A 140,476-nucleotide genomic window follows, 5' to 3' on the forward strand; every position below is an offset into this window, starting at 1 on the left:
ATTGAAAGAGGTAGACCTCTTCTGTCCTAGATTACATCAATACAAACATTAATGAAATCACAATGTACAACCAGATTAAGACCTTCCCTAACCAGAAGCCTTGGATGAATAGAGAAGTTAGACTCCTGCTGAAAGCTCGCAGCTCCAGTTTCAGATCTGCCGACGCCGACAGCTACAGCTCATCCAGAGCCATCTGGAAAAAGGGCCAAACAGAAATACAAGCAACAAATAGAGGATCATTTCAAAAACTCTGACCCCAGACCTATGTGTCAAGGAATCCAGACCAGAATACATAAAGGTAAATACAACTTCAACATCAAATAATATCTCCCTTCCTGACAAGCTAAACAAGTTTTATGCTCGTTTTAATAAGGACAATAAAACACCTGTAACCAAAACTGCCTCTTCCCCAGCCAACCAGTCCCTCAGACTTACCTCCTCCACTGTACAATCTGCACTGAGAAAAGGGAATGCTTGCAAGGCTGCTGGTCCGGATGGCATATTTGGGCGCTTGCTTAGGCCTGAAATGGGCAACTGTCCAAGGTCTTCAGGAACATCTTCAATCTGTCTCTGGCCCAAGCTATCGTCCCCATACGCCTTAAGTTCACAGTGATTGTACTGGTGCCTAAACTATTATCTTCAGGGATCCAGAATGACTACCACCCTGTTGCACTCACCCCCATTATCGCCATGTATTTTAAGAGACTGGTTCTGGCCCACCTCAAATCCAGCCTACCTCAGATCCCTACCAGGTTTTCCAAATCTTCAACTCTTCACTCTGCCCTGACACATCTGGACAACAACAACAACTCCTATGTCAGAATGTTATTTGATGATTTTAGCTCCGCATTTAACACCATCATCCCACCCAATCTGGTAACTAAACTCAATGATCTCAGCATCAGTACCTCTCTTTGTAATTGGACACTGGACTTTCTAACCAATAGACCCCAGGCTAAACAACCACACATCCTCACATGTCAGGCTAAACAACCACACATCCTCTACCCTGATCTTGAATACTGGCGTTCCACAGGGTTGTGTGCTCAACTCACTCCTCTACTCCCTTCTTCACCTATGACTGCATCCCATTATATGGCTACTACTCCATCATCAGGTCTGCAGACGACACTATAGTAATAGGACTGATCAGTGACAATGACGAGTCGGCCTACAGAAAGGAGGTCCAGAACTTGGTAACATGGTGTGCTGACAACAAACTCACCCTCAACATCAAGAAGAGCTCAATGTGGATTACCGGAACACTAAAGGCAGTAGACTCACTCCCATCCATATAAATGGGGCTGAGGTGGAGTGTGTTGCCAGCTTCAAATTCCTGGGTGCCCACATCTCTGAGGACCTTTCTTGAACAATAAACAGTTCCAGACTGGTTAAGAAAATGCAACAGTGACTTTACTTTCTGTAGAGGCTAAAGAAAGCCTGCCTGTCTCCTCAAATTCTGTTGAATTTTTACTGCTGCACTGTTCAAAGAATATCAACAAACTGTATTACGATGTGCTATGGCAACTGCTCTGTAGCCGACAGGTAGGCCTTGCAATGGGTGGTGAAAACTGCCCAACACATCATTGGCATCCCATTGCCGACTATCACTGACCTGCAGCACACATGGTGTCTGCAACAGGCTCGTGTCATCATCAAGGATGCCTCACACCCCAACCATGGACTGTCTACCCTCCTTCCATCAGGGAGGCACTACAGGAGCCTACAGTCCCACACCAGCAGGCTCAGGAACAGTAGCACTCATAACACCATCACCATCCTGGACTCTCAACCCTTACCACTCAATAGCCGACCTTTCTAAATATCAATAACTTCTGACTGTACTCTATGCATATTTTCACTTGTTTATGTGTATCTATTCTGAATATAAAAATATCTATATTTATTCATACCGTGTATCTGTACTGGTGATCACATCTATATACTCTTCTTTTTACATGCTACTATTTGTAAAGTCAATTATCATATAGATATATATTCTCATTTGTATGCTAACTTATTGCACCTTACTGTCTGTTGCACTTTAATGTACTGTTTGAGCCCACTGTCTATTGCACCTTAGTCTAGTATTTGCACTTTCTGGTTAGAAACTAAATTGCATTTTGTTGTACCTGTTCAATGACAATAATGTTGAATCCAACTAATCTCTGCTCCAGTAATGGGTGAATCCCCCTCAGAGTCCCCAGGCTCTGCTTCCTCACAGCATGGCGTGTCGGAGAGATTTAGGAGGCCCTCAAACTACTGTGGAATGGTAGGAGGAGCAATGAATAATCTAAAAGTTAAAGTAAAATGCCTTTGGGGACAAAGATGTCCGACATTGAGGCTAACTTCAGCTTCCTGAGGTTCTCCTGCTAAGGTTACAGGAAAGACCTCTTTCTTCAGTATAAGAGCTTACCGTCTTCCAATGACTTCTAGGGCGGTCATCATGACCAACACCAACGAGCATCTGTCTAGAGTTCCTTGCAGTGGCCTCCACTATGGAGGTCCTGAACGTAGTCTATTCAGACTCTATGCTCCACAAGCCTGCCGTGATGCAGAAGAAGGAGCTCTTTCTAAAAAGATTCTTTCACTACACTTTCGTGTAATCCACCCGAGCCGGGTCAATGTCAAGCAAGCTTTCATTGATAACTCAGCAACTGCCATTGCCCAAATGTCCATAAAATGTGGCCTCACAGAAAGTGGCTGACAATGCCACAGCAGTCAATCACTGATCATTGGTCTAACGTGTTTTAGTACCAAGAAAGCACATGGTAAACCTTGCGATAAAACATGGAGTTTGTTACTGACAATTCATGACCAGCACAGAAATCCAAGAACAATTCACCAGTTGGGCTCAAATCATACAGGTCATTGCTTCCACTCATGCCTCTCTCCTTATCTCTGTTGCTCCCCAGCTTGACTGTTGAAGTCTCTCAGTAGGTGATGAACTCTCAAACTCCATTAGACAAACAATAAAAGACTGCAATTTCACTATATTTCTCATTAAAAAAAAACAAACAACCCTCCTTCTAGACACTTAACTCCAGACCCTAAAAAATGCACATATTTTTATACTTACTTCTTCTTGACTGATTTTTAGATGGTGACTGATCTTCCAAAGTTCTAACAAGAGAAATGTCCTCAGTCCTCTTCGTTTCAGACTGCAATGATTCAGACTTCACACCTATAGTAGGCTTCGGAGAAGAGCAGTGTCTGCTTTGAGAAGAGACTAGCCCGGTCACCTGTCCATCTTGACAGAAATCATGAAGGTTGTCTTCCTTGACACTCGCCATAGTTGTATGGATGTGCGTCTCAAGGCTGACACACTTCTCTACAGCCTCTTCTTTAATGCCCACTGACCCAAATTCACAATCCTCGTCCTTAATGTGCAGGCTCTCCTGTTTAGGGTGGACAGGCTCCCCTTCACGTTCCTCCTCTTTAATACTCACAGTTGTTATCTCCATGGTATTTAGGTCAGCCTCACACATCTCCTCTTTTACATCCATCTAGACTTTACAATTAAAGGCAGCTTTTTATTTTCTTTCTCCCTGCAGAAAGCACAAGACTTAATTTCATAAAAGTTGCATCATCCAGATGTAAAGACATTTGAATTTCATTTTAGAACAAACGTTTGGTTTACATCAAGTCAGACAGTTAATCAGTCAGTCATTTTCCAACCCATTAGCACAGGGTCACAGAGGTCTGCTGGAGCCAATCCCAGCCAGCACAAGGCACAAGGCAGGAACAAATCCTGGGCAGGCCGCCAGCCCACCGCAGAGCACACACAAGGGACAATGTAGGATCGCCAATGCACTTAACCAGCATGTCTTTGGACTGTGGGAGGAAACCGGAGCACCCGGAGAAAACCCACGCAGACACGGGGAGAACATGCAAACTCCACACAGGGAGGACACAGGAAGAGAACTGTAGAAGAAGAATGTTCTCCTCAGCACCATGTATAGTTAATTAGAATTTTATAACAACTAATTTATAACTTGCCAGTGAGAGACGCTTTGGCTTATGAACTAACAAAAATATGTTATTCCAGGGTTCAGGAGAAATAGTGTCCACATGAATAAAATCTAAGCTGTTTCTTGTTTTCTCTTTCTCAGAGTGAATGTTTCAGGGACAAGGTCACAAGGCTGCAGAAAGTACATGTAGTTTATGCAAAGGCGTCTCTCCTGTGCTTAGCTTTGAGAACACAGATAATGCTTAGCACAACAGACATATTGTTTAACTTTACTTAGATGATAAGGATGTTTTTCTGTCTTATTAATCATGAGATGTTGAAGTATAAAAAAACCCTCCTGGCTTTTGATCAGGGTTCAAATTGAGCTTTGCGGCAATAAGTTATGCTCTTTGAATCTCTACTTACTGTGACTCCGAATGAATAATAAAGAGAACTGAAGAAATATTATCTGCCTGCTTTCAGTGTGCCTTTTTCGTCCACAGAACCCAGGTCTCCTTACTGCAAGGCAGCAGCGCTACCACTGCGCCACCGTGCTGCCCTTCAAGTCAGACAGTTCATGGCATATTAACAATTCATTATTCTTTATATCAAATTATCAGGTGTGAAATAAACTTGAAAGTTAAGGTCCAACAAGCAGTAAAAAGGATCTCTGCACAGTTATGGGTCAGCAGTATTCACTGTTTGGATTAAACAAAGTGTTGTTGGGGTCCCAGAATTGTGATCTCACAGTATATTAAGGAATGTTTATACAAGAAGGGCCCAAGAGACAGACGCAGGTCAGGAAGGGGAAGATTTGCTGGAAAGCACAACATGCAGCATAAGACAAGCAAGTGAAACACAGGGCTTCTAGCTTATGCTAAAATGTGTAATTTATGGTGCCAACGTTTGATTGTTGGTGGTAATTGACTAAACCCAATCATAAGGTCAAAATACAATACAATACAATACAATACAGTTTATTTGTGTATAGCCCAAAATCACACAGGAAGTGCCGCAATGGGTTTTAACAGGCCCTGCCTCTTGACAGCCCCCCAGCCTTGACTCTCTAAGAAGACAAGGAGAAACTCCCCAAAAAAAACCCTTGTAGGGAAAAAATAGAAGAAACCTTGAGAAAGTCTTGCTATTGCCCACCAAGCCAATTGAAACATTTGATTGCAATAACAGATTTTATAAAACCATTATTGCTAGCATTAGCTTCAAACTGCAGTGCTGATTTCCTTTTGTAAAAGTAACATTAAGGTCCCGTGATGTCCGTCAGTGTTTAAAAGTAAAACAGAATTTTTTTTTTTTTTATTTGAAATACTTTACTAATTCCCGAGGGGAATTTGCCATTTCACATGACCTTAAGTAGTCAGAGTGCAGGGTCAGCCATTATACAGCACCCCCTGGAAAAAATTTGCAGTTTAAAAGGCCTTGTTCAAGGAGTAGGATCCCTTTGGAATTTGAACCAGCAGCCTTCCAGATACCAGCACAGATCTTTAGCCACAGAGCCACCACTCTACCTTGTTTGCTTTATGCATTGGTTTAGCGTAAGATACATTAATTGCATTTCTATATCAATTTAGTGGAAACCAACTATAGCCACTCCTTATCATCATAAAATGCTGTACTTGGAACGTTTTGATAACAAGTTTTCACATAAAGGAAGCATCCATTTCCTTCTCTTCAAGTGGGAAAAATAATAACAGGTGTCTCCATCCAGTGTATCCAAATATCACTAAAACACTCTTAATCACATATAGATCAGTCCACTGAGGATTTCTGCATAAAATAAAGCATTTAAAACACTAATTACATACAGTCATATGAAAAAGTTTGGGAACCCCTCTTAGTTCTTTGGATTTGTGTTTCTCATTGGCTGAGCTTTCAAAGTAGCAACTTCCTTTTAATATATGACATGCCTTATGGAAGCAGTAGTATTTCAGCAGTGACATTAAGTTTATTGGATTAACAGAAAATATGCAATATGCATCATAACAAAATTAGACAGGTGCATACATTTGGGCACCCAACAGAGACATGACATCAATACTTAGTTGAGCCTCTTTTTCAAATATAACAGCCTCTAGACGCCTCCTATAACCTTTGATGAGTGTCTGGATTCTGGATGGAGGTATTTTTGACCATTCTTCCAAACAAAATCTGTCCAGTTCACTTAAATTTGATGGCTGCTGAGCATGGACAGCCTGCTTCAAATCATCCCGTAGATTTTCGATGATATTCAAGTCAAGGGACTGTGACGGCCATTCCAGAACATTGTACTTCTCCCTCTGCATGAAAATCTTTGTAGATTTCGAACTGTGTTTTGGGTCATTGTCTTGTTGGAATATCCAACCCCTGCATAAGTAACTTCAACTTTGTGACTGATGCTTGAACATTATCCTGAAGAATTTGTTGATATTGGGTTGAATTCATCCAACCCTCGACTTTAACAAGGGCCCCGGTCCCTGAACTAGCCACACAGCCCCACAGCATGATGGAACCGCCACCAAATTTGACAGCAGGTGTTTTTCTTGGAATGCGGTGTTCTTCTTCCGCCATGCAAAGCGCTTTTTGTTATGACCAAATAACTCCATTTTTGTCTCATCAGTCCAAAGCACTTTGTTCCAAAAAGAATCTGGCTGGTCTAAATGAGCATTTGAATACAACAAGCGACGCTGTTTGTTGCGTGAGTGCAGAAAGGGCTTCTTTCTCATCACCCTGCCATACAGATGTTCTTTGTGCAAATTGCACTGAATTGTAGAACGATGGACAGATGCACCATCTGCAGCAAGATGTTCTTGCAGGTCTTTGGAGGTGATCTGTGGGTTGTCTGTAACCATTCTCACAATCCTGCGCATATGCCGCTCCTGTATTTTTCTTGGCCTGCCGGACCTGCTGGGTTTAACAGCAACTGTGCCTGTGGCCTTCCATTTCCTGATTCCATTCCTTACAGTTGAAACTGACAGTTTAAACCTCTGAGATAGCTTTTTGTAGCCTTCCCCTAAACCATGAAACTCAATAATCTTTGTTTTCAGATCTTTTGACAGTTGCTTAGAGGATCCCATGCTGTCACTCTTCAGAGGAGAGTCAAAGGGAAGCACAACTTGCAATTGACCACCTTAAATACCTTTATATCTCATGATTGGACACACCTGTCTATGAAGTTCAAGGCTTCACAAGCTCATCCAACCAATTTGGTGTTGCAAGTAATCAGCATTGAGCAGTGACAGGCATTCAAATCAGCACAATTACAAGGGGACCCACATTTGTGCACAGCCAGTTTTTCACATTTGATTTAATTTCATACAACTAAATACTGCTTCACTAAAAATCTTTGTTTTGGAAAACACCCCAGGACTCAGATGTTCCTAGGAAATGAAAGACATACCACTGTTATCTTTTTTGTTGAAAGGAGAGTCAATTATTATGCAGGCTGAGAGGGGTTCCCAAACTTTTTCATATGACTGTAATTTGGAATTTGTTATATCATTACAGAAAGACTTGGACAGCATACAGGCTTGGGCAGATTTGTGGCAGATGAAATTTAATGTCAGTAAATGTAAAGTATTACACATAAGAAGTAAAAATGTGAGGTTTGAATACATAATGGAAGGTCAGAAAATCGAGAGGACACTTTATGAGAAGGATTTAGGAGTTATAGTGGACACTAAGCTATAGACTTCCAGACAGTGTTCAGAAGCCATTAAGAAGGGTAACAGAATGTCAGGTTATATAGCGCCTTGATATGTGGAGCACAAGTCACAGGAGGTTCTGCTTAAGCTTTATCACACACTGGTGAGGCCTCAGTTTTTGGTCTCCAGGCTACAAAAAGGACATAGCAGCACTAGAAAAGGTCCAGAGAAGAGCAACTAGGCTGAGTCCAGGGCTACAGGAGATGAATTATGAGGAAAGATTAAAAGAGCTGAGCATTTACAGTTTAAGCAAAAGGAGATTAAGAGGAGACCTGACTGGAGTGTTTAAAATTATGATGGGAATTAGTCCAGTGGATTGAGACTGTTATTTTAAAATGCGTTCGTCAAGAACATGTGGACAAAGTTGGAAACTTGTTAAGGGTAAAATTTCGCACAAACATTAGGAAGTTTTTCTTTACACAGAGAACCATAGACAGTTGGAATAAGCGACCAAGTAATGTGAAAGACAGTAAGACTTTAGGGACTTTCGAAACTCGACTTGATGTTATTTTAGAAGAATTTGTAAATTTCCCCTTGGGATTAATAAAGTATCTATCTATCGGACTGACAGGCTTTTTTGGGTTTAAAGGCCTGTTCTCGTCTAGATTGGTTTAATGTTATTAGGATACTAGCCACAGAACCTGTTGATGACAGGTCATAGAATAATTTAAAAGTATTTACATGTACTTGCAGTGCCATTCCTCACTCATTTGCCTGTGCCTGAACATTTGTTCACCGGTTCCACTTTCTCAAGAGCACTCCCATCTGCTTCTTAAACTCTCGTTACTTTTGAGGTGCCTTTCTTTTCTGATGTTTGATTTTATACTTTCCGGTTTTGAAGTTAACTCTCACAGCATGTATCCTTTACTCTTCCTCATGCATCTCACACTTTCTTTTTTCGTTGCATTATGAAAGCCAAACTGACCAATCACACCAAAGCCAAACTGTCCAATCAGATTGCTCTGTGCCAATGGACACACAAACCTTAGTGTTTCATTATATAGTAGTTTGATGGGAAGAAAGCCAGAGTACCTCTATAGGTCAGAAACGAACTGTGGGACCTCATAGCATACACTAGCATTCATGACCACAACCACACCTATTCAAATTAGATTTGTCAGTCCACTAAATCAATGCATCTTGTGGAAAGTAGAAAAACAAAAACCCAGGGCACACTTGAAAACCTCACACAAGCCGTAAACATAGCGAAGGTTCAGAACTTCAGTCTGCTGGAGCTGTGAGGCACTAACACTAACCACAAATCTCTATTCACTTCTCTAATACATATTAGTAGGCATTAGTGGTTTGAGCTTTTGCACTGAATCATGGGATTTTGCTACTTTTGATACAGCTTTAAAAGAAAAAAAAAATCTATCTAAATTGTCACCCAGTAATGTATGCAAATATATTCTGTCTACATTGGATTAAACAGGTCTTAAAATGTCAAGCCGTGTTACTTTATAAAGACGCACATACTAATGATGATGTCCTAACTTAATCAGTTAAATTTCAAGTCAAGTTAACGCATGAGTAACAGTAAGATTTTCTCGGACTGCATCTACATTTGCATTCCTTCTCAAGCTCACAGACTCCACTCGCTTCCCTCTTTTCCTTATCAAGACTGCGTTTCCTGAAAGCGACAAATCTTAGGGATTAATGAGGAACCCCAAGTTGCATGTATGCAACGTACAAACTTTTGTTCACATTTCCCAAACCCGTCTTAATCGGCGACTTTACAAATCAGCATAATGTACTACTTTATTAACCCTGCTTACAAAACAAAGCATCACAAGCGGATTAAAAAGCAAATGATTTAAAATAACATCATCACTGGTCCTTCAGCGAGTTGAAATAAAGTTGTGAAAAGTTCTATGCAGTAAACGGGACATCATAACCTAATAAATAAAAATACTGCAAAGTGTATGAAAAAGCACTAAATTGGACTTATTATGTTTCAGACAAATACAAATTGCACGCTCTCCACAATAGGAAAGCCCACATTTCTAAAGGAGAGCCTATTAATCGTCGTCTTCTTTCAGATGATAAGTAAGTCATGCAGCAGCCTTCCCAACAGTGAGAAAAAACAAAATGGGATGAAGCAGCAAAGAGAATACGACACGTAGGCAGATCACAACTCGGTTTATTCTCGTTCAACAACACATGAAGTCCAGCTGGACGGTCTACTGGTGTTAGAGAGACCATAGACATATATAGATGGACGCCGCATTCACTGTGTTGCCGAGTGGACACGATACGTCAGCGCGTCCGCCATATTGCGGGTGGCAAAAGTGCCACTTAAACTAATACAGGTAGATGTGGAAACCGGGTTTTCTCATGAATAAAGAATAACATCGAAAACAGTATCGTTTACATACAACAGATTTTGGCCAATCGTTTAAATGCAATTATTTATATCCATTTATACACTAATAATTGTAATTATTAAATAATAATAATTATTATTATTAAATAATTCCTCTCATATAAGTAACATTTCTCGGACTGCCTTCACCATCTCCAAAACATTTCTAGACTTTGTCCTGTTCTTATGCAACACAGTGCTGAAGTATCGATTAATGCCCAGTGTCACCTCAAGTATAGATTATTGAAATGCTATTATATCTGGCATCCCACAAAAACGTATCCATAGCTTACAACTTCTTCAAAATTCTGCTGCCAGGATAATAACCTGCTGTTCTAAATCCACTGAACATATTACACCTCTTCTCTCTCAACTTCACTGGCTCCCTGTTAACTACAGAATACAATATAAAATATTGCTCTTAACATTTAAAGCTCTCCACATCCTCACTGATCTCCTACAGACTTACACTCCTCTCGCTCACTCAGATCCTCATCTGCAGCTCGACTTTCTGTACCGCACATCAAACTCAGTTCTATGGGAGCTCGAGCGTCTCTCATTGTGCTCCTCAACTCGGGAATTCTCTTCCCTCTCATATTCGTCAGCTCGATTCAATAACACATTTTAAAACTGCCCTCAAAACTTATCTTTTCAAACTGGCATACCAATTGTGAATTTTGCACTGTTACTGTAAGTTATCTTCGTGTGTCTTTCTTTTAACAGTTAAATGATACACTCACTGACAAAAATAAAGAATTTTATTGTATACAAATTGGCTTAATAATTTCTGAAAACATTTCACTCATTCCTCTCTCTCTCTCTCACACACACAATGTGGTTACTTAAATATTTACAGGATAGGATCTAAAATCCTTGAAACAGAACTGTCTTACGTAGCTTTTTCTGTGTGTTGCCACTCTGTAATTTGAGAGTATTCAGTCTGGCAATATGGTGCAGCCTTAGTTTGTGGAAGACAGACACAACTAAAGACATGAGCATAAAATGATGGTTGTCAATTTCAAACTGTGTTTGCTCAATGTGCTCCTTGAGAAAAAACACATCATCTGAACCAATCTGAGCCCAAACAAACTGATTGATCAAAGATACACTGACAGCTTGCCTTAATGTCGACTGTCGGATAACACGCTCAGCGACTTTGACCACCTTGACTGTACCCTCAGAAGGAATCCTCAAACCTCCTTTGTTTTATAATGTGAGCAAATGGTAGCTTTGATCATATGATGCCGGTACAGCATCTGTTACCAAACTAGCACGGCACACATCACAGGACAGCTTTCTCAAAATCCTGTCTAAGGGCTACCTCCCACTGCTTCCTGAGGTGGATTTCTTTGGGAAACCTTCACAGTTTGAGAAAGGTTAACAGCTAACAACAATCTACATAGTTAGTGACTAAATACATTTAGCCAAAATGTTGTTTGGAGGCTCACTTGAGCACATAAATGCAAAGCTTTGCTAGCTTAGCCTGGCGTAGCTAAAGTTAAGATTATAAAACACGATTTTCTAATGGCCAAATATAACCAAAACAATTGTTTAGCTTTACCTTTGAAATGTAATCCCTGTGATCTGGTTTAGAGCGTACAGCGGTTTGTACAATCCCAAGCAGCCCATGCGTGAGGCATCTTTATCTATTACTTCACTCCACAGCAGTGCCACTCGCAATATGGCGGCGACGTTGACGTACGATGCTGCTGGTCATGAGGCGTCTAGTAATTCTATGTCTATGAGAGAGACAGCAATAGACAAGAGACACGGCTCACATTTCAAGTAACACCTCCCAGCATGCACGAGAGCACATATTATGGGATGTTCAAAAAGCGAAAGAGATGCAAATGTGCTACAGTAGTCATTTCCACATAGAGAACCATTTGTTTGTAATAACTAAGAGTAAGAAGTGTGCGTTAATGACCAGAGGTGGGTTCATTTGCGTTTGACTTGTATGTTTGTTATACGTTAAGATGCAACGTTGTTTAAAGTGTACTGTGTAACGTTTATATGTTGGTAATGTGCCTTAGTGTTATTTACACTATTGAATAGTCTTCCAATAATAGTTTATGTTGTTACATTAATGTACTTTACTATAAGTTTGTTGATACTGTTTACTGATAAACTTTATTGATTTGGATCTCGTACTACCGATAAGCTAGTGCCTAATTTGAGTAATACTGACATCTAGTGGACTTTTGTGTAATTTACCAATAACATTTATGTATTCTTTTTATTGAAGACCACACACACGTATAATATATACCTATTCAAATACACGTGCATATCTTCAAATAAATAAGTCAATTTCAATCTAAGCTGCTTTGTGGAAATCTCTGCCTTAGTGTTCTGCCCAACACTCCGGACTGAACACTACAAGTCCTGAACTCCTCACAGACACAGTAGTCCTTTGCTACACATGGCAACTGGCAAATTCTTTGTGTAGATAAGTCATTTGTCTTACCTTTTACTTGTCCACAATCCTTAAATGAAACAAATAAATTCCATTATGTATTTAAAAAGTCTACTAATTGCAAAATCACCTGCACATTTATTGCAGTGAACCATTATATTGTGGTGCAATCAACCCCACAAAAAAAAAAAAAAGTGCACCCCATGACCCCCAACAGTTTATTTTTCTTCTGATAAGAAGCGCCATGTAGAACTATAAATGTTCACTACATGTTGACTTTTATCACTTTCACCATCCTGCTACATTCACACTGCACTTGAAGAGAAGCGTTTACCCAACAAATTCCATGCATGGTGGGAACTTGTGGTGGTTCTGTTTTTTTATTAGCATTTCTTCAGAAAATCTATTTTCTCTCCCTTGCTAAGGTTTATTTCCCTTAGGATTACAAGAAATTAACTTAGATAGCCAAGTTGTTTGCTGCCATTAATCGCCCCACTTCTCACCATTTAGTATCTCCATCCTCCGACTATCATGCACTGCCATAGTCCAAGTGTTGGAATGCACTTTGTAGCCTGTAAATGTTAAACATCATTGATTTTTAGCCAGACATATTAGTTCTCCCTGCGGTGGGTTGGCACCCTGCCCGGGATTGGTTCCTGCCTTGTGCCCTGTGTTGGCTGGGATTGGGCTCCAGCAGACCCCCGTGACCCTGTGTTTGGATTCAGCGGGTTGGAAAATGGATGGATGGCTGGATATTAGTTCTCCCCCTTCCACTTTTACAAAATCTATTAGTGTTCATTAAAATGCAATCAAAATTTTAAAAAGACGTTCAATGATGGTGAAGTTAAAACTGTGTATTTGTGTTGAACTGTGAAAAGGCCTCAGGGATTAACAAAGTATATAAAAAAAAGAAAAATCAAATTGTTGCGTTGCATATATTAGGTTTAACAGTCTCAATGAATTTATGCTGACGTGTTACAACAAATTCATTTTCTGCTAAGAAATCCACAAAGACAGATTAGGATAAGGAGAAGGAGGAGGAAGAGGAGAAGTCAAAAGGCAGAACAGAGTCAGGGAAAAGAACTTAGAAACACAACTCGACTTGGTCCATTTCATGAACCTTCTAATGAGAAGTCAAGCAAAATGACACCTTTAATGGCTCACTGAACAGATTACAATATGCAAGCTTTCAAAGCAACTCAGAGGCCTGTTCTTTGGGCAGGCTGTAATACAGAAACTGGAATTCCCTGCATTTATACAGACACCAGGACAGAAACAAACCTTTAAGGGGTCATCTTCAGTGTGAGAAAAATAACAGACCTCTCCTTTTAAGAAAGTTTCCACAAGTCGTTCCAACAGTAGAGTCACAGAGTTTTTCATTTCACAACTGTTAAAAGACAGAGGTGTTAAGTACGGAGTCAAGAATAGTTAATCTGAAGGCTTTTGCGGACATGTTTTGCCAAAAAAGCACCATTACAGAATAATACATTTATATTGAACTGCAATCTATTATGATAAAACTGCTGAAATATAATAAACAGGAAAATTCTGCCCCCATCTACATACATCACCCTGAACTCCCACTTCTTTTACTTTGATGCCCAACCTTTCATGTGGCACCTTATCAAAAGCTTTCTGAAAGTCAAAATAAACAAAATCATAAGCTCCACTTTGCTCATATCCTTTGGTTGCTTCCTCATAGAATTCCAGCATGTTAGTAAAACACGACCTCTTTCTTCTGAACCCATGCTGACTGTTCAGTAAAACTCCAGCTGTTTCCACGTGCTGCTCAATCTTATCCTTATTAATTCCTTCCATTTTTCCGTAAAAATTAAAAAAGCCTGTCAAAATTAAATAAAAGCCCGACATGGGTGCAAAATACACATACAATCGCCAGCATAAGTATAGAATAGACTTATACTTTTCCTTTTTTTATTCAATCGAAGACCTTTAATGTCAAGATATTATTAAGGGGATCTTTTATTTTGAAATGCATACCTACAGTGTTTGAGAAGTGACGCTGTAGCGCCAGGCTGTTGAATTCCGGAGGTCTTGTTCATGACATTTTAAGGGTCTTCGATTGAATAAAAAGGAAAAAAAATATGAGTTGTAAAATGCGCGTTAGGCATTGACCTATTCATAAATAAATTTCGGATTGATGCGGGTTTTAGCTTTTACTCTGTTGACTTTACATTGGCATACGTTATTAAAAAATAATAACTAGTAATGATCGCAAGCAATGTAAAGTCTGTCATAAAATTCACAAGAAGAAGTATATACATTGGTGCCGACTTATGTGCATTCTGTATCCATTTCGGAGTTGCATTGCGTTTTGAGGGCTATTCTTGATTTTAACACAAAATAGGAACCTTTCTGGAAAAATGAAACGCTTGTAAACAAATTTTGTGAAAAATGTGATTTTTTTACATAGCTGATTTTAATAACACTCTATTTTCGTTACGGAGATACGAAGCTTCAACGTTCAAATGTCAAAAGAATGTCGAACGTCAAGCTAATTTTACCTCGTCACAACTAAAGGAATGAATATGAGACGGTTAGGGCGGCGATGTGAAGTAAAAATGGGACTTGATAACGTACGGTGGGCTTTGGGGGACAATAAATAGAAATGGCGTGAGCCACAGTTAGATTCACCGACGGGAAATATTGGTGGTGGGTTGATGGGACACGAACACGCTGCTCCTCTGCCATTTAAGTCGCATGCAGCTGTGAGCTACTTACACAGCTATAAAGCGGCGTCCTCAAGTCCCCGAGCACTTGTCCTCTGCCTGCCTCTCGGTGACGCGATTCAGTTCTCTTGCAAACACTCGATGACAGCCTTTTCTCTCGTTTACATTCTCTTTTCCGTCGCCCTGTATGACGTCACGCGGCACCCCATGTGATTTCTAAAGTCTTCTCAGCACTCCCCAGAGAGCGATGAGGCAGTTAGGAGCATCGACAAGGACAGTCGGTGGTTTTATGGAGAATCAAATCACTGATTGTAGCAGAGGCAAGTGAGCCGTATTTGAGTGTCTTTTAGTTTTGGGGCGGAGGCGTTCTGGTCCCTAACCGGGCAGCTCATTAGTCTCCATCGCCTGCCCGCTCGTTTACCCAAATCCACCTGTGAATCCGTAAGTCCTTCCAGCACGCAATACTTGTTACGAAGATAGCAGTGCCCCGTAGAATTCAGCGGCCCTTCTGTTTTAGTGCAGGCACGCCAAAGTGTGATTGTTATCGAGATCCTCGATCTTTCTCCTCCTCTCCGATCCTTCTCGATCTTTGCGCGCTATTTCTGTTTTGGTTTAACGCGCGCTCCGTACAAAGTGTGCCGTCCTGCCTGCGAGTGCCGTGCGCGCGCAGCCACCTGTCCTCTGCTTCTTTCCGCACAGCTATGGCATTAAGTCTGCAGGTACACTGCGCGTGATTTTCATTGTAGTGGTGTGCCAGTGTTTAGTAATAAAGTATATTCTTTAATAAAGATAGAACATTTTTATATTGTGTATATTTAAATACTGTAATATATATATATATAGTTATATATATATATTATATATATATATATATATATATACAGTATATATATAGAGAGAGAGAGAGAGGGGGGGGGGTACAGATCTAATTATGCAACTTTTAATGCAATGCAGGAAAACAATGCAAGACAAACGAATTGTTCGAAATATCTTGTAATAAACTAATGTAGGGCAGGTGTTGCCATCTATCGGCAACAAAAATAATTTTTTTGTGAATTCTCTATGTAATAAACTTAAGTTATAGCGTAATGAAATTTGCATAATTAGATCTGGACCACCCTGTAGGCCTATATATTGACCTTTTTAACAAAGACGTTTATACAAAAGTTAGAAAATATCACTAATAATTCATTGACAGCCAAAAACTCTCTGCAAAGACATTTAAAAGACAATTCGTTCAAATCAATGCACTCGTCCACTTTCACTCTGTTCGTGGTCCCTTGCTCTCATAGGCCTACATTTACTCAGGTAGTTTCCTTGCTCTACCGAAAGCCTTAAATTTTCTTGTTTGGCGTTTTAAATAAGTGTCCTTACCTTGTTTGCTTGGAAGTCTTCATTTGATTAATCTGGGGGAAATAAATCCATTACAAAGGCTATATATTGTAGAAGGTAAAACCCACCACTTTATTATATCAGCGATTAAAAGTGTGTAAATGAAACAGTTTTAAGTTCAATTATTAAAAAAATAATAGAATTGTTTAAACAGATACCTGTGTTTTCTGTCCAAAACAGTTTCCAAGTATGCATGAGCTATGAAACAAAATGCACAAATTCTGAAGTAAGCCTGTCTTACAAAAAATCTTGTGAAAGAATCCATGGAGTGTTATGGCAAACATGTTTTGCACATTAGGACTTTCCCTGTAATAAGTGTTACATTTTCATATTTGATACAGAAAATGTAAAAATTAATTCATGATCATGTTGCATATTAAAGAGGACAAAATCTAAAAGTATATATTTAAACTAAAATGTCTGATCTGATAACTTAAGCACATTAATTAATGACGTTTGTCAGTATAGACCACAGGTGTCGAACTCCTGTCCTGGAGGGCCGCAGTGGCTGCAATTTTTCATTCTAACCATCTTCTTCATTTGTGACATGTTTTTGCTGCTAATTAACTTCTTTTTGCCTTGGTTTTAATTAACTTGACTCAGGCCCCTTAGTTGTCTCTTTTTCCTTAATTAGCAGCCAAATACAAACGAGACACAAAACGAGCCGCCAACATGACCAGCTCACCTGTGCCCAGTACATAATATCTGAAAATAACGAAAGGTTAAGGTCTCAGTAAGGTTGAACTCTCAGGTCACCAAAACATTTTGACAATGTTCTTAGAAAAAACAGAAAATCAACAGTTTTAGAAATGTCTGCCATGGCAGAATGAGAGCAGCAACAAGCTGTGGAATTAAATAAGTTTAATTAACAGCAAAAATCAGCTTTTCATTAAGAGACTGGCTGGAGTGAAATTGGTTTGAGTTTGAAATCCCAGTTTAGCCGGGGGGGTATTTTCCATACGTCGTTTAAATCATCCGAGATCAGATGTCTCATCTTGGATGAGTTAATGCCTGTGAAACTCATCCGGGATAATCAGTTTTTCAAACGCAGCCTGTGTAGTAGATTAGTCTAGCTGGATCTAATCATCCGGATGAATGCGCGCGCCCGCGCTGAGTGAAAAGCCCATATATATTGAGTCTTGAAAACATGATCAAGTCTTTGATAGTGTAATAAAAAAGGTTTTCTCTGTAACAGGAGAAGGGATGAAATAAAGGAGTAAGAGGGGGGGGTTGGTCGCTTCAGTGCAAAACCAGCTACAAAGATTGGATGTTTGGGATGATAGCGAAAGAATGTTCAAAAACTTGCTTCTCATAAAGAGTTTCAGAATGTTATGGGAATACAGTCAAGGCCATGTACTTGTTTTCACTTCGAGGGGCTTCATTGCAAGCAACGCTTGTTATTGTGTGTCTTCTGATACTAGGCACCCATCTCAGTGAGGGCCAAGTAGAAGAAAAAACAATAAGATGTCCCGTGGGAAGAAGGTGTGCAGAAACTCATCACTTCTGTATACACTGCTTACACGTAAGCCATTTTGGGTAAGGACACTCAATTAGTATATAAGGGAAGGTTCCGCCCTCAGTTTCTTCGGAAGCTCAACCGTGGGGAACGTGCACACCGCCCGGTATTGGACCAGGCTCACGAGTTGATCCTCTGACGAGACTGACACGCGGGCTCCCTCAGTCTACTGGTCTAGGATGATGGCTCTGGGTCTTTTGATATTACTGTAAGTATAGTATAATTCACATATCTATTACTGTAAGTTAATAGTATAAATCATATATCTTATATATATTACTGTAAGTCAATAGTACAATTCCTATATCTGCATGTATATTGCTATTATATTGTATGTAACTGATATTATATTTGAACAAGTAAACAATTGAAGTATTGGACCTTTCCTCTCTGATTCTTGCCTGCTTATTTTCTGTTAAAACCTTTGAACCATTTTCCCAAACTAAAACATTTTGGCGTAGTCGGCAGGATTTTGGGGAATCTGGTAAAATATTGAACTATTAAGTGAGGCAAAGGAAATCAGAGATGTTTAAGAAAAAGGATAAAAACCCTGGTGCAGCTCCTTTACCTCTCCCTGGCTGGGAAGAAACAGTATGGGAAGACTGCGCCAGAGAATTGAGATGTGGGGGGGGATTAGCACAATATTGGCAGAGCTTGGATCCCCCAACACCAGTGAATGTGCGAGCCGCGCTTAAGAAATGTCAGGTGTCTGCAAAGGAACCCATAATGGGCTTGCAGACGTGAGGGTGGGTTTTGCTAACTGCGGTTAAAAATCTGGATAGTCTGATAGACGAAAAAGAAAGGGAGATTAAGAAAATGCAAATGGACTTGGCGGATGCGTTAGGGTGGGCCTCAATGGCCGAATCCCAGGTAGCTGTATTATTGCCGCGGGTACAGAGAGCCGAGGGGATGGCGGAAAAGGCAGCCTTTTGCATAGCCAAGGTGAATGCAAAAAAGAAGCGTAGACCGGATGTTGCGAAGATCAAAGCGTTTGTAGCCGCAGCTAACGTCCATGAGTGGGATCCTGAAAAATGGGACGGTAACATTTGGGATGATGATTATGAGTATGATGACGGACCCGATGCAGGGTCGGTAATTGATCCTCTGCCTTTACAGGCTAAACCGTGACACGTCGCAGACTTTTTACTGATGCACAGGGTAATGTTAGGAGGGGACATGTTTATGAAGATTACACTGCACAAGAAAGAGAAGGATTTAGATCACGTTATGCACAAGGGCGAAATGAGCCAGTAGACACATGGCTCGTACGCTTGCATGATGCAGGAGCCGGGCATGTGTCACTGGATAAGGGGGATGGTACTGAATTTACAGATTATGCCATCGATCCCCGGTTTAAACAAGCAATGAGACAAGAACTGACCAAGTTAGAAGGGGATAGTACGTTGTTGGCGCTGGCGGCGAACGCAGCATTTGAAATATATCCGCACCCACAGAATTGGCCTGAAGTAAAATCATGGACGACTTTGCAGCAGGCGATTCGAGTGGTTAGAGAATTGGCAATGAGGGACGCCGTGGTAGCGGGCCAGGCGGACCAGTTAGATTTGTTCCCATTTACATCTGTAGCCAGGACCATCCTAATAAAAACAGCCCCTGCTAGTTTGAAAGGAATAATAATGACTCTTTTACTGAATGAGGTAGGTGCAGGAGTGGGGGAGGTTGTGACTAAATTACGGGATTTAGGTGACCTGGGGGGAGTGGGGAGGAGCCCCGCCAGGGACAGCTGCAACACAACCCACTGGGGCTACATCAAGGAATAGCGCCTATAGAACAGGGGGGAGTGAATAGGAAGGAGTTATGGGGAGCGTTAATTAATGCTAAAGTCCCTAAGGAGGAGATAGATGGACAGCCTACAGGACTGCTCCTGGACAGGGCAAAGAAAAAAGGACTTATAGATAAGTCTGGCGGAATAAAGAAGCGAGTGGCAAAGGCGGAAGTACATTCACTCCTTACCTTTGCAGAATGGGAAAAATTAAGTAAAAAGCATGACGAAGTTCTTACCTTTGCTGAGTGGGAGAAATTGAGCAAAAAGCGTGATGAAACTGGCCCCTCTTCATCTTCCGAGAGCTCCTCGGAGGAAGAGGAGGAGGAAGATAGGGAGAAAAACCGACGCAAGAGTAAGCATAAGAAAGGAGGGAAAAAAGCTAAAGGCAAAGGGAAAGGGAAAAAATAAAGGAAGGACTTTATATCCCGTTGAAGAATTAGAACGCGCAGCACGAGATTGTTAGGGATGGGGCCAAGCACAGGTGAGAGCCCTAAATTGGCATGATGCGGACATTCGACCTTTTGTACCGGTAACGATACATTGGGAAAATAAAAACAAACAAATAGTAAAGGCTCTCATCGATACGGGTGCGGAGGCCACTTAATATATGAGAATCCATCTAAATTCAAAGGGAAACGATTGACAGTGCAGGGGATTGGGGGAACGGACATCCCTGCCACTCAGGTGACGGTGATGTTACTAATTGGTCAGTTGCCCGTGAGACCCTACCCCGTACTAATCACCCCAGTGAAAGAGTATATAATAGGGATGGATCGTCCACAGGTGGCAAATATGCTGTATTCGCATGCTGGCATACAGCCTGCAAATGTAAGCGTGCATCAACAGCATTTCTGAAGTTTTTAGGTGTACGGTAGAATCAACTTTTACAGCTGTGTTTTCTTCGCTAAAAATGGAGACAGCAGTAGTTGCAACAGAAACTTTAACGGCAACGTTAACCGTAGCAGTAGCGATAGAGAGAGTCGAATCGGAGGCCGTTGTGCTTTCCTCGAGGAGGGCGGAGTCAGCCGCAGCAGCTGCGCTAGTCAAAGACGCAGATAAAGCGTCTCTGCATCAAGTGGAGGCAAAGGCGGCTGAAACAGAAAACCTACACTTGTCTGCTGGTCAGACAGATTGTGTAAGGTTAATAATTATTATAAAGCAGTTAGATGAGGAGGCAAAAGAGAGGAGTAATACCTGGCTAAAAAGTCGCGAGCAGCTAGCAGTACACGTAGCGATGTACATCGAGAATGCCATACGGATTAAACAACGACCGCTCAGTGTTAAAGTGTGTGCTTTGATTTCGGGGTCTTTTGACCCTGAGGAACAGCAGTAGAACTTAAGCTGGTTATTGGGAGCACTCCTTTCAAAGCCCCTGTGTTGATTGTTGCTGCAGAGAAAACAATATGTATATTGGAGACGTCAGTTTACAAGTAAAGCTGCTATAATGTGAGGGTTACTTGTATGTAGTAATGAAGGAAAGTGTAAGTGACAATATGGTGTGCATTTGTTTAAATGCAATAATTGGTATGAAAAATGGCATGTGGCAGTATAAAAACAGCCAATGCCAAATTGCAAGTTAAAACAGAGGACTGAAAGAAAAGGAAAAGAGTAAGAATGTTTTCTTCCATTTATTCTCTACTGCACTGCATTCTCTGTATAATTCTGAGGTTTAAAAATGTTATACCAATAGTTAATTCATAACTTTTTGTAAAAGTAACCAGTGCTAAGGTAAGATTTGATTTAGACATTGAATGTGGAGAAACTGGTGGATTTGTATAGCCATTGTAGACTGCAGGGCATGAGTTGAATAATGTGACTGAAAACTAAGTGAATTAAAGAAAGAAATAGAGGAGATGAAAGCAAAGCACGTGTTTGTATATGAAAGCTTTTGAAAGTACTGCATTTGAATTAATGGAATGGCCATTTTAGCAGTTAGTTGGAATGAAAAAACTTATTGTTGTTTCAAGCAGCACATTCATATTGGGGAATAAGTAAATGAAAGGCAGTGGCTTACCATCCAGTTTTTGGAGCTCAGCATGTAAAACAAAGGGGTGAAAATCCCGAAGGGACACTACGGGCATGTATGCCCAAGATCAAGTCTGGCGCTAAAGGGAGTCACTGTGCTAGCAGGCGTAATCGACGCAGATTACCAAGGGACCGTCAAAGTTCTGTTACAATCCTCAATGGGGGATCCAATCAAATTGACTAAGGGAGATCGAATAGCGCACTTGTTAATAATACCAGTTCACATGGGAAAAGTGCAGGAAAGTACTGCACCAGTAGTTAAGACTGGCCGGAATGTGGGGGGATTTGGATCAACAGATGCTCCTAAATTGGTTAACGGGGTGAAGGTGTGGGTTAAACAACCCCATGAACCACCCCGCCCGGCAGAAATCATCGCAATGGGACAGGATTTGATTGTAACTGTTCTATACAATGGAGAAGAAGCATGGGTAAATGTTCCTGTAAAACACTGCTATAGACGGGAGTGAGGAGTGGGTGCAACATGCTGTGCTCTTGTTTTACAGAATTGGGGGTGTTCTGAATGAAGTAGGAGCCACCACATTAGGAGGCGAGGCAACGGAGACGACTCCGGTCCGATGGTGGTGGAACGATTCCACTAAGCCCAGACGTCAGGAGAACACCACGTGTCTGGAGAATCAGTCTTGCAATGTCCTCAACATTACGACTGGTGACGGGTGCACCATCTACTCCTCGAACTTGAAGGTGCCGGGGGTAAAACCACAGAAGTATCTGATTGAGTGCTCTGAAAACTTAAATATTACCTGGACGTCGAAAGTAACTTGGTGTATGGGGCCCTGGAACGGCTCCAAGGTACAGTGCGAGGTCAATGCAACATCAGGCGAATACACCTCTAATAAGCCTGGGCCCATTGGCTGGATCAATGCAACTGAAATTATTAACAGGACTATACCAATGCTTGCTATAGCCGTGTGGGCTAGAACCCCCATAACGAGACAGTCACATGTAGAACCAATAATTGACACATGTAAACTTGTTTCTATGACAGCAAAAAGGACTAAGGTTACATGGCAAGTGACGTTTCCACTGTTGCCACAGTGTAAGCGTGCTAAACGGGCATGGTATTGACACTTTCTTAGGAGGGGTTGGCACCACCCTAGGAACTTTAAACACCGTAGATAATGAAATAACTGCAAACAAGCTTGAGAATGTGGGACGACATACTCACAAAGTGGCAGACCAAATGGCTAGGTGGTTACCTCAGTCCATGGTCTCTCATCAGCAAACAGTAAACTGGGAACAACGCGCTTCAGATTGGATAATCACGGCTAGCAATGACACTCGATGGTTAAATGTCTCAACTTTCATGAACTGGACTGTATGCACTTTTAACATATTACAAGCACAGATACAGAAAAATAATATGCAAATATGGCATGATATATGGAACTTTAGCAGTAGCTTATGGTTAACGGTTAAACCTGAAAATACTGAGTGTAATGATACAATATGTAATGGGTATTGGTTTCAATACAATGTTACCACTATGATAACCTTGTGTAGATATCACGTTTTACCTGTTGTTGCACACGGACACCCTTTGGTGCTGCTTATTATTATTATTGCTTTAATGACTATATTTAATTGCTATGTGTTTTGTGTTTTAAAACGAATTAATAACAGAGCACGACAGACAAGGTTGCTGATTTTGCGCTGAGCGAGGGACCGATTGTAATAAAAAAGGTTTTCTCTGTAACAGGAGAAGGGATGAAATAAAGGAGTAAGAGGGGGTTGGTCGCTTCAGTGCAAAACCAGCTACAAAGATTGGAATGTTTGGGATGATAGCGAAAGAATGTGCAAGAACTTGCTTCTCATAAAGAGTTTCAGAATGTTATGGGAATACAGTCAAGGCCATGTACTTGTTTTTCACTTCGAGGGGCTTCATTGCAAGCAACGCTTGTTATTGTGTGTCTTCTGATACTAGGCACCATCTCAGTGAGGGCCAAGTAGAAGAAAAACAATAAGATGTCCCGTGGGAAGAAGGTGTGCAGAAACTCATCACTTCTGTATACACTGCTTACACGTAAGCCATTTGGGTAAGGACACTCAATTAGTATATAAGGGAAGGTTCCGCCCTCAGTTTCTTCGGAAGCTCAACCGTGGGGAACGTGCACACCGCCCGGTATTGGACCAGGCTCACGAGTTGATCCTCTGACGAGACTGACACGCGGGCTCCCTCAGTTTACTGGTCTAGGATGATGGCTCTGGGTCTTTGATATTACTGTAAGTATAGTATAATTCACATATCTGTATTACTGTAAGTTAATAGTATAAATCATATATCTTTATATATATTACTGTAAGTCAATAGTACAATTCCTATATCTGCATGTATATTGCTATATATTGTATGTAACTGATATTATATTTGAACAAGTAAACAATTGAAGTATTGGACCTTTCCTCTCTGATTCTTGCCTGCTTATTTTCTGTTAAAACCTTTGAACCATTTTCCCAAACTAAAACAGATAGGCTGCAACAAAATGACAAAAGAATGGGCGCATTTTTTTTTCACACAAGCGGAGCAAGACCTTTTATTCGAAGGACATGAAAAATTTCAAGATTTAATATGCACAAGTGGTAACACTGCAAAAGCAGCCCAAACCAGAAAAGACGGCTGGGCAAAAAGTGGCCGACAAATTAAACGCTAAGTAGTGTGCATTGTACTTACTGAATGCAGTGTGTCCAATGTGTCAGATTAATTATTATTTAATATGTCATAATTCCAGATCAAACGTGAGCACAAGGAGAACATGGGAACAGGTTAAAGTAAAATACAAGAATATACTTCAAACTGGTAAATATATTGGTATAGAACTATTTATGATTCTTTATGTCAACAATTCTTTATATAATATAAAAAACATTAATTCTAAAGCTAATAAGAAGGCAGACAAGCAAAAAACAGGTGGAGGTCTACGCGGTCCGGACCTAAACCCTGCAGAAGAGTTGGCTCTCCAGCAAAATTCCCATCGCCTTGTTTCTGAGGGCATTCCAGGGGGAAGCTCCTCCTCAGAACCAGTGCAGGATGCAGTGGTCACTTCATTTCAGGTAAAAGGATGGTCATTGCATATATTTGTCCTCCATGTGTGCCATAGGTATGTTCCATATAGCCCTCTTTTTTGTCTGGGCAGGGAATGTCATATCCCTTGAACCTGTGTCTGACCAACGATATATTGATGAAGGTGAAATATTTGATGAAGACACTGTGTCTGATTATTCGGATCTGCATATAATCCAGTGCCCCAATCACATTTGGAAATCTGGTAATGAGAATGTTAGGCCGATTGTGAGATTCTTCATGGAACTGTGGGTGTTTTACCCTGTGTATTACCTACCTGCAATGGCAATGAAATGCTTCTTTTATGGTCTGCACATGCAGGTGTCCAGGAAACACAATGAAAACCTGAAGGAAATATTTCAGAGCCAAACAGACTTACGAATTGCCTGGCAAACTGCACTTTTAGTTAGATTTAACGTATCGCCTACAGTATATAAACAAAGTGCTGCTTGCAAAAAACCTCAAAGCAATGCCTACTGTCTGTGTGGTTGTGAGAGGCCGACTTCGCCGAGTTTGACTTGTAATATAAGGTGCTAATAAATCTTTGAGGTACAATATCCCCCTTCGGCTAAAGCGGAATCTTTCGAAAAGAATTTCCTCCGGGAGCAATAGAGGATTTTGCCGATCGCGCAAAACCCTCTCCAATATGAAATTCTCTTCTTATAATTTGCGCACTGATATCAACTGGTCGCTCATTCATGAACGGCGAAGTCATGTCTTAATGAATTCCACGCACGGACACTGATTAAGTGTGTGAGCTAATCCTTGTTTACATCGAACAGGTTTGAGGATTTGGATGTACTGCTATGACAAAACATCCAGCAAGAGTTTCGAAAACACGACAGATCCAGGATCAGCCAAATCGTCAACAATTACATCCGGCTAAACGAGTAATCCACGTACGGAAAATACCCCCCTGGTCATCTGTCAGCTTGTTTCACATTTCATTTCTGTTTGGCTCTCATTTAATGAAGAAAGGAATAAATTCAGAGGACTGAATCCTTAAAAACAGGGCTATTAAAATGAAGGGAAAAGAAGTTAATTAGCAATGAAAACTGGTCACTGATTAGGAAAAGGGTTTAGAATGAAAACCTGCAGACACAGCGGCCCCCCAGGCCTGGAGTTCGACACCCCTGGTATAGACGGTTTATTAATGAGACATATTGTCTTAAAAATCAACTAACATGTTTTATGACTAAATGGAGGAGAAAAGGGTTAAAAAAATATCAGCTGTGTGGTCACCAAAGGCAGTGGAGACAAGCAATAAAGCTGCACGCGAGTTATGATATTTTCATCAAGAGCAGACATTGTATTGTTATAGTAGGGCCCCACAATAACATTTTGCTTTTCTTCTCCATTATTTTTGTGTTTTTCCCAGTTTGTTTTTTTAGCATTCAGAAAACAGTGCTCATTTGTTCTACCAGTCACGTTTCTGAGGGTCACCAGCTTGTGTGACCAGGCGCCTCACAGCACAACAACTAACAGTGCAGGTCGAAAAAAGCAAGTCTGTCCTGTGAAGAGGAGACTTTGTGCTGCTGGTTCGACAGGATGAGTGGCAGGAAGAAAGCCATTCCTTAAAGGACAAAACAAGGGCTTGAAATAGCAGCCGTGGACCACTGCAGACTGGACAAAGTCTCCTCTTCACAGTAGACACTGACACTTCGCTTTTTTCAACCTGCACTGTTGAGCTGTGAGGCGCCTGTGATCACCCCAGCTGGTGACCCTCAGGAGTTTGTCTTCTAATGGGGGTGTTGACTTTGGGTCTGCCAGATCTCTTCCTGTCGGAGTTTCTTCCAGTTGCCTTTGGATTGTGTAGAATACCACTGTATTCATGGAGACTTTGATTTTTTTTTTTTTTTGTTGCAATTTCTCTAAATGAAAGGCCCACACATCTAAAAGTAATAGTACTCATCCATCCATCCATTATCCAACCCGCTGAATCCGAACACAGGGGTCACGGGGGTCTGCTGGAGCCAATCCCAGCCAACACAGGGCAGAAGGTAGGAACCAATCCCGGGCAGGGTGCCAACCCACCGCAGTAATAGTACTCAGTTTCATTTCATTTGTTAATTGCTGTTTTCTTGCCATTATCATTAGAATTTACGACTTTCTAGGGTGTCCTCTGTCAGTTTACTACTCTCCCCTGGTCACCGTTTAGGTTATTCATTGCATTTCAACTGATTAAATTTGAAGAAAAACTGAAAAAATGGAGGTATTCTAAAACATTTGACCAGTAATGTAGGTGTAGTGAGGGTGTTCTCATCTCTATGCTCCACAAGGCCTACTCCCACCTGGACTAAGCTGGCACCACGTTAGGATCACGTTCTTTGACTTTTCCAGTGCTTCTAACACCTCATTGAATGGAGAAACAGCTCAAGGATTTAAATCTTGATTCCCCCCCCCCCCCCCCCCCCCTTGAATCATGGACTTCCTGACCAACAGACAGCAGTTTGTGAAACTGACGGCTTGTGTGTGTTAGAAATGGTGGTGTGTAGTAGTGGAGCACCTCCACACAAAAGACATTCGGCACAATACCAGCACTTGCATATACAGAAAGTCATCCATCATAGGCTGCATTAATAATGGAGACGGGTCAATGTACAGAAAAGCCATGGAGGACTTTGTCTTGTGGTGCAAGGACAATAACCTGCAACTCAACATCAGCAAGACAAAAGAGCTCTTGTTGGAGAACCGACATGCCAAGGAGTCTCTGAGACCAGTTACCATTCAGTCGGAGGACATGAAAGTGGTGCAGAGCTACAAGTCCCTGGGGGTTCACATAAACAACAAACTGGACTGGTCTGACAACACAGTGGTGCTGGACAAGAAGGACCACAGCAGACTGGAGACTTAGGTCTTTTGATGCATGCAGTAAACTGCTGGAAATGTTCTACAAATCTATAGTAGCCAGTGTGGTGTGCTATACTGCAGTATCCTGGGGAAGCAACCTGAGCTCAAAAGAAGCACAAGGCCTGAACAAAAGCCTGCTCCATTACAGGGTGAACCCTGGACACACGGGAAGCTGTTGTGGAAAAGACAATGATGGCAAAATTAAATGCCATCATGAAAAATCCCCTCCATCCACTTCAGGAGCACTTTAACAGGCTCATTCCATCATACAGTGATAAGAAGCCCCTCTGGGGGTCTTTTGTGCCCTTTGTTATCAGGCAATTAAATGCTTCCACCTGATGTACTAATTAAGTTTAATTTTTATTATTTATTTACTGATCAATTGATTGATTGGCTGTATTATCTGTCATGTGACTCTGGATTCTTGTTTTGTTATGTTTCTGCTGCTGCTGTATACATCTGAATTTCTTAATTATATTAATAAAGTTTATCTAATCTGTATGCATCTGAATTTCTTAACAGGGATTGTGGAAAAGACGTGAAAAAGAGAGTGCAGGCAGTATGGAATGGGTGGAGAAGAACGGCAGGAGTAATTTGTGACAGACAGGTATCAGCAAGAGTGAAAGGGAAGGTCTACAGGATGGTAGTGAGACCAGCTATCCATATTACTAAACGAGAATGGTAAACCGGATATGGACGCAGGGACCTGCCCGTGGACGCAAAAGACATAGTGCGCAGGCGCCACACAAAGCCCCCCTCCACTAACAGAAATAAGAAATGAGGCAACGCGCCCATAGCACACAAAAAAAAGGAGTCAGACGCAGGCGCCACACAAAGCCCATAGCACACAAAAAAGAGGAGTCAGACCCATGCCCCCCGAGTGAAACGGGACAGACTACGGAGTCCACAAAGGGTCACCCATCAAGCCCGAGATTACCGCTCAAAAACGAAAGAGCAACCGCAAGCAAACACCCGACATCATACAGAAACCCCACAAATACGGACAAAACAACATATTTGAATCACATTATCCCCACCCCACAGTGAAACGGGACATACTACGGAGTTCACAAAGGTTCACAAACCAAGCCTGAGATGGTACGGAAAAAGAGGAGTCACCCCCCCCGCACCAGAGTAAAACGGGACAGACTACGGAGTCCACAAAGGGTCACACATCAACCCCGAGATATTACGGAAAGCGAATTGTGGTATGGAAAACAGCAAATACTACGATAGGAGCATTCGCCTACAACGCGCATCTGAAATCAACGTACACACTACACAGCATAATCCACGCACTTCTAAAAAACCACACGCGGACACCCAACGTCATACATAAACAAGAAACTGGACTACACTACATATTGGAATCACATTATAGTGATGCAATATTAACAGGACAACCACAGATAACACAGGCGCAACACCTGATGGGTAATAATAAGAAGAAACGAACGCTCCGTATTAAACATACGTCATCTGAACACGTACAAACTATACAGCATAGGTGAATCTCATTACAGTGATGCACTATTAACCGTACAACCACAGAAAACACTCCCTATTACCAGTAAGTGCGATCATCCTTATTACTTACCCATATTACTAACAATAAAGAACAGACAAGTCATGAATTCACGATCACGGGTGCAAAACGATACGGCTCGAGTAACGGGACCACAAAGACGAGCCCTCATGAAAAAAAACAATAAACGTAGGTGCCTACAACACGCTTCTGAAACCGCGGAAGAAAAACTGTCTCGGCTCCAAAAACGAAAAGCTCGACTAACACAGGTACAGAAACGAGCCCAAATGGACAGATACAATGAACATAGATGCATGCAGCGTGCATCTCAAACTGCAGAAGCGAAGCAGGCACGGGTTCAAAAGGAAAGAGCTCGAGTGACAGACATACAAAAACGGGACCGACGGGAAAATATCAATGAACGCAGATGTCTACAACGCGCGTCTGATATGCCGGAAAACAAGCAGACACAGCTCCAAAAAGAGAGAGCTCGACTGACCAGGATACAAAAACGGGCCCGGCTCCATAAAAACAATGAACGCCGGTGACTACAACGCACTTCTCACACAACACAACCAAAGCAGTTACAGCTCCAAAACAACACATCCCAAATACTGGAAATACAACAACACGCCTCTCAAACGGCACAGGCAAAAGATAAACGTCAAAGACAGTAACGACAAACACCTGCTAAACAATTCCGCCAATTGGCTAACAACGCGTTCTATAATGAGTCGACTATTAATGAAAATTCATTGGGATTAATGAATGTCATTTGCAATCATTGTCATTCACTTAACTTCCCTGAAGAAACAACTGGCAATACAACTAATGAGTTTACACGTTGTTGTCAAAAGGGTCAAATTAGACTGCCTCCTTTACATGAATATCCTGAATATCTACGGAAGCTTCTAACTAACGATGTACCTGAAAGTAAAAACTTTATGAACTGCATTAGATCCTACAATAGTTCATTTGCTTTTGCATCTACCGGAGTAAATATCAGGCCACCAGCTGGCAATGGCCCATACTGCTTTCGCGTATGTGGAAAAATATTACATCACATTAGAACATTGCACCCTGAAACAAATCATGAACGCAAATTTGCAGAAATGTACATCTTAGATCCAGATGACGCAATCTATCAACGAATGAACCTTCCTGAAAACAAACAATGCACGGAGCTTATAATGAGAAACGTCACTAAGGTCATAAACAATCACCCATTAGCTAAGTCTATAAAAATGCTACATGAGGTTGAAAGAGAGGCCAATACAAAAGCAACCTACGGCTGCCCGGCGGGCACGGATTCAAAACGCCGGGGGTAGGCGAGCGAAGCGAGCAGGGGGGCGCAGCCCCCTTGTGTTATATGGGTTGGAGACGGTGGCACTGACAAGAAAGCAGGAGACAGAGCTGGAGGTGGCAGAGTTAAAGATGGCAAGATTTACATTGGGTGTGACGAGGATGGATTGGATTAGAAATGAGGACATTAGAGAGTCAGCTCAAGTTGGACGGTTGGGAGACAAAGTCAGAGAGGCGAGATTGCATTGGTTTGGACATGTGCAGAGGAGAGATGCTGGGTATATTGGGAGAAGGATGCTAAGGATAGAGCTGCCGGGGAAGAGGAAAAGAGGAAGGCCTGAGAGGAGGTTTATGGATGTGGTGAGAGAGGAACTGCAGGTGATGGGTGTGACAGAGCAAGATGTAGAGGACAGAAAGATATGGAAGAAGGTGATCGACTGTGGCAACCCCTAACGAGAGCAACCGAAAGAAGAAGATTAGTAAAGTTTATCTAATCTAATGATACACCGCTTACCTTGTCTATTGATCTGGAGGAGCTTCTGGAACAGCAGCATGCTAATATATGTGTCTTCACACAGTCAAGTCCTGGACAAAAGAAATGTAAACATCCACCACCTTTGCATTGCATTAAAGGTTCCTCTGCTCTAATATAAAAATTATGGCACACAAATTAACACTTAAAAATTGAATGCTCTGCCGGACTGTCAAACTGATACCATATTCAAGTCCAACCTATCAGATTGTTTTACTGGGGAGCTCCATTACCACATCTTTGAAAGGTCTACATGACAATGGGTTTAGTTGACACCTGGGGGTTGACAGAACCTTGCACAGAGCTAGGAGATTTTATTATTGGAGATTCATGTCCAGGGATATAAGCAGATTTTGTTCTGCTTAACCTGCAGCTCTCCTAGCCCTCGAGAGAGAGAGCTCCCATGCAGTTGATTCATGCACTAAGGTCTTTTCAGAAAGTTGCAGCTGATCTGACAGAGTTACCCATCACCACTCAAGGGAACAGACGTGCTTGTTATGGTGGATCACTTTACAGCCTTTGTGAATTTACTCCCTCCAAAAGATCTGCATGTAACCATAGTAGCTCATTGTATTTACTGTATGACCTTTATTTCCAGCAACAGGGTTCCTGAGTCTTTCCATAGTGGCCAAGGGTGGCAGTTCAAGTTAGACTGATAAAACATAGTTGAGGTTTTCTTGCCATTAGGAAAACTCGCACTGTAAGATGGTGGACACACACACACACTCAAGCACAAACAGGTATTAAACAGCAAACGGTGCATCAAACAGATAAATATATTTCTAATGGGTCTACTGACATGGGCATTTTCACCAGATGTCAGAAAACAACCCAAATAATCCACACATACAAAGAAATCAAAACAAGTAAGTCCATATATTAAGTTATGTGTAATAAAGTGGAATGACACAGGGAATAAGTATTGAACACATGAAGAAATGGAGGTGCAAAGAGGCCTGGAAAGCCAAGAAAGAAGCTGACATCTTTCAATCCTGATAGCCAACTATCAGTGCAAATGAATATCAGCTGGTTTAGTCCTAACTGATGGCCTATAAAAGGGTTTCTCCTTACCAAGGTGTCCCATCATGAGGTGCTTCTTGTGTATTATAGCAAAGAGATCTCTCAAGACCTTCACAACCATATTGTTGCCAAACATCCTGATGGCATTGGTGACAGACATATTTCTAAACTTCTGAATGTTCCAGTGAGCACCTTTGGGGCCATAATCCGGAAGTGGAAAGAACATCATTTCACCATAACCAGGTGCTCCTTGCAAGATTTCTGACAGAGAAGTCAAAAGAATAATCAGATGAGTTGTCCAAGGACCACTCGTGGAGAACTTCAGAAAGACCTGCAATTAGCAGGTCCAGTTGTTTCAAAGCAACAATAAGTAATGCAATCAACCGCCATGGCCTCTACAACGCAAGACTCCACTACTGAAGAAAGAGCATGTTGAGCTCATTTAAAGTTTGGTGAACAATATTTGGACAAGCCAATGAAATACTGGGAGAATAGAGTCTGGTCAGTTGAGACCAAAATGGAACTCTTTGGATGTCATTGCACACACCATGAGGAGAAATGGCACTGGACATCAGCCCCAAAACACCACACCAACAGTGAAGTTTAGAGGTGGGAACATCATGGTGGAGGGCTGTTTTTCAGCATATGGTACTGGCAAATTTCACATAATTGAAGGAAGGATGAATGGAGAAATGTAGCGTGACATTCTTGATAAGAATCTGCTGCTATCCACCAGGATGCTGAAGATGAAATGAGGGGGGACATTTCAGCAAGACAAGGATCCCAAACACTATCAATTGCTTTCAGAGAAAGAAAATAAAGCTGCTAGAATGGCCCAGTCAATCACTGACTTGAATTCAATTGAAAATCTATGGAAAGAACTGAAGATGAGAGTTCATAGAAGAGGCTCCTGGAACCTTCTAGATTTGAAGACAGTTTGTGTGGAAGAATGGGCCAAAATCACATCTGAGCAATGCATGCGACTCGTTTCTCCATACAGGAGGTGTCTCAAAGCTGTTATTACAGACAAAGACTTTTCTACTAAGGATTAAATAAATGTCAGTAAGCGTGTTCAATACTTATTCCCTGTGTCATTCAACTTTATTACACAGAATTTAATTTATGGACTGATTTGTTTTGATTTCTTTGTATGTGAGGATTACTTGGGTTGTTACCGACATCTGGTGTAAATTTCATGTCAATAGCCCCATGAGAAATATATTTACTGAGAAAAACGTTGACGCGTTCAACACTTATTTTCCCCACTGTACAAATAAAATAACCAGATTGCAGGCCCGTGTGATGCTCATGTACATGGAGGCAGGAAAAAATGAAACTGCCTCTTCACTCTCCTCAGAGCAAGTAAGAAGTAATGGATACTCACAACATACAATGGACTGCTCAAAAGCCTTGACAACTCATAGGGAATACCTTTGGAAATGTTCTTCTTTGCAGGTGGAACTTTTAGCATTTTCTCCAAGACACACCAAGCGTTGCCTCATTTCTCTTCTTTCGTGCTTGTAATCCTGTTCAAACAATAAATTCACTGCCATGCTATGAATGCTTGCTACCAATTATAGTGTTAGGATTCAGGGCTACCAAAAAACAAAAAAATCATGGATACATTCAGAAAGGGCCAGTGACCCACTCACTATAAAGAAAGAGCCTAAGGCTTAACATTCACTAAAATGGGAGAGGGAAACCGTTAAACCCACAAACAACAAGGCCTTGACTTAAAGAGTTAAATTTTATTACATTTAAATCAAAGTGTCTAACCCTTAAGCAGAAAATTGCTCCGGAACGCTGTACAATGGCTGACCCTGTGCTCTGAACTCCAAAGGTCATGCGAAAAGACAGTTTCCCATCGAGGATTAAAAAAGTATATCAAATCAAAATCAAAAATAGAAACAATTCCAAAAGTGAAACTTGCAAAGTAGAAAATAAAGAACAAGAGCAAAATATCAAATTAATTAACAAAATGAAGTAGTTGGCCGCTTTTGTATCCTCAGAGATGTGCAGCCAGTATGATGGATCTTTCTCACCTTGATGAGAATTGGTATTGATCTTACGCAAAGAACCCCACCTTTGAAGAGACTCGTCAACATTTAAGAGTCCAAAAATCACCCTACTAACTCCTTCTTCCTTCCCTTTCTTTATTATTTTCCAACTTCCTCCTTCAGGGCTTCTCTTGATAGCAAATTCTCACGTGGCATTGGAAAGGATTCATATCAAAGAACTGTTTGCCACATCCAGAGCAAGAATATGGCTTGGCTACAGCGTGAAGTTTTATGTGATCCTTAATCACGACATTTTAAGAACATTTTTCTCTCCTATGTGAATTCTTGAATGGGTTAAAAGACTACGCCTGAAACAAAATTGTTTTTTCACATTCACTACAGCAATATGGCTTCTCTTGGCATTAAATTTCTCTAAATTTTCTATATGCGCTCACTATCAAGACAGGATTGAATCAAATCTCACTCTTTACAGTCATGATAGTTCAGTTGTCTGAAGACTGCTTGTTCATGAGAGTCACTGGAACCATTCCAAATAGCAATACAGCTTCTCTTCAGTGTGAGTTTTTTTTGTGCTTGTGAAAATGGCTGCTGTCAGAGAATTGTTTTCCACATTCTGAACAAGAATATGGCTTCTCTCCAGTGTGTATTCTTATGTGGGTCTTAAGGTGGGCCATTCGCGAGAATTGCTTACCACATTCTGAACAACAATGCGGCTTCTCCCCTGTGTGAACTCTTTGGTGACGCTGAAGGTGGCTGTTGTCATAAAATTGCTTTCCACATTCTGAACAAGAAAATGGCTTCTCCCCAGTGTGAATTCTTTTGTGTATCAGAAGATAGCTGCTGGTAGAAAATTGTTTTCCACATTCAGAACAAGATTTTGGATCTTCTCCTACATGAATCCTGGAGTGAGTTAAAAGACTTTGTTTGTTACAGAATTGCTTGTCACATTCAGAGCAGCAGTATGGCTTCTTTGCACTGTGAATCTGTATGTGGGTCTGAAGGTTTATCATATGTTTGAACTGTTTTCCACACTCATTACAGGAATATGGCCTTTCTGCCGTGTGAATCTGGATGTGGCTCTGAAGGCTGATCATATGTTTGAACTGCTTGCCACACTCATTACAAGAAAACGGCTTTTCCCCAGTGTGAATTCTTGTGTGACTCTGAAGATCGCTTAATTGTGAAAATTGCTTGCCACATTCAGAACAGCAATACAGACTCTCTCCAGTGTGAATTCTTGTGTGGGTCTGAAGATGGGTAATTTGTGAGAATCTTTTTCCACATTCTGAACAGCCAAATGGCCTCTCTCCGGTGTGAATTGTTGTGTGTCTCTGGAGATGGCTGATTCGTGAGAATTGTTTGCCACATTCCGAACAGCCATACGGTTTCTCTCCAGTGTGAATTGCTGTATGTCTCTGAAGATGGCCGATTTGTGAGAAGAGTTTGCCACATTCCGAACACCAGTAGGGCTTCTCTCCAGTGTGAACTCTTTTGTGGGTTTGAAGAGCGCTTAAACGAGAAAAGCGTTTGCCACACTGGGAACAGCAGTGACGCTTGTGTCCTGTATTAAATTCAAGAGGAAAAATGAAAGGTTAATTGTTAATCTGCTGCCTGAATATTAACCTTAAGTCATAACATTAAATAAATGCTGGTTGAAATTTATGAGTAAACAATTGTAAAAATGTAACTTGTAAAGACGCTTAAATCGATCATTTTGTGTCGTGTATTACAACTACTCACTCATGATTACAAACACTGTAAGCAAAACAATAAGTGTTAAATAAGCAGGAACTACACAATTAGATGATTTATGTTAGAGCCCTGATTGTATTATTGGTCACATTTTTAACTGTTTTACAGAACTGCATTTTCATTGTGCCATCATACACTTACTACTACTCAAACTTGCATGTTGTTCATATCTTATTCATATAATAGCTTTCAAATATAATGCTCTTCCATTCTACGATGACATGAAGATTATTTTATTTGTAAAAAAAGGCTGCCATACCCAGCATGTGAAATACACCTTTAATAAAGAGGATGTGCCCTGACATTTCTGCACAATTAGTCTAAAGCTACTTGAATGCAAAAAAATACAGAAATTTTATTTTATCACAAAATTCAAACAAAGGAATGAACAAAGTGACTTATTACTGTATAGTCTTAATAGGAGCATCAGGGTCTAGGAGAAGATGAGACATAATAGATCAGCCCGGTCATTTGTGTCTGCTCTGAAAGGGGATAGCCGGGTGACATCAAGACTGGTCAGCTTTGTGATACATTGGTGATATTTATAATGTTAATGGACATGTAGTGTGATTTATTTATGCTAATCAAATTGTTTAATCCAATTTGTGTGTTCACACATGTACAGTAAATGATGTCAGATATTGTTTCAACAGTAGCATTTTAGCTAGAAACGTCAAGCACTACAAGGCTACACTACATGAGGAGTGCTATAAAAATGTATAAGTAAATTATAAAGGGAAATGAAAAAAATTACTTAATACGCTTACCCACTGACTTGTGGCCAAATGTCAGTCACAAAGTGAGCAGGTCATTGCAGCTGAGGCTCTGTGGGTCACCGGTATGCATACTACAACTGCCAGAATGGAGGTGTACAAATTGATTCTGGAGTCTTGGGGTCCACAGGTCAGGTCCATGTAAGGCAATGTTTCTCTCCCACTGGGTTGTGGGTTGTTGTTGTTGCTGGTTTGCCTAAGTGACTGACAGCACTTCGGGACAGGTTTTCCTGTTTCTGAGTCAGCTTGTCTCTAACAAGGGGTGGTTTGCAATTGCTACTAGTGGATCGTCAATAAATTTAATAAGGCGAAACTGGGTCACGTGACCATAAAGGTTAAGAAACACTTGTGTAAGGGAAGGCGGTGTGGACCACATGAACAAGAATTAGTCACAATGAGCAGCGTCAATCAAAACAAACCTTAAAGGGTCCTCCAACAGTCAGAAAACATAGGAGGCTCTGTGAACTAGAAATAATAATAACAACAAAAGATTATTAGTTTGACAGCTTTGGCAGTACATTATTACCCTATTGTTTTCCTATGTCTTTCTGCTGCAAGCACAAATGGCCTCAACTCAGTGGGCCTGTAAATCAGCACATGACAGTATAGCCATGATATAAACTCTTTCTGCAATCTTTGTAAATACGCAAATCAGAGTCTTAAAACCAATAAATAATCTTAAAACTTATTTTTTCTTTTTGCTCCCTGTATGAACACACACAGTGCAGTCCACAAGTACTTGGCCAGCAACACCACTGTTATTAGTGTGGCTGTCTACCCAGACTACAGGTACTGAAATGAAACAGGATTTCTACTATCAGCCAGACCAAAAACACTCTCAAGTATGTTGCTGTAGCCATGCCCAAATATTGCCAATGATCATTATATTTATGATTATGCTAGTTTGTCAAAATACTTTCAAGCCTCTGGAAATAGAGGGACCATGTATAAAAATGTCTGTCTTTTCTAAACAGCTCATACAATAATTTTTCTCAAACCCCTTGAATTAAAGCTGAAAGTCTAAACTTCAATCACATCTTGATTGCCTTGTTTCAAATTCATTGTGGTGGTGTACAGAGCCAAAATTATGCCACTGTCCAAATACTTATAGACCTACTGTATAATCTCTCCTGATCTGGACTTAAGTACGTAAGAGTTGGGTAATGAATCAATCAAACTTAACTAAGCAATAAAGAAAAGGGTATGTGGTTGATGTCAGATTTAATATTAAAACAAGGATAACCTTGTATAACCCAGCTACAGGGGATGGATGCACAAACCAGTGTGTTTCTTTGTGCCGGTTCCAAGCCTGGGTAAATGGGGAGGGTTACATCAGAAAGGGCTTCCGGTGTTAAATGTTGCCAGACCAATATGTGGACAGCAATACATATTTCCATACCAGATCGGTCGAGGCCTGGGTTAACAACGGCAACCACCAGTACTGTTAGCCAACAGGGTGCTGGCGGAAATCAGGCTATTGTTGGCCGAAGAAAGAGAAGAAGAGGGGGGAGATGTGTCTGGACAAAAGAGGAGAGGAGGAAGGTAAAGAGAGTGGAACTGAGGGTAGGAACTTTGAACATTGGGAGTATGACTGGAAATGGGAGAGAGTTGGCTGATATGATGGAGAGAAGGAAGGTTGATATATTGCTATATACTAAATGGAAGGTGAGTAAGGCCAGGTGTATCGCAGGCAGGTTCAAATTGTTCTTTCATGGTGTGGATGGGAGGAGAAATGCGGTAGGAGTTCTCTTGAAGGAACAGTATGTCAAGAGTGTTTTGGAGGTGATAAAAGAGAAATTGAAGGTGTGATGATTAATGTGCATATGTCCCACAGGTTGGGTGTGCGATGGAGGAGAAAGGTGATTTCTGGAGTGAGTTGGATGATGTGGTGGAGGGGACTTCAATGGGCATGTTGGTAAAGGGGGCAGAGGAGATGAGGAAGTGATGGAGAGGAATGAAGAAGGTCAGATGATAGTGGATTTTGCAAAAAGGATAGGCAGGGATGTGGTGAATACATATTTTAAGGACGAACACATTGGTAATGCACAAGAGTGGAGTTAGATGCACATAGGTAGATTATAACCTATGCAGTCTAAAGAAGATCGGAGACTGCAAAGTGATAGCAGGGGAAAGTGTTCTTAGGCAGCATAGGATGATGGTCTGTAGGATGATGTTGGAGATCAAGAAGAAGAGGAGAGTGAAAGCAGAGTAAAGGATCAAATGGTGGAAGTTGAAAAACGAAGACTGCAAAGTGGAGTTCAAGGAGAAGGTAAGACAGGCACTGGATTGCTGTGAAGAGTTACCAGACAGCTGGGCAACTACAGTGGATGTAGAAAGGGTGACAGTAAGAAGGGTGCTTGATGTAACATATGGACAAAGGAAGGAGGAAAACGAAACCTGGTGGTAAAAAGGGGAAGTACAGGAGAGAATACAGAGGAAGAGGATGGCAAAGAAGAAGTGGGATAGTCAAAGATATAAAGAAAGTAGATAGAAATACAAGGAGATAAGGTGTAAGGTGAAGAGAGATTTGGCGAAGGCTAAAGAAAAGGCGTATGATGAGTTGTATGAGAGGTTGGACACTAAGGAGAGAGAAAAGGACCTGTACCGATTGGCTAAACAAAAGGACTGAAAGAGTACTTTGAGAGGCTGATGAATGAAGGGAATGAGAGAGAGAGAGAATGTTGGATGATGTAGAAATAATGAATCAGGAAGTGAAATGGATTAGCAAGGAGGAAGTAAGGACAGCTATGAAGAGGATGAATAATGGGAAGGCCGCTGGTCCAGATGACAGAACAGTGGAAGGCTGGAGGTGTTTAGGGGAGATGGCAGTGGAGTTCTTAATCAGATTGTTTAATGCAATCTTGGAAAGTGAGAGAATGCCTGAGGAGTGGAGAAGAAGTGTACTGGTGCCGATATTTAAGAATAAGGGAGATGTGCAGGACTGTAGTAACCACAGATGGATGAAACTGATGAGTCTCAGCACGACGTTATGGTAAACAGTAGTGGAACATAGGTTAAGAAGAAAGGTGATGATTAGCGAACAGCAGTATGGTTTCATGTTGGGAAAGAGCACCACAGATGCAATGTTTACTCTGAGGGGGTTGAAGTAGAAATATAGAGAAAGCCAGAAGAAGTTACATTGTGTCTTTGTGGACTTAGAGAAAGCATATGACAGGATGCGTAGAGAGGAACTGTGGTATTGTATGAGGAAGTCGGGAGTGGCAGAGAAGTATGTAAGAGTTGTACAGGATATGTACGAGGGAAGTGTGACAATGGTGAGGTCTGCAGTAGAAGTGAATAATGCATTCAAAGTAGAGGTGGGATTACATCAGGGATTGACTCTGAGCCATCTCTTATTTGCAATTGTGATGGATAGGTTGACAGACGAGACTAGACAGGAGTCCCCTTGGACTATGATGTTTGCTGATGACATTGTGATCTGTAGCGATAGTAGGGAGCAGTTTGTGGAGACCCTGGAGAGGTGGAGATATGCTCTAGAGAGGAGAGGAAGGAAGGTCAGTAGGAACAAGACAAAATACATGTGTGTAAATGAGAGGGAGGTCAGTTGAATGATGAGGATGCAGGGAGTTGGCAAAGGTGGATGAGTTTAATTACTTGGGATTAACAGTACAGAGTAACAGGGAGCGTGGAAGAAAGGTGAAGAAGCGACTGCAAGCAGGGTGGAATGGGTGGAGAAGAGTGGCGTGAGTGATTTTTTACAGATGGGTACCAATAAGAGAGAAAGGGAAGGTCTATAAGATGGTAGTGAGAACAGCTGTTATATGGGTTGGAGACAGTGGCACTGACCAGAAGGCAGGAGATAGAGCTGGAGGTGGCAGAGTTAAAGATGTTAAGATTTGCATTGGGTGTGACGAGGATGGACAGAATTAGAAGTGAGCACATTAGAGGGTCAGCTCAGGTTGGATGGTTGGGAGACAAAGTCAGAGAGGCGACATTGTGTTGGTTTGGACATGTGCAGAGGAGAGATGCTGAGTATATTGCGTGAAGGATGTTAAGGATCTGCGGTGGGTTGGCACCCTGCCCAGGATTGGTTCCTGCCTTGTGCCCTGTGTTGGCTGGGATTGGCTCCAGCGGACCCCCGTGACCCTGTGTTCGGATTCAGCGGGTTGGAAAATGGATGGATGGATGGATGGATGTTAAGGATAGAGCTGCCAGGCAAGAGGAAAAGAGGAAGGCCTGAGAGGAGGTTTATGGATGTGGTGAGAGAGGACATGCAGGTGATGGGTGTAATGGAGCAAGATGCAAAAGACAGGAAGAGATGGAAAAATGTGATCCGCTGTGGTGACCCCTAACAGGAGCAGCCGAAAGAAGAAGACCTTTAACTGTTATTTATTCATCAATAAAAATGTAGAGCTGGCATTCCAAATTAATAAACTGCCAAAATGTCTCATGAATGTAACAGCCCACTGACAATTAACCAGCCCTGTTTACCATAACTGGCACACTCCAATAGTATGTCTTAGCTTATTGACAACAGCACAAAGGTAGATTTTTCTGAAAAGCACATTTTGCACTTTATGTGCTTCAAATGTAAAATATTGAAGGAATAACTTTTGGCAGTGCCCAGGATTTGTTTAGTAAGGATGTCAGCCAGGCAATACCGCTGCCAGTCAGACCCCTTTGTAGCATACACAGAAGAGGAATGTCACGAGAGATTCTGGTTATCAAAGTGTGGAGCAAGGAAACTCACCGAAATATTTAATGAAATGTTGAGGCTTAGGGAGAGGGTCTCACTCATTATTCCAGGAAAGCTACAAGTTCTTCTCCCACTTTAGTTCTTAGCAACACAGTCATTGTACTGGTGTGCTGCTGACCCGATTCATTTACATCGAACATTTGTGTGCAACACATCATACACAGAGGTGCCAAATGCCCTTGCCAGTCTCCACAACTGCTACGTTATCATGCCACATGAAGGTGAAGTGTGCTCTTCATATACTCAAACATGCCAGGAGTAATTGATGTCACCTTTGTGACACTGTATTTACATGGCACTGTCAAGAGTCCAGCATTTATCAACAGATACAACTATGCATCAATCAATTGTCAAATGGTGTGCAATAACAAATCACTTAGCATTTTGGCAAGGCAGCACACACTACGCTCTCATCTTTAACAACTGGGGACTGTTCCAGAGGAGTGAGACTGGAGCCATCAAAGGAGTACGACTGCTGACCAAGTGTGTCCTTTGTGTAAATACCTTCTGAAACCTCTGCACGATCCTACTAGGCTTGCCGAGCTGTGGGACAGTCAAAGCCACTAGAAGGCCCACTGCCACTTTGAAAAGGCATTTGGAGTCCTGTTGTGGGAGCCTTTGGCTGGGTCTAAAAACATAACCGGCAAAAGCCAGCAAATTAATGCAGAGCCTGGCATATTGCTGAAATGAGTGGGTCAACCAATGATCAATACACATGGCCTCTGGGATGGGGTAAATCCAGTGCAGCATCCAATCTTGAATCAAAATTAATTTAATTTATGAACATTGCTGCAAATTTCTGAAAGGGAGACAACTGCATCTAAGTTGTCTATAGAGTTTGCTTGTTTAATTTCACAAGGTGCATATACTCGTGGATAAGTTCTCCAGCAGATAAGTCGGGACTTGATTTTACAATATAATTTCTGGTACAGTCGACCCTTGATATACGACTGGCCTGACATGCGAACAACTTGATTTACGACCAAAATTTTTGTTTTGATTTACGACCAACATCTTACGTTACGACCTGAATGCGGTCATGTGTATCTGCTTGCGCGATTGTAAACAAACTGCCGAGAGCGTTTGTAAGCGTCAGTCGGAGCCCAGATACATGTGTTTGTGGACATAATTTTGGTCAGTGCAGTGATTTATATAATTTTTTTCGATAATTGCTAAGGAAGGAAGAGAAGGTAACGAAGGTAAAGAAAGCGATCACTATCGAAACGAAGAAGGAAATTGTGCGGAAATATGAGAGTGGTGTGTACAGCATGTCGAAATCCACCATCTCGACAATTTTACAAAGAAAAGATTTGTATAAGGAGGCTCCTTCCAAACAATAACCACCTTCCATTTCATTCTCCTCCTCCTCCCTTCCTGCAGCCCAAAGATGTCAAATTAAATGGTGAGTACAGTATGAAATTGCTGTTTCTAGTAGGCTAGGCACTTTTTATAACTTTTTGGTTAGTACATTAGAAAAATTATTGGTGTTTTGGTAAATTATGCACATTATACAACCCTTTTTTATTATGAAAAGGTTAAGTAAGTGTTGCTGTGGGATGTTCGTAACGCATTATGGGTATTTCCATTATTTCTTATGGGAAAATTAGTCTTGACTTACAGCCAACTTGAGTTACAACCAGCCCTCGCGAACGAATCGAGTTTGTAAGTCAAGGGTTCACTGTATTTTATAATGTCACTCGTATAAGTCGAATGTGGAAAACTCACGCTATCAGTCCAAGAGATTATGATATGCTAACGCCCACCTGAGAGTCACCACAGAGCACGCTGTCTTTTTTACTATGTGGGTGCGGCAATACACTGTATCAGCGAGTGCTCCTAACCTCTCTCTCTGTCTATTGTGCCTATGTGTCCACACGGTAATACCCAAACTATTCCGAAGCAATGTTTACACTGATTTTTGTATCTCACACCCTCATACGCCTTTATTGTAAGAGCATCCCTTATCTACGATGGAGCGTTCAATCAGAAGAAAATATGAAGCTGGTTTTAAATTAAACGTCGTTGAAGTGGAGAGAGAAATTGGTAACTGCACTGCTGCAACAAAATTCGATATGTCTTAGAAACTGGTGCGACATTGGAAAAAAAAAAAAATTAAGTGTCACATTTTTGAATGGGCATATAAGTCGGGGTCTGATTTTATGATCAATTTTTCGGGTTTCAAGACCTGACTTAAACGCGAGTATATACGGTACTCACACGCTGCAGATCACTTAAGGTGACAACCTCAGTCATTAACGTTTGGCAAGTTGTACCATCTGTAGTCCTTCCTTTTTTGTTGTAAAATGATGCTCATCACCTTATTAAAATTTTTGATCGGTGTCACATGTCACATCAGTGCCAATGTTACCCACTAATAAATTTATTTTAGGGAAAGCGCCAACACTGTTGCACACGCAGTTCTCCACAACATGGCCATCGACTGGGAAGAGCTTTGCTTGCCTCACACAGGAGACGTTCTCATGTTTTTAAAGGGGTTCAGTGAAGCCCACAAACAGAAGGGCAATCACAAGTAACAATGAATTGCTTTAACCCCAGCCATGAAACATTCTCATACACGCCTAGCAATTACATATATAAAACTCCAACACCAAGCAGTCTATACTGCTCTTTCTGAAGTTATTCTACCAGCACCCACACAAGTCAGCTCATAAACAATGTCAAAATGCCAAATGAGAAAGCATTTGCTTAATTTTTGTATTAAAGCCATGTGACTGTAGCCATCTTTTTGGTAAAACTCTTGCACAGTTTTAACAGTGTAGGTATCAATAACGTTACTAGAGTACTTTGTTTCAACTTTTTGTAAAACTCCTTGTTATTAAGTGACTAGTTGTGCCCGTGTCGACAAGCTGGGCCTGTGAAAATCTGCGTGCACATGTTGCAACGCATTAGTGAAACATGACAGGAAATGTTAAGTCTACCCAATTACTATGAGGTCAAGACAGCTCTCCTTATAACAAACCATATAAATAAGACTTCTGATTAATCGCCATTAATACGTGTGATTAAAACTTTGAAAATTTCTTCAACTGAATTTTTTTTACCTCAACACTTAAATGCTTCCATTAAACCATGTTGATTTGGCTGTGCGTCATAGCTTGTTAATAAAACAGTGTCAAAGTAATCCAATAGTAACAGCAGTGTAGCACTGCCACATAAATATCCAGGCACTGTTGTGTAGTGACCATGAGCAAGTGACTTGACCTACCTGTGCTCCATTTGGAAAAACAAAAGAAATATAACCAATTATATCCCAAATGTGGAAGTCACCTTGGATAAAGGCATGAGCCAAATAAGTAAATGTAAACTATATTGTATAAGCGTATGTCTTATGGACTTCCACACATTTAACATATAGGAGCTTTGTTCATTCTGGGAGTGGGATTGACAGCATTGCCCTTTGAGGGTGGGATTTCCAGGCTGCTGTCAGGAACTGTTCAGTTTGGTGACCAATAGGCAGTCCAGGTGCTAAATACAAAATCAGAAGCTAAAAAAGCCCACTATGAGTTGTCGAATTCAAATGCCAAGATTGCATCCTTTTGAGTGGAAAAATGAAAGATATTAATAAATAAAGAGCATTCTTTGAACTGACCATACATCCATCTGTTTTCTACCACTTATCCAGGTTAGGGTCATGGAGGCAACAGTCTAAGCAAAGATGCTCAGACGTCCATTTTCCTTGTCACCTCCTCCTATTTATCTGGAGGAGTTACAGAGGTGTCCTAGGCCAGCCATGATACAATCTCTCCAGCGTGTCCTGCGTCTTCCCCAAGTTCTCTTCCTGGTTGGACATGCCCTGGGAGGCGTCTAGGAGACATCCTAATCAGATGGCAGAACCACCTTAGTTGGCTCCTTTCATGCAGATGAGCAGCGGCTATGCTTTGAGCTCCTCACAAAAGTATGTGCTCCTCACTGTACGTCTAAGACTGTGCCCAGACACCCTGCGAAGGAAGATTAATTCTGCCAGCCTTATCTGCAATTTAGTTCTTTTGTCACTTGTAACGCTTGTTACCATTGGTTGAGGACAAGGATGTAGACTGACCGGTAAATTGTGAGTTTTGCCTTTCAGCTCAGCTCTTTCTTCACAACAACTGACCGGTACCATAACAGTATGACTGAAGATGCTGCTCTGATTCACCTGTCAACCTCCCACTCCCTTCGCCCCTCACTCATGAACAAGACCCCGAGACACTTAAAACACCTCCCCTTGAGGTAGCAGCTTCTCCCCAACCTGGGAATGAGGTATAAATAAACTGCTCTGCTTAATCTCCTGACTGAACCTAAAAGTCAGAAAATCAATCAAGTCTTATTTTTCATCTTAATATCATCTTTAAAGACAGCATTATTGACAGGACCAATCATGACTAATTTGCAGTGTGATGGGGCTCAAAATAAAACCTGTTAATTGATTAGGAAGTCACCGTTCATTCAGTTGTTTCTGTTACACAAAACTTTTCAATAAAATAACTTCAATAATTTAATATACCAAGGCAAGTGCTTATTACAACTGTGTTGTATCAGAAAGTAATCACCAAGTTATTTCTTCTTTATAGAAAAGTATTTGTAACACATGAAGGAAATGCATAAAATTTAGATTAATATTCAGTTAATTTTGATTAAAAATATTAATTGTACAATTATGGTAATTGCAAATTACATTTTTAATCACACAGCAGGCCTAAATCTTTATGTACAGTATATAAAATCCAACGTTTATCTGCTTTTCACAAGAGAACTACTTAATGAATTTAGATCAGGTTTTTGTCTAGAATTTGCTTGAATATTCCGGTTGATTTTGTGACTTCTCTCATCGCGCTAAGAGTCATAGTTCGCTTGCTGTACCGATTTATTCACGCAAATCCACGAGAAAGACGCAGCGGGCCGCGGGGAGGGGGCGGGGCCATCCTCAGTCACGCTCCAGCCTCTGGGCGTGTTCCTTAACTCCACTTAGCTAGCAAACGACACAACTAAACGGATTTAGATCGGGTTTTTCTCTATTATTTGCTTGAACAAAATGGTTGATTTTGCGACTTCTCTCATCGCACAAAGTATCATAGTTTGCTTGCAGGAGTGAAATATTCACGTTAATCTGAGACTGAGGCTGCGGGCCAAGGGGAGGATGACATGTGACATCAGGAGTGGGGAGCCGGGCAGGGCCCTCCTCACTCACGCGCCAGCCTCTGTTCGAGTCGGTCTACAGTACCTCTCGCCACGATTTGGAGTGTTCCTTACTTCCGCTTAGCTATCAATACCTGTTTGTTTATTGATTTTTAAAGTTTGTCCTATTTCACTACTACATGGGTGGAGCTGTGGGGGATGGGTAGTATAACATAATTTCACTTTAGGCTGTTTTCATGAAAGGATTAAAAGGGAGTGAGTGATATGAGTGTGTCATTTTAGTGATTTTTTTTCTTAAGTTTAGAGCCTTGTAACACCTAAAGCAGATAAATAGTACTTTCTTCTCTGTTAAGTGAAACATTTTTTTTCCTTCCCTATTCACCTTTTTGATGCACAAATGGCATCAAAAAATGAGTGAACACTTTTGGGGTGGTTATCTCATGCAAGTGTCCAAGTAACAGTTCATTGTATATATAGTACAAGTAGCATACCTACAATAGAAGTCAGATGATTCCATACACTGAGTTCTTTAAAACTCACTTTTTAACCCCTCCTCAGATATTATCCTAACAAAATATAACTTTGGCATATCGTTTTATGACACCTATTTTGTGCAGGGCAAAAGTAATTTTTTCCAACAATATTCACAGACAGATTATTTCACATTTTATTGACTATTTCACAATTCCAGTGGGTCACAAGTTCACAAAACCAATGGCAACATGGGGTTGGAAAATTATGTAGATATACAACAGCAACATCTCAAGAGCCCAGCAAAGAAATTGAAGCTCAGTCACAAATGGGTCTTCCAAATGGACAAGGACCCGAAACAGACCTGCAAGGTTGTGGCAAAGTGGCCTAAGGACAACAAGGTCAAGGTATTGGAGTGGCCATCCCAAAGACCGGACCTCAATTTGATTGAAAATTTGTGGGCAGAGCTGAAAAAACCGTTTGCAAGCAAGGAGGCCTATAAACCCGTCTCAGTTACACCAGTTCTGTCTGGAGGAATGGGTCAACATTCCAGCAACTTATTGTAAGAAGCTTGTGGAAGGTGACCCCAAATGTGGCTCAAGTTAAACAATTTAAAGGCAATGCGACCAAATATTAGCAAAAGTGTATGTCAACTTGTGACCCACTGGAACTGTGATATCTATATATATAATTCACTAAGTCCATGGCAAGCAAGACGCATGCAAGACAGAGCCCTGCCCACCAAATGGGATAGGACGACAAGTCACAGAGCCACGCCCACCAACTCAGACGTGACAACTCGGAAAACACGGCGTCCGTCAACTCACAGAGCCACGCCCACCAACTTGGATGCAACAACTCACAAAACACGGCGTCATTCGCGTTCGTCTTTGCTACAGTCCACATGCACCTCTGAGCCACGTTGACTTTTCAGTTACAACGCACGACCGCGTCCACCATCGCAAACTGTTTTACACGCTACATACAGCGATTTGCATCTGCGACAAACATACTTCTTCTTAGATGGTCCTGCAGGAAAACGGAAAACGTTTGTCTACACAATACTCCTTATTCCCCGGCCCGCGTCCACCCTCGCTCTCCAGGCAACAAACACCACGAAAGTCGCTTTCGTCTCCATGGCACACACACAACAGAGCCCCGTCCACCAACAATTCGTGCGAGGGCGAAAGCATTTGCCAAGAATGTTTTCATTAATCAAGAACGAAAGTCGGAGGTTCGAAGACAATCACCTACCGTTGTAATTCCGACCATAAAAGATGCCAACTGGCGATCCGATGCCGTTATTCCCATGACCCGCCGGGCAACCAAAGTCTTTGGGTTCCGGGGGGAGTATGGTTGCAAAGCTGAAACTTAAAGGAATTGACAGAAGGGCACCACCAGGTGTGGAGCCTTTGGCTTAATTAGACTCAACACGGGAAACCTCGCCCGGCCTAGACAAAAAGAACAATGAAAAGTCAACATGGCTCACAGGTGCATGTGGACTGTACACAGACGAAAGCAATTCAGGTGAGGAGTTGGGGGCGGGCACATGAGCAGGCAGTGCGTACAGAACGATGACTAAGAGATGACTGTTCACCCATCAATACATCATCATCACTGGGCGTCCTTCCCCTCACACCCTGTTCTGCCCTCCATGCGCGCCTGCCGTCCGGCCCCGTCCCTCGCTCTGGGAGGTGGGGGCACGGCGGCGGTCCTCCAGTTTTCCGTCACGGACAATTGTATGTTGCTCTCTCCAGAGTTCCCTTATAGTCATATCCTCAAGCCCACCCCATAAGAAGAAGCATGTTTGTCGTGGATGTGAATCGCTGTATGCAGCGTGTAAAACAGTTTGCGAGGGGTATCCCATGGTCTTAGCAGTGTCTATGCTTCGATGTGAATTGCTGTATGCAGCGTGTAAAACGCTGTATTGTATGTTGCCCTCTCCAGAGTTCCATCTTTCAATTCACCTACAGTCGTATCCTCAAAACCAACCCCATTTGGACAACTGTGTCTTTCAGGAAGTGTTCACCCATCAATACATAATTATGCGGCGCGGGTTGGCTAGTGGTCAATAAAATGAGAAATACTCTGAGGTCTGTGAACATTGTTGGAAAAAATGATTTTGCCCTGGACAAAATAGGTGTCATAAAATGATATGCCAAATTTATAGCTTGTTAGTATAAAATCTGTGGAGGGCTCAGAAAGTGAGTTTTAAAGAATTCACCTTAAGTGTATAGAAATGTCCGACTTCAACTGTTCGTATGTAGTTCACCATTAAAAAATGTTTTGATAAACCCTATCAAAGATTATGTTTTTTTTAATAAAGAAAGTAGTAAAAATGTAGATCGAAAAATGAATTTTGTCTTTAAAAACACAATGACAAGAAAAATATATGAATCCTTTGGAATAACCACATTTATGTATAAATTTGTCTTAAATATACTTTGATCTTCATTTAAGTTACAATAATGAACAAACACAAAATGTTTTATCTAATAACACAGACATTTTGTGTTGTTCTGGAGCGTATTTAATACATCATATAGTGTAGGTAAGAAACAGTCTGTAAACCCCAATGCTGGGGCCTTCAACAAAAGCTAACTGGGGTCAGGGGTTAGTAAACATGGAGAACAACCAATGAAATGAGATTGGAGGTATTGATTAGAGACACTCAAACTTTCTGAGTTTGCTATTCACAAGAAACACCTGCTGATGTAAAGCATGGCTTGCAAAAAAGAGATCTCAAGAAATCTACAATTAAGAATTGCTAATTTGCATTAAGCTAGAGAGGGTTACAGAGGTTTAAGTTTTGACCTTATGAATGGAAACAAATAGATAACAGACAAGTGGAATATGCAACATGACAAAAAAGATTTTTTTTTTCCCCATGGATGTTTACTTACCTTGGCAGTGACATTCAAGTCTCTGGTGACTCTTCCTATGAAATCAGTAGACAGATTGGGAGGGCATGGGGGGTCATGAGGTCGCTGGAAAGGGGTGTGTGGTGCTCCCGATATCACAAAAGGTCCAAGTCTTTAGAGTCCTGGTGCTTCCTGTCTTGCTATATGGTTGCGAGACATGGACGCTATCCAGTGACCCGAGACGAAGACTGGAATCCTTTGGTGCTGTGTCACTCTGGAAAATCACTGGGTACCGTTGGTCTGACTTTGTGTCGAATGAGCAGTTGCTCATGGAGTCCCAAACGAGGCACATTACCTGCATTGTGGGGGAGTGTCAGTTACGGCACTACGGCCATGTGGTGCGTTTCCCCAGAGGGTGATCCGGCTCGTAAGATCCTCATTGCTGGGGACCCGAGTGGCTGGACCAGGCCAAGGGGTCACCCACGTAACACCTGGCTGCGGCAGATTGAGGGTCATTTCCGGAGGGTGGGACTGGACCATGTGTCTGCCTGGAGGGGTTGGCAGCCGGGATCCCAAGCTGTTTCGTCATGTAGTGGGTGCGGCAACGCGCTGTACCAGTGCATGCTCCCCAACTTGACTTAACGTTTTCACATTGGTTGTTGTTGCACAGAACTGGTAACCATTACTGTTCTATTATATCATCAACTATTTTCTCTTATTCAGCATGAAAACATGTTTTTCTCAACCAATACTACACTACATTGGGTAAGTAACATTTAAACAAAATATAATTATTAGGTAGAATTTCCTTTAAACCTCACTCCCTCCAGTTCATAGCAATAACCCCCAAACCTAAAACTTATACATATTTTTATTTTATACTTACTTTCTCCAGATTTGTTTGTTGATGGTGGCTTATCTTCCTCACTTCTAAGAGAAGACATTTCCTCCGTTCTCTGTGTGTCAGACTGTAAGGATTCAGACTTCATGCTGAGCTCACCTCGCTTCCTACTTTTCCATTTGTGTGCCTCATTGCTGACAGATGTCTCCTCGGCCTCTTCTTTAATGCCCACTGACACCAGCTCATAATCCTCATCCTTAATGCTGAGACTCTCCTGTTCAGAATGGCCAGACTCACATTCACAGTCCTCCTCCTTAATATTTACAGTTATTATCTCCATGGTATTTATGTCAACCTCACACGTCTCCTCTTTCACATCCATCTTGGTGCAGTTACAGTAAATGACAGCTGCTTCTTCCTTGCTGTTGAAAGAACAGGGTTTAATTCCATCAAACGTCTCCATTAAGATCTAAAAACATTTGAACTTTTTTATTGCACCTTCACAGTTAACAGTAGGGCCGCCATGCCTTTCTTCAGTACCATAACTAACTGGGGCTATGCCAAGTGCCACCTGAATCTTTTTGTTCTCACTTATGACTCAATAACTCAGCATGCTGATAGTTCATCCCAACTGCCCTGTTCAATCCCCCAAGACATACATAGACTAGCACAGCTTTAATAAATGAAAAAATAAATAGTTTCTTGACAAACAGCTTCTTGTTTGCATAAATTTTCTCTTAAAATGAAAGCATACGTTTTCAAGTCTAGGGTTGTGTGCTGCTGAAAAAACTCAGACGTAACAAACAAATGAAGCAGAATGTTTTTAGTGGAAATTGTTTACAGAAATTTGTGAGTATAGTTATAAATTTAGATATGTAAGCACTAAGTTGCATATATACACTATATAGCCAAAAGTATCAGAGACAACACAAATAATTGAATACAGGTTTCCCAGTCACTTCCATGGTCACAGATGTATAAACTCAAGCACCTAGGCGTGCAGGCAGCTTCTACAAACATTTGTGAAAGAATGGGTCGCTCTCAGGAGCTCAGTGAATTCAAGAGCGGTACCGTGATAGGATGCCACCTGTGCATTAAGTCCATTTGTGAAATTTCCTCGCTACTAAATATTTCATGGTCAACTGTTAGTAGTATTATAACAAACAGGAAGCAATTGGGAACAACAGCAACTCAGCCATGAAGTGATAGGCCACGTAAAATCACAGAGCGGGGACAGCGCATGCTGAGGCACACAGTGTGCAGAAGTCACCAACTTTCTGCAGAGTCAATAGCTACAGACCTCCAAAAGCTCAAGAACAGTGCAGCATAGAGACAGAGCTTCATGGAATGGGACTCCATGGCTGAGCAACCGCATCCAAGCCTGACATCACCAAGTGCAATGCAAAGCGTCAGATGCAGTGCTGTAAAGCCCACCGGCACTGGACTCTAGAGCAGTGGAGATGTGTCCTCTGGAGTGACGAATCACGCAATCTGATGGACGAGTCTGGGTTTGGCAGCTGCCAGGAGATCGGGACTTGCTTGACTGCATTGTGCCAAGTGTAACGTTTGGTTGGGGGGTTGGGGGGTCAAGGTGTGCTGTCATTTTTCAAGGGTTGGGCTTGGCTCCTTATTTCCCAACTCTTAATGCTTCAGCATATAAAGCCATTTTGGACAACTTCATGTTTCCAACCTTGTGGGAAAAGTTTGGTGATGGCGCCTTCCTATTCCAACATGACTACACACCAGTGCACAAAGCAAGGTCTATAAAGAAATGGATGAGTGAGTTTGGTGTAGAGGAACTTGACAGGCCTGCACAGAGTCCAAGATCTCCACAGCACCTCTGGGATGAACTAGAGTGAAGACTGTGAGCGAGCCAGACCTTCTCATCCAACATCAGTGTCTGACCTCACAAATGCTCTCCCGGTCACAAATTCCCATAAACACACTCCTTCACCTTGTGGAAAGCTTTCCCAGATGAGTTGAAGCTGTTATGGCTGCAAAGAGTGGGCCAACTCCTTATTAAAGCCTATGCATTAAGAATGGGATATCATTAAAGTTCATGTGTGGTGTGTAAAGGCAGGCGTCCCACTACTTTTGGCAATAGTGTGTACTTATTACAGCAGACAGGACAGAATTTTGGTGTCTTTTGTGAACTGCTCTCACATGCAGAACTTTTTATTGTGTTTGCATTTCCCACCTGGTACTGTGTTGTTCTGCGAGGAGCAAGAAGAACCTCAATGCTTTGACAAGATCGGCTTTTGAAAGTCAAACCAATGCTCGAGATTAAACAAAGTCAGTACTAAACCTAAAAAGCAAAACAAAAAAAAAAACCCACACTTTTCAATCATTTGAGCACAAGGAATAACTAAAGACTAAATATTATATGCATACTTAAAAAAATATTACTTATGTTTACAGAATACATATGTAAGAGGCAAGCAATATGATCTACGAATTATCCAGCTGCCCACATCAGCAGTCTGAACTGTTTTTGAGTTCTACTGCCAGCATACAAAACTGCAGCAACCTTATTAACTTTTGTTTTGTTACATTTGCATCCTTCCACATGCCTCAACACTTTATCAGTGCCCGCCATCTTGAAAATTTCTCATGTTGCCTTTTACAGCAGGATGGCAGCTTTTTCTGTCCTCCCTGGCCATTGGGCCTTATTTTTATTCTAAGTTAATTAATACTGCCTAATTTTATTTTTTAATATAGTTTGTCTTTTTTCTCTTTCTTCATCCCGTAAAGCATTTTGAGCTACATCATTTGTATGAAAATGTGCTATATAAATAAATATAGTTGTTGTTGTGAATCTTATTTGTACACAGTGCAATACGGACTAGACTTGTCTTTCTGGAAAGTAGCTTATTGGCATTAAAAGTAATAATAATATATTGCCAGTGGTGACATTTAGCCCATGGCCCATGAAAAGGCTGAATAAGTCAGTTCTCCACAGATGCATAAGTCTTTGTCAGGTGGGATTTTTCTTTAAACAGGAAGTAGCATTTGGCATACTTTTGTTCATTACTTTGGCAGCTACCCACAATTTGATGTCAGGCTTGTCGGATTTGCTTGACTTGTACAGAGTGAAAGTGCATCAGTAATTCATCAGGAGTAACTGCACACCATTACTGTAAAACCTGCTCTTTCAATGGACACCGACCCCACTTGCGCAAGGCACTGAAAAGTGAATGCACAAAGAAATGTACAACTCATAAAATGTCAGCAACAGATTATTTTTGTTTTTCTACATAAAAGTATGAACTTTCATGAAAAATAATATACCTGATTATTCACACCTTGCCCCAGCCTCTCTGTTTCTAAAGATTCAAGTAGTATTTCTAAGGTTTATCAGAACATTTTAAATAATTCACCCCTTGATGATAAATATTTCAATTATAAAATTCAGAAAATGCATTTGTTCAGAATTGTTGAATATTAATCTCTCTATTATAAAAAAAAAATCCTGTACAGAAACAGTATGGCTATGATACGTGATCTTCACGTTAAGATCACGGAAGATACTTAAAAGACCTGCGAGACTAAAGAGATTGGCCACGGAGCGTCTTGTGGGGACCTTAAACATGAGACTTTGTGCCAAGAGATTGACCCAGGACCGTCTTGCAGGGATGTAGAACATGAGATTCTTGTAAGACACACCCTACTTACAAATAAATAAGAGCAGGGGCAGCCAGCAACACACACACACTCGTGTTTTGGCTTTGAGCACACACAGATCCAGGACTCTCAGCGCATATAAAGACAATACGTTATAAATGAAACGTAGATGACAAAGCGAAGAAGAAAGCAGCGCGGAGAAAAGAGACTCAAAAGCGTTGGAGAGATAAAAAGAAAAAGAATCATCTAGGTGCAAATTCAGAAAATAAGGAAAGTAATTATCAGCCCGGAACAAGTGGAACTGGAAAAAAAAAGCATGTCCAATCCGGACGTTCGCGCTATACACATGCAGAGCAGATTATGAAAGCTGTGGAATTTGAAAGGCTCAAAAAAAAAAAAAAAAAAAAAAAAGTTGGCACGATACATATGTGGAGAAAGTTAAAGAATATGAAAGTAGGAAAATTAGAAAGTATAAAAAAAAGAAAGTAAAGATCGCAGGAGCGCAAAGAAATGGAAATTATTACTCGAAAAAGGGAAAATAATCACCACGGACCAGGTGTCATTAAAAAAAGCAGGGTAAAGCGAGGTCAGAAATAAAAGACAGAGTAGAAAACAAAGTAAAACATCATAAAAAGGTTAAAAAACAAGGGGGCCAAACACAAGCAGAGCAGGTTAGAGATAATGAAAACTGGAATTCAAAAGACTCAAAAAAAATGTAGACGTGAAACACATGCAGAGCAACATACAGAATATGAAAGCAGAAAAAACGACAGTGTCAAAAAAACAAAACAAAGTAAGCCGCATTAGCGCAAAGAAAGAGAAATTATTACTCGGAGAAATAACGAAAAGGCGAATAGAGATTGAATATATGGACACAGGTGATATGTCACGTAAGGCTTTGAAGTTTAAGTCAAGAGAATTTCAAAAACGGAGTTTACCTCACATGCATTTATTGGTTACTTTGCAAAAAACATTATTACCTGCTGATGATGTCGATTGCTTTGTCTGTGCTGAAATTCCAAACAGAGAGAGCTATCCTGAATTATAGTACAAAGTCATTAAACACGTCTCACTGACCTCATTAAAAAGATTCAGCAAGTTGGAACTCGAAAGATTCCAAATATTGTTTTTACAGAAGTTCCGAAACAAAAGTGAAACTAATGAATTAGCAACAATTCAAAGAAAAAAAAATCTTAAAAGTGTGTATCCAGAAAAACAAAAACGGGGGATAGCGAGCGAAGCGAGCAGGGGGCAAAGCCCCCTAGTATATACTTAAATTTGTTGCTGAGGTGTCACCCACTACACCCAGGTCCCAATCCAGGTGTGCTGGGTGTGGCAATGTGCTATCAGCACATGCTCCCAACCTTACACATATATCATGGAGAAATGACTAGTGTGTGTTCAGGACACATAATCAAACCTCTAGTGTTAAATATAGCATTAAACAAACACTGTCAATGTTACTATTCTAGATCTAACCCTCTCTGTTTCACATTCTCATAACGAAAGGCTGTCTGTCTTGTGGAAGAATGACTAGCTGAGAAAGGAAGGGGCAAATGAAACAGGAGAAGGACGCACCATGCAGACTGACAGAAAGCGGGAGAAAGAAAAAGGCCTCTCATAGTTAGAGACCTGATTGATCACAAACAGGAGTAAATGACCTGCACTACATTTGAAATGATGTGGCATACCTCTACCAGAAATATTGATAGCTACAATTTTAGGAAGGTGAATGAACTGTAAATTAACTTGGAAGCATCATTTATATAAAAATCTACAAATAATATCATAATAAATTTGTCTGTTTCCCATATTTGGTGTATCAGAAAGAGTGGTCTTTTTGGGGGAACAATCTAAAAAACAGTGCCAATGCACTATCTACAATTCTCTGCCAGCGTGTGGGACCTCTTTATCAGCATGCACAAGGTTTTGTACTGGCCAAAGCAGAATCACATCTAAGCACACTGCTACAGCATTTTCTTGTCAAATAGTCTGGATAGAATTTTTTTATTCCCTTGCTGAGTCCCTGCTTTGATCTAAGAGTATGACAGTATGTCTTATTATCTCATCATGAGTTGTGCTTGGTCATGTCAAATTTCCAAAAGAGTTTATTTTCATCTAGACCGTAAACTAAAAAATACATATTGGACCAAAAGTGGTATGTGTATATATTATACATACACACACACATACACATACACATACAGTATATAGTATATACATATATACAGTATATATATATATATATATATATATATATATATTTATTGGTGGATGCTTTTATCCAAAGCGACTTACAAAGGAGTTAAACATGATCGAGTAACATTAGACTAGGGCCTGTTTGTGCAGCAAGTGTAGGCCAGAAGTGAAAGGATGTAATAACTAACACTTTACAATCATACTGTAGATTACAATCCATAAAGCAATTATACTCACACCATTTTGGCTTACAATGTTTGCATATCCTGCGGTGGTTTGGCACCCTGCCCAGGATTGGTTCCTGCCTTGTGCCCTGTGTTGGCTGGGATTGGCTCCAGCAGACCCCCGTGACCCTGTGTTCGGATTCAGCGGGTTGGAAAATGGATGGATGGATGGATGGATGTTTGCATATCTTTCAGACTGCCTAAGATCTAACAGTTGCTCAAAAACAGGTGAGATAACATTACATAAGGAAAATCGATTGAGGCATCCTACACAGCATAGCTCGGACAAATACTTAATTTGGAAGAATCTAAATCCAGCACTGGTATCTCGGTGCGGAAGTAATGCATTTGTATAAGATGGTAAATTTAAATTGTCTCTTCGAATAACCGTTTTCAAAATTTTTTAAGAATCTGTCATGAATTCATTAATGTTACAATACTTTTTTCTAATATTGTTCTCGCGTGTGGGTAACAGGAGGTTGTGTGCTTTTTTCTTTACAGTTGTACAGCCGTATTGCTTTCGCGAGTGTATTTTTGACTGAACTATGTGCTTTACTGTAGATATTTCTTAAATTAAAAAGATATACAGAAACCAAAGTGCCTATTTCGTTGTGGAATCAGATTTTACGCCTCGACCTTAAAGTTCAGCAATCGCTTGAGAAAACTGACAGAAAGAATATAGACCAAAAAATCGAATGTTACTTGGCGGTTATGTTTCTCGGCTCTTTGAAGTAGAAATAGCACTCGACAAAGGCCAAATCGAGTCCTAAAGAGAAATAATGACATGATTAACTTAGTCTAGAGTAAATAATAAAATCCCATATCCATAAATTGACGGCTTCAAGCCAGGATCGCTTACCTCCTGTTTCTAGAAGAGGTGATACTTTTTAACAACCACAGCCTATCATCTTGTTCATTGCTTCAGAATACTGACTGTCCACAACCAGGAAGCGCAAGGCGCACGCCTACTTTTTCTTTCCGTCGCAATAGAATGACGTCAAACGGCAGAGCAACAATCTGGAATGCTCGAGAGCAAGCAAATGTGCGTGCAAGTACCCGAAAAGCAGCGGGTAAAAACGACATGCCTTGTCTTTAGACTCTCAACAGTAGGAGAGCTTCAAGTAAAATAGATATAGATATCTGATTTAGTGTCACAGAAATGAAAAAATCAGGTTAAAAAGAAATGAGAAATTATGGCAAGAAAGGTCAGAATTGGGAAATACAGCTATGTATCTGCCGTATTCCAGATTCAGAATTCAGTTCGTGAAAGTATCTTTACAGACAAGCACAGAATGGATGACATTGTTATAAACAAATTAATAATAAGTCACCGTAGATTAAATGGCAATCTAAAATTATTTGAGGAAATACCAAATGTAAGCTTTAAGGAATGTTTAACATTAATTCGTCGCACATACAGTGATGTGAAAAACTATTTGCCCCCTTCCTGATTTCTTATTCTTTTGCATGTTTGTCACACAAAATGTTTCTGATCATCAAACACATTTAACCATTAGTCAAATATAACACAAGTAAACACAAAATGCAGTTTGTAAATGGTGGTTTTTATTATTTAGGGAGAAAAAAAAATCCAAACCTACATGGCCCTGTGTGAAAAAGTAATTGCCCCCTGAACCTAATAACTGGTTGGGCCACCCTTAGCAACAATAACTGCAATCAAGCGTTTGCGATAACTTGCAATGAGTCTGTTACAGCGCTCTGGAGGAATTTTGGCCCACTCATCTTTGCAAAATTGTTGTAATTCAGCTTTATTTGAGGGTTTTCTAGCATGAACCGCCTTTTTAAGGTCATGCCATAGCATCTCAATTGGATTCGGGTCAGGACTTTGACTAGGCCACTCCAAAGTCTTCATTTTGTTTTTCTTCAGCCATTCAGAGGTGGATTTGCTGGTGTGTTTTGGGTCATTGTCCTGTTGCAGCACCCAAGATCGCTTCAGCTTGAGTTGACGAACAGATGGCCGGACATTCTCCTTCAGGATTTTTTGGTAGACAGTAGAATTCATGGTTCCATCTATCACAGCAAGCCTTCCAGGTCCTGAAGCAGCAAAACAACCCCAGACCATCACACTACCACCACCATATTTTACTGTTGGTATGATGTTCTTTTTCTGAAATGCTGTGTTCCTTTTACGCCAGATGTACCGGGGACATTTGCCTTCCAAAAAGTTCAACTTTTGACTCATCAGTCCACAAGGTATTTTCCCAAAAGTCTTGGCAATCATTGAGATGTTTCTTAGCAAAATTGAGACGAGCCCTAATGTTCTTTTTGCTTAACAGTGGTTTGCGTCTTGGAAATCTGCCATGCAGGCCGTTTTTGCCCAGTCTCTTTCTTATGGTGGAGTCGTGAACACTGACCTTAATTGAGGTAAGTGAGGCCTGCAGTTCTTTAGACGTTGTCCTGGGGTCTTTTGTGACCTCTCGGATGAGTCGTCTCTGCGCTCTTGGGGTAATTTTGGTCGGCCGGCCACTCCTGGGAAGGTTCACCACTGTTCCATGTTTTTGCCATTTGTGGATAATGGCTCTCACTGTGGTTCGCTGGAGTCCCAAAGCTTTAGAAATGGCTTTATAACCTTTACCAGACTGATAGATCTCAATTACTTCTGTTCTCATTTGTTCCTGAATTTCTTTGGATCTTGGCATGATGTCTAGCTTTTGAGGTGCTTTTGGTCTACTTCTCTGTGTCAGGCAGCTCCTATTTAAGTGATTTCTTGATTGAAACAGGTGTGGCAGTAATCAGGCCTGGGGGTGGCTACGGAAATTGAACTCAGGTGTGATACACCACAGTTAGGTTATTTTTTAACAAGGGGGCAATTACTTTTTCACACAGGGCCATGTAGGTTCGGATTTTTTTTCTCCCTAAATAATAAACACCATCATTTAAAAACTGCATTTTGTGTTTACTTGTGTTATATTTGACTAATGGTTAAATGTGTTTGATGATCAGAAACATTTTGTGTGACAAACATGCAAAAGAATAAGAAATCAGGAAGGGGGCAAATAGTTTTTCACACCACTGTATCTTACTGTAGCGTAAAATAATGGGAAATAGAGGGAAATTAGTTGAAAACTCAGTTCATGTTTAAGGTATCCAATACTTACGTTTAAAAATATATTATGAAGGATGAATAAAAGAGAAGAGATATACGATAAAGTATTTTTAACGGTCATGGTTATACGAACGGATAAAGAGATAGTAACTTCTCCAGTACAGAAGATGGCAGTAATGCACCACAGAGAGTTAAAGATACAGCGACGTGCCTTGTGACGCCACAATGAGCGACGCAAAACAGGCAGTTGTGGATTGTTCGCAAGTGAAGCTGTTGTGCGAACGAAATCGGAAAGACTCGCGTGAAGACACATGTAGAGTGTAAGTGCCCCGGGACGCCACTTTATGGATGTGTGTGATTTTCCTTCGCTCCATTCAGAGATCCCACACGAGACTTCAGTCAGAAGCGGCCAGCGCGTTCGTGTCCATCGCTCCACCTCCGAACTTAGTTTGTGTGAATCCCTCCGTGCCCCGCATGTCTTTGCTGTTTAGTGGTGTCTTTGTCAGCGGTTCACTTTCTGCTATCGAGTCCCATTTCTGCTTCACGTTGCTCGCACATATCGTAGTCTCTTCCTATTCATTCCTTTCAGTGTATCCCTTCGGTCGTGCCCTTCTCAAATCGCCAAACGCGAGGCGGCGGCGATTGCACACACGCACACCGCACTTTGATTTCTGCCTTCTTCCGTTCTATTAGCGGTGTCCAGTTTAAAGATGACTGCGGAGTTGGTGACCGGTCGGTTTGAAGGAGCAGTGAAGTAGTCAGTCAGGCTTTTCGCTTGCGATTGGTAAAAGAGAAAAACAAAGTGAGCACACTGGAGTCAATGATCGTGAGTCGGAGAGGAGACGAGCTGAAAACAGATACAAATGAATGGAGTGAAAGAAAAGTGAAGTGTCGCACTGGTAACAAGTCTATAGAACTATAAACTGGATGTTAAATGACAAAGGTTTGGGTTCATCAGTATGTATGTATTTATAAAGCAACACGACCTCACGTTGTGGAAATCGCTTGATTAAATTTGGACTGAGCAGGTCTAATGAACTGGCAAACCTAACTTGGCATGGTCACAAACGCACCAGTGTGATTTTACCCTGTGATGTCCCATAGTTGGTTCCTGCCTTTTCTTACTATATCCCAGTGATTTCTATTTCTGTTTGTTTTGTACTAGACCACTGGACCGTCATAACAAATGGGTACTGGCTGGGGGCCCCAGAAGCATAGCATGTATGTTTCTGTTTTGCTGTCAAAACAGGGGTCCCAACGCACAATTTGTCCAGGGGCTTATGATGCTGCTAAGATACCCTGCCAGTGGAGGCTAAGTCCCATATGGTGGCTGTTACATGTAGTTTTATCATGCTGAGCACGAGGAGTCTGTATTGGTCTACCACCATGTGCCACCAGACATCCTGAGGTGAACGGCACTGCCAAGCTTGGCATCCCTCTGCTTGTCAAGATTCTTTTTGATTTAATTGGAATTTTCATGAGGGTCATTAATGAGATGTTCTTTGTCTAGCCTTGCTTCGCCTCTTTGGGTTTCCCCACTACCAACTGGTCAATCAGAACAAATCTTATTAGATAGATACTTTATTAATCCCAAGGGGAAATTCACAATTTTATATAATGTATAATATTATATCTGAAGTTCTAAGAATGACCAAGGCACACAAGGTCTCCACCACACCATGTCACAAAACTAGAAGGAGCTGGGATTTAATAGAGGTTTATTACTATGCTAAATATGAATTTATGGGTTTATGTGCAGCATTTACTTTATCAAAATAAGATTAGAGAACATAAAGCAGAGTTGTTGACAATAGAGCTTAATTTCAGTTTTAGAGATTTTAAAGTAAATTCTGAAAATTTTACGTAAGACTCACACCATGTAGCTGTAGTCCTCCATCACAAAGTATTTTTTTCCCATGTAGTTTTGATTGTAAACCCTCTGCTTATGCTTAGTGCCTCTGTTATACAGTACATGACTCCCATTGGCCTTTAAACTATGAAGTCATATTGCTGTTGTAGCTTTGGATACAACCAATTCATATTAGAAAGTAATTGGGTTGGAAAACATTGCATTATTTCATGAATTAATTAAAATAAACAATGGTGCTGGTTTAATGGGTGTTTTATTATGCATGTTCATTGAGATTGTATGCTTCAGTTTTGAGTTAGTGGGGGGAATGTTAAGTAATTACATATTTTGGCCTCGGCTTGCCAGGCCCCTGTTTCACCTGCTTGTCTTTTCCTGTTGCAGGCTGTGTGCTCCAACAAAGTTAAGTTTTCCTTTATTTCCCCTTTCCTAACATACATTTGTTTTTTAATCTTATGACCCTTCTTACATGAACTTTCCTTAATATCACAATTGACATAATTCTGGGATCCCAAAAGCACTGTGTGTTTAATGCAAGTAGTGAATATCACTAACCCACACATACTGTATGCATGATGGTCATCTTCTGGCCCACTGCAACTTCACTCCACTCCCAAGTTTTATTTGCATCTGATAATTTGATATGCATAATGATGAGTTACGGTCAACATGCTATGAACTGTTGACTTGATGTAAACTTGTAAGGGAGAGAATGTTGTAAAATGAAGACTAAATGGTGTGGATTTAATTAAATGAAATTCTCTTCTGTCCACAGTGAGAGAAAACAAAAAAACAACCACTTACTGTAACATCTAGATGGATGTGAAAGAGGAGACGTGCGAGATTGACTTGAATATCATGGAGATAATAACTGTGAGTATTAAGGAGGAGGACTGTGAGTGGGAGTCTGGCCTTGAACCGGAGCACCTCTGCAATAATGATGAGGACTGTGAACTGGGGTCAGTGGGCATTAAAGAAGAGGCTGAAGAGAACTCTGTTAGCATTGAGACACCCAAACATGAAAGTATGGAGAGCGTCAAAGAAGAAGACCTTCATGATGGGTGTCAAGGTGGAGTGTTGACTGGGTTAATCTCTTCTCCAAGCAGGCACTGTGCATCTCCAGTGTCTATCAACGTGAGGTCAGAATCATTGCAGTCTGAAACAAAGAGGACTGAGAACAATTCATCTTGTAGAACTCGGGAAGATCAGTCACCACCTGCAAACAAGTCAGGAAAAAGTAAGTATAAAATAAAAATAAGTGTAAGTTTTAGAGTTGAGAGGTTTGGACGTGAAAGGGCGACCTTGAACTTTTTATGAGAAACTTGGAAATGTGGTCAAACTGATATGTTTAATGTGGTTTAAGAGTTTGTAAATGTTAATATTTCAGTATTTAGCAGCTTGTTGTTTTTGTGTTAGAATTGCATATTTGTGTTAAAAACTTTAAGCCTATCATCAGTAAAGACTAAGAGTACAGTTGTAAAAATAAGTTTGTGAACCCTCTAGAATTCTTCAGATTTCTGCATTAATTCTTCCCAATAATGTGGTCTGACTGTCATAATAGCACAACCAGCATAATGGGCTTAAAACTTATAATACATAAACAACTGGACTTGTTTTTGTCAGTCCTGAACAGCTGACCCCTGTCAAAGGCCTTCAGTTTCCTACATGTTTTCTGAAAATTTGTATGCTTTTTGGAAAAATAAATGCAGAATATTGAAATATGCTTTAATTGGATTTGTCACATGAGGTTAGATTTCACTGTTTATTGAAGTTAATGATGGCAACACAATTGTAATAGAGACCCTGATTAATAAAATGGCACAATTGAAGGAGGATGTACCTTCTTTTTCCCCATGACTGCAAACACTAATAGAAATGGCTGCTTTAAAATGGTGATAAATATAATAGGTAATTTAATAATAATAATAATTCATTACATTTATATAGCGCTTTTCTCAGTACTCAAAGCGCTATCCACACAGGGAGGAACTGGGAAGCGAACCCACAATCTTCCACAGTCTCCTTACTGCAAAGCAGCAGCACTACCACCGTGCCACCTCACACCTATTATTCAAGTAAGCTAGCATTGGCATTTATAAATATTAAAATACAATGCAGGGCTTAAATTTAGTTTGTGATAGACATGGGGATATTCCCGGTGTAAGAACAAGTGTTCAGTTTTATAGTCTTATGGGAGATTTTAGCTGAAATATAATCATGGACATCCACACACATGTTTTAAACTTCTCCTCTGACCTTTTGTCTCTCCAGTAATTGAAAAATACTACTTAAAATCGGTGCTAAAAGTAAAACTTCAAACATTACAGTATTATACCTGTATTGTTAATTCCAAGGTACTGTAGGATATTTTCATTTAAAAAAAACTTTTTAAACCAGTTTATTTTAACAAAATGCTTTTAAAATCTGATTTGTCAGATAATCCATAGTTTTATTTCTTCACAAATTCCGTTTTTTTTTTTTTTTTTTCGGATTTCACCGTTTTATTTTTCCTTGATTCTGATTTTTTTTTTTTTTTTTTTTTTTTTACTGTAATTAGCAACAGCTACAACAAAACAAGCAATGAAATGGCACTTTACATTCCTTTTAACGAAACGGCACACTAGCACAACTTAACCTCCATTAGGAACCCAGATCCTCCATGATGTTGTATGCTGCTAAAATGTCATTAAGACGCATCTGGTTGTTGTGAAGGAACTCAAGTGCTGCCTGCAAAATGGTGGAAAAGTTGCAGCTCTCCATAAAGGTAACATCTGCCATAAAGTACTGCTCTTCAGTGCCTGTAATTATGTAAAGTATTTCTAATGATTCTTAAACCTTAAATGTTCACAGATTGTAAATGTGCATCATTACATCTGTAGCTTCGTCTACTGCATATCTTAAAATAGTTTGCTTTTGCTTTCTAATTAATTAATCAATCTACAAGACATTAAATCCGGGAATTAAACAGAAAACAAGAGAGACCCGCTTTTAAGGGCTTGTTGCATTTGAGGAGATGCCTGCTGTTCTGTCCAGGTGTGTATGGGCAGAGTTTATAACAGAAGAGTCAAATGTGGACCTTATGTGCCTCATCACCGCGTGGCAAAACATTTATTAAATCCTGAAACATCGTTGTTAATTTTCAAAAGGGAACTTGTTGACAACCAGTGCCGTTCACTAATAACATTTTTCTATGGGAAAGACTGTTAATACCGGTTAAATATAATTTCATGTACAATTAGAGCTGCCTACATAAAAGAATTGCCATACAGCCAAATGTTTACTCACCTATCACTATGATGAGAACTATGTGGTCTCGGCTATCTGTGGTTTCATTAACTACAACATAAAGTTTTTTTTACCACGAATCTTTCGAAGAACGGTGTCCATATGTTGTTCAAAGTTGAGTTTGACGAAGACTGTTCTCATTTTCTGGTAGCGCTCCTCCTTGTTTACAATGCTTAATAAACAAAAGACGCGTCTTTGTCATTTTTTCGAGCGGAATGTCTGACTCGCAAAAGTATCTTTTCATGTCCAGTGTATGGTATGCTGGCAAAACTTGCAGAACAGTAGTTGTCCAGATTCGTCAAAGTCACCGGGATATTGTAGTGCCCTCAATTTTACTGTTAAGCTCGTGTTTTTTTTTTTTTTTTTTTTTGTTTTTTTTTTACGTAGTTAGGGTATCTGATACCGCTCGCTTCGACATTTCTGTGTCGTGAAGCTAGCTAATTCATGTGCCTTTAACATGAAAACATACAGGAAACATGCACACAAACAGAGGCATGACTGGATTTCTACAAAGAATTGCTTGAAAAACAACAAACTAGAAAATAGCTTCTGAATGGTAGAACTACAGATTATTAAATCGTTTAATTTATTGGGAAGTTTTGTAACACTCACACCTCCAGCCTCTAAATTCCGCACATATCCGTTTTTATGCGTTAATTCCGTGATTCCATCTGTTTTTTCTTTATCACGGAAATCATAGCAAATAAGAAAGGGCTCAGAACTGATACCTGATGTAATCCCACCTTCTCCTTGAATGCATCCGTCACTCCTACTGCAGACCTCACCACTGTCACACTTCCATCGTACGTATCCTGTACAACTCTTACATACTTCTCTGCCACTCCTGACTTCTTCATACAATACCACAACTCCTCTCAAGGCACCCTGTCATATGCTTTCTCCAGGTCCACAAAGACGCAATGCAACTCCTTCTGGACTTCTCTAAACTTCTCCATCAACACCCTCAGAGCAAACATTGCATCTGCGGTGCTTTTTCTTGGCATGAAACCATACTGCTGCTCACTAATCATCACCTCCCTTCTTAACCTAGCTTCCACTACTCTTTCCCATAACTTCATGCTGTGGCTCATCATCCATCTTACTCATTTATTACCCTAACCTGCTGCACATCTTTCCCAGCTTGGTCTATCTCTCTAGCCAATCTGTACAGGTCCTTTTCTCCCTCCTTAGTGTCCAACCTCTCATACAACTTTTTCAATTTCCACCATTTGATCCTTGGCTCTGCCCTCACTCTCTTCCTCTTCTTGATCTCCAGCGTCATCCTACAGACCACCATCCTATGCTGCTTAACTACACTTTCCCCTGCCACCACTTTGCAGTCTTCAATCTCCTTCAGATTAACTCTTCTGCATGGGATGTACTCTACCTGTGTGCATCTTCCTCCACTCTTGTACATAACCCTATGTTTCTCCCTCTTCTTAAAATACGTATTCACCACAGCCATGCCCATCCTTTTGGCAAAATCCACCATTCCTGCCCTTGACACCATACCTACCCATCACCTCTTCATCTCCTCTGTTCCCTTCACTAACATGTCCATTGAAATCCACTCCAATCACCACTTTCTGTCCCATGGGTACACTGCTCATCACTTATATTAGCATAAATAGTTGATTAAATAAACATAATAATGACTTCCACATTTCCCCGACACAAACCCTGACAGTTGCCATATTGAGAGCAGTTCTTCAGAAGCAAACAGCCTGCTTGTCCTTGCACCTGATCAGTTATTTTGCCTTTTTGTCATGGAAACACTGTCGCAACGTGCTGAGGTGTCTCGTGACTGAATTCACTGGCCACATCATGGTGATTCGGTCATGCAGTGCTGTATTATACATCAGTTTCACTTTCCCTGTTAACATTTGATGACTAATTCACATCATGGTAGCTGTTGCTCGATTCAAGCTGTGGTTTAGTTTCAGTTCGTTCTAAAACTGCCTTTATGACTTTTCATTTGCCATTATGTTTTTTGTTAGAGGCTGTAACCCACTTGTGAATATTGAGGAGTTACCTTAGAGTGGCAAAACACGTAGACATTTTCATATTGTGCAGCGTAATATTATTTCATCTACTAGATGGCAGCAGAAAGTGGGCTTCAAAATGTAAAGCAGATCATTAAACACCACCCTGAGTCCGACTGGTGGTTACCCGCAATTGCATAGAATTCTGAGCCCAAGTGAAGCCCAATTTGTGTTTTCTATAGCTGATGGAGATGCTGTTTTTCAGAATGTAATAAGAAGTGAACAGGACAGCCTATGCCTAGAGGGGGCTGGGTGGTCTCGTGGCCTCGGGAACCCATGCAGATTTTTTTTTTCCTCCAGCTGTCTGGAGTTTGTTTTTTTTGTTTTGTTTTTCTGTCCCCCTGACCATCGGACCTTACTTTTATTCTATGTTAATTAGAATTGCCTAATTTTATTTTTTATATTGTCTTTTTTCTCTTTCTTCATCTTGTAAAGCACTTTGAGCTACATCATTTGTATGAAAATGTGCTATAGAAATAAATTGTTGTTGTTGACAGTGCTTTAGTGTGAGTAAATTCAATTAGTAACTGCATTTTTTTGTTGTTAGACAATTATTCAAACCCACTGTATACCGAGGCAGTACTAATTTTAGACTTTGATGCTAATAAGAAGTTGAGATTTTTAGTAGTTTTTTTAGCTTTGCATAAATCCACTTTAAATCACCATTGTAACATTACCGAACAAGTAAGCCCACGATTCGCTAGCGAATCGGAAATCCAAGAATGGCAATCAGTTTCTGTTCCGTCCGATATCTGGATGGATGACATATCATGGAGGGTGGGTGCGTCTGAGGAAATGTCATTTAATTACATACGCATATCTGTAGTAAAGTGGTCTCGTTTTGTGGAGACGTGATTCTGTTGCCTTTGCTGACACCGACTGCTGGCAGAGTGGAGCACAGCAAGTTCAGCCCTGTGCCCTGCGTCCATATCCGGTTTACGCCGTGTAGTTTGGACATCTGGGGATTCCGTACTGTAAGACTGTAATGTGATTCACATATGTGCTGAATCCTCTCGTTTTTGTTTTCTCTGTGGTGGGCTCGTTGCAGTGCGCGTGCGCCTTGATGCGCCCAGCGCCCTGCGTCCATATCTGGTTTATAACCTTTTTTGTTTTCTCTGTGGCGGGCTCGTTGCAGTGCGGCAGTGCGTGTGCGCCTCGATGCGCCCAGCGCCCTGCGTCCATATCCGGTTTACAACCTTCGGTTAGTAATATGGATATGGCTATTGGTGATGTCCTTTAATATGGAGCTCTGCCGCAGTCTCTTTCACACCAACACCATCAAGGACTGTATGCAGTACGCTCAGCAGTATTAGTGCAAGTGAACTAATAATATTTGCTCCTGGTAAAATAAAAAAACAAAAAAATATTGTATACTGAAAAGTGCCTAGTTATTTACATAATACTAGTGATACTTTCAGTTAACCAACTGAGTTAAGTCAACTATAACTGAAGCCCATTGACTTTGAAAATTTCCTAGACGAAGCCAGCTGACACAGCTAGTTTCAAGATAACTCTGAATACCTTCATTTAAACAAACTATAAAAGAGAACCACTCTATTTGGTTTGTAATATTTCCTTTTGTATGAGGTTTTTTTTTTTTTTTTTACTGGCTAATGATAAAAACATAAGTGGAATGTTTAATGGACAATTTTTTAAAATTTTTTTTTACAACTAAGTTCCTGCATAACCAGACACATCCCATACATTCTGCAAGTGTTAACTCTACTCTGTACTCTAGTCTTCCCCACAGCATGCAACTTTCCATATTTTCATTTGATGGGTACATTAGCCTTCCATAATGAGAATATTATGGGGCACTGGAGATGCAAGTGAATATGGGTGCATCTCAGGAATTATGGGGGAGAGGTCAAATATCCAGTACAGCGTAAGATTAATATCACACTCGTCTTATATAAAAACATCGACACGTGGAAATGTGTGTTTGTCTGTCCATCCGGCCTGGCCCGGAAGTGCAAGCCTACAGCATGAAGCTCAAAGAAATCAAATCTGTCGTCATAGAGAAACTTGCTTAGCTGCTAATACACAAGCGAGGCGAGTATATTGGCAAAACAAAACCTCAGATGAGAGAGAAACTCGCTTATCCACTGATAGACAACGGAGGTGAGCACATTGGCAAAACGAAACCTCAGATGAGAGAGGAAATCATTTAGACGCTAATACACACGCGGGGCAATCAGGTTGGCAAAACAAAACCACTGAGGAAAGAGAACCTCGCTTAGCTGCTAATGCACAGCCGATGCGATTGATTGAAGTGCCAGAATCCATGGTTTCTAGGAGCCCGGGCTTTTTACAGCATGGCCTTACACAGCTAGTATTTAATTAAACCTTGTTTTTCAAAATGGACATTATTGTAGAGTGGGACTAGCCAAAATTGCACATGATAACATTCACTGTTTTGCCACTTTCATATTGATGGATCATTGTTTAGTTCGTGTAGTGACTCGACCTGCAGTCTCTGCCATGGTTTGCTAGGCCATTCCTAGGGATGCAGAGGAGCTGTGGCTGGAGCATTCCAGTGTTCTAGACACTTGGTACATGACTGAACTAGTGCTTCAATCTCCCTGTCCAGGTTTGGACAACAAATAATAACTTCTAGCTGGGGCTTCATTTGCAATATACCCGGGTGACACAGGTGTAACTTTGCTAGCACCACTTTGCTAACCTTTGTTTGTAATAATGACTTGAGACCCCCAAAACACGCATTCATCTTGTATAAACAAACTGACAATATTGTACAATCACATTTGTCACACCAAGCTCATTAACCTTCTCTCCTGTACAGGTCTTCAGCTGAATGTTTTCTCTTTTCCACCAGCCCCTAATTTTGAATACTCGGCCCAAGTCGTTTTTGTTACACTACATCCAGTGTCCACTTCAAAGATGACAGGAGGCACTCTTCATTTTTAATGTCAAGGTAAAAAGTGCAACCTTTTGGAATTTTGGACGCCTTTAGATTGTACGTGGTAAACGCATCCTCTGCATCACTGGAGACCGTTTCAACGGTTTTAGCAGTGTGATGTGATTTTATTTTTTTTTTCTCCATTTTGCTTTGCTTCTGCCTTTCTTTCCCAAATGTTTTAACCGTATCAGCTGGTGATTGGGCCCTGAACACTTTCGTAATATGGTACTCTCTGCCACATTTGTGCCATTTTTTTTTTTTGTTTGACATTCTGTCACCCTGTGTTCGCCTCCACATCTGTAACATTTTTCCACGTTGACTACTTTGAGACCAACTTGTACACTGCCAGCTGATTTGTGCACTTTGCATAAGCCCTGTCACTTGCTTTTAAGTGTCCCTTGCAAGTCCTGCATGTCTTTGTTGTCCATTTCCATTGCTTGTGCCACTTTTGGGGCTTTTTCAAAAGTAAATTCAGGCTCTGCTAACAAGCGACGTTAGATGCGATTGTCTTCATTCATTATTATTGTGGAAGGAGGTCTCTGAGGAAGACAGGAATAGTTCAATCAATCAGACTTTATTCAGTCACAGATGAGTACATGGATTCCACGTTGCAAGGCAGAAGAGCAAATTTCACTTTTTGATTGGCTTTTTTATATTCATGTTCCAACCTTCCCCTTACTTATCAATAAACATAATGTGTTTATCTAAGCATTTCATCTTATTCTGTGAAAATTAGCTAACCGTTTCTATTTGTGTACATTGCAGATGGGGCTCTAAAGAAGGAAAGGTCATCTTTCCTGTATCTAACAGACGCATTCTAAATAAAGAAGTTGTGCTCGGTCAGCTTACTGCACCGTGTCTTATAACAGACGCCTGTATGAATAACCTGCCATTACAGTAATCCCTCCTCGATCGCGGGGGTTGCGTTCCAAACCCCACCGCGAAAGGTAAAAATCCGCGAAGTAGAAACCATATGTTTATATGTTTTTTTTTATATTGTCATGCTTGGGTCACAGATTTGCACAGAAACACAGGAGGTTGTAGAGAGACAGGAACGTTATTCAAACACTGCAAACAAACATTTGTCTCTTTTTCAAAAGTTTAAACTGTGCTCCATGACAAGACAGAGATGACAGTTCCGTCTCACAATTAAAAGAATGCAAACATATCTTCCTCTTCAAAGGAGTACGCGTCAGGAGCAGAGAATGTCAGAGAGAGAGAAAAGCAAACAAAAATCAATAGGGCGGTTTGGCTTTTAAGTATGCGAAGCACCGCCAGACAAACCAGCTGCAAGGAAGAGAGCAATGTGAAGGTAGTCTTTCAGCATTTTTTAGAGGAGCATCCGTATCCTCTAGGCCAGTGTGCGAACAGCCCCTCTGCTCACACCCCCTCCGTCAGGAGCAGAGAATGTCAGAGAGAGTGAGATAGACAAAGAAAAACAAACAATCAAAAATCAATACGTGTCGTTCAAGCTTTGAAGTATGCAAAGTTGACAAAGCCGGAAGGGAGCAATGTAAAGATAATCTTTCAGCATTTTTAGACGAACGTCCGTATTGTCTAGGGGTGCGAACAGCCTCCCTGCTCACACCCCCTCCGTCAGGAGCAGAGAATGTCAGAGCGAGAGAGAGAAAAGTAAACACTCAAAAATCAATACGTGCTGTTTGATCTTATAAGTATGCGAAGCACCGTGCAGGAAGCATATCACTTGACAAAGCAACCATATGTAAGCCCAGCAAGGATGGCAGCAATGTGAAGGTAATCTTTCAGCGTTTTTTGAGGAGCGGCTGTATCCTCTAGGGGTGCGAACAGCCCCCGTGCTCACAATATATTTGAGGACTTTTATTTAATACGTAATACGCGCTCTGGTTGGGTAGCTTCTCAGCCATCTGCCAATAGCATCCCTTGTATGAAATCAACTGGGCAAACCAACTGAGGAAGCATGTACCATAAATTAAAAGACCCATTGTCTGCAGAAATCCACGAACCAGCAAAAAATCTGCGATATATATTTAAATATGCTTATATATAAAATCCGCGATAGAGTGAAGCCACGAAAGTCAAAGCGCGATGTAGCGAGGGATTACTGTATAGCAAAACAGCTTTGTCAGCTTTTAACCCTTAGTAACTTGCAAGCAGTTAATTTTTCTTTCACATTATAAATATGGATTACCATTTTAATAATGCAGTACTTGTTTCTTGCCCACACTTATACTGTAGGACACACAAAATACTAAACACAAAAGTATTAAGCCTCACCCCCTACACCTGGTTGTGGGAGTAGTGACAACCGGTGAGAAAACCTTGGGCCAGTGGGTAAAAAGAAGTGCTGAGCTGACAACTGCTTGCCACTTGATAGATGGCTGAATTGGGTAGCTGACCCAAACAGTGAGAGTCTTTGCTCCAAAGGTTTCTCCTGCATCATGGCAAGCATCAGAGGTGTAGAGTCTGAATAGACCATGTAGAAGACCACAGTAGTGGAGGCCACTGCGAGGAACTCTGAAAAGCGACTTGTTGGTGCCTGTTATGGCAGCAGCACAAGGAGTCTTTGGAGGACACACCGTTCGAGGGGTTTACGCTGCATAAACTCAAACAAGTTTATCACATGGAATATGCATTGTGGTGCAGTCGACAGCATTTCCCTTCACCTTTATAAGCATACTTAATAAATGTTCTAACTTTAGCAGTAAGGAACGCTGCCAACTTGAAGAAGGAGGCATTAAATGTAATATAAGCAGGAAAATATCCTTCTTAGTGATGCTTTGATCAGTCGGCCACTGATCTAAATTTGCAGCTTTTTTTTTTTCTCTTCACTCTAAACGATTTGATCAGTAATCAGTAAATGGGCCAATCTTAAACTGAGTTTTGTAGAATTTGCTTTTCTAAGGCATGCGATAATTTAACTTTCGTGCTCTTATACAAAATGTATTACAATACTTGATTAAGCACACGTCTGATTTTTTTGCTGCCAGAGCTTCCTGTATATGTAAATGGAGGAGTCAGACTTGAGGAGCGAGTGAAGGTAGGAATAGTAGCCTTTACATTAAAGAAAGTGGAGCAGCAAACTGAAAATAGGGAATTAGAGGAGTCACCCTGTGCATGGACAGCAATGGCAGACATACATATTGTCCAGCTGAACTCTGTAGGAAGTGTTTGAGGATAGACTTCACTTGTTTAGACAATTACCAGCAAACCCGCGATTCTCGAAAGAATCGCAAATCCAAGAATGGCAATCACTTTCTGTTCCCACCGATATTTGGAGGGATGAAAAATCATGAAGGGTGGGTGCGTCCTGGGAAAGTTTTCATTTAATTAAATAAACATATTTGTACTAAAGCGGTTTCTTTTTGGAGCTGTGACTCATCTGGTTCTGGTGTTTCAGAAGTGCATTGTAGGCACCTTTGTTTATTGTTTTTATCCATGCAGTCTCGTTTTTCTTTTTCTATGGCTGTGTCGTTAGCCAGAAGTCGTTTGCTGACGGCGGCGGATTCGCGTGCTTAAGTGACGATGGCGGCGGATCCAGGCTTGGAGGGGTACATTACTAAACGAAGGTGGTATATGTGGTGGTGTGGGCGGTCGCTTTCGGGCAGCGGTGTTAGTGTGTACGGCTTGCCTGTGGCCTCTGGCATCTGTGCATATATACTGTACAACCTGGCATGCACGCTTTACCTCAAGTTTAGTTTACAGGTCGTGTTGTGTTGTTTGGGCGCCACCTACTGACTCTGGGAAGCCCCTGGGTTTGACTCTGGGGCACAGTGCGCGTGCGCTTCGGTGCGTCTGGCATCCGTGCATATATACAACCTTCGTTTAGTAATATAGATCAGTATTGTAAAAATGGTTTATACATTGCGATTGTGTGCAATTAATCAGTAATACATTTGTTAGTTGAAAAAGTGTAGTTCATTCTGGAAACTACAGTATGTCAAAATGCATTCTAGCACTGTCTGAGCATACGGTATTTTGTTTTTTTGGCTGCTCCTATAGCTAAACGTTCCCCTAAATGTTCCTATTTGGGTATTCCTCGTGCTCATTGTTATTTAGCAGGAATTCCCTGTATAATACATTTGCTCTCCAGGAGTCATATTTCTTAAGGAGAAAAATGAATGTGCTCAACATACAGTGCTGAAACTCTTTATAATGTGCAGACTAATCAGAATCACAGCTTTTAAGACTTGAAAATTAAGTTATGTCAAATCATAATTTTCAATGTGAAATCAGTTAATCTACAGCCCTAGTGCTGACTGGGCTATCCACAGAAAACACATTGAGTTACTTTCCACAAGCATCTTAAGCTTTACAATTATTTATGCTGTTAAAATTGTGTTGATAATTTAACCAGAATGTATTTAATGTTGTGACTTAATGTAAATAGGGCAGTGGATTGAAAACTATCTTTTCTTCTTTCTTTTAAACTTCATATAGGAAACAAACCTCACAGCTGTTCTGAATGCGGCAAACAATTCTGTGACAGGAGTGCTCTAGGGAGACACATCCGAACTCACACTGGGGAGAAGCCATATTGTTGTAATGAATGTGGTAAACGATTCTCACAAATGACCAATCTTCAGAGACATGCAAGAATTCACACTGGAGAGCCCCTTGAAAAGCTATACAGCTGTTCTGAATGTGAAAAATGTTTTTCACAAAGGAGCCACCTTCAGCGCCACAAAAGCGTTCACACTAGAGAGAAGCCATACTGGTGTTCTGAATGTGGCAAAGGATTCTCACAAAGCACCAGTCTTCAGATCCATAAAAGAGTTCACACAGGAGAGAAGCCATATTGCTGTTTGGAATGTGGTAAACACTTCTGTGACAGTACTACTCTTCGAAGACACAGCAGGATTCACTCTGGAGAGAAGCCCTATTGCTGTTTGCAATGTGGTAAAAACTTTTCTCACAGGACTACTCTTCAGAGACACACAAGAGTTCACGCTGAGAAATTAACCCCGAGAGAAAAGCAGTATTGTTGTTCTGAATGTGGCAAGCAATTCTTTCGGAAGAGTAATCTGCAGGTACACCTTAGAATTCATACCAAAGAGGAGCCATATTGCTGTAATGAATGTGGCAAAAAGTTTTTGAGAATGAGCCATCTTCAGAACCACAAAAGAATTCACACAGAGGCCACCAAAGAGTGAAGTTCACAACCTGTTGTGATAGTTAGCAAACCAAGAACATTTTGAGAAATTGTGTCCAAGGCTGGAATGACAGCAAAAACAAGATATCAAAAAGACTGACCAGCAGAAGAGGAGTAGCAATTGAAAAGACATTAAATACAGTGGGAAACAAGCGGACCTCCTGCTCCAGCTACACGTAGATCAATACCTAACCCATGAATGGCTTGCAATGAGTGAGTTAAGACCAAGGGATCACCTAATCATAGCAGCACAGGGCAACAGCCTGCACTCAAGGTCTTTCAAGACAACAATAGAAAAAATGGTAAAACAGAAGGTGCCGATTCTGCCATACAGGGAAGGAAGTGGTTATTCATCTGAATGCCAGTTGTGAGGCAGATGACTTATACAGTCAGTGATGCAATACAGTTGCCAGATTGCATTGTTGGAAAACATGTAAAAATACACACTGCCACTACCACAGATGCATTGGGACCACACTCCAGACCAAATGACAGAAAATGGGGAGGTGTGGTCCACTTGGGTCATACCGATACCAAGTAACGGACAAACAGATGCCAGTTTCTGTCCCAAGTAATAACTCTGTAATTGGAATGAACAGACCAAAAATAACCAAGTGGCAAGAAATGCAATCTGAGATGTGCCAGAAGTGGATTAAAACCGAGACTGTGCCACTGGTGCTGGGAACTACTGGCCTTTTACAAAATAATAATTCCAGGCCCATCTAGACGCCCGACCCATAGCTGTCCCTTTGTGTGACCCACACAAGGAAGCATCATTAGGGATAATGCAAGTACTATGCCAAGTTTGACAGCAAATTTAAGAGAATAACAAAAGAAGAAGTGCAAAAATCACAGAAAAAATCTCAAAAGTGAGGTCTACTCCTATCCTGAAAGTAATCAATCCAAGCCATTGTTGAGAATTTAGCCCCACGAGAAGCCCTTTTGCTGCTCTATATGTAGCAAATGCTTTGTGCTTATAATCGGTGTTACAGTCTGCAGTTGTGCTGCCCTCTGCACTCTTCATTGTACTGCTGTACTCATTGTAGAAATTTGTTTTTCTTGTCTACTGACTATTGGCACAGTAATTTGTATTGCCTTGTGTTTAATTTGTGTATATTAGTGGCCAGAAGATCAGGAAGAATCTGATTTTCATCTTACAGTGTGACTGACTGTCTACTGGGCATTCAACAAGAAGTTCTCAACTTAATAGAATTTATAATCGCAGAGATCGAAATAACGTAACGGCAACAGAGTAGAAGGGGAAATGCAAGAAGCTCATAAAGCACAAAAGACCAAGTCTTGCTAAATAAAGTAATTACAGAGTTCTGCAGGAAGGCCCAAAATCTGAGGTTGACTATATAGAAGAAAATAAAATACATTTTGTAAGCATATCGCACAAAAAAGAATCTGAGAAGCTTGGAAGTATCAAATTCACCCTGCTCTCCAAAGTTTCATCTGATTCTCCCCACATTCCTTCCAGACAACCCTGCAGCTTCAAGATGACCACGCTGGATCACAATCCCAAATGCATTGGGAAGAGGAATTTTCCAGTTAGGTTTGTTGTCTCCACTGTTGTTGTGTATAACACTAAAACCCACTGTTGATCTTCCTCCATAACTGCAACATGGGTTCAACATAAGCACTCGAAATCAACCAAACTCTGAACTGTTCACTTTGGGTGACTTGAAAATTCACAGCTCCTAGAAGAATAGCTGCAATGGATTTTTTGAAAAACATCCAAATAACTTTTAGGCTTGATAAGCTTGTTCCATAAATTGGAAGAAAATTAACATCCACTGACGATATCCACCTTGATTAAAACTAGCATCAGATAACTGGACCTAGAAGAAACTTTAGGATTTTTGAAGTAGCAGATCTAAAGCATAAGGCACTTAGACAGACTGTTCTTAAAGAGTACAGCTGAAGAACAAAGAAAATCTGCAGGAGTTCTTAACAGTACACACACACAAAAAATCAAGCCATAAACCAAGCGGTAATCTTTCACTTGCCAGTCTGCTTTGGAATTTTGGACTGGCACAAACTGGACACCAAATAAAGAAAACCACTGCATTCTCATCAAGTAATACACAAGAATTGGTGAAATCCCAGACTTTAATCCTGAGATCTGAAGGAAGTGTATGCCTGTGCTTGAGGTCAATGGCCCCTGGATTTGGGCTTACCTGATGCACTCTGAAGAAACCGACACATACAGGGAGGACTCAACTATAAAACCCAAGACAACCCCAGTTATACAGCTTATGTAATTAATAAGTCAGATACAACCCAAACCCCCCCCCCCCCCCATATCCCCCCCCCATCCTTGTATGCAAATAATGTACATCTTGCCAGGCAGCAGAAGCGAGGACTTTAAAAATTACACCAACAGTAAAGACAAGCCAACGGCCAAGAGCACAAATACAGCAGGAAATATGCAGCCTTCCTGTTGCAGCCACATGTTGACCAAAATCTTAGTCCTCATTGTGAGTTTGAGTCTTCATTGTATGATTGTCAACTTTTCTAAGAAGACGAGCAAGTAAGAATTACATTGTACTGAGTACACCAGACAATAAACCTGACTTGTATTTTGAATCTAAATGTTGCCACTGTAAACTTTGAACATTATTCCTGTTTAGTTAGCTGTTCTTCCAAGTACTTCAGTTTTCCTCTTACCTGACCAAGTATGTGCAAGTTAGGTTCATTGGTAATTCTAAATTGGAACAGTGTAGTGCGGGTGGGCACATGACTGGGCCCTGTAATGAGCTGGCTCCCTATCAATGGCTGTCTCCTGCTTTGGCTTTGGCACTTCCAACAGTTATTCAAATCTCCGCTCCATTGTGTATCAACAAACAGGCTCTTTAACCACTGAGGGATTAATGTTTCATTTGAATAAAATCAATACTGTGCTCCACTACTCCTGAATTTTTCAATATCGGTGCCCAGTCTCTGAACTCAACAAATTAGTGTTGTCAGTGACGGCAACCAAACTAAATAATTATCATTATTAAATTCATGGCCTATGATTTATCCAACATCAAACCTAAACATCTCCACGTGACCCCCAACCCATCACCCACCCCACTTCCTTGTTTATCAGTGATCCAAGCCGATGATCCTCTTAACTAATAAGTCTACTGTTTTGCTCACTTCACTCAAGAGATGGCTTCTTCACCACCTCTGTGGGTACTGACAGTCTCCTGGCTCTCAACATAGATGTTCTTGCTCTCCACTTGTTTTTGTCCTTTCAGATGAACCTTTTGCTGTTGCCTTCAGCTCGTCAGAGCAGGCATTCCATTTTCATGCTGTGGTGCTTGTTCTGCTATTTGTCCACAGCTTTAAAAAGCATTCACCCAGGTGTTTCAGCAACACTTTATAACATTCATTAACAGGTGCGTAAAAGTGATTTTATTAATCTTAACATGTAAAAATGATCAACAAAGATTATGTCACATAACAACTTTAGGGGTGTTTTTTTTTTCCAAGTACTGATTTTAGAAATTTGTCTTCCTCTTGAACTTTCCTAACTTCAATGTGGAGTTGTTGTGCTTGATCAACCTTCTACATACTGTACAATCCTCTGCCTCCTTCCTAGTCAGACCCTTTTCCTTCTGATCTTCTTTAACTTTATCCTTCCACCTCTGCTTTGGCCTCTCTCACTTTCTCTTCCCCTGTACTGCCATTCCCATCACTCTTTTGCCCACATATTCATTGTCTGTCCTCATCAATCTATCTATCTATCTATCTATCACATGTCCATACCACTTCAGCCTACTTTTCTGTACTTTCTTAGGTGTTCTCCCACTTTTGTTGTACCTCTGATTGTCTCCTTTCTTATCTCTCCTTTTTCTTTAACTCCACACATTCATCTCCACATTCTCATTTCTGCCACAATTAACGTCTTCTCCTGCGCTCCCTTTACTGCCCATGTGTCAACTCCATAGACTACGGCTGGTCTTACTTAATACTTCTGATATTTTCTTCCAATTGTGTTATCCCCACTGCACTCTCTGCATCTAATTCTTCATCTTGGACTACAACTGATCCTCGATATTTAAATGTATGCACTCTTTTCAGTAGCTCTTCCTGCAGGCTAACTTCTGAATCTTGATTATCATTAAACATCATATATTAAGTCTATTTCCTATTTATTTTCAACCCTCTGTCTTCCAAAACCCTTGTCCCTTCTTCAAATACAACACAATATCATCAGCAAAAATCCTACACCAGGGGGATTGATCTTTTATTTCATGACTCAACATATCCATGACCAGATCGAAGAGGTATGCCTACAAGAAGATCTCTGGTGCAAAGCTCCTCTAACTGGGAACTCGTCTATTACCCCATTCCTGCTTTTAACCGAGTCCTCGGTTCCTCATACATATTCTAGACAATCCTCACATACCTCTCTAGTCCTCGTTTTTCTCTCATGCCCTTCCAGATCTCTTGACGTGGCACTCGATTCAAAAGCCTTTTCCAAATCAATAAACACCACAGACGAGCCTTTCTGTTTTTCTTGATGCTTCTTTATGAGTTGTGTCAGTGGAAAGACTGCATCAGTTGTTCCTTTCTCTGGCATAAAACGAAACTGCCCACATTTATTAACATCTATCCTTTTAATTATTTACTTAATGAATTCTTTATGGATAGCACAACTTTTCTATCTATTTAATCCCTTACCCCATTGCCGCTCCATCCTTAGTGACATTAAAACACTCTTTTTAAGTTCACTTTCCATATTGCTGTCTGCATGTGTTTCTCCTCTTAAAATGAATATCCAGATGTTCTCCCTTTTATTGTTCTCCATGCTCTAGCACAATGCCGCTTTGAGTCAATCGCCAGTGCAGAATGTGGGCCACTAAAGAAGAGGTGGTCTCCCCTTCACCTTGAGCTCATACTGGCAATTTCCAGGTGAAATTGTCAATAAGGACTTGAACAATAATGTGTACAAGTAACACGTCCACTTAGTGCCTTAACAAGAGAAACGCATGCAAGCCACACGACTGATGGCATCTTTTCATTTGGCAGCACTATATGTTTGTTGGTATATTTATATGTGGTATATATATATTTTTTCCTTTTTATTTATTTCTTCAGTAACACTTTAGATACTTCAAAAGTTCATCTGTTTTACTAATATGTAACAAACACATCCTTTAGGGCTTCGTAATACTTCCAAAGTATCAGTAAAGTGTTTACTCATCTCTGCGATGTCACCTACTAACAAAATGATAATGTGCTTTGAGGTGGCTTAACTGAGACACATATCTCTAAATATTACATATTTAGTACAAGACCTGTGAGTCCTTCATATTAACAAGTCATTTTACCAGCAGGTCAATATGCCACCCTGCATGTATATGAATAACCCATCTACTGATGTTTTATAAGTCTTACAAAGACCAAAAGAAGCCTTTGTTAAGGTTCTTGAAGTGTAAACAAGTGATGTATTTCTGCAGTACCTAAACATGAGTCGGGTGGCACAGTGGTAGCGCTGCTGCCTTGCAGCCTTCACAGGTCCTCCCTGCGTGGAGTTTGCATGTTCTCCCCGTATCTGCGTGGGTTTCCTCCCACAGTCCAAAGACAAGCAGGTTAGGTGCATTGGTGATTCTAAATTGTCCCTAGTGTGTCTGCCCTGCAGTGGGCTGGCGCCCTGCCCGGGGTTTGTTTCCTGCCTTGCACCCTGTGTTGGCTGTGATTGGCTCCAGCAGACCCCCGTGACCCTGTAGTTAGGATATAGCGGGTTGGATAATGGATGGATGGATAAACATGAATCTTATTATTTGTTCTTACATACAGTACTGGCCATGGTGCCTGTCAAAGACAGGCAATACAATAATTAAAAAAAAAAAATGTATCTCTTGCCCTATGGGTACCTTCAGTGCCTTTCCTTTATATCCACATGTGCCTGAAACTCTTGACCGACACTCCCTCTGTAACGCCTGCTCCACAGACACTGTCATTATTTTCAAGGCACCTTTCTCGCCTCTTGTCCGGTTTTATACTTGTGACTCTTTGAGTGTGCCTCATACACCTTTACTCCTCTGCATGCGTCGCTCACTTCTTCTTTTGTTGCTTTACCAAAGCCACACTAACCAATCTGATTGCTCTGAGGGACTGGACACACAGGCCTTAATGTTTGTGTGTGTTGTAAATATATAGTAGATATTTAAAAAACTTTGATCATACTGCATGCGAAGAACTGTATGAATTATGAATGATAACTGAAATAGGCAAGCTTCTATTTGTAAATGGTCATGATACTGACACAATCTGACCTGTCCCTGCACACGAGTCTCATCCATTCTATTCAAGCCTCTCCTTCTCATCACTGAGGAGGCAAAGTGTGTTTTATTAAAAAAAGGTGACATGTTGCTTATTTTCACAGGTATGTGCATCATAACTCCCCCATCATGCACATTACTGTATTTTCTCCACCTAAGAACTTACTGTAGAGAAAGCCGATTGCCAATACCACCCCAATGTCCTTTCCTGTTTCTTCATTCCTGCAGTTTAAGATCCACACGTTACGTGCGCCATGAAGCACAGAGTTTTTTTGTGTGGTTTTTTTTAATGTATGTGTGGCGTCTTTAGGTTTGCAATTGCCAAAATTGTCATTGTAATAAGCAAAGTGGCCATCGTACTACCAGAACAACCACAACAAAATGTCTACACATGGCAGGAAAGGAGTCCATAATTTATTTTTTCTTTAAACTTTCTCCGCCTTCTATTATTTTATGGGGGTTGGCAGACCACTTCTGGTGCATTATGAGTGTGGTATTGTTTTGTCTTGGTAGAATAATCTATTACTCTACTTTCCCCTTTTGTATTATTAATATGTAGCCTTTGTCAGAATGCCTCAAATCACCCAGACACACCACTGTTTATAAGGTATTGTACTTTATAACTTCTCCCCACCTTCCCTTCTACATCTATAACTTCAGGCAATTAGGTGCAGTAAAAGACAAGCAGGTGTTAAGTTACAATTTAAATAATGTATTATTGATAATATTCATAGATAATAACAATAAGCAAAGTGAATATTAGCAACCATACAACCTGATAAAGTGGTGATGTGTAGTTCCAGGTGGCACACAGACTTGTTAGTTACTTAAAATGTCTCTAGTTAAGGCCTCATTTGTGGTCAGCTTTCTTCAGAACAGGCCGCATGCCTGTCTCAATATGGCTGCCGAGCTGTGCTCTTCAGTGTGTTGTCCTTTACAGTTCATGGTGTGTGAGATGGCCTTTCATCAGTTTGGTAAGAGAGAGGGAGCGTGCTGGGTAAAGCAAGCAAATTTATAGGTTTTCTGTCCAACTCCTAGAGCCAATAGGGTGCTGTGGTACTTAAAAGCTTCTGATACATTCCAGATCCAAACAGCCATACTTCAGACCAATGGGGGGGCAGAATACCCTCACACCTGCCCTCCAAACCATTTGTTAAGGTAAAGCTTGGCACTTAGGCAGCCTGGCTTTGTGTGGGGGTTGATTGTGAGAGTCCTGCAGAGAAACACTTGCCAATCTGGTTTGAGGCATTTCCACCAACCCTGTCGTAAAATTACAAAGAGGGCTGGAAACCATCAAACCATTGCTGTTATTTTCAATAACGTAACACTAATATTACATTGCTTTGTCTAAGTTACAAATAAAGACATACAAAATATTTATCAACTTGTATGCAATATTTCACATCACAACAGGTACAGATGGAGAGAAACAAGAAATATTCTTTTTAGATTAAAACTAAATAACCCTTTAATGCCATTGAAATTGTAAATAATGAAAAACGATTCTGTGATATAAGCTAAATTTATATGCCTAGCTAATTTATTTTTTAAAGTAAGACCATTAACCCCCAATGTGTGCATTGATGCCTGAAGTTAGTTTCTTTCTTCTTTATGTGATTTATACAGGGTGAGCCAGAAAGAAGTACCGCATTTCAAACATTTATTCTACAAACAACACTACAAGATAAAAAGGTGTACAAAATAGATGTTTTTCACTGTTTTAAAAATGATGTCTTCAAGATGGTGGCCATCATTAGCGATACACTCTTCGAGACAATTTATGAACGCTCTCACAACCCGTTCGGCCATTTCAAGGGGAATATCTCAGATTTCATGGCGAATAGCGTCCTTGAGGGCTTCAAGGTTTTGAGGTCGGTGTGTGTATACCTTCAACTTGAGAGAGCCCCATAAGAATTGACCGCATGGAGTGAGATCTGGCAAATGTGAAGGCCATCCGACATCGCTGTACAGGGAGATCAGCTTCCCCGAAAACATCTGCTGCAAAACTTGCATGGATCTCCGCGCCATATGAGCTGTTGCTCCATCCTGTTGAAATACCAGGCATCCACCACATCCATTTCTTCCAGTTGGGGCCGCAAAATGTTCTCTAGCATTTCAATGTAATATTCTAAAGTGACTGTGACCATTGCTCCCCCCTCCTTGAAACAGTAAGGGCCAAATTCTGCAACAGTGCACCAAACTGTAACACACTCACTGTGCAGGGGTCTCTGATGAAGTTCACGAGGGTTGGTTTCAGCCCAGTAGTGAAAGTTTAGCTTATTTACGCAACCATTCAAATGGAAATGTGCCTCATCGCTTCACATGACGATAGCATCTCGATGAACGGTTTCCAGAATGTTTGTGCACAACTCTATGGCTCTCCTTGTCTCCCTCAATGAGTTCCTGCACTACCATCATTTTGTATGGATGGAAATTGAGGTCCTTATGCAAAATCCTCCTCAAAGACGTGTTGGAAATGACTAAGGCAAAAGTGCGCAGAACGTCTAGGAGACTGCAAAATGGATGCCCTTATAGCTTGGGTGTTTTCAGGCATCCGTACAGTCCGAGGACGGCCTGGAGATTTTCTGTTCAATGTTGTACCCATCTCTCTGAATTTAGCCACCCACTGAAGAATTGTTTTCTGATTTGGGACGTCACCATTAGGAGGAATGCTGAAGTGCGTTCAGAAAACGCATTGCGTAGTGATGATGGATTCATTGTTTTTGAAGAGCACGTCGACAGAGAAAGCATGGTGCACACAAGTCCAAGGCATGTGCCAACTGAAAACTACAAAGGATCACCTATCAAAGGACCCCCCAATTCAACCCACTTGGGTGCCTCTACCTCGCACAATGACCTTGAGAAATGTGGTACTTCATTTTGGCTCACCCTGTACAAAAATAGATAAAAAAAAATGTATTTGTTCCTGGGGGAGATTTGGTTTGTTACAGAAACTCCTTAAATAAATAAATACTTAAATAGGTATTATATTTATATAATATATAAACACCGGAAGTGCTCCAGGTGTTTGATGACCCATTTCCGTCTGCACTTCTGGATGTGGCAGAAAACCTGCCCACATGGGCTCAGGAACCACTGCAGTGCCCCCCGATGGCACCCCTTGATCCCAACAAGGTCATAGAGAACTCCATCTTCCATGGAGCCCTGTGGGAATCCAAGGCACCACTGCCACCCAGGGGGGCAGCCATCTAGCATCCCAGGGAAGGTACTTTTCAGTCCATGTCTGTTCCCCTGGCCGTCCGTCACAATATGTTTTCGTTATATACTGTATGTATACAGTATATAGGAGCCTCATTAGTGTTTCTTGACACACTTCTGCTGAATGACTTGTTGACTCAAAGTCCTCAGTGTTGTTGTGTCAGAGAGAGGATGTGCAGCATTGTTCATAATGACACTCACTTTTGCTTTAATCCTCTTTCCTTTGCTACGCCCTTCAGGAGTTTGCATGCTCTCGTGTTCCACATCGATCACAGTGCCTACCCATTAATGAAGGATGCTTTCCAATAAGATACTGGAACTAATTAAAAACACGACGAGTCCTGTTCTTAACCCTGTCAGAAGGATTTCTTCTCTTCTTGTTTTTTCCCCCCCCTTGCTCCATAAATCCAAAGTGAGCCACCTGCAGTAGGCCAATTAGATTTGAGTAAAATTCAAATAAAGAAGTGATCTCAAAATTAAACATCAGTCTGGTAATGAGTAAAGTTGAACTGCTGGTCAGTTGGAGTCAGGACCATCTTTGATGGTAAGCACAAAAGATGAAACCATTCAAAAATTGTTTCAAAGGATATCTATTTTTATTAATAATAAGCATTAATTAAAATGTCTATAAAAAAAATCAAAAATGTGCAAGTCCAGCGTGCAGTTCCCTCATGATATTTAGGGGTACCTGTTAGTGCTCCAGTGTTCTCTGAATGCTGAAGTCTTACCGGCAGCTCTGTAGAAGGCTGTCAGTTAGGACTTGAATATCTGAAGCACATGAATAACATCACACACAGATACCACACTACCACGTACTGCTGAGCAGCATCACACATCAGCAGCCACTGACACATGCACACCTGATGACACTGATGTGTGATATTAAAGTGGCTGTGCCAACATGTGGATTGAGGTGTACCCTCTTTAGTTAAAGGGCACAGATCACAGAAGCAGGGCATGTGAGCACAAGTCGCCATCAGCAATCCATGTCACTTTCTGCTGTCTACTGCCACTCACTTCATCACCATTTAGACCACAGCCACTGCTAACATTTCTTTTCAATTCTCTCAAGGCTCATCAAAGGGCATGTTTGCTGGCATGCTGCACTGGCTGCTGCCACTCAAATGTTATTCCCTGCCTGGTCCATAAAATCTGTGCAGAGAGCAGCCATGCCATGCCATCCCACTCGCCAGCTGTTACAATCCTTTCTCATAACACCTTGTAGATGACTAACAGTGTTGTTTTTTAGAGCTTTCAGGGAATCCTAAAGGTCAGTTAAGGGATCTCCCCGGGACCCCCTTTTCTTCCACGCCATGCCCGTTACACTTCTAGTTTAAGTTTGCAGGAATGTTCTGGAGATACAAAGGTCACTCATGCCCTGCCAATCTTTTCAGATTTTGTTTTACTTTTCTAATTATTTTTTTATTAAAAGTTGGGCCAAATTCACTTGGACCTTCTGTCAATTCCATCTTATGGCTTTGCCTTAACTTTAAATGATGAACTTTTCTGGTGCCAAGTAGATTTGAAGATCTGATATGAAGTCACAGGATGAGCAGACCAGTTTTTCAATATAATGGTGGTAAAGAGCACACAGGTCAAGTGCCCGCCTCAACGTGTGTAATCCTGCATGGGGACCAAGTGGGACCAGACTGTAGTCTCTGATGCAGGCCGGTCAGTAAAAGGCTTCTGGTCAAAGTGGAAGCTGCTCACAATTGGAGATAAATCTCCAATGAGAATTTGAAATCACCAGTTTCTTTTATTCTGGCAGAGCATACATTGAAACCAAGTGAGACAGTTTGAATAGGAGTTGAGGAGGTGGCCTGTTTAATTTATTATTGCTATTGAGTTAGTAGCCATCTTTATCCAAGTTCTTATATAAAGGCAACCAAAAACATGCACAGTGGGAGAGATTAAAAAGTGTAAAGTTTACAATCAAAACATCAGCATAAATGAGAATTCATAAACCTTCTGCTGTTTAATGCATGTTGGCAGATGGGTTTGGGGTCCTTTATCTGAAATTACAGGGAATCAGTCCAATGGAGACGGATATGGTACACATCGTTGAGCTGGATTAGTGAAGAGCACGGCCAATCCAGACCTGGGGCTTTATGTGTAACACTGTGCGTAGACTTCACACTAAAAACATGGCGCACAGAGAAAAATGAAAATGTACGTACGCAGAAAATAAAATCCAGATGCATAAATCTGTGCGTACGCCAAGTTCCACACACTTCCCTCATACAAATCCCAATGAATGTGCACACACTTACAGCCCCTCCCTGACTCCTCCCAGAATTTTGCATATTTTAATATGCAAATCAATATAAATAGTCCCTTTTCTAGTGTTTTGTTAAAAGACAATAGCACAAGTCCATGAAAAAAAAAGTATTTCTGCAAATGCCAAGTGGAAGCAAAGCAAGAAAAAACATACTATTTGTTGGCTTAGGCAGTGGTATAAGCAAGAAAATAAAATTGATGGAGTGATACAGCGTGGTGGCACTCGAAAGTTCGAGTTCAGAAAGCCAAGTTCAGAAAGCAAGTTACATTTCTTTAATTGCATGAGGCTCCCTACTGAGAGTATTTTGTCCCCATCTGGGATGCCATAGAAAAGGGGGCATACTCTGTTTTTTCTCCCTGGGATGCTTGTAGTGGGGTTTGTGTGTGTCAGTTAACTGGCAATAAACTCCACAAAGTATTCACCATGCCAATCCGCTCTGCTGCGTTTCTTTATCAACGACCAACATCTAAGCCAACCCAAGGAAGGTCGGTCACACAAACATTAATGCAGAGGCGAGCAGCACCTCACAGCTGAGTGAATCTGCTTTACCAAAGACCCCACCTACACTGAGCCACGTACAGTGAACGACTCATTGATAGCCGAGGTTCAGTGCAATCCAATGGTGTCATCTATGATTGGTCATTCATATTCTGTGTCACACCTGGATGTAAAAGTTAGGAAATAAACCGAATGTGGGACATCTCATCTTTACCTGCCATCATGCACACAGCTTCTGCGAGAGAGCAGGGGATTGTTTGATGGATGTGCAATAAGGCTTGAAGTTTGTATTAGGAAAATGGCCTCCTCTTCTTCAAAAAAGAAAACATATGGTTGAGGAAGTCCTACAGAAGTTACAGAATGCTAGAGATACATTTCAAATTGGGGAAAAAAACAGATCACTCCCCTTTTCTGTACTCTCAGATCATTGTCAGTTGGTTGAACCCATTAAAGAAAAGTACATAGCAAGCGGTTACATTTTTAAATTGCATATTTCACTAATGAAAGAGAGCGGGCAACATAGAAACTTATGATTTATTTGAAACACTCACTTGAGTGTGTAAAAACACCATGGCTGATTTTGATTGACTTGTGGGTTTATCTGTAACATACACAAACAACTAAAAATATGGCGGTGTCCCGCTGGTGTGTAAGTGGTTAAACATTCAACGCTTTTCAAAATGCCAGAAAGCTGAATAGACATTTGGTTTATGGCTTTGTAACGCTCATGTAGTTGATCAAAATCCGGGTCACTTTCTGCCAGAATTTCTATTGACATTACATTACTACACATAGCAAAGTCGTGATCACACCTTATCTCAGTGGACGGACTACCAGTTGGCTCTGTGATTATCAGCCATTGCACATTAGAAGCCTCTACACAGCAACAGCTCCTTCACAAATGCAAGGTTATATAAGATGACAACAGCGTAAGCCAAACGCCTGTCATGTTAGCCTAAAAAGAGTGTCAGCACACACGACTTAAAACAGCTCCTTACATTGGTGGTTGTCAGTTCAGAATTCAAACACATACAATCACACAAGTAAGTGAAAAAATAAGGCACCGTACCTTGTGTATCACAGTCCTTTTATATTTGGTATCTTCTGTTATTTCTGTTATATAAGCTGACTTGGTCTGGTAGTTTTCTGACTACAGTGTAGCCATGTTTGTTGAGGGTTTCCAAAATAGTTCCAAAATGAGGCTGCTGGAAAGATTCAAGCATTAAGCATGACACACACACACAAAGTTCACAGGCCAAGCCATTTCATTTCTTAAAAAGTTTAGTAAAATTCAAAGCAAAAACAGTTCACATAAACAGTTAAGAAAAAAATGGTAACATACACAAATACACACAAAAAGAAAACTTCCTGCTATGAAGTATCAGTTTAAGGCTTCTGTACAGTACTCTCCATAATGATTGGGACAATGACACATTTCTCCATGATTTCTCTCCGCTGTTCCACAAAATCTTACAAATCAGATAATTCAGATGTGATTAAAGTTCACCTTGCATACTTTCATTTAAGGGGATTTGCAGACATTTCAGTCACACAACACTTTTTCTATCGGCTCCCACCATTTGAGGGCACCACAGTGTTTCCATGTAGAAATGACACCATGTAGGAATGACAATATTTTTTTTCCATTGGTCCCCACATTTCAGAGCACCACAAGGTTTGGGACACAGCAATGGCGGGTCTATTAAAACCGTCGTCGTATTTAGGACTTTGTCACATACCACTTGCATGCAATGACTGCTTCAAGTCTGCGATTCATAAACATCAGCAGGTGCTGAGGCTCCTCTCTGGTGATGCTCTGCCAAGCCACTAAAGCAGCCATCTTCAGCTCCTGCTCGTCTGGGTGGCTTGTCCCTTTAAGTTTTCTCTTCAGGATATGGAAACCCTGCTCAGTTGGATTAAAATCGGGTGACTGGTCCAGTTTTTTAGCAGGAGAAGAAAGGGAAGTCAAGGAAAGATGTGTCTTTGGCCCAAACATTATGGATGGCTCTGAACCATAGGTACAATTCATAAATTTTTCATATGTTATCACATATGCTATGATATATGATCATACAACTGTATGCTTCTATACCCTTCTATTTTCAACTTATTCTTATTGCTTCTGTGTCTGGACTTTTACTGTGCATTTAGGTTTTTTATTTCTCTTAACTTATTTGCTATCTTTAATTATTCTGATTAGTGCTCTTAAGTTTGTTTCCATTATCTTAATTTGGATGTGGGGATTACTTTTCTGGATTTAATTTTTGTGGAAGCTCTCCTGGCATATACTTCAGTAGGGATTTGTTACACTTAAAAGTAACAGAATGTTATCTCCTCTTTAACTTCAACTGACCACTGGACTCTATCCTGTCCTCTTAAGGTCCTGCTCGAGTTGCATTATTGTGGTCTTGTCTGTTCCACTGTGGTTGGGTCACCAGTATCGTCTATCAGAACTGTCACCATATTGGAGGTCTCTTTATCTCTCACCTACCCTACTGACAAGTGAAGAGATAGGCACCTTATTAACATGTGAGACATGCAGGCACAATTAATTACTTTCTTAGGCGCTTTTTCATACTATTAGTACTTTTAAATTGAGGAGATTACATATATATTTGGCACAATGACACCTCCTTCCTTCTTCGCCTGACAACTTACTTCTTCTCTTTCTCTCCTATGTAAACTGTGTCTCTTCAGACTACTCAGGCGTGTAAATCGTTTGCCACATTCAGAACAGCAATATGGCTTCTCACTTGTGTGAATTATTTTGTGGCTCTTAAGATTGTTTAATAGTGAGAATCGTTTGCCACATTCATTACAGCAATATGGCTTCTCGCCAGTGTGAATTCTTGTGTGTTTTTGAAGACTACTCTTTACAGAGAAGCGTTTGCCACAATCTGAGCAGCAATATGGTTTCTCTCCGGTGTGAATTCTAATGTGTTTTTGAAGACTACTCTTTTGAGAGAATTGTTTGCCACATTCAGAACAACAATATGCCTTCTCTCCAGTGTGAATTCTAACATGTTTCTGAAGATTGCCCTTGTGTGAAAACTGTTTGCCACATTCAAAACAGCCATATGGCTTCTCTCCAGTGTGAATTCTTGTGTGGTTCTGAAGAGTACTCCGGTCAGAGAATTGCTTGCCACACTCATTACAGCAATATGGCTTCTCTCCTGTGTGAATTCTTGTGTGGATCTGAAGGGTACTCCTGTCAGAAAATTGCTTGCCACATTCAGAACAATACGACTTCTCTCCCGTGTGAATTATTCGCTTGTGGCGCTGAAGATCGCTGGTTCGTGAGAATCGTTTCCCACATTCAGAACAGCAATGTAGCTTCTCCCCTGTGTGAACTGCAGAGTGTATCTTAAGACTACTCATTTGAGCAAATCGCCTGCCACACTCAGAACAGCAATATGGCTTCTCTCCTGTGTGAATTCTTTGGTGGCTCTGAAGAGTACTTCTGTAACAGAATCCTTTACCACATTCCAAGCAGCAATACGGCTTCTCAGGTTTGCCAACTGTATAAGGTTTAAAAGGAAAAATAAAATGTTATTTTCAATCCACTGCCCTTTTATTGACATTGAGTCATAAAGTTAAATAAATTCTATTGAAATTATGAACAAACATTTATAAGCAATCATAAAACATAAACTGCACATGAAAGGAACCTCAATTTGATCATATCTTCTTCTGTATTATAAATATTTACCACATTGACATAATGACTGGAGTCAAGATGCTGAAACAGTAAACTAAATAGATTAGACAGAAACAAATGATTTTTGGTCATATTTTGATAACTAAATTACAATCATTTGGACATTACACCCTTAAAATATTATTCAACCTTGTATGTATATGTATGTATATGTATGTATATAATATATATATATATATATATATATATATATATATATATATATATATATATATTCATGGTATTCGTAGTCTGAATCACAATCTGATTGTATGGGTGGTTACCTACCAGGTAACGCTTGTGGTTGGGGTTGGTCAGCAAGTCGGCTAACATCCGCCACGGTGTCCTCTTTCAGTTGCGAGGAAGCAGATCATAGAATGGATGAAATAGTTTTACTGTCAAATAATACAAAGAGTATGCAACACGTGTTTCGCCCTAATTCTGGGCTCATCGGGCGTACACACTCACTGCACTCCCCTCTCGGGGAACCGAACCTCGGACGTCAGCACCAGAGGCAAAGCCTCTAACGTTGTGCCACGGTGTGTGGTTTGTTCATTTGACAGCATGTACATGGCAGATGTTAGCCGACTTGCTGACCAACCGCAAGCGTTACCTGGTAGGTAACCACCCATACAATCAGATTGTGATTCAGACTACGAATACCATGAATGTAATAACCCCGATCTACATGCTGTCAAATGAACGAACCACATGCCGTGGCGCAACATTAGAGGCTTCGCCGCTGACGTCTGAGGTTCGGTTCCCCAATAGGGGAGTGCAGTGAGTGCGTACGCCTGATGAGCCCAGAATTAGGGCGAAACACGTGTCGCGTACTCTTTGCATTATTTGACAGTAAAACTATTTCATCCATGCAGATATATATATATATATATTATTACCAAACTAACCCGAATGGTTAACACAAGCAGATCATGACACTCTCCCTCTAACTAGTAATAAAGATTCGCCTAGTGGGCAACAGAGGAGTAGAAATCCAAAACTCCAGTCAACAAATTTAGAGGAAGTACAACTCTAGGGGGGTCTGTGGTCAAAATGAATAGACAAGGTCATCTCAGAGCCAAGCTTCCAGACATTCTACAATGTCATAAATGCACATTGGACAGTCTAATAATGGGATTTGAGTTCTTTCACAATTAAATCCCAGGCGCTGGTGTTACTTTAATGAACACAAAGAAGCTCTCACACTGCCCAATAACAGTTTATATCTGCACTTGCTATGTCTCTAATTCACTGAAAAATCCCCCCCCCCCCCCCTTTTCACCATTAAGTATCAAATATCACACATTTTTATTTCACACTTACGTTCTCCAGACTGAGGTGTAGGTGACGGCTGACCTTCCTGAGTTGTAACAGATGACACTTCCTCAGTCCCTGTTGTGTCAGACTGTAATGATTCAGATGTCAACTTGAGGTGAACACACTCCATACTTTTTTGTCTGTGTGTCTCAATGCTGACAGACGTCTCCTCGGCCTCTTCTTTAATGCCCAGAGTTACCAGTTCATGATCCTCATTCTTAATGCACTGACTCTCCTGGTTAGGGTGGGCAGACTCCCATTCACCGTCCTCCTCATCCTTAATATTTACTGCCTTTGTCTCCATGGAATTTATGCCGGCCTCAGACGTCTCCTCTTTCACATCCATCTTGGAGTTACACTAAATGTCAGCTGCTTCTTCTTTACTGTTGATAGAACAGGATTTAATTACGTCAATACATATAAACCACATCTATAAATTTATCAGATTTCCTTTTCACAGCACTCTCTCCATTAATGTTATGCCTGGTCAGACATCTTACAGCATTCACACTACAGCATATTCTCCATACCAGACTAGTAAGTGTGGAGTGAAGGTCCTTCAGGCTTGTGGAGGACCACCTCACATAGCTGTGGCCCGCCCAGTATACACTACTTAGCTTACATGTATTGTCTTTAAAAGTAAAAGTGCTGAATGGCAGGCCTCTGGATTTGCTTCACGTGTTATTTTAACTTAAGAAGTGATTAATGAATTTCTATGACAACTTAGTGGGAACAGCATGGGGATTTTAGCATGAAAGCCCAGTATCATGTATCAAGGTAAAGATTACAATATGTGGCGTAAGAGAACTGACCGATACAATAAAATAAAAGCAGCCAATGTAATGTATTCAACACGGCAGGCATGAAGAGGAGTTGGTATTCTACCTCAAAGAGCAACAAGCAATCAAAGGAGAGTTACACACTGTAGCTACTAGGGGGCATCACACAGCCCCAAACTCTTAACACAACTTTACAGACACTGTTCCAGGTGCAAATACGTGAATTTATTTTCAGAAATACCTTACACACACTCCACTCCAACAATATCATTCTTCCCTTCTCTGAAGCTTCAGGTGAGCTTCATCTGACTATGACTCCCCAGCTAAAGTGGAGAAGCTCAGTCTATAATAGACCCTGAAGTACTTCTGGTGCTACCACATTGCACCCAGGAAGCATTTCCGGGTCAGATAGAACCTTCCCATGATAGGAATGTCTGGCTCCAGTAGCTCCCCAAAAGGACTGCACACTAACACTACATCTCCCATGCAGCTCTTTGGGTGTCACATCGGCAGCTATACCAGAAAGATACTGCCACCCAGTGTACTGGAGGAACACAACTCTTCCATCTCTTGTTTATAATGGCCTCCTCACCAGGAAATGCAGCACTAATCAACCTGCCCATCCTTCTCCTTCCACTATAAAGGCCTCCTGGCCTGGTAAGGAACCATCCACCCTGAATGGGATGCCAGCCAACCTGTGTTATCTATGACAGCATTCAACAACTGGAGGACATTTTGTACAACTGATGGGTTTGTACTCCATAAAACCGGTATGGTTACTTGCAGAGCTACTGCTGTACTGCTCCATGAAAGTTTGGTCTGGAGTCTGAGGCCCTGACTTAAGGTTTAAGGTTTCTTTATTTAGTCATGTTTACACAAGAAAACATGAAATTTGCCTTCTCAGTTGCATCTAATAACAGACAGAATGAAATAAAACAAGACAAATAGAAACAAGAAAGGTTAAGGTAAGGCAGTTAGATAATACATATTTACACCAAAAAAAAAAAAGGGTTACAGGATATATATCAAAACCTTAATCATTATCTCCGATATTCCATCCATTTTCCAACCCGCTGAATCCAAACACAGGGTCACGGGGTCTGCTGGAGTCAATCCCAGCCAACACTGGGCACAAGGCAGGAACCAATCCTGGGCAGGGTGCCAACCCACCGCAGGACACACACAAACACACCCACACACCAAGCACACACTAGGGCCAATTTAGAATCGCCAATCCTCCTAACCTGCATGTCTTTGAACTGTGGGAGGAAACCAGAGCGCCCGGAGGAAACCCACGCAGACATGGGGAGAACATGCAAACTCCATACAAGAAGAACCCGGGAAGCGAACCCGGATATCCTAACTGCGAGGCAGCAGCGCTACCACTGCGCCACAGTGCCACCCATCTCCAATATTTCTTATTGAAAAGTCATATGGCACTAGGAAGAAAGGAGTTTCTGGAGCGATTTGTGTGGGTTTTCAAAGCGACTATCCTTCCTGACTTACTGAACTTTAGTTCTACATGTAATGGATGTCTGTCATCAGTTGAGATGATTTCCAGTTTCTTTAGCATTGCCCTCTGACACACACTAGTCAAATCATCTAAAGCAGCCCCAATAACTTTAGCTGCATACTTTGTAATCTGCTGGAGCTTTTTTGAGTTTTGATTTGTCAGACTATTAAACCAGGCAATGAAACTGAAAGTGATCACAGACTGGATCAGACTGCGATAGAAGGACAACATGAGGTCCTTGTCTACTTTAAATAGTTTGAGATTATGGAGGAGAAATAAGCAGTGGTTGCATTTAGAAAATATTTTTTTTTGTATTTGTATTCCAGTCAAGATTGTTATCTAGGTAAGTTCCTAAGTATTTATATTCAGTCACTATTTCTACCTCCTCTCCCAGAACTACAATAGTTGAACATACAGATTTCTGTCTCTTAAAATCTAGTATCATTTCTTTGGTCTTTTTTACATTCAGAGTGAGAAAGTTTTTATTGCACCAGTTTACTATCCAGTCCACTTGATTTAGATAGTGGCTTTCATCCTCCCCAGATAAGCGTCCTATGATCATGGTGTCATCCGCATACTTGATAATGGAGCAGTGGTCATTGTTCTGTCTCAGGTCACTTGTGTACAGAGTGAACAGTAATGGTGATAAGACACAGCCCTGCGGACTTCCTGTGTTTCAATGAATGGCTATAGATTCTCTATAGTATAGAAAAAGTGTCCTGAACTTTAACTGTCTGTGAACGGTTTAAAAGAAAGTTCTGAATCCATAGTGTAACAAATGGGTTTACATTGATACTGTTCAATTTCCCAATCAGTATATGAGGCTGTATAGTATTGAACGCTGAAGAAAAATCCAAAAACAGTGCTCTGACATATGAACCAGGCTGATCAAGAAAGGTGTAGATTTGATGTAAGATAACAAGCAGAGCATCTTCCACACTTCTGTTTGCACAATAAGCAAATTGATTATTGTCTTGAAAAGTCTTTGTCTCTGTCATTAAAATGTTTTTCACCAAATGTTCAAAGCATTTCATTGGGATAGAGGTGAGTGCCACTGGTCTGTAGTCATTTAAACAGCTTGACCTAGAAACCTTAGATACAGGGGTAATGATTGATTGTTTCCACAGATTAGGTACAATACCACAGGTCAGAGACCAGTTAAAAAGCAAATGAAAAACTGGAGAGAGCTGCTTAGAGCAGGACTTTAAGAGCCGACCTGGGGGGTATTTTTCGTACGTGGATTACTCGCTTAGCCGGATGTAATTGTTGACAATTTGGCCTGATCCTGGATCTGTCGGTTTTTTGAAACTCTTGCTGGAAGTGTTGTCATAGCAACACATCCTAATCCTCAAACCTGCTCGGAGCAGGTTTGTTCTACGTAAACAAGGATTAGTTTACACACGTAATCAGTGACGGTGCGTGGAAGTCATCCAGTCATGGCTTCGCCGTTCATGAATGAGCGACCAATTGATATTGGTGCGCAAATTATAAGAAGAGAATTTCATATTGGAGAGGGTTTTGCGCGATCGGCAAGATCCTTTATTGCTCCCGGAAGAAATTCTTTTCGAAAGATACCGCTTTAGCCGAGGGGGAATATTGTATTTCAAAGATTTATTACCACCTTATATTCAAAGTCAAACTCGGTGAAGTCGGGCTCTCACAACCACACAGACAGTATGCATTGCTTTGAGGCTTTTTACAAGCGGCACTTTTTTATATACTGTAGGCGATGCGGAAAATCTAACTAAAAGTGCAGTTTGCCAGGCAATTCGTAAAGTCTGTTTGGCTCTGAAAGATTTCCTTTGGGTTTTCATAGTGTTGCCTGGACACCTGCGTGTGCAGACAATAAAAGAGGCGTTTCATGCCATTGCAGGTAGGTAATACACAGGCAAAAACACCCACAGTTCCATGAAGAATCTCAATAAGCCTAACATTCTCATTACCAGGATTTCCAAATGTGATTGGGGCACATGGGACTGATCAGAGTGGAGTTTGATCAAACATTATTTGGAAAATGTACCTCTCCTCCTGATGAATAATCAGACACATTGTCTTCATCAAATATTTGACCTTCGTCAATATCTCGTTGGTCAGACACAAGTTCTAGGGATATGACATTCCCTGCAACTCACCCAACAAAAAAGAGGGCTATATGGAACATACCTATGGCACACATTGAGGACAAATATATGCAATGACCATCCTTTACCTGAAATGAAGTGACCACTGCATCCTGCCACTGGTTCTGAGGAGGAGCTTCCCCCTGGAATGTCCTCAGAAACAGGGCGATGGGCATTTTGCTGGAGAGCCAACTCTTCTGCAGGGGTTAGGTCTGGACCACGTGGACCTCCACCTTTTTTTTGCTTGTCTGCCTTCTTATTAGCTTTAAAATTAATGTTTTTTATATTAAATATGATTATGTCAACAATTCTTTAAATAGTTATATACCAATATTGACCAGTTTGAAGTATATTCTTGTACTTCACTTTAACCTGTTCCCATGTTCTCCTTGTGCTCACATTTGATCTGGAATTATGACATATTAAATAATAATTAATCTGACACATAGGAAATGAAACGCTGCATTCACTAAGTACAATGTACACTACTTAGCGTTTAATTTGTCGGCCACTTTTTGCCAGCCGTCTTTTCTGGTCTGGGCTGCTTTTGCAGTGTTACCCCTTGTGCATATTAAATCTTGAAATTCTTCATGTCCTTTGAATAAAAGTGCTGTGTGTGTGAAAAAAAAAAAATGTGCCCGTTCTTTCATCATTTTGTTACAGCCTATCAAAGACTTGCTGATCATGCTTTCTAGACTCAATATATATGGGCTTTTCACTCAGCGCGGGCGCACGCATTCATTAGATCCAGCTCGACTAATCTACTACATGGCTGCGTTTGAAAAACCGACCTATCCCGGATGAGTGTCATCGGCATTAACTTATCCAAGATGAGGCACCTGATCTCAGATGATTTAAGCGATGTACGAAAAATACCCCCCATATGTGCCGTCTGGTCCCACTGCACTGTTTGTTTTGGCCTGCCACAAGCCTTTCTCCACTTCAGTTAAACTGAACCCCATCACAGCAGAATCCCTGGTGTTTTTATAAGGCATCTTCTTTATTTCTGTACTTTGGGTGCTGAAATCACTTGTTTCAAATCTGGCAAAAAAAGTTATTCAGTTCATCTGCTAAAAGCTTCTGGTCTTTGTCAGCTGGAAAATTCACATTCTTTTAGTTGGCCTTCTGTTAGTTGACTCACTTCACATTTCATTTCTCTTTGGGTGCCACTTAAAGAAAGAAATGAAGCAATTCAGAGGAACACATTTTATAAAAACATCCATCCATCCATTTTCCAACCCGCTGAATCCGAACACAGGGTCACGGAGGTCTGCTGGAGCCAATCCCAGCCAACACAGGGCACAAGGCAGGAAACAATCCCGGGCAGGGTGCCAACCCACCACAGGACACACACACACACACCAAGCACGCACTAGGGCCAATTTAGAATCGCCAATCCACCTAACCTGCATGTCTTTGGACTATGGGAGGAAACCCACGCAGACACGGGGAGAACATGCAAACTCCATGCAGGGAGGACCCGGGAAGCGAACCAAGGTCTCCTAACTGTGAGGCTTTATAAAAACAAAATTGATTAAAATGAAAAGAAAAGGAGTTAACTAGCAGCAAAAACTGGTCACCAACCTGAAGCCACAGCGGCCCTCCAGGACTAGAGTTTAGGTTTAGGTTTAGGTTTCTTTATTTAGTCATGTTTACACGGGAAAACATGATGAGTTTGAGACCACTGTTATACACTCACTGATTTAGTTCGGCGCAAAGTGTGCATACATTGTCAAAACTGTCAGTATGTCATGAGGCAACATTTTGGGAAAAAAAATTCTATGAATCTCCCATCAACCCACTGTGTGTATTTGATTCAATACATACACCAGTAATTTAGTTTAGCTGGACTCAAATCAGGGGATTCATAACAAACAACCCCTCATTCATTGTCAAGTCCCACACTCCAGGAGTCCTTCCAGCTTCGGCATGGCGCAGTCTTGGAGGTGTAGCAATACCTTCACGTAGCACAGGCCGAGTGTTTCTTCTCGCATTTGCACACATCGTCAGGTCTGCCTTACCTGTGAACATGTTGTGAGGGAGTCGCCTCTCAGCGCTGTATTAATTCCTCAGAAACTCGCTCTGTCCACAAGGTGCCGCTCTACATGTTCTCCTTCCCCGTGTCGATCTGATGCTGGCAACTTGTGTGAAATGCATTGTAACACCATCTCACGTGAGATGATTTTACTTTTTAAGCTACTTGAAATGACAAGAGCCCTGGCAGTTTTCCAGATTTGTCAATTATTTTATCCATTACTTGCTGTAAAGGAAGATGATAAGTGTGACACTTTTACAATTATTACTATAATAGCTGTGTAAGCCCGTGCTGTAAAAAGCCTGGGGTTCTAGAAACTATTGAAATCATCAGAAAAAAAAAACTGAAATTTAGAGACGTCAGGTAATTGAAAGGAACTACTCTGGGCATCTCTCTTCTAGGAGGATTCGTCTTGCCGACGCGCTCGCCTCGTTTCTGTATTACCCACTAAGCGAGTTTCGGTTTCCTCAGTGGCATAGCCCTTTACCCCGACTCCACCTCTCACTTCCGGGCCGGACAGACACACACACTTCCACACGTAGATATCTACTGTATATATAAGATAGTTATCTGCAGTAGAGAGACAGCAGTGCACACTAAGGCAGGAATGTTCAATAATGTCAAAAAACGTCGCAGGAAACCACTGATGAAGTTAGAATGATATGAAAATGTGGTCACAATTCTTTTTAATTTTGTAAACCAGACGCCTCAAATTTATAAAGGTTGTGCTTAAAACAGGATCTCCGCAGGAGTAATAAATGTCATTGACTTGCCCCTTCAAATCAAGCCATTAAGATTAGCTACAGCAAAACGTTTCTTAAAAATCCTTCTAGTAAATTCCCATTTTTAGCAAAGTTGTTGGGTTACATTTTCTGCAAAAAAAAAAAACAAAAAAAACCCAAAAAACTGACTGCCCTTAATAAACAAGTTTTGATGAGTTGATTTTTACTAAACAGACAATTCTTTTCCATACTGCTTTTTTCTCTCTGGGGCTGTGAACTGATTGTCCTGGTAAATTAGATAAGTTATCTTATTTTACTGGTACACCAGCTATTAGGTAAGAATCATCATATGATTATCTATTCTGAGTTTTGTCCAAAATTTTAAAATCTCTCTTCAATAAAGAGAAAGTTAAATTCAATGGGACTCTATTCCAGAATTTTTTTTTCTTTAATTAAAGGAAATCAAATCATTGGACATTTCTGTCAAACTTCTTACATTTGTGGATAACATCACACTAATTGGCCTCATTTCAAACAATGATGAGTCCATATACAGACAAGAGGTGGAACATCTGACATTGTGGTGCCGCCATAATAATTTGGACCTCAACATTCACCAAACTCAGGAGATGATCATAGCTTTCAGCAAACTGACATCTGCTCACCTATCACCTGCTACAAATGGTTTAGCCATTGGGATGGCAGAATCATTTCAGTTTCTGGGCACTGCGCTGACAAAACCTTAAGTGAGACAATACCATCACTTGTATTATTAAGAAAGCCCATCAGAGAATGTTCTTTTTGCGTCAACTGAGGAAATTCATTCTCCCTCAAGCAATTTTAGTCCAGTTCTACACAGTCATTATCATGTCCATTCTGACATCAAGTGTAACTGTCTGGTTTGGTGCCGCCTCTGTTCAGGCTGAGACTGATGTTCAGTGCATCATCAAAGCCCGTCAAAGGAACATAAGCTGTAGCTTACCACACACTGAAGTCCTAAAGAAGAGGGATACAAAGATCATTGCTGACCCGACTCACCCAGGGCATCGTCTGTTCAAAACACTTCTCTCTGGCAGTGAAAGCTCAAAGAACATGTCACCTAAACACGGGCCACTATTTTGACTAATCATCTTAGGAGCTTCTACTCAGTATCCATCTATACCTGCACACTAGACTGCTTGGATGTTTAAATCCTACTTTTTTTCTTTTTTGTTCGTTTTACCCTTATATACTGCATCATATTTATAGTTTATCTTCTAACTCTATATTTATTTTTTATATTATGTGTTGTCCTCATATGTTGCACCAGGTCTATCAAGACAAATTTCTAGTACACATTCGTGTACCTGGCCAATAAAGTGAATTCTGATTTTTTACATGAAATAGTTTATCATCTATAAATGGAGCTAACATGATGAGGACGAAGTATAATAATTGTATAAGGCACTTATTAGTTCATAAAACTGATTTAACCTCCAGCAATGTTTCAATTGTCAGCTTAACAAAAGAAACACTGCCATTCAATCTGGGCCTTATTCTTAGAGGTTTGCAAGTTATTTTGAATCAACAGCAAAGTGAGAAAATTGCTGTTTAAAACATTGCACTGACAAAATTCAGTTAATGAAATCAGTCGAGTTTTTCACTATAAGCAATATTTGTGTGTATGTTCTGCAAAGGCACTACAAAATCTATTGGCTACTTATTTGTATTTATTTATTAATTATTGTGTGTCAGCTCTTTTGGGAGAGATTCTTTATTAGACTTCGGGAAAAAAAAAACTTCTAGGCAGATCACTTTCAAAATTGGTACATACCATTACATTTTGATAATGCATCATTTATGTAAGATAAGTACTATATACAATTAAACATATGATACAAGTAATAATGTATAAAATGAGACTCACTCACAGGGACACTGTCATTTATGTAGTTTGTGTGCATAGATTTTATCATCAGTATTTTTTTTTATTTACTTTATTAATCACAGAGGGGAAATTGTCTTTTTGCATGAAGTTTAGAGGGTCGGTCTTTGTACAGCATCCCTGGAGCATTTTTCTGGTTAAGGGCTTTACTCAAGGGTCCAATAGAGTAGGATACTTCTGATAGATGAAATAACACAACTATAGTAACAAGTTTGTGATGCCACCAAAACAAACAGTTCAGAAAATCTATTTGTTTGTTAAGGATTTTCAACCACTAGTAATTTAAACTACATTATAAAATCTATTAGTACCCCGTGTTTTATTTTTATTTATTTTTTATGTTATACACTCTTTAAACGTGTAAAATATTTACATAACTTGTAATTGTAACTGCCTCGCAGTTAGGAGACCTGGGTAAACTTCCCGGGTCTTCTCTGCGTGGAGTTTGCATGTTCTCCCTGTGTCTGCCTGGGTTTCCTCCGGGTACTCCGGTTTCCCCCCACAGTCCAAAGACATGCAGGTTAGGTGCATTTGCGTTTCTAAATTGTGCTTGGTGTGTGTGTCCTGCGGTGGGCTGGCGACCTGCCCGGGGTTTGTTTCCTGCCTTGCGCCGTGTGTTGGCTGGGCTTGGCTCCAGCAGACCCCCGTGACCCTGTAGTTAGGATATATTCATAACTGAAAGAATTCAAATAAACCTCTCACAACTCAACAGGAAAATAAGCAATAAACCTCAAATCGGAAAAAATGTCCGATTTTTGCTTTAATTATTCATTAAACACAATGGCTGCAATTTGAACAGCACGTTACTATAACTGCTTTACTCTCTTAAATAATATACATGAAATCCAAAAATCCAGGTGCCATTACTGTCTGGAGTCGTCTTCTTCTTTAGTTCACGGTATGTACGCCCTTACCGAATCGGTCTAGAGATTAATAAACAGCATAGAATGTATAAGAATCGGTAGGAGAAATACGAATCAACATTGTGAAGGGCAGCGAGCCGCAGACTGGCATGACATTAATTCGTTCAGAGATCTTAATTCTCCGCTTCCCTGAGATTCAAGTCGCGTAACTGTGACTGAAGCAAAAGAAAAATCCCACATCCATAAAGTCTGGGACACGATCTCGGATCGCTTACCTGATGTGATAAAGCCGACTCACTCAATAGCATGAGACCACCGTTTTGTTTACGGCTAAGTCTGGAGACACAAAGCGCACGCCGACGGCTGTTTTCGTCGCACTTGTTGACGTCACACAGTAAGTCTTGCAGCCTGTCGATTACGTGCACGCGCGTTTGCGCGCTCTGAAGCTGCGCGCCGCCAGTCTTTCAATCTGTGTTCTCCTTTAAAACTATGAACGATTGATTAGGAATATGAATATGAAATTGACGCAGGAGGTATAAAAGTGTAATCCATGTGAAAATATTATTTGACCTTAAAACAGAAAGGTTGCCGTTGGCGGGCTGATGAAAAGAGAAATACCATCCATCCATCCATTATCCAACCCGCTATAGCCTAACTACAGGGTCACGGGGGTGTGCTGGACCCAATCCCAGCCAACACAGGTCGCAAGGCAGGAAACAAACCCCGGGCAGGGCACGCACACCCCACACACTAGGGACAATTTAGGATCACCAATGCACCTAACCTGCATGTCTTTGGACTGTGGGAGGAAACCCATGCAGACACGGGGAGAACATGCAAACTCCACGCAGGGGGGACCCAGGAAGCAAACCCGGGCCTCCTTACTGCGAGGCAGCAGTGCAACGACTGCGCCACCGTGCTGCCGGATAAATACCCATCGTGTAAAGTTTCACTGCTTGCTGTGATGAACGACGTCTCTGTGACGTCATATAGGCGCCGAAAAGTTAACTTCACAGCTGCGATAGCTTTCTATAAAATTGTAGGCTGCAGTTGTGAGAGCTGACTTTAAAAATATCAGGCAAAGGTAAGTGATTCGAGTTTAGGGCGTCGCTTTATGGGTGTGGGGTTTTTCATTCTCATCATTTGATTGTTACAGAAAGCGACTTTCTGCATTTAAGCCTTGAGGACTCTGCTCGAACGAATGTCCCTGTACTCAAAGTCCTGCGGTACTCACCATTTATTCTCCTCCGTCTGCGGCTCCGTTCACTTCATGCTGTTGTATCCCTTTCCACGTTCAAAGCGCCCAGACTCTCCGCCATTTCTTCTCTCGGTATTTCTGTTTGACTGCCCAGTTTTTTCATGTCAAGGAGGAGGCAGTTTCATATTGTTGCGGCGCTTTGATATTTGATTTTTTTAAGAGAATAAAATACCCACTGGGGCGGCGCAGAGGTAGCGCTGCTGCCTCGTAGTAAGGAGACCCGGGCTCGCTTCCCGGGTCCTCCCTGCGTGGACTTTGCATGTTCTCCCCGTGTCTGCCTGGGTTTCCTCCCACAGTTCGGTTAGGTGGATTGGCGATTCTAAATTGGCCATAGTGTGTGTGTGTGTGTCTGTCCTGCGGTGGGTTGGCGCCCTGCCCGGGATTGGTTCCTGCCTTGCGTCCTGTGTTGGCTGGGATTGGCTAAAGCAGACCCCCGTGACCCTGTGTTCGAATTCAGCGGGTTAGAAAATGAACGGATGGAAAACTCAAACGCACTCAAAGCCCCCATCTGCTACCACATTTGACAGCAATATGACAAAAAAAAAACCCTTAATGTTTCAACGATTTCAAGTGGAACAGAAAATGTGAATAAAGTAGGCAACTTCAGCTTTGTTGTGTTCTTTCGTCCAATATAAATATATATAATATAAAGAAAGAAATACAGAAGGACGAAAAAGTGATCGCAGAATAGCATACTAGAACAGAAAAAAAACACGATTGTAAATGCAAAAATGAACGATTTTAAACTTGAACTATTTACACCTGTCATGGATCTCAGGGGCCTGAGAGACATCGTTAGTGGACCCCAAAAAAAACACTGATTTCACATGTATCGCCACCTCCATGTCCCCCAGCCCCTCTCACTTGAACCATCTAAAAAAAAATCATTCCCTCTGTCCTCCGCCCATCCATTCAGGGTCCACCCCCTTTTCTCCCATTACTGTCAATCATACCCCGATGTCAGTCCTCCGCGCTGTTCTTCCCTCTCCCTGGATCGACCCGGCAGTCACTTCTCCATCCCCTACCTGGTGTGTGTGTGTGTATATATATATATATATATATATATATATATATATATATATATATATATATATATATATATATATATATACAGTGCATCCGGAAAGTATTCACAGCGCATCACTTTTTCCACATTTTGTTATGTTACAGCCTTATTCCAAAATGGATTAAATTCATTTTTTTCCTCAGAATTCTACACACAACACCCCATAATGACAACGTGAAAAAAGTTTACTTGAGATTTTTGCAAATTTATTAAAAATAAAAAAACTGAGAAATCCCATGTACATAAGTATTCACAGCCTTTGCTCAATACTTTGTCGATGCACCTTTGGCAGCAATTACAGCCTCAAGTCTTTTTGAATATGATGCCACAAGCTTGGCACACCTATCCTTGGCCAGTTTCGCCCATTCCTCTTTGCAACACCTCTCAAGCTCCATCAGGTTGGATGGGAAGCGTCGGTGCACAGCCATTTTAAGATCTCTCCAGAGATGTTCAATCAAATTCAAGTCTGGGCTCTGGCTGGGCCACTTAAGGACATTCACAGAGTTGTCCTGAAGCCACTCCTTTGATATCTTGGCTGTGTGCTTAGGGTCGTTGTCCTGCTGAAAGATGAACCGTCGCCCCAGTCTGAGGTCAAGAGCGCTCTGGAGCAGGTTTTCATCCAGGATGTCTCTGTACATTGCTGCAGTCATCTTTCCCTTTATCCTGACTAGTCTCCCAGTTCCTGCCGCTGAAAAACATCCCCACAGCATGATGCTGCCACCACCATGCTTCACTGTAGGGATGGTATTGGCCTGGTGATGAGCGGTACCTGGTTTCCTCCAAACGTGACGCCTGGCATTCACACCAAAGAGTTCAATCTTTGTCTCATCAGACCAGAGAATTTTCTTTCTCATGGTCTGAGAGTCCTTCAGGTGCCTTTTGGCAAACTCCAGGTGGGCTGCCATGTGCCTTTTACTAAGGAGTGGCTTCCGTCTGGCCACTCTACCATACAGGCCTGATTGGTGGATTGCTGCAGAGATGGTTGTCCTTCTGGAAGGCTCTCCTCTCTAAACAGAGGACCTCTGGAGCTCTGACAGAGTGACCATCGGGGTCTTGGTCACCTCCCTGACTAAGGCCCTTCTCCCCCGAGCGCTCAGTTTAGATAGCCGGCCAGCTCTAGGAAGAGTCCTGGTGGTTTCGAACTTCTTCCACTTACGGATGATGGAGGCCCCTGTGCTCATTGGGACCTTCAAAGCAGCAGAAATTTTTCTGTAACCTTCCCCAGATTTGTGCCTTGAGACAATCCTGTCTCGGAGGTCTACAGACAATTCCTTTGACTTCATGCTTGGTTTGTGCTCTGACATGAACTGTCAACTGTGGGACCTTATATAGACAGGTATGTGCCTTTCCAAATCATGTCCAGTCAACTGAATTTACCACAGGTGGACTCCAATTAAGCTGCAGAAACATCTCAAGGATGATCAGGGGAAACAGGATGCACCTGAGCTCAGTTTTGAGCTTCATGGCAAAGGCTGTGAATACTTATGTACATGTGCTTTCTCAATGTTTTTATTTTTAATAAATTTGCAAAAGCCTCAAGTAAACTTTTTTCACGTTGTCATTATGGGGAGTTGTGTGTAGAATTCTGAGGGAAAAAAATGAATTTAATCCATTTTGGAATAAGGCTGTAACATAACAAAATGTGGAAAAAGTGATGCGCTGTGAATACTTTCTGGATGCACTGTGTGTGTGTGTGTGTGTGTGTGTGTGTGTGTGTGTATACTGTATATGTATATATAATGTGTGTGTGTGTGCAAAGTGATTCCAGAATTTTATTTTAAATCCCCACAGATTATGTCCAATCAGATGAGCTCTTTACTATTAGTGTCTCGTCAGTGCAGCTCCTGATTGGTTCTTGTTAATTGTCTGTGTTGTGCTCCGCCCCCAGTCTCGTTACACACTCCCAGGTTTCCTCACTCGTTTTCTTTTCTATCCTTTCAGACTTCTGTCCCCTCACACTGGACATCAACACAGCACACAGTGCCCTCCGTCTGTCTAAAGGAAACAAGAAGGTGACACATGAGTGGACAAAAGCCAAATATCCTGATTATCCTGAGAGATTTGAAAGCTGGGAACAAGTTCTGTGAAGAGAGGCTCTGACTGGGATTTGCTGTTATTGGGAGGTGGAGGTGGACACTTCGTGGTGATTGGAGTCACATATAAAGGACTTGGCAGGGAGTGTAGCCTTGGAAACAATGACAAGTCCTGGTGTTTGTGTCGGTTTTATTCCAAGTACTCTGTGTATCACAATAACCAGGAGACTGTAATCAATGCCCCCTACAGCCCCAGCATAAGTGTGTATCTGGACTGGCCTGCTGGCTTTCTGTCATTTTATAGCATCTCACACACTGACCCTCCTGCACTGGTTCAACACCTCCTTCACTGAGACCCTCTGTCCAGGGTTTGGGCTTGATCTTCACTCCAGTGTAACAATCTGCCATTTGACACCATGTGACTACTGGCCAGTACCCTCAATTGGTCACTTGATGTCCCCACAAGCTCAGGTCCTCTTTGTTTATGTAGATTAGGGTGAAATTAATTTTACAGAATGGGTGGGTTGGGAGTGGGCAGCACCTCTGTGATTGAATTTCTGGGAGGAGAATGCAGGGCGAGTGTGGCTGTCAGGGTCTCCATTATTATTGGTTTTGAGTAGCCAATCAGGTGTGTGTGTGTGTGTGTGTGTGTCATAATGAGGGGCGGTGACACCTCATACCTACAAATACAGACTGACCAGCAGGGGTCACTGTTGATTCACAGTCACATGTCCTTCAGGCTGACAACCTAAAAACTACTGAGGCCCCCAAGTATCATTGAATGTCACCTGTTAAGTAGGACAGGCATGTGGTCCTGCTGGATCATCACAACTGAAAGGCGCTAAACAGACTCCGTATCGAGAGCTCTTGAATAGTGACTATGTGTAGGAGCAGAGAGTGACAGATGGGACTGGAGTGTTGTCCACTCACCATCCATTGGTCACTCAAAGGGTCCTTCACTTCAGAATGAATTCACTTTGAATGTCTGAAGACGAGGACTCACCGGTCAGTCAGATGTCAGCCATACTGATGGAGTTTGGTGTTTTAGTTGATGTCACATTAAACTTTAAACTGCACCTCCTCCTTGTACCCAGATTTGTCACTCTTGTTACCCTTAAAGCTCCAACATCTTCAAAAAAGGAGGTTGTTGACTGCACTACTGACTATATCAACTTCTGTATGGACATTGTAGTTCCAGTAAGAACTGTACGCTGCTATGCTAACAACAAGCCATGGATTACAAGTGACATCAAGGGCCTTTTGAACCAAAAGAAAAGGGCCTTTAAAGAAGGTGATCAGCATGAGCTCAAGCGCATGCAGAAGGAACTCCGAGTCCAGCTCAGGGCAGCGAAAGAGTAGTACAGGAGAAAGCTGGAGCAGAAGTTGCAGAACAACAGCATGAAGGAAGTCTGGGATGGGATGAAGATCATCACTGGCTGCAGCTCAAAGCGGGGTACCACCATCGAGAGAGACATGAAGAGAGCAAACCAAATGAACATCTTCTTTAACAGGTTTGACCACCCTAACCCACTCTCACCTCGGAGTACTGCACTCTGTACACATCCTTCTGCTGATACCAACATAGGAGAGACATCCCCACCCACAATTACAGCAGCGCAAGTGAGCAGAGAGCTGAGGAAACTTCCTGCCAGCAAAGCAGCAGGTCCAGATGGAGTATCGCCACGACTGCTGAAGGTCTGTGCATCAGAGCTGGGGGGTCCTCTACAGCGCATCTTCAACCTGAGCCTGGAACAGGGGAAAGTCCAGAGGCTTTGGAAAACATCTTGCATCACCCCAGTCCCAAAGGTATCACGTCCTGGTGAGCTGAATGACTTCCGGCCTGTCGCTCTAACATCACATGTGATGAAGACCATGGAGCGGCTGCTGCTTCACCACCTGAGGCCACAGGTCCAATACGCCCTCGACCCTCTGCAGTTCGCATACCAAGAGAAGGTGGGAGCGGAAGATGCCATCATCTATATGCTACATCGATCCCTCTCCCACTTGGACAGAGGCAATGGCGCTGTAAGAATTATGTTTCTAGACTTCTCTAGCGCCTTCAACACCATCCAACCTCTGCTCCTTAGGGACAAGATGACAGAGATGGGAGTAGATTCATACCTGGTGGCATGGATCGTGGACTATCTTACAAACAGACCTCAGTATGTGCGTCTCGGGAATTGCAGATCTGACATTGTGGTCAGCAACACAGGAGCGCCGCAGGGGACTGTACTTTCTCCGGTCCTGTTCAGCCTATATACATCAGACTTCCAATATAACTCGGAGTCCTGCCACGTGCAAAAGTTTGCTGACGACACTGCTATCGTGGGCTGCATCAGGAGTGGGCAGGAGGAGGAGTATAGAAACCTCATCAAGGACTTTGTTAAATGGTGCGACTTAAACCACCTACAACTGAACACCAGCAAAACCAAGGAACTGGTGGTGGATTTTAGGAGACCCAGGCCCCTCATGGACCCCGTGATCATCAGAGGTGACTGTGTGCAGAGGGTGCAGACCTATAAATACCTGGGAGTGCAGCTGGACGATAAATTGGACTGGACTGCCAATACTGATTCTCTGTGCAAGAAAGGACAGAGCCGCCTGTACTTCCTTAGAAGACTGGCATCCTTCAACATCTGCAGTAAGATGCTGCAGATGTTCTATCAGATGGTTGTGGCAAGTGCCCTCTTCTACGCAGTGGTGTGCTGGGGAGGCAGCATTAAGAAGAAGGATGCCTCACGCCTGGACAAACTGGTGAGGAAGGCAGGCTCTATTGTTGGCATAGAGCTGGACGGTTTGACATCTGTGGCAGAGCAACGGGCACTGAGCAGGCTCCTATCAATTATGGAGAACCCACTACATCCATTAAACAGTGTCATCTCCAGACAGAGGAGCAGTTTCAGCGACAGACTGCTGTCACTGTCCTGCTCCACTGACAGACTGAGAAGATCATTCCTCCCCCAAACTATGCGACTCTTCAATTCCACCAGAGGGGGTAAACGTTGAACATTATTCAAGTTATTGTCGGTTTTTTACCTACATTTTTTATTACTCTTTAATTTAATATTTTTTGCTGCTGGAGTATGTGAATTTCCCCCTGGGATTAATAAAGTATCTATCTATCTAAAAACAAATTCTTGGTCAGCTGCCACACACTTGACATGGGTGTACATGTGCGGCTTTACATTGGACTGGCACCCCATCCAGGGTTGGCATACTTTGTCCACAAAGAAGAAATTGAAAAGCGGATAAGAAAGACAATGAATGGATAGAAGGGGTCACTGACTGGTCAGTAGCCAAACTACTGCCTCTTGTGACCACTCTAAATTTTACACGGCAATTTATACAAAAAGGAAATCTAAAAGATAAAAGCAGAAAGCATTCAGTGAAATCCTGAGCAGTGAAACATGAAAGGAGAAAATGAGAAACAACCAGAGAGTTAGACGAATGGAGACTTTAACAGGAGGACTGAGGGGTGGAACTGAAGTTGAGTGGCACCCTCTAGTGGACACCCGCCATATTACACACATGGAAAAGGTCAGCAGTGAAGGGGGGATGAAAAGAACACAGTGCAGTGTAACAGAAATAAGAATAAAGTAAAAACACAAGAATAAAACACCTGAAATAAAGAACTTTAAATATTATATCTAAAATGAATTAAGTTTTAAATGATTTAAGAACGGTGGTGCAGTGGGTATCGCTGCTGCCACACAGGAGACCCGGCTTCGCTTCCCGGGTCCTCCCTGCATGAAGTCTGCATGTTCTCCCCGTGTCTGCGTGGGTTTCCTCCCACAGTCCAAAGACATGCAGGTTAGGTGCATTGGCGATCCTAAATTGTCCCTAGTGTGTGCCCTGTGGTGGGCTGGCACCCTGCCTGGGTGTTGATTCCTGCTTTGCGCCCTGTGTTGGCTGGGATTGGCTCCAGCAGACCCCCCGTGACCCTGTAGTTAGGATATAGCGGGTTGGATAATGGATGGATGGATGATTTAAGAACAAAATAAGTCATGATTATGTTCTTGGATTTCTCCATGGCCTTTATCCCCATTCAGCCTTATCAACTATTGAAGAGGCTCAAGGCTATGCATCATGATGCCCCCCTCAGTCTCCAGGACTACGTGAACAACAGACGAGAGTTTGTGAGGGTTAAGGGCTGTGTGTCAGAACTGGTGGTGTGTAATACTGGAGCACCTTTGGGAAATGTTCTTGGGTGACACGATCACACAGTCACATGACCTTCAGAGCTGACAGGTGAGCTGGTGTAGCCAAACTGCCCCCTCTAGTGGGCACTCTCAATATTAAATGAATGGCAAGATTTTGGTTTGATCAAATCGCTATTTTGTGCAGATTTCTTAATATTGTCATTACCTTTAAGAACAGTGCAGCTTTGTTTAGGTTATGGAAGACTTTGTATGGGGAAAAGAACATTTACTTTAGTTAATTTTATTAATAATGGTTATGTATTAACAAAACATGAATCTAATTATTTTTTTACATTTTGTAAAATAAATTCACAATGGTGTTTGGTGAAAACCAATAAGGATGACTGACATTTGCTGTGTAACTAATAAAGAAGGATATTAAATGTTGAATTTGACACTCACTCATTCTTCAATGTACTTTGACTTTGATTTCATTGCAGACAGTATGAAGCCAAGATAGTTCATGTTCTGTCTGCTCAACTTCATGTCATTTTTTATTATACTTCCATTCCTGCATTTCAGGCCTGCAACATATTGCAAAAACAGTTGGGATGGGATGGGGGGGGGGGGCAGAAATGAGGTTAAATAATTAAATAATGATGGGATTTCAAACAGGCAATTGTAATCGTGACTTGTACCCATGAACGGCTGAGTCTCTGAGGAGCAAAGATGGGCAGAGGATCTCCAGTTTGTCAACACACAAGTGAGAAAATGATGGAGATGTTTAAAAACAATGTTCCTCAAAGAAAGATTGGAAGGGATTTGCAAATCTCTTCCTCTGTGGTGTGTAATATCATTAAATGGTTCAGCGATCCGAGGAATTTCAGTGCGTAAAGCCCAAGGGCAGACCACCCGCAATCTCCGACCCCTCAGACCACAGGCACTGCATCAAGAAGTGTCACTCATCAGTAGCTGACAGATCCTCATGGGATGACAAGGGATTACTTTAGCAAACCTTTGTCAAGCACTACAATATGGAGTTCATCCACAAATACCACTTCAGTCTTTACTGTACAATAAAGATGCCTCATGTTCACCGTGTCCAGAAGTGGTGTTGACTTCTCTGGGCTCTGAGGTGTCTGAGATGGACCATCGCACAGTGGAAGTGTGTATTGTGGTCAGATGAATCAAGACTCCAGATCTTTATTGGAAGAAATGAACGCTGTGTGCTCTGGACCATCCAGACGATTATCAGCAACACGTCCAAAAGCCTGCAGGGCTTGTCATGGTATGGGGTTGTGTCAGTGCCCATTTACACTTACATGATGGCAGCATTAATGGAAAAAAAGTACATTGACATTTTAGAGCAACATGGCTACTGGACTGCCCCTCCTTTAACTGCCACCTTATCGTGGTGGAGGGGTTTGCGTGTCCCAATGATCCTACGAGCTCTGTTGTCCGGGGCTTTATGCCCCTGGTAGGGCCACCCAAGGCAAACTGGTCCTAGGTGAGGGATGAGACAAAGAGCAGTTAAACAAACCTCCTACGATGGAAAACAATTTTGGACGGCGTTTTCCCTTGCCCGGATGCGGGTCACCGGGGCCCCACTCTGGAGGTGGGGCTCGATGGCGAGCGCCTGGTGGCCGGGCCTGCACCCATGGGGCTCGGCCGGGCACAGCCCGAAGAGGCAACGTGGGTCCCCCTTCCCATGGGCTCACCACCTATGGGAGGGGCCAAGGAGGTCGGGTGCAGTGTGAGTTGGGTGGTGGCCGAAGACGGGGACCTTGGCGGTCCGATCCTTGGCTACAGAAGCTGGCTCTTTGGACGTGGAATGTCACCTCTCTGAAGGGGAAGGAGCCTGAGCTAGTGCGCGAAGTTGAGAGGTTCCGGCTAGATATAGTCTGACTCACCTCGACGCACAGCTTGGACTCTGGAACCAATCTCCTTGAGAGGGGCTGGACTCTGTACCACTCTGGAGTTGCCCCCGGTGAGAGGCGCCGAGCAGGTGTGGGTATACTTATTGCCCCCCGACTTGGAGCCTGTACATTGGGGTTTACCCCGGTGGACGAGAGGGTAGCCTCCCTTTGCCTTTGGGTGGGGGGACGGGTCCTAACTGTTGTTTGTGCGTATGCACCGAACAGCAGTTCGGAGTACCCACCCTTTTTGGAGTCCCTGGAGGGTGTGCTAGAGGGCATAATAATAATAATAATAATTTTTTGCATTTATATAGCGCTTTTCTCACTACTCAAAGCGCTCAGCAATTGCAGGTTAAGGGCCTTGCTTAAGGGCCCAACAGAGCAGAGTCCCTATTGGCATTGACGGGATTCGAACCGGCAACCTTCCGATTGCCAGTGCAGATCTCTAGCCTCAGAGCCACCACTCCGCCCTTACCTTACACTCCGGCATACCTTCTGGGGACTCCCTCGTTCTGCTGGGAGACTTCAATGCTCACGTGGGCAATGACAGTGAGACCTGGAAGGGCGTGATTGGGAGGAATGGCCCCCTCCGATCTGAACCCGAGCGGTGTTTTGTTATTGGACTTCTGTGCTCGTCACGGATTGTCCATAACGAACACCATGTTCAAGCATAGGGGTGTTCATATGTGCACTTGGCACCAGGACACCCTAGGCCTCAGTTCGATGATTGACTTTGTGGTCATGTCGTCGGACTTGCGGCCACATGTCTTGGAGACTCGGGTCAATCCCCGAACCCGTTGGTGGACACCAGCGGTGAAGGATGCCGTCAAGCTGAAGAAGGAGTCCTACAGGTCCCTTTTGTCCTGTGGGACCCTGGAGGCAGCTAATAGGTACCGGCAGGCCAAGCGGAATGCGGCTTTGGTGGTTGCTGAGGCAAAAACTTGGGCAAAGGGAGGAGTTTGGGGAGGCCATGGAGAACGACTTTCGGACGGCTTCGAGGAGATTCTGGTCCACCATCCGGCGTCTCAGGAAGGGGAAGCAGTGCAGTGTCAACACTGTATATGGTGGGGATGGTGCGCTGCTGACCTCGACTCGGGACGTTGTGGGTCGGTGGGGGGGAGTACTTCGAAGACCTACTCAATCCCATTAACATGCCTTCCAATGAGGAAGCAGAGCCTGGGGACTCAGAGGTGGGCTCCCCCATCTCTGGGACTGAGGTCACCGAGGTGGTCAAAAAACTCCTTGGTGGCAGGGCCCCGGGGGTGGATGAGATACGCCCAGAGTTCCTCAAGGCTCTGGATGTTGTAGGACTGTCTTGGTTGACACGCCTCTGCAACATCGCATGGACATCAGGGACAGTGCCTCTGGATTGGCAGACCGGGGTGGTGGTCCCCCTCTTTAAAAAGGGGGATCGGAGGGTGTGTTCCAACTACAGAGGGATCACACTCCTCAGCCTCCCTGGAAAAGTCTATTCAGAGGTCCTGGAGAGGAGGGTCCGTCGGATAGTCGAGCCTCGGATTCAGGAGGAACAGTGTGGTTTTCGTCCTGGTCGCGGAACAGTGGACCAGCTCTATACCCTTAGCAGGGTCCTGGAGGGTGCATGGGAGTTTGCCCAACCAGTCTACATGTGTTTTGTGGACTTGGAAAAGGCATTCGACCGTGTCCCTCAGGGAATCCTGTGGGGGGTACTCCGGGAGTATGGGGTACCGGACCCCCTGATAAGGGCTGTTCGGTCCCTGTACGATCTTTGCCAGAGACTGGTCCGCATTGCCGGCAGTAAGTCGAACCCGTTTCCAGTGAGAGTTGGACTCCGCCAGGGCTGCCCTTTGTCACCGATTCTGTTCATAACTTTTATAGACAGAATTTCTAGGCGTTGAGGGGGTCCAGTTTGGTGGGCTCAGGATTGGGTCACTGCTTTTTGCAGATGATGTTGTCCTGTTTGCTTCATCAGGCCGTGATCTTCAGCTCTCTCTGGATCGGTTCGCAGCCGAGTGTGAAGGGGCTGGGATGAGAATCAGCACCTCCAAATCCGAGACCATGGTCCTCAGCCGGAGAGGGTGGAGTGCCCTCTCAGGGTTGGTAGCGAGATCCTGCCCCAAGTGGAGGAGTTCAAGTATCTCGGGGTCTTGTTCACGAGTGAGGGAAGAATGGAGGGTGAGATCGACAGGCGGATCGGTGCGGCATCCGCAGTAATGTGGGCTCTGCATCGGTCTGTCGTGGTGAAAAAGGAGCTGAGCCATAAGGCAAAGCTCTCAGTTTACCAGTCAATCTATGTTCCTACCCTCACCTATGGTCATGAGCTATGGGTAGTGACCAAAAGAACGAGATCGCGAATACAAGCGGCTGAAATGAGTTTCCTCCGCAGGGTGTCTGGGCTCTCCCTTAAAGATAGGGTGAGAAGCTCAGTCATCCGGGAGGGGCTCAGAGCGGAGCCGCTGCTCCTCCGCATCGAGAGGAGTCAGATGAGGGGGCTCGGGCATCTGATCAGGATGCCTCCTGGACGCCTCCCTGGTGAGGTGTTCTGGGCACGTCTAACCGGGAGGAGGCCCCGGGGAAGACCCAGGACACGCTGGAGGGACCATGTCTCTCGACTGGCCTGGGAACGCCTTGGGATTCTCCCGGAAGAGCTAGAAGAAGTGGCCGGGGAGAGGGAAGTCTGGGCATCTCTGCTCAAGCTGCTGCCCCCGCGACCCGACCTCGGATAAGTGGGAGACAATGGATGGATGGCTACTGGACTGGCCTGCCTGCAGTCCTCACCTGTCCACAATAGAGAATGTGTGGATAATTCTGAAACGAGAAACGTGACAACGATGATCCCATACTGCGGCACACCTTAAGATGTGTTTGGAGGAAGAATGGGACAAAACAGCACCAGAAACGTTTCATCGCTTGGTATCCTCAGTGCCAAAACGTCTCTGACGTGTCGTGAGAAGGAATGGTGACTTTACAAAGTGGTGAATGCTTTACCGACCCCACTTGTTTGGAATGTGTTACAGGCCTGAAATGCAGGAATGGATGAACATTAAGAAAGGAAATTAAGTACAGCAGAGAAAACATGAAAGGTCCTGGGTCTGCAATGAAATACAATTCAAAGTACATTTAAGAATATCTGCGTTTTATATATATATATATTTTTTTTGCATTTTCCATACCTTCCTAGCTTTCTCTTCTGATTTGATTGTAGTATTCAGTCTAAGACCCATGAATCCTTCATATTCCCAATTAATGAATTGCACACTGGTGAATGACCACCGGACTGTTGTTTTGTGATGTCAGTAAGACCAGAATAAGCCTTTGTGAAGATCTCATTACATAACAGGATCCAAGTAAGAGACACATTTCTGCAGTGCTTAACACCTTCTCTCCCTTTCCCTGAATTTCCAGTAGGTTCCCCAGCTGTGGAAAACATCCTGTGTGGTCCCAGTGCCAAAGAAGGGGCATTGCAGTGACCCCAAGGACTTCAGACCAGTTGCTCTTACTTCATACATCATGAAGACCTTTGAGCGGCTGGTCCTAAAACAGCTATGGCCTCTCGTTTCAGCACATCTGGATGGTCTGCAGTGTGCCAATCAGACACATATCAGTGTTGAGGATGCGGTCATCTGTCTGCTCCACAGTCCTACTCTCACTCGTACAAAGCCGGCACCACAGTCGTGATCATGTTCTGGGATATCTCCATGGCCTTTATCCCCATTCAGCCTTATCGACTATTGAAGAGGCTCAAGGCTATGCATCATGATGCCCCCCCCCCCCCCCCCCCCCCTCAGTCTCCTGGACTACGTGAACAACAGACAAGAGTTTGTGAGGGTCAAGGGCTGTATGTCAGAAGTGGTGGTGTGTAATACTGGAGCACCTTTGGGAAATGTTCTGCCTCTCTTCTTGTTCACCCTCTACACAACTGACTTCCAGTCCAATCCCAGCACTTGCCACCTGCAGAAATTCTCAGAAGACTCCTCCATCATTGGCTGCACTAATAATGGAGACGAGTCAAAGTACAGGAGGCTTGTGAAGGACTTTGGCTTGTGGTGCAGGAGAACCACCTGCTGATCAAATATCAGCAGAGCAAAAGAGTGGGTGGTGGACTTCTGGCAGGTCAAAGAGGCTCTGAGACCACCCGCTCTTTAGTGGGAGAACGTGCACGTGGTGCAGAGCAAAAGTACCTGGAGGTCCAGGTGAGCCATATGAGCAGCAAACTGGACTGGTCTGATGACACAGTGGTGCTGTACAAGATGGGCCGGAGCAGACTGGACTTCCTGAGCGGACTCTGGTCTTTTCATGTGTGCAGCAAGCTGCTGGAAATCTTCTAAAAGTCAGGAGTAGCCAGTGTGGTCGTTCTACACCGTTGTCTCCTGGGGCATTCAAACAAAGCACAAGGCCAGAAGAAACCAATCAGAAAAGCTGCTCCATCACAGGGCAAACCCTGGGCACTGTTGTGGAAAGAGGATGGGGGCAAAACCGGAGGTCATCAGGAAAAATCCCCTCCAGGTGGGAATCTCTGTGGGGCACTTTTAGCCACAGGCTCATTCCAGCACTGTGTGCTAAGACGAGCCTTGGGGGTCTTTGCTGCCAACTTCAATGCGTCCTTCTAACATCCTGAACTAAATGCTGATACTCTAAGTTCATTTTACTATTTCTGCACAATTTACACCAATTGATCGACTGACTGATCGATTGATTGTATTATTTGTCTTGGGTGTCCACGTCCTTGATTTTTTATGTTTCTGCTGCTGTTTGTGTCCAAAGCTCCCTTTGGGATTCGCAAAGTTTATCTAAATTAATTTAGGTTCCCTCTTTAAGATTTTTTGCACGAAGTCCCAGTCAATGTGCCCTTACTTTGAAGGGCATCTTTGGGTCAGAGAGGACCAAACTGTCAACAGGCCACACTTACAAATTAGAAATAAAAACAGTTTATTAATTGTCCATTCATTATTAACACCAAAGGCTCATGTATTAATAATCTCTAACGTACAAGGCCTCCAAGAACTCAAAGTAAAGAAGCAGAAAAAAATATTTAAAGCAAAACAAAATGTCAAGAACGTTCACTTTGTAAGAGGCCTGACTCACCTTTGATTAACTCTGCTGGTTATCAGATGAAACGCAGAAAGCAAGCTGATGAAATGTCAGCTAACAGGAGCGCCGCAGAACAATCCTTGTGAATGAAGACAGACCAGCGAGGGCAGCTGGCTTTATTCACGTGTTACACGTCTGTCCTTCTCAGAGTGCCATCCACTTTGTGCTCCAGGCCCAAACTCCAAATGTGCTACGGGGTACAGTGGGGTTGTCGATCTGGAAGTGGCACTCTATACAGGGCTGATGAATGGTGCCATAAAAATCAAAGAAAAGTGATTGATCACAAATGCCACATTACGTGTTTGTATGATCGTTGTGTTGACGTTACAGTTTCAGAACATGCTAACCGATAAATAAGACTAATTCAGTGCATGGTCACAGATTTGAAATCAAAAACACATGAAGTTTGAAGTCTGCAGTCCATGGCTGCCCTCAACAGTCCCTCAGGAGTGACTGATAGTTCTTTCCACCAATCAGTTTTCTTCTTTTGTTGTTAGTTGGTACCTGCCTTTTCTGTTTTGTCCTTTCTGATTTTGTCCATGTCACCGCTGCCACGTAGCATATTTCATCAATGTCAGCTCTTAATTTTTTCCACTTTGTATATTTTTCTGCCTTCTTCCATTTCATAGCCAATGTACTCTTTTTAGACAAGTCCTTGTAAGAGTCAAGCTATACTCACACATTTGAGAACATCAATCAAATGAAATGTAAAAAGAGTGTGGCCAAAAAACGAAACATAAACTTACAAAATACAGAAAGTCCAAGCAGAGTGAACCAACATCAAGTAGTGAGGGGGTCAAATTTGACCTTCAGTGTATCCACTTCTGCTTTTTGGAGTTTTGTGTCAAGTAAATGAAGCCGGAGCTTTGTGTAGCTGACACTCTCTCAAAGCAGAGCTTTCTAATTGTCCATCCTGCTGTTTGAGTTTATTGGAGCTCCTGTGGCCTACAGCTTTTGGCTTCAAAGTGAAGGAACGCCTTGGGTATCGATATGAAAAAGTGAATTGAAACCTGAACCAACACATTCGGAGTATAGAGTGTCCTTCACACACCACCCCAGGATATACTGACATGTAGCAAAGTGACATCCATTATATTTTTAGGTTAATTTATCAAATTAACAGCTAAGTCAGCATAGATCCCTTTTTCTCTTATATGTCAGACAATAAAATAAGTCCATTTAATTTTCATTATGTTCTGCATTCATTATGGTGTCCCATTTGTCATAAAATATTTTAAATAATATTCCTTCTATACATTAATTGATATTCTTCACAACTGTGGTCCCCTGTACTAACCCTAGCATGCTGTTGTGACACCCTCTTCAGGTCTTAAACATTTCTCTTTGAACCCTGAATGTTTCATTTTATTTGTATTTAGATCTTCTAAAAATTCCCACTTTTGGACTCACCCTTGACACACAGCCAATGAATGTGCTTGGTTTGTATAGACTCTTATCATTTATAAATAAACTAAATAAGTCTTATAAAGCACCTCTACATTGATTGGTCTGTCATGTGACAGCTCTCTTTCTGGTCTCCTCTCCACCGCAACTGTCCCTCCCCAGTATCTGATTGGACAGCATTGGCCGTCAGCTGACGTCACTAACTGACTTCATTATCAGAGTTTATAATATTCCCCTTGTTGTCAGTGGCACCTCCTGGTAGTTGGCACTGCACTGTGGATTTGATTTGACTTCTCCATTTTTTCATTATTACATTGAACTTTTTCAGTTGTGTTCTGTGGTTGAAGTTGTTATCACCACACAGTACTGTTGCTACCTCATTCTGTTGTCTGGTGTTTGTATTGTTCACCATCTTATGTCACAGCACTGGTGCAGAGATGATCAGTCCCTGTATGGTTGACGTCCTGGCAGTACAGTTTCCGAGTCCTTCATGAAATCTTACGTTGTGCTGATGATGGCTAATACAGGAGGACCACTTTCAACATTCAGAACAGCTAAGAGGTTTACCACAAGTAAGCCAGTCATTTATGACTATGAAGGCCACTGCTGTCTGAAAAGCGTTAACCACATTTAGGACGACAATGAGTTTTTTTTCTTGCACCTATAAGTTGTTGAAGAAGATTTTTGCTGTTTGTGAAATGTGTTGTATTCCTTTGTGTTTATTCCATTGTAAATTCATAAGTGGCTCTGAGGTTACCTTACCTTACAACTACTTTCAACTGGAGTCCTTTACCTCATTCAGAAGATTTTTCTTCAATTGTTTTGGTTGAGGAGCCAATGGAAAGATCATTTGTCATTTCCGGGACAGATTTTACTCCAATATGACTTTGTGTGTGTCTCCGAAAACTTCTTCTGGAAGAGTACCCTTTACCACATTCAGAACAGGTGTACTGCTTCTCTCCAATGTGGATCCTTCTGTGGCACCTAAGCGAACTTGGACGTGAGAATCGTTTGCCACACTCTGGACAGCAATAGGGTTTTTCTCCAGAGTGAATTCTCATGTGATCTTTAAGAGTCGTGCCATCTGAGAAAAGCTTACCACATTCAGAACAGCTCTGTTTCTTACCAGAATGAATTATTTTATGCTTGTGAAGACAACTGTTATATGAGAATCGCATTCCACATTCAGTACAACTGTAAGGCTTCTCTCCAGTATGACTTCTCCTATGATTATAAAGAGCACTGAGGCGTGAAAATTGTTTGCCACACTCCAAGCAATGGTGAGGTTTCTCTCCAGTGTGGCGTCTGATGTGACTCTTTAGGGTGCTTTGTTGTGAGAACTGCTTATCACATTCAGGACAAGAATAAGGTTTCTCTCCAGTATGAGTTCTGTTGTGGCACTGAAGTGCATTTAAATCTAAGAATCGTTTTCCACATTGAGAACAGCCATAAGATTCTTCTTCAGTATGGATTTTGGCATGTCTATGAAGACTTTTCTGGTTTGTATAACATTTGCCACATTCAGGACATATATACTGCTTTTTCTCTCTATTATGAATTTGTGTGTGCCTTTGAAAACTGCGTTTGTCAGAAAATTGTTTGCCACATTCTGGACAGCAATGAGGCTTTTCTCCTGTGTGAATCTTCATATGCTTATTAAGATCCTTCTTATGTGTGAATTGTTTGCCACATTCAAAACAACATTTTCTTCCAGTATGAATTTGGATTTCTTTCTCCACTTGCTGTGGATTAGTTTTGATGGCTTCTGTCTGTGTTACTCCAGCAGCAGGGAGAGAACTGCACTGTAAAAAAGCTGCTGTCAGGTTCTCTGACCCACTTGCTGATTTCTTCATACCTTTCTCATCGTATTGAAGAGAGGGCTGGCCAAACGAAGGTGGAGAGAAGCTGCCATTCTTCTGTAAATCTGAAATAACACAAACATTTTAAGTATTTCTTTTTTTCCTGACACCTTTATCCAAGGCGACTTATAACATTTGAGACACAATTGATTACATTTCTCTTGTTTTTCCAACCGGAGCACAGGCAGGTCACGTGACTAGCTTGTGGTCACATGGTGTCAATAGCTGAATTTGAACCTGCAACTTCAGGGTTTGATGTACAAATTCCTAACAACTACCAACCTTGTAAAGTGGTGGCACACTGGTTGGAGTTCCTTCATCACACGGAGGTGCCATTTATGGTCTGGCCACTCAGTGTGTGGTCTTTACATGTTCTGGTGCTCTCTGTTCAATTTCTACACCTTTCTCTCATATGTGAAAGACAGGCCTGATCTGATCAATCGATCACAAATCAAAATCAGCCAATTTTCACGTCAAATTAGCTGATCTTAACATCTGATCTTGAATGATAAAAAGCATGCAAGACAAAGTTCCAACATTACCAAAATACAGAAATATTGCCTTCCTATAAGGGATAAATTTGTAGTTTTCTCTTCTAAATTGTAATGTATATGATGATATTTACATCTTCTAGAACCTAATCTGGCCTAAAAAATAAAAATATAAATATATCCGTTTGTGTTAGGGGGGGCACAGTGTTTAGCACAGTTGCTTTATTGTTCAGGTGTCCAGGGGTCAAATCCTGCCCACAGTTCTTCTACATAGGGGCACTGAATGGTGTTTCTGGTTATTCTGGTTGTTCTCCTCATCCCCAAAAACATGCAGGTGAAGTGGAGTGGTGACTCCAAATTGACCCGACGTGACTGTGGGAGACGGAAGGCCCAAGATCATTTTCAAGTGAAGATTTCACACCACTGCCAACTTGTCCGGGCCATGCTGCCCCAGCAAGTTCAGGCTGAGAGCAGAACACAAGATGCTGAAAGAAGACCCCCTGAATGTCATCATGGCTCGTACAGGCAGCTCTTGCCACTGTTAACGTCAAAGTGCACGAGATTACCATTAGAAAGATGAGACACGTATTAGGTGTGCACTGGCTTGAGCAAATTCACTCTTATTTAGTGCACAGGGGTGAGGATTTTATTCTTAATGATTTATTTCTTTTTGTGGACATTTCTGCCTTAACTGCTGCACAATTTAAGAAATATACGTCTTTAACAAAACATGACTTTTGATATTTTCATTAAACATAATGCAGTTGGCCTAACATACGTCACAGCTTCAGTCAAAGCTTCATGATGTCCAAGTCATGCGCTGAACACTTTAGATTGTTCCTTATTCACCCAAGTTTTTCTAATTTATCATTTATTAGGTAACCTATTGTTTGTTATCGTGCACACAAGCAGGTGGTCTTCATCAAAGTTCAATTAACCTTATTTTCCACTCTCATTACGGTCTTCTAAAAACATCAAAACAACCACCGTTAGAATTTAAAAACGCTCTAAACTTTTATATTTAATCACATTACTCACTTATTCCAACACTCCCAGGGGACTCTTCTCCTTCTCTCCCATTTCCCTCAGTGATTTTCTCTTCAGACTCTGATAACTCTGATTTCAGCTCTACAGAATTCTCCTGCATAGCTAGTCGTCCCGTATTAGTGGACCAGGGCTGTAAACTGGATGGAGATTCTTCACAGGCATCTTGCTTGAAAATATCCTCAGTTTCATGCTTTTGAAGTTCAAGACCAACGGAGAAATCATTCAAATCCTCAGCTTTAATGGCAGCAGTCACCCCCTTGTACTCCTTCTCCTCTTTAAAAGCTGAAATTTTTTCTTCATGATCCTCCAGCTTCACGCACACATCCTCTGGTGTGAGCCGCTCACAGTCCTCTTCTTTAATGTCCACTGTTCTTTCATCCATGCCATCTTCTTTGGCAGAGGCCATGATCTGTGGGAAACTCTTCTCTGTCTCTTTAAGTGTCTGCCCTTCTCTTCTCAGATTCCTTTCTCACATGGACATCCCTGAGCTGGACGCCATTAGACACCTCAGTGTAAGGCCATGTGAAATGGGAAAGCCCTGTGAAAATAAAAGTGGTAGAATTAACTTCATAAAGTCAGTAAAAATAATGAGCACACTTCAGGGTTACAGTGCCCTCCATAAGGTTTGGGTCAAAGACACATTTTTCTTGATTTCCTCCTCTGCCTCACAGTTTAAAATTACAAATCAAACAATTCAGATGTGGTCAAAGTTCATTGCAGACCTTCATTAAAGGGGATTTGCATACATTTCAGCCCCACCATGAAGATATGACAACACTTTATCTACACGGCACCATCATGCTTGGACACAGCAATGGCAGGTCTATTAAAGTCATCATATGTTAGAGTTTTGTTGGAAATCCTGACAGGACTTGAACTGCGCATTGGGAGCTTCATTTTGTTAAACTGATATATTCTATATCTTATATATGTGCTCCAATTTGTGGGATTACGGGACTGCATCCCGAATGGGAGTAGGACATTAGTGGTTTGAGGAGAGTGGGTTTGTAGGAGGTTCCTCATGACGGGCATGTTTTATGGGAGAGAAGAATAAAAAGATTGTGGCAAACATCAAAAGTGTTGTGTTGTTATTTAAGTTTAACATTCATAGTAGAGGATAGCTGCTAAGTATAGAACGCTGCCTGCATTTGACAAGAGAAAGGCATACAAGAGCTGGAAAAATGAAGATTTAATATGGACACGGGTTACTGAGCATAGAAATAAAAAACACGCACTTGGGGTTGGACTGTCGCTTACAGGGACAGCATTGTGATATCAGTTTGAGCAGAAGACCAGAACAAAGACGAAGGTACAACTACTCTGATAGAAAGGCTTGATGCTGTGTTTTTAAAGGAGAAAAAGGATTGTATTTATGAGGCATATTCAGATTTTGACAGAGATAAAAGGGCGAATGCAGTTTCTATGGTGGATTATATCATCGATTTGGAGCAGAGATACTCCTGATGGGTAATTCCACATCAAATCATCACACTTTTGGATCTCATCATCACAGACTAACAAAAACCAAATTTTCTGGAGATATCCATGACATTATAAAGTAGAATTAGTGAAACATTGGCCAATTTTAAAATATAGGGGCTTTGCTATTCAAATTTCTTTCACTACCTTCAAATTAGAACCTTTGTTATACAAAACCTGCCCAAATTTCCTCATCTCCCACCTACCTCTATGCTTGAAAAAATATTGCTCAGTTTCGAGGACTCAGACAATATTTCTTTAATATATAAAACCATTTTACAGTCCCTCTCTTTCAAAGATCGAAGAGGACAGTGGGAAAAGGATCTCTCACTCAACATCTCAGAAAAAGAGTGGAAAGTAGCAATGCAGGAATCCACTCGAGCTCCATATGCTCAAAGCACACAATTATGCAACTCAAAATCATACATCGAGTGCACCTGTCTCATTTAAAATTCTCCAAAATGTTTTCAGGACAAAATCCAACCTAAGAAAGTTGCAATCGAGCTCCAGCATCACTGGGTCACATGTTTTGGGTCTGCGCCAAATTAACATCATTCTGGACCAAAATCTTTAAATGCCTTTCAGACAACTTGGTGTAACAATCCCCCCTAAGCCACTTGTAAGAGCCATTTCCTAGTTACATAAGAATATAAATATTTTACTAAATGACAATGCATAATCATTGGGAGGTTCCTATAACTCCCAGAAGTAGAATTTAATTGGTGTATTCTAAGCATTTCTAACAGCTCTGACTAAACATTATTCTCAGTTAGTGATCAGCCTTGCCATGTGTAAAGTGTAGAGGGCACATGGCTTTAAACCGTGCCAACGTGTCTTTTGAGTGTGTGAAGTAACACATAAGACAAAGCACTTAATTTAAGTGCTGTGCCGTACATTTAAAGCGTACAGAAGAAGAAGCTAAGAATCTTTAAGTATAGAAGAAGAAGTAAAGAACTTAAGTACAGAAATAACTAAAGTTTCTCAAGAAAAGCTAAGTTTAGAGAAGACACATTTTCCCTTTTTTTGTCTTTTATTCTATGTGTGTAACAACTTTTTCTTTATTCTTGTGTGGATTATTTGCTTTTTAATTTTCACTAAATATTTTTAAAACAAACGTTTGGACTGAGAGATTTCTTTCGGCATGCGTTTAACCCGTGCTTGATCTCGCCTTATACTTCAGTGGCTACAACACTAACAGCCGTGTTTGGTGGGCTCACAGAGAGGCTTAAAGTGGAGAAGGACAAACTGTAATTGCCTTTACTTCACTATTGACACATAGGATTCTTCAAGTTGAGCAAGATAAGTCTAACGCTCCTCTTTTCAGTCAGTAGGTAACTGATGTTTTATATTATTTGAAACTGGAACAAATCAAATTCACACTTGGAGGATCAGCACAGAACCTTTTCAAAACCTGGCAGGATCTGATCAGTAAAACTTAAGAATAAGCTCCTAAATTGAGGAAGCAGATTCTCTTACCTCTTTTTTATTTTATTTATTTTTATTCATTTACTTATCTACATATTTTTAGTATTACTAAAGTTTTACTCTGCTGACCAAGCTCTCTCTCTCTCTCATGGGTGAGGGTTGATTTGTCTTAAACCTAGTTTTGTTAAACCTGACTTGTTTTTATGGAATGTTATTTGATTTTAATAAAATAAAATGTTATAAAAAAAATGTAATATTATCATTCATAACATGGTCATTTTGGGGATAGCATATATTATCAGAGCTGGAAAAGAGCTTTAAAACGACATGAGAACCATTTCTGTGCAACTTATATTTAGTGAGAAATAGCCAGTCAAAGTCATAATCCAGCAGAGTGTTCAAACTTTGTCATCTTAACTCTCTCTTATTATTGTTGATCCAAGACATGCACAATTTCAGTTCCGTGGGTCACTCAGATGACCAAATCAGCAGGCCAAGTCTCGTTAAAATTAGAAAGATGAGACACACATTAGGTGAGCACGTGCTTGAGCAAATTCACTCTTATTTAGTGCATAGGGGTGAGGATTTTATTCTAACTTATTTATTTCTTTTTGTGGGCATTTCTGCCTTAACTGCTGCACAGTTTAAGAAATATACATGTCTTTAACAAAATATGACTTTCGATATTTTCATGAAACATAATGTGCTGTTGGCCTAACATACGTCACAGCTTCAGTCAAAGCTTCATGACATCCAAGTCATGCGCTAAACACTTTAGATTTTTCCTTATTCACCCAAGTCATCTTAACTCTCCCTTATTATTGTTGATCCAAGACATGTGCAATTTCAGTTCCAAGGGTCACTCAGATGACCAAATCAGCAGGCCAAGTCTCATTAAAATCTATGACGATGAGGTCCCTAAGTGTGATGATGTGACATGGAATGACCTGCATGTGTAGATATAACATGGCTGTCCCTGATGTTGTGCGAGCTTTTAAGTTGTTAGACATGGCGTGTTTAGATACAAACCAAAGGCAGCTGGCATTAACAGCATGGATGGCACTTTTGCTTCAATAGAATTGGCGCTAATGAGAACTTTTGTAGTAAAGTCAAGTCTGGTAGCAATGGGCAAACTGCGTATTTCACCAGTCAGAAACAACACAACAAGTGACATTTGCAACGCAGCCTGAAGAAGTCACCATTGCCAGACAAATATGGTAGTAGATCAAAATGCATTATTATCAAAGCACTGGGCTAAAGACTGCACAAAAATAAATGAACAGGTGATAATAACAGAGACGACTGGAAAATAGAGGACTGTGAAGAATGAAACATGACGTAATTTACAAAGGAATCAAACTCAGACACATTTAGTGTTTTGGTAGAATCTTTAGGATCAGCGGTAATTGATTCAACTTGCACACTCACAGTCTATGGAGAGAAATGCTTAGACAACGACATTAGTCAGCCTAACCAGAATGAAGTCAAAAAAAAGCTGAGGCTCTCAAACAACGTAAGCACCACAGTTTTCATATTTGGAGGTGGCAAAGTTGTGCATCCCACCAAGCGAGTTAAAATCCCTGCAAAGATTGGAGAGACACGATGTGGCACTGAAACAGAAGTGGTGCCAGCTGAAATGTGAATTTTGTTAAGAGAGCAGAGGTTGGGAGCAGGTGCTGATTACAGTGAGCTGTCTCACCCACCACATGGCAAGCCCCCCAGATTGAGCCCCAAGTGCAGCCATGCAGCAGGTGACACCTCAGCAGCGCACTGAACAGTCAGAGGGTTTGTTACGGTGGCTGGAGTGCCAGTCCTGCCACCATCACCCAAGTTTTCACTGCAAGTTGGAGGACCTGCTTGCTGATTAACGTCATACCCAGGATGGATGTTAAGCAAAATGTCCTTAAAAAGGGCAGGGACACTTTTAGGTTTGTCATGAAGACCGTGATCATGTTGACTCTGTGTGACTGGAGTTTGTAAGTCTCAATGGAGTAATATGTACACAGCAAGAAATCTACAAACCACTGCCATAGAACCTTCAAGAGCCACGAAAAGAGATGATCCCCTCAGTGCACCTGAACTGGGACAACTCAAGTTAAAAACAGGGCAGACTCTCTGGGGTGGGCAGCCAAAGCAGACCTGATGTAACGTTTAATGCCAACATTTCAGCATCCAGCGCAAAACCTGCTAATGTGCCAACAATCCATAAAGCCAAGTAGGTCACTCGCAAAATGAATTCTGGGAAAGTGACATTGACGTTTTGACACCTAGGAAGAGAGGAGTCATTGAGATTCATTGTTTAAAGTGGTATAGTTTGGCTTTCCTGTGGAGACTGCCAATTGCTTTCTTTGTGTTTTTCGGCTCTCAGTCCAAACACAGTCACTCTTACCAAAGCTGCTCCATCCCACACACTGACTTTCACACCCCCAACCCAAGGACATCTGATAAGCTTCAGTTCTCCAATTGGGTGGTCTTCAAATGGCCATCAAATTCCTCAGTCAGTCCTACAGACTGTGGGGGGTGCGAGGGGGTCTTTAAACATGAAAGCTTCTCACCAAACAAACACTAATATCGCTTTGCTTTGTCTAACTTACAAATAGACATACAGAATATTTATCAACTTACATAAAAAAAGTTCACAGCACAACAACATTCAAGCCAAGTCGAGAATAAAAGAAAATAATTAAAAGGTGCTTCCACAGTCACCATTATCTGTAATTAATCTAATTATTATATTGTATTTTAACATACATTTGTATAAACCGAGAACAGACTTTCTCCGAAAAAACAATTCTTAATAGGAAGTAACGTCAATTGGGCTGTAAAGAATTGGTTCATTTTAAAGTAACGCTTTTTCACATATTCCTAATAACTGCATTGCTGCTCAAACGCGCTTTACTTAAAGGCTCTTCTACTTCAAAGTGACGTGGCTACACTCTCACTTTAAAATAACTTCTTCAGGTAGATTTTCACATTTTAAACTAACAAAATATTTTACCACTCGCCCCTATTCCAAAGCCCTGCACTTGCAGTAAATGCCGTCTGTTGGTTTCCCCCCTTATTGTTAACACTGTGGCCCATTCTCAGCCCTCCATGACTGACCCCCCTGCTCACCAAGGTACCTGAGGCCACTTTAAACAACGAGGACAGACCGTTTAGCTCCAGCCCATAATAGTCGAGTCTCGGCTCTGCGGCTTTCACATTTATTATTTCGATGGCTTCATATGGTCCGACACCAATAGCCCCGATTGGCTTGAGTCCTGTTCTTCATTTAACACGGCCATCTCTAGTAAGCTAAAGTATAAAAGTGTACAGAAATACTGAAAGTAGTTGTAGGCTAAAGGATAAAAGACATTAAATAAAACAATAACGTTTCAAATATCACAAAAAACCTAATGCAATGCCAGCTGTAGATTTTACTGTATCCCTCTAGCAGCACTAGCTTGTGTAATGTTTGTATTGTTATTTACCATTAAACAAATCTTTCTTGATGAGAACACACCAAAAATGAAATCATTTAAAATTATTTCTAATGGGTATTAGACAAACTGCTGGAAATTAAACCTTAACGCGCCCTGTAAGGATACATCGTTCGTCGCCACTTTAATAAAGTTTGACGACGGCGTTAGAGGAAAAAACACAAAGAACACGCAGAGCTCGAGAAAAATCATAAAATTAACGACGGGGCCGTGCGGAAATGAGCGGCTGAATAAGCGCGTGCCCGACGGACAGCACAGTTCGGAGCATGCGCGAAATCAAAAGGAGAAACGGCGCGGAAAAGTGCACGAGCACAAAGAGAGCAATCCCGACTTAACGCGCCTCCGCCAAGTCAGATGTAGCTTTACATTTCACAGAACACCGACCGGAAACTAAATAAACGTAGGACTAGCAAAACAGTGCACGACCCCCGTCGTCCACAATAAACTCGTGAAGGTGCGATTTGCTGTGCCGCCTCCTCCACGCGTAGCGCTAAATTCCCAACTCTTAAAAGCAAACCACGCAGCGTCAGGAACCTCCTAAAATCTGAAAGCCTCTCAGCATATCGCGGTCTTCCTCACTCCTGGCATTCCCACCCGTACGAGATCCGTACGTTCGACTTTGTCTCACCTTCCGCACGTTTGATTGAGCTTGTGGCCGTAAAGAAGTCTGAGCATGAGGGTGTCGTAAGAACAAACAGAGAAAACTGTAGCATACTATAGCTATCTACTACGTCATTCACGAAACGCCCATAACACTACGACACGCCCACCACGTCTTTCAAGGGGAGAAGGGTATTGCTGCAGACCGGAGACATTATGGGCGGATCTGAAGGCGGGATAACTGTAAATGCACGTGGATGGTATTGGCTAATTCAGAATTTCAACGAATGAGATTATTGTTACTCTATAACAATCAAAAACTCACCTGTCCAATTATCAACATTTGACGTTGTCTATCAAGTGTAACATTAACCAAACATTTCACAGTTCGTGATCCCTACCTCTTTATGGTTCCGCCTTATAGAGTTATCTCTTAAATAACCTGCCGTTTTACCAAGCGATGAAACTCCATTAAACGAAAAGAGACAAAAAAAAAAAAAAAAAAAAAAAAAAAAGGTGCGGCGATGAAACTCCATTAGACAAAAGAAGAGGAAGCGACGAAACTAATTGCTCGTATTTTTGACAATGGAAGTAAGTGTGCTTTGAAATGAAAACGTCTGAAATTATTTTTATTAACTTTGTTTTGCATGGTTATGTTTGTACCGTGAACCTTTACGTTTGTATTAATAATCATTTTTGCTGTAGTAATTGATTTATATTCAGTGCTTGAAGTGGACCGGCACTTAGCGGTACTGGCAACTCTTCAAATTCCACAAGGCAAGTTTCACGAGAACTCCTCGACTGTGCATGGAAGACGAAAAAAAACCTTTTACAAGCATCTAGAGAAAAGCCTGTCGTGAAGTAGGCTTTTGATAAAGTTCAGATTGACTGCAGTGGTGCACGATATTACCTTTTTCTTTTCAGTTTAGTTCCTTATGTTCGAGTAATGTGTCTAAATTGTAATACCAAATAATCAGCGATGTTTTTGTACCGTCAATTTTAATAGAATTTCATGGTAGTTTTGTGCAGATGATGCCTGCTATTTCTAAACAGTTAAAGACTTTCCTGCAATGGGCAGTGCGCCACTAATTTATACGTGAGTCAGACTGACAGTCGCGATGTGCACAGAGCCTTTTCAATTTATTTACAAGTGACATTTATATTTTTTTTCCTTTCAGCCAACTTGCTACAAGAATATCTTCTGGAAATTGGATGCTGATGAAAAATAAATTGTTAACACCTATTTCTTAAAATTGTAATTCACTTTTGTCTGTCAAACTAGTGTTTGACTTTGACGTGTGTCTTTATTTCTTTCCTTCTTTTCCTAGGACATCCCTGCTGGTTCAGTAGACTGTCGAGTAGACACTTTGATGGTATATGAATATTAACTGTAAGTTTTATGTAACTTTACATTTGTGCTTAGATTGTGTATGATTTCTGTACTTTTTCTTTTCTCACTCCGTATGCTCTTTATCTGACTATGGAGGAACCCTTTGATTTTCCTGTCAGTCTTTTAAAGATGCCGATAATATATATTATATATATTTCTTCATGTGTGGCATACCTTTTAATTGTGGCATTCATTTAACTTGCCCTCCACTATTAATGACACCCCTTATAAAAATGTTAATTTTAAAAATATTTATTTCTTGATGAGGGCTTTGTTTTTCTTTGAATGAAATTGTTTCAATTAAAAGTCTGATGTTTCTAATTTTTTCAGTGCAAGATGACATTTCTTCAGCAAACAGGGATTTTTTTGTAACCCTTCTTACTAATTTTTACAAGGGGTGCCAGTAATAATGGAGAGCACTGTATTTATCCTTTTAATCTTAGGATGACGTGTCTGTGACTTGCATATTACTTTAGGTAGTGTCCAGATTGGGGTATACATAATACTCTGAAATAATGGATGTATTCTAAAAAACTATTGAGATAACCATGAACGAGAGTTTTTGTAGTGAACCATAGAGTAATTCTCAAAGTTTGAACTTTATTCCAAAGTGTCCACATTTATGAGAAAACAGGAGTGTTGAGACCAAAACCAGATAGCTTGCACAAGACAAATACTTCATGTGACAGTCTGATGTATTTATTTGTGTGTCTCCACAGTGGCTGTATGGCTGCAGAAGGGCAGCTGACTCGAGAACAAGGGGCTCAGGTTTATGAGGCTGCAGAGATCAGCAGGGCCTCCAGGAGGACTCAACATAAAAAATGTTGGAGTTCATCATAAAAGGCCATGGAGCAGATGACCACTTGCTGGTAACTTAGTTCAGTTTACAAGTAAAAATGTGTTATTGCAATCTATCTAGTAGCAAAGAGCTATGATGACTTTAAAGCACCAAACTCTTGTATTTGCTTGTCCAACAGGCTGTTGTATCTGAAAAGGTGTCATCCAAATGGTTTAAAAACAATGAAGATCCTAAAGGTTACTGGGTAATGACCTCTATACAGTAGAAGATGAGGAGCTGACAGATGTCCTCCACAACTACCTGATGAAGTGCTGTCAAGAGCTGTAGGTACCTTTGAAAAGATTGACAGAGTTCACATCATTCTGAATGTGCTGACTTGGCTTTAGTGAGTGTCTAATGCACATGTGTCAAACACAAGTCTCAGCGGGCCAAATCTGGCCCGCCTGACCTTGCAATGTGGCCAAAAAAAATCATGCTGTTTCTATTTTCGCCACAAGAGGGCGCGTCGCTACTCCGGCAAACGCTGTGTGGCTTCAATAATGCCAGAAGCGCAGTGCTGTATTGTTTCCATGGAGACGTCGGCACGTATGCGCGCCAGCGTCTCCAGCAGCTTAAGTCAGGTAGGAGGCGGGCCTGTGAGCGTGGTAGGAGGCGGGCCGTAATGCGAGCGCGAGCTACTCCAGATCTGAGCAGAAGCTGCCATTTGTCTCACAGCACACACACACTGCAGGCATTAAATTAGCAGCAGAAGCTGCCATTTGTTTGTGCATTTGTAGCGCCGATCTGTGAGCAAAAGCTGCCATTGTCTGTTGATCTACATTGCTGATCATACTGCAGGCATTAAATCACCTCATTTATTCATGGCACAAACACTAAGTCACTTTTCATGACCACTTGCACTAATAATCTGTTGTTTTATTATATCTGTTATAGTTTTAGTTATAGTTGTTTGTTGCTTTGCACAAATTAGTTATACAGTTATAATACAAACTATTAGTTATACTTACTTTGTTTAGAGTTGTTATTCTGTTTGCACTATTACTACTGTTCTTTTTAAACTCTTTACTACCTTTATTCCTCTTGTTGCACTGAGCATGTATATGACAAAAGAATTTCCCTCGGGATAATTAAAGTTCTTATCTTATCTTATCATACACTGCAGGCATAAGATTAGTAGCAGAAGCTGCCAGTTGCTGAACCTACACTGCAGGCATTGATTATTAGTAGCAGAATCTACCATCTGTACCCTGCCAGGCATTCACGGGCGTTGTGTGAATCTTTTTTTGCTCTGCCAGGCGTTAACAGCAGAATGTGCCATCTGTATTACCCTGCCTGGCATTAACAGGCATTGTGTGAACCTTTATTACTCCACCTTCTTCACTCCATCTGCCAAATCAAGCTATCCCAGTGCAGTTTTCTACTTTTCCCTTCTAGCGCAGATTGCCAATAAACTACATCTTATTAGTGGAGATATTGGTCCCAAAATGTCCAAAAAAAGATGACACTGAAGGCAAACAATTTAATGACAAATGGGAAAGTGAATAATGTTTGTGCTTAGAGAGGGCAAACCAGTGTGTATATTGTGTCATGAGGCAGTGTCGGTGATGAAAGAGTACAACGTACGTCGTCATTTTGACACCAAACATGGTGTTAAGTATGGCAAATATACCTTGGAAGAAAAGCATAAAATTGTGCAAGAACTAAAAGGCAAACTGCAATCGCAGCAGCAAATGTTTACAAAGGCTACAGCGAAAAATGATGCTGCAGTGAAAGGAGGCTTTATAGTGGCTGAAGAAAGTGCCCGTACTTCAAGGTGTTTTTCAGAGGGTGCCTTTTTGAAGCAATACATGCTAAAAGTGTGTGAGCAGGTATGCCCAGACCAGATACCGAGTTTTCAATATGTCAGTTTGTCAAGAAACACCATTGCAGACAGAGGACGGGAACTCTCAGGAAATCTATCAACACAGCTGGCCAAACAGGCATGCAGTTATCTCGCTTTTTCACTTGCTGTCGATGAAAGCACAGACAACACTGATACAGCACAGCTGTCCATCTTTATACGTGCCACGAAGACCGACCTCTCTGTCACTGAGGAATTTTTGGATGTAGCTGCCATGCATGGGATGACGACTGGCAGAGATATATTTGAGGCTGTGGAAAAATCCATAAATAATTATAAAGTACCCTGGGAAAAGTTGGTGGGGCTAACTACTGATGGCGCGCCTGCAATGTGTGGAGAAAAGAAAGGCTTGGTTGGACTAATGAAGGAAAGAATGCAGAAAAGTCACCGCCACACACCTCTGATTACTTATCATTGTATTATTCACCAAGAGGCTATGTGTGGAAAACTTCTGGAAATGAATGACATAATGACCACAGTCATTAAAACAGTTAACTTTATACGGGCACGTGGCCTGAATCATCGCCAGTTCCAGCAGTTTTTACAGGAGGTGAGTGCAGAGCATGGAGACGTGCCATACCACACAGAAGTAAGATGGCTGAGCAGGAGCGCAGTCCTCAAAAGATTTTTTGAGCTCAGAGAACAAATCGCTCTTTTCATGGAAAGTAAAGGAAAGCCCTTGCCTGAACTGTCAGATCCCGCCTGGCTATGTGATTTTGCTGTGATGTGTCACATATGCAAGCATCTCGCCCAACTGAATCAGAAGCTGCAGGAACGCAAACAAGTCATCACGAAGCTGTCTGACATGATCACAGCATTCCAGCGTAAACTTCAACTATGGAAGTCCCAACTGGAACAGGACAATCTTGCCCACTTTCCTGTTGGTCAGAGTATCTCCGCCACTGTTTTCTGGTGCTTTTCCTTGTAGTCGGCTGGATACCAAAGTTAGCCGGTTAATAACTGAATTTGAGAGGTGCTTCTCTGACTTCAGAACACAGCACTCAGGCTTTGACATCTTTGCCAATCCTTTTACAGTTGATGTCAACAATGTGCCCCATCACCTTCAGATGGAGATAATTGAGCTTCAGACTGACAGTGGCCTGAAATCAAAGTTTCAGGATGTTGCAATTGAGGACTTCTACCCTCTACTGCCCCAACTTCATGCTGCCCGTGTTCTGTCCATGCTCAGGAGCACCTATCTTTGTGAACAGATGTTTTCAATAATGAATCTGAACAAAAACAAGCACAGGTCACGCATCACCGATGACCACCTCCACGCTGTTTTGCGGGTTGCTACAGCACAAGAAATCAAACCAGACATTGACCCGGGGAAAACGGCGTCAGACATCTAGCCAGAAAACAAAACAAAATGAGCATTTTATGTACGTGGCAATATTACTGTTTTGCTTGATATCATGTGAGTTGGTTTGACAACCCTGTTAAGGAAAAAGATTGTCGCACTCATTTGAAATTTATATTTCTGGTTAACATTGTCAGTTTATGACTGTTCAGTAAACAATTCGGGGACTCAGACTGGGTTTTAGACTTCGGCCCCTTCTGTGATTGAGTTTGACACCCCTGATCTAAAGCCCTATCCTTGGTCTTAAAGATATTCAGCAGTAAAAAGGAGTGATCACACCATTGAACAGATCCATAGCTGCCCCCTCTTTTCTTGTAGAAGACTTACAATGAGGGAGTCATCTGCAGATTTCAGGATATGTCTGTCCTTGTCTGAACTCCTGCAGTTATTTCTATAAAAATAAACAAAAGACATGATAGGCAGCCGTCCTGTGGTGTACCCATGCACATATTTACACTATCAGACAAAACCGCCTTTAACACTCACTCTTTCTGTTCTGTGACAAGTCCAAATCCACCCCACCAAGTTAGGGTTCATGCCCAATTGATCAATCTGTTTGTCAATTAAAATGTGAAGCTGAGTGGATAAGAAATCAATAAACCTCAATCCTGTGTGTGTTTAAAGTCCTTCCAAGTGTTTGTATAGTAAATTCAGAAGTGTCACTGTGGCATCCTAAGTTGCCTTCTTTGCTCACAGCTGCGGGTCCATATAGGCCTGGGTTTTATTAAGTAGTTGTGTTGTCAAAAATTCTTTTGAGAAGTTAACTTCTCAAAGGATTTCACAATATGAGAAGTTAAGGCCACCGGTCTGATTAATGCTTTTGAGTATGTTGCTTTTTCTAATGGAATAAACCATTTTCCTGTTTCCAGAGTCTGTAAATCCTGAGACATCTCCGATATGGTGTGTCATATTGGAGAGAGCAGCTCTGCACATAAGTGAAGCAGACATCCACTTCTACTTTGTTCTTTTTTTTAATTTTAGTTTCTTCAAGGACTCTGTTGACATATTCCTGGTCAAAGAAGTGTTGTCTCCTGCCCCCAGTAATCAGTTTTGCTGACTAATTCTTGGAGCAAATTCCAGTGTCTCAAATCTTGAATAGAATGCTTTGAATTTTTGAGCAGGCTAATATTCAGTTTAAACTGCAGCCTGTTCAACTCAATTGTTGCATTTGAGTGTAAATGCCAGCCATCATCTTCATGCCATTCCACTTTGAGCCCAGGTTATCAGTCCACAGTTCATTCACTCTATTCTGTCCTTAAGATTCATCTCTGCCCTCCTGATTTCACATTTCACCCTTTTTGTTTATTTAATGTTCAATGTTGAAATACGGTGTTTTTTCTGTTCATCAGTTATTTTAAATCTCCGGAAATCCATGTCTTCTTGTTAGGGTTTATTTCGACCAATTTAAGGAGGAGTATGACATCCTCTCAAAATGTATATATGCTTAAAGTGCCTGTCCGTTCATCAGTGTCAGTACAGAATTCTTTAAACTCGGACCAGTCAGGACATTCAAAACAGCCACGCAGGCACTCAACAGATTCCTCACACTTTTTCCGTTAATTTCCAACATTTCTCTTTTAAAGGCTGCTTTTTTAAATTCATATAAATTAATTATGATCTGATGAGCCCAACAGGGGTTCAGCCCTCAATTCATATGCGCCTTGGATTTTCCCGTACCTATCAGCCACGTTGTTGTGGCTAACTAAGTTGGACAAGAGACATTCTGGTAAAAATTATGAAGTGTTTTGTTCTGTGAACACTGGTTAAAATTGTCCAAAATAAAACTCGGAAAGACTGATGACAGAGATTTGAACATCTGTTTCCCTTTGGAGATGATGTTCACTCACTGTCGCCCACGGGTGAATATAGATAATCCAAGTAAAAGAAATAAAAGTTTTCAGTTTTAGGAACCTATGGTATCTTATATCGGGATTTAAATCATTACAAACTTTCAATCAAAAGAGAGCTTTATGTTTAAGATAAAATACAATATTCACATGGATTGTGCTTTTATAGCACTTACTAGGGAATCCATTCCTGGGAATTCGGGAATCCTGCACGTCATTCCCGGGAATGACACAGTGCACGGGCATCTCACATGTGAATGGTTTTAGAACAAGTGACATTTATTTTTAATAAAACTACTGCAATATGTTGACACCAATAAAAGACTAACCTTAACTACAAGCAGTTCATGCTGTCATATAAGTACATGTATCTAGTTAGTTGCGGTAATAAGAGCGTAGAAAGCACAACGTGTCCAGCGTGCGGTCATCCAGGCAATAGCACACCTTCGTAGCAGAGTATGCCAGCCACTGAGAAAGCACGCTGTGCTTCCACTGAAGTAGGCGGCACAGTCATCAGATACCGATACACCCGTTCTAAACCAGGGGTGCCCACACTTTTTCGGCTTGTGAGCTACTTTTAAAATGACCAGGTTGAAATGATCTACCTACATTAAAAATGCTATACAGTGCATCTGGAAAGCATTTACAGCGCACCACTTTTTCCACATTTTCCTATGTTGCAGCCTTATTCCAAAATGGATTAAATTCATTTTTTTTCCTCAGAATTCTACACACAACACCCCATAATGACAATGTGAAAAAAGTTTACTTGAGGTTTTTGCAAATTTATTAAAAAATAAAAAAACTGAGAAATCCCATGTACATAAGTATTCACAGCCTTTGCTCAATACTTTGTCGATGCACCTTTGGCAGCAATTACAGCCTCAAGTCTTTTTGAATATGATGCCACAAGCTTGGCACACCTATCCTTGGCCAGTTTCGCCCATTCCTCTTTGCAGCACCTCTCAAGCTCCATGAGGTTGGATGGGAAGCGTCGGTGCACAGCCATTTTAAGATCTCTCCAGAGATGTTCAATCGGATTCAAGTCTGGGCTCTGGCTGGGCCACTCAAGGACATTCACAGAGTTGTCCTGAAGTCACTCCTTTTATATCTTGACTGTGTGCTTAGGGTCGTTGTCCTTTGCTGAAAGATGAACCGTTGCCCCAGTCTGAGGTCAAGAGCGCTCTGGAGCAGGTTTTCATCCAGGATGTCTCTGTACATTGCTGCAGTCATCTTTCCCTTTATCCTGACTAGTCTCCCAGTCCCTGCTGCTGAAAAACATCCCCACAGCTTGATGCTGCCACCACCATGCTTCACTGTAGGGAAGGTACTGGCCTGGTGATGAGCGGCACGCCTGGCATTCACACCAAAGAGTTCAATCTTTGTCTTATCAGACCAGAGAATTTTCTTTCTCATGGTCTGAGAGTCCTTCAGGGGCCTTTTGGCAAACTCCAGGCGGGCTGCCATGTGTCTTTTACTAAGGATTGGCTTCCGTTTGGCCACTCTACCAAACAGGCCTGATTGGTGGATTGCTGCAGAGATGGTTGTCCTTCTGGAAGTTTCTCCTCTCTCCACAGAGGACCTCTGGAGCTCTGATAGAGTGACCATCTGGTTCTTGGTCACCTCCCTGACTAAGGCCCTTCTCCCCCGATCGCTCAGTTTAGATGGCTGGCCAGCTCTAGGAAGAGTCCTGGTGGTTTCGAACTTCTTCCACTTACAGATGATGGAGGTCACTGTGCTCATTGGGACCTTCAAAGCAGCAGAAATTTTTCTGTAACCTTCCCCAGATTTGTGCCTCGAGACAATCCTGTCTCAGAGGTCTACAGACAATTCCTTTGACTTCATGCTTGGTTTGTGCTCTGATATGAACTGTCAACTGTGGGACCTTATATAGACAGGTGTGTGCCTTTCCAAATCATGTCCAGTCAACTGAATTTACCACAGGTGGACTCCAATTAAACTGCAGAAACATCTCAAGGATGATCAGGGGAAACAGGATGCACCTGAGCTCAATTTTGAGCTTCATGGCAAACGCTGTGAATACTTATGTACATGTGCTTTCTCAATTTTTATATTTTTAATAAATTTGCAAAAATCTCAAGTAAACTTTTTTCACGTTGTCATTATGTGGTGTTGTGTGTAGAATTCTGAGGAAAAAAATGAATTTAATCCATTTTGGAATAAGGCTGTAACAACAAAATATGGAAAAAGTGATGCGCTGTGAATACTTTCTGGATGCACTGTATATATTGTATATGTATGTATACAGTATAATATATATATATATATACTGAGTATACTTTATACATAAAATATATGTTGTCGTCTGCGGTGGGTTGGCACCCTGCCCAGGATTGGTTCCCTGCCTTGTGCCCTGTGTTGGCTGGGATTGGCTCCAGCAGACCCCCGTGACCCTGTGTTCGGATTCAGCGGGTTGGAAAATGGATGGATGGATATGTTGTCGTACCTTGCATAACTGATTAACCTTTATGGCACAATAACAATTCAATACATTTATGGTCACTACGGATTTGGACTTAATAATCTTCATGTGGGATAAGGCTGACTCGCATAAATAAGTAGAGCCGAATAATTCACTCAAGGAGGTAGCACATTTCCTCATGTTTGTGTTCTTTTCCTCTGTGAGTAAGTTCCAAAACTGTCCTTGGGCCCCAGACTTCAGCTGAATGTCACCCTGCAGTGTCAAAATCTCATCCTCCACTGTAGAGGAGTTTTAGGTGAAACAGTGTTGCAATTTTTGATGCGGTTGAATCACCCTCAACATCTTCCCTAAATGGATAGCACTTAAATGTAGCGATTGGCTCAAGTAAAGCCGAGTCTTGAAATCTTCTGTCAAAGTCTGACGGTGTGTCTGCCTTTGCTTTGAATGCAGCCGAGTGAAAAATGACGGCTGTCCGATTAACTGCGATTTTAGTTCCCTCTCCTTTCTCTTTCTCAGATCGCTTTTCGGAAGGAAGTCAGTTTCGTAGTTTTTATGAACAGTTCGAAAGTGCCTTTCCACATTTTCCTTCTTTGGAATAGTAATGATAGATTGACAGATCAGACAAACGCACTTCGATGGTGATATTGTGAGAAAAAAAATCCTCTTCCAATTCCACATCCAGCCCATACCCTCCCCAAACATTTTTTTTTTTAAATCCCTTCTTTTGGCGATATAAATTGGAAGGCTAACTAGATCACTTAGATAGCCGGAGTTTTGCAGTAGCTGGCGCGTTTGATCATGAGTGCGGGATTCCCTGTATGTCAATCAAGCGGCAAATGCCATAGGGAGTTTATATGATAGACTAACGTTTTTTTTTTTTTTAAAAAAAAATTTTAATTCAACGTGATCTACCTGCACTACCTTTGCTATCTACTGGTCGATCGAGATCGACGTATTGGGCACCCCTGTAAACAATGCCCGCGCTTGCCGTTGCTCTGAAACACCGCAGTTTCAGCTTTTATTGATGCATCCAGCGTCTTGTCATCATTCTGTGATGGTAAGTTTCTTAGCACAGATAATGCGGATACAACAGACTGAGGGATTGCAATTTCAAGTTTCTGTTCAAAGCTGTCAACAGCACAGACATCAATGAACTCTGCCCCGTCCAGG

At 41.6% G+C, this 140,476-nt stretch overlaps 5 protein-coding genes across 8 annotated transcripts in view; 2 read left to right on the top strand and 3 right to left on the bottom strand.

Annotated features, from left to right (window-relative positions):
- The window catches only part of LOC114667538 (gastrula zinc finger protein XlCGF52.1-like), a 99,523-nt gene extending 84,266 nt beyond the window's left edge, over nucleotides 1-15,257 (bottom strand). For 2 of the 3 annotated variants that reach the window (XR_007934803.1, XM_051926716.1), the window contains exons 1-2: nucleotides 15,162-15,257; nucleotides 3,080-3,548 (exon numbers count right to left, since the gene is read on the bottom strand). Coding sequence is in view for 1 of the 3 variants with exons in the window: in XM_051926716.1 (XP_051782676.1) it covers nucleotides 3,080-3,506 (427 nt within the window). In the remaining 2 variants the exon portion in view is untranslated. The remainder of the gene's footprint in view (nucleotides 1-3,079; nucleotides 3,549-15,161) is intronic. The other variant, XR_007934804.1, reaches the window with a different exon arrangement.
- A 2,840-nt stretch (nucleotides 15,258-18,097) lies between these two features.
- On the top strand, nucleotides 18,098-25,692 carry LOC127529678 (uncharacterized). Its single transcript, XM_051934198.1, has 3 exons — nucleotides 18,098-18,225; nucleotides 22,329-22,899; nucleotides 25,687-25,692. The coding sequence occupies exons 1-3, from the start codon at nucleotides 18,197-18,199 to the stop codon at nucleotides 25,690-25,692; spliced, it is 606 nt and encodes a 201-aa protein (XP_051790158.1). The 5' UTR covers nucleotides 18,098-18,196.
- An 8,169-nt stretch (nucleotides 25,693-33,861) lies between these two features.
- Nucleotides 33,862-102,771, bottom strand: LOC114667584 (zinc finger protein 850-like). Its single transcript, XM_051934254.1, has 5 exons — nucleotides 102,577-102,771; nucleotides 92,352-92,728; nucleotides 89,924-90,849; nucleotides 50,748-51,171; nucleotides 33,862-35,712 (listed from the first exon to the last, which is right to left on the bottom strand). The coding sequence occupies exons 2-5, from the start codon at nucleotides 92,689-92,691 to the stop codon at nucleotides 34,703-34,705; spliced, it is 2,700 nt and encodes an 899-aa protein (XP_051790214.1). The 5' UTR covers nucleotides 92,692-92,728; nucleotides 102,577-102,771; the 3' UTR covers nucleotides 33,862-34,702.
- LOC114667701 (zinc finger protein 239-like) lies at nucleotides 60,033-76,432 on the top strand. Of its 2 annotated transcripts, none has more exons than XM_028823113.2 (3): nucleotides 60,033-60,133; nucleotides 62,456-62,917; nucleotides 74,347-76,432. In XM_028823113.2, exons 2-3 carry the CDS (start codon nucleotides 62,497-62,499, stop codon nucleotides 75,057-75,059), a joined length of 1,134 nt encoding a protein of 377 aa, XP_028678946.2. In that variant the 5' UTR covers nucleotides 60,033-60,133; nucleotides 62,456-62,496; the 3' UTR covers nucleotides 75,060-76,432. The 2 variants fall into 2 exon arrangements, with proteins under 2 accessions (XP_028678946.2, XP_051783013.1); XM_051927053.1 differs by having other exon boundaries at nucleotides 60,051-60,126.
- Nucleotides 102,772-119,419: 16,648 nt separating the features above from the next.
- Nucleotides 119,420-123,262, bottom strand: LOC114667708 (zinc finger protein 501-like). Its single transcript, XM_028823126.2, has 2 exons — nucleotides 122,576-123,262; nucleotides 119,420-121,111 (listed from the first exon to the last, which is right to left on the bottom strand). The coding sequence occupies exons 1-2, from the start codon at nucleotides 122,988-122,990 to the stop codon at nucleotides 119,982-119,984; spliced, it is 1,545 nt and encodes a 514-aa protein (XP_028678959.2). The 5' UTR covers nucleotides 122,991-123,262; the 3' UTR covers nucleotides 119,420-119,981.
- Nucleotides 123,263-140,476: the final 17,214 nt, after the last annotated feature.

The sequence above is a fragment of the Erpetoichthys calabaricus genome, chromosome 1, assembly GCF_900747795.2.
Source record: "Erpetoichthys calabaricus chromosome 1, fErpCal1.3, whole genome shotgun sequence".
NCBI lineage: Eukaryota > Metazoa > Chordata > Cladistia > Polypteriformes > Polypteridae > Erpetoichthys > Erpetoichthys calabaricus.

Excerpts from the sequence above, each read along its gene's own strand:
- LOC127529678 (XM_051934198.1), top strand. The coding sequence starts at position 18,197 with ATGATGGCTCTGGGTCTTTTGATATTACT. Across the intron at positions 18,226-22,328 it reads CTGGGTCTTTTGATATTACT|AATTGGGGGTGTTCTGAATG; the intron begins GTAAGTATAGTA and ends CTTGTTTTACAG.
- LOC114667701 (XM_028823113.2), top strand. The coding sequence starts at position 62,497 with ATGGATGTGAAAGAGGAGACGTGCGAGATTGACTTGAATATCATGGAG. Across the intron at positions 62,918-74,346 it reads TGCAAACAAGTCAGGAAAAA|GAAACAAACCTCACAGCTGT; the intron begins GTAAGTATAAAA and ends AACTTCATATAG.
- LOC114667708 (XM_028823126.2), bottom strand. The coding sequence starts at position 122,990 with ATGGCCTCTGCCAAAGAAGATGGCATGGATGAAAGAACAGTGGACATT. Across the intron at positions 121,112-122,575 it reads CCCTGGGAGTGTTGGAATAA|ATTTACAGAAGAATGGCAGC; the intron begins GTGAGTAATGTG and ends GTGTTATTTCAG.
- LOC114667584 (XM_051934254.1), bottom strand. The coding sequence starts at position 92,691 with ATGGATGTGAAAGAGGAGACGTCTGAGGCCGGCATAAATTCCATGGAG. Across the intron at positions 90,850-92,351 it reads TACACCTCAGTCTGGAGAAC|TTGGCAAACCTGAGAAGCCG; the intron begins GTAAGTGTGAAA and ends AACCTTATACAG. Across the intron at positions 35,713-50,747 it reads AACAAACAAATCTGGAGAAA|GACACAAGCGTCACTGCTGT; the intron begins GTAAGTATAAAA and ends AATTTAATACAG.